Genomic DNA, 144,179 nt, shown 5'->3' on the forward strand with positions numbered 1-144,179 from the left:
TGAATTCCAGCACAAAAGCAGGAGGAGCTGGTATCTACTTATCAAATAAATTAACCTTCAATAACTTATAGTCACTCTCCGCCTTAATTTAAAAAACTGCGAAGACGTCTGGGCTGAAATGTCGTTGCCTAACAATGAGTTCCTTATCATCGGATCGATTTACCGCCATCCTTCTAGCGACATAAGCTGCTTTCAGGAAAGCTTTATTAATTTGATTAAATCATTCAAACCTAAGCAGAAGTATCTGATCCTAGGTGACTTCAACATCGACTTTGGAAAGTATAATGAAAACAATAAATTCAAACTTTACTTTGATGAAGTTACCGCTGCAGGTGCGTTACAACTAATAAACATACCAACTAGAATAACTACAACCACCAGCACAATTATTGATCACATTTACACCAACTGTTTACACGCCCATAAAATGAAACCCTTTGTAATTTCAAGTGACGTATCGGATCACTTGCCCATTATGGTCAAAACAAACTTTACGGCATCACATAAAGAGCAGTCGAGGCCATTGATTAGAAAAATCACCGCACAAAGGCTTGAAAAATATCTAGCTGATCTTGACTCTATCCTTCAAATCCAACCGCAATAAGCAGTAATAGTATTGAATGGCTTATTGCTAAAATGATCTTCTTAACAAACCTACATTTTCCTAAAGTTAAACAAACATGTAAACAACATTCCTCATCAGGTAAACCTTGGATTTCTAATCGTATCTTGAAGCTTATCAAAAAACAAAATAAACTTTTTCGAAAATTTCTCAAAAATAAGGATCCCACAATACACAGTGAATATAAGCAATTTCGTAACAAATTAACTCGCATAAAAACTAAAGCGAAAAAGGCTTATTACAAAGAAATATTCAAATTGGGTAGGAGTTCCTCAGATACTTGGAAGACTATCAACAAGATAATACGTAAACAAAACAAAACTAATGAATTACCATACAAAATCTCTCTTAACAATCACACAACTACAGAAAAACCAGAAGAAATCTGCGAGGAAATGAATAACTATTTTGTGAATATTGGTCATAAATTAGCAAAAGGTAAACAAATAAGCACAAATTACAGAAATACTCTAAAAAATGGACGGTCTAGCCCTCTTACTTCCGTCAGCCTGCGACCAACAGATAATAACGAAGTAATAAATATAATTGATGACCTCAAGCATAACAAGTCCCCAGGATACGATGACATTCCCTTGACTATTATAAAGAGCTCCAACTTCTTAATAGCTCCTTATCTTACCCGAGTCTTTAATAACTGTATGATTACTGGACACTATCCTGAAGCTTTGAAAATAGCCAAAGTCATACCTATCTATAAATCAGGCTCCAAGCAGGAACCTCAGAATTACAGACCGATATCGATTTTATCGCCTTTCAACAAAATATTTGAGACAATCATTCACAAACGCTTGGCTAATTTCTGGGAAAAATATAAACTCTTCTCCCCTTTGCAATTTGGATTTCGGAAAAACTACTCAACCAATTTAGCAATTACTCACTTCCATGAAGATATCATAAATGAACTAAACAACAATCACATTGTGTGCTCAGTGTTTATAGATCTCAAAAAAGCATTCGATACAGTTAATCACGAAATCTTAATTGACAAGTTGAATCATTATGGTGTAAGGGAAAACGTTAAAAACCTTATTTATTCATATCTAACCAATAGGCAGCAATATGTACATGGCGGGAAAATCAACTCTTCTCGCTCAAATATTACTATCGGAGTTCCTCAGGGCAGTGTACTTGGCCCCTTTTTGTTTTCAGTTTACATAAACGATCTTCCCGATGCAACTAATTTGAAAACTCTACTCTATGCTGATGACACAGTTCTCTATTTGGCTCAAAAAACTACCAGCAACCTCCAGCCGATAATGAATAAAGAATTATGCAAACTCTACACTTGGCTTGATAACAATCAGTTGACACTCAACTTGAGTAAAACTAACTACATACTCTTTAACAATAAAAAGACTACACTCTCCGATATGCAAATTAAATTAAATGGTACAATAATTAAGGAAGTTGACCACACACGCTACTTAGGAATCACAATTGATAACAAACTCAACTGGAATAAACACATTGATAGCCTCTCGAAAAAACTATCCTCTTCTTCAGGCGTACTGAGTAAACTTAGAAAATTTACTTCTAGAAAAGTTCTCATCAATATTTATTATAGCATTGTACACTCGCACCTACAATATGGAATTATCAACTGGGGATGCGCACCCACAAAATACTTGAATAGAATTCAAGTTAGACAAAATAAGATAATTAAAATCGTTACAGGAGCATTTGAAATGAAAACTAAATTACTGCCACTCTATCAAGAAAATAAAATACTAACTGTTAATTCTACTTATAAACTAGAAATAAACAAATTTATGTACAAATTTTATAATAATAAACTACCGGAAAACTTCAAAACTTTCTTTACACATGTATCAGCTATTCATTCGTATAACACCCAACGTTCAAGCTCCAATTCACTTTATAGCCTACTAAACAGGCAAATACCCAATTATTTCAAAAAAGTTTAAAATGCATGAGAATCAAGGTATGGGACAGTTTACCTCAAAATATGAAGAAAAAAAACATGAAAAAAGGCTTCAAATTTTTCAATAAAATGTGCAAAAAACACTTCTTCAATAATCAAGAGCTATAAAAACGACATCCACTACCTGACTATGTTAATTGTTATTATTTTTTGTAGTATCTGTATTTGTTTTCGTTTTTTTCTATTCTTCCTTCCTTCCTCTTTTTTGTGTCAATTTGCTACAATTTTTAAATACGCAATACTTTCTTTCGTATAACTATTTGTATGAGAGAGTGCAGACTCGACGACCTCCTACGCCTTCAGGACTACGGTCTTTCGCACTCTCTCATTGGATGCACACTGTCTTTCGTATAACTATTTGTATGAGAGAGTGCAGACTCGACGACCTCCTACGCCTTCAGGGCTACGGTCTTTCGCACTCTCTCATTGGATGCACATTGCACACTGTCAGTTTTTGTTTTATGTATGTTTCGGCGTTTCGCATCCAAACAAAAATAAAATGACCATCCTGTTGTTGCCGGGGAATTATTCCATTCACTAGGTGCCGCTGAATGGAGAGTCGAACTTGCTCCGCGTGATCTTGATCCGGGCGCGAAACCACTGAGCTAATGATGATACGGAACCACTGAGCTGCCCCAGTGGTGCATTCTGGCCCTATTTGTATTTATCATTCATGATCATCACTTTAATATCATGTTTAAATAATAATTAATGTATATTCCTGAACCCATCAGTTATCGATTCCTATTTTAAAACTACATCACTGTCGTTGCTGCGAACACTTCACTTCATTTTATTTAAAAATGAAGCACTGTAGGCTACATAGTTTTTATGAATAATAAGCTCACCGTACGTTTATTCATGCTCGTGTTTTTAATTTTTCTTTTTTTGTATTGGTTGTAAGGCTCAGTCGTCCCCGCATGGCTTCATCAACTGTAACACCTCCAGTTGCTTTAGGTAACCTATGTGAAGCCAACTGCTTCTTTCAAGTATACCGGTAATTCATCTATTTAAAACTGTTAGGTTTGGTGGCCGTACTTAAATTTACTTTCATCGACGTATCCTTTAAATTTATATCGCAAGCACGTTTTAAACTTTTGCGGTTTTGCCGCCGTTTCCTTTTGTTGGTTTTGTTCCCGTAAACTATTGGTAACTTTATCATTGCTGTTGTTTTCCGACAAAGAAAAACAATTTGAATTGAATTGAGTTCCATCAAGTCATCTCTTATCTTCATCAGTCAGGAATTTAACCAGCATTAATGGCTTGTTAACGACGGAAGAGCTACTCATCAGCAGTAGCTTCATCAATCAAGTCGTCGTTTTAGTAGCCTAATCTCTTCAACCAACCTGCCCATCGTCGCAACTGTGGACTTCCTCTAACTTTACAGATGCATAGCCTACGTAAAGGACGCAAAACTAAGTAGCCTATAGGCTAGCCTATAACGCAATTGCCAAATTGCGTTATAAAAAAAATTGCAATTTTGGCTAGGCTATGTAGCCTAGCCTAGCCTACTATAGGACCAGTAGCTATTAGCCGGCATGTAGCCTATAATAAGCCATTGTTAGCCCAATTTGGCTGCCATTCAAGATGATGTTATTGACACGAAAATTCAAGCAGGAAAAGGTAGCAGTTAAAACCACATCAACTACCACTTCACTCCGCTAATCTCGACAACTGGCAGTGCCTCAAAAGCCTCTACAAGTATGCGAAACTACCAGGAATAACTTACCAAAGGTCTTGTCAGTCCGAGGATAAGATTCAAAACCACTTTTACAGAATAGTATTAATATCCAACACACCAGAGAGCGATAAAGAGCTCAGACCAAGGGAAAGCCTAAATAGAGAAACAAATACGGAAAACAAATATAGGCCTATTACAAAAATGTAGCCTACGGAAAACAAATACGAAAAAAATTCAATTATGACATACACGTACAAGATCAAATCATTTGAGGGGGGGGGGGGGGTAAATCAACAAATTGCCGAATATCTTATACACTAAACCAATACAGAAATACAGCTGTCTACTGAGCTTAAGAACGTGCAGTGGCGCAGCCTCTCAGGGGAACGAGGCACGTGACCTTCAATCGTTTTCATGTTACCGTAAGCCACATCAAAAAGTTCTTATTAATAAAAGGTGAAAATGAGTCCAGTGCTTGATCCAAGCTCCGGGGATAAGAAGACAAGGTTCTCATTATAGCCTTCGGCACTAACGAGAGTAGGGTGGCCGGCTCTTTTCTCTCGGCAGCCTTTCCTTTAGCAACTATACGCCCACCTAAGTTATTACACCCTGGGTAGAGGTGAGCGGTGTTTTTCAACAACCAGTTTAAGCCGAGAATCGAACCAGAATTGCATGATTGGAAAGCGAGCGCTTTATCCGCTGCGCCATTCCAACGCTTTTATTAATATTTATAAAAAAAAGTTTCAGTATGACTACATAGAAAAATATCTTAATTAGAAAGTTTCTGAGGTAGACTAAGAGACAAAAATCACTTTTACGCAATTTATACATTTAAAATGTTTCCGTTTTGAAAGCTCAAATAAACGTTAATAAAATAACAGTGGCATTCAAATGTACGATACTATATAAGTTCAACCTTTGAAAAAAAATGTTACGTATCAAGTAGGCCTACAGTAATTACAATCGCAGGCCAAGGCTATTTACAACATCATTATAGCCTACGTGCACACTTCAGTAAGTACGAATAAATTATTTTTGTAATTTTCTGCATTATTTTAGATTAAAAATAAGTAGCTTATTTCTAACCATGCAAACTTTGATGCAGCATTAACACATTGTGTAACTTTATTAGGCTATAGAACCTCAGAACTTATTCAAAATACTTTATAGCGCCAGTGACGTAGCTATCCGTTGTACATGCAAACATATCCTATAGGGCGGCATTTTGTGGAGGGCGGTAAAATATAAGCTACGTACCTCACTTGTAGTCTTATTGTAAAATTTGAATAAGCCAGAGCAGAGTGATTTAATTATGTCAATCATATTGTTTTTCCAAAGAAACGTTTTTTTAGTGAGATTGAGATTATTTTCCTTCAATAATGGTACCACAATGTAATTACTGGTGCAATCTCCAAAGATATTGTTCGATCAGTTTAGATGTATTGAAATTTTGTATCTTAAGCAGCATCATGAATAAACTATTTTTTAACTTCAAGAAAACAGTATCCCAAACAGCAGCAAACAGCGTTTAAAAAGCGAAAAAACTTTGTCAACTACTGCAGAGACAAAATTAAAAAGTGAACCAACCAAAAAGATCGCAGTTTTTGTTAATCTAAAGGAGGCATTATAAAACAAAACATGGGTGATTTTTAATTTTGGAATTATGGCCTTTTTTCTATTGCAGCAGTAAAAAAACGAGGTGAGACACGATTGGCATTCTATTCGATTAAACGATAAGGTAAAACACATAATGCAGTTGGTTGAAGTTCGTTGTCACGCAATATGAGGTAAGAGAAAATTCCAGGTAAAAGGTCCCAACAGTAAAGTCAACAAACCGGCGACGGCTAATGACAGCAAAAAAACAAAATTTGATCTCATTGGTAAGATTCTGTCACGCTTTCTTGCAAATGTTTAGAGTCGCTATTTAAAGGTTTCAAACAACAAAATAGTTTGGTGTTGATGCCTCCTCACAAGATTTAAAGCCAATGGAAGGGCTCGTGCACATATATTCGTCCTCTAAACTAAAGGATGTAGCCTATGACTGAGATACATTCTTTTTTATTTCCTTATTAAAAGTAATTTTTTTCGTTTTTTTTTAAGTGAAGCAGCATTCGTTATTACAGCAGAGTTTTTAATAGGAAAACTGTTGTCTTTCATTCAAAAAACCTGTTAACTTTAAAGATAATGAACAACAGGCTTAAATACATTTACTTTACTTTGATAAAACGATCAAGGACGAAATGGGGAATCATTATCAGCCTACACTAAAAAATTACATTTTTAAGCTAGTTAGCAAAACATTTTCTTCGCATTCATCATCATGCCAAAAACATAAATTTAAAGTAGGCTACATTTCGTCAAATACTTCTTAGCCTAATCACACTTCTTAGTTTATTTTCATAAGGAAGACATCATTTTAGTGTACCTACAAAAAGTGATCCTACATATTTGCGTGCACATCGACTGAGTTGACTAAATTAATTTAACCTTTGTTTTTCTTTTTTCTGCCTTTCTGACAATACAAATAGAAATAACTAAAATACCACAGAACGGGTTCTCGTGTTCACCCCACACATTCGATACAACTAGTCAAATCGCAAGTTGCAACCTTATCAAAAATAGGAGAGCAAGTTTCACGTAGACTTCCACTAAGTTATAAATCGTGTAATATCAATATCTTGTAGACCAGGGGTCACCAACTGGCGGCCCGCGGGCCGCATGCGGCCCGCCACGCTGTACCGCTGCGGCCCGCGGAAGGTATCAGCGTACAAGTATAACCAAAAATACTTTTCTTGAGGAGTTAAAGAGCACGAAGGCGAAAAATAATTTTCGGGAAGCATATTTTCGCTTTGCATGCGATTCCACTGACCGACCAATCCGATTATAGTTCTAGCTGGGGGGTTGGTTAAAGCTATACCAATGCGATGTCCACTGAATGTCCAGCCACACTATCCCAGTGGTTGATTAAAATGTCTGTTTTCGAAATTCGAAAATGTCTGTGAGCATAGGGTTGCTTATTTTAAGTTTGCAAATATCATGTAAACACTAGTGTGGGTTTCATCGTTATGGTGTTTCACGAGCAGTGTTCTCTTTATGCAAGTTTTTGTTGGCAAAATAGATCGGTGTGCCAACTCAATTATAATAAATTGGAAAAAAATTGTATATAAATTTAAAGACTTTTTCTGATTGTATTATGAAAATGTTTAGCTTAGTACTGCAAAATGTTTTTTTTTAAGAAATATGAAACGCTTCACGATTTTGCGTGTCATCCTTGCGCAGGGACCATACTAATCTTCTCTGTATCGTTCCAATTTTAGTATTGCCGAAGCATGTAGCCTACTGCCGAAGCAAGTACTGCAAAATGCTGTTAATCAACAAATTCTTGCCACGCTGATAAGTGATAAGCATCGCAAGTGACAGTTGTCTATAATAAAAGAAAGAAGGTTTTATAGACTCTCACAAAAAGGATGAAAAACTAACTCATTGCTTTTTTAGAGGGAAGACTGTTCATGAATTACGATAGACTTACGATTTTTCGGTGATTTCCACAAGCGTTTGTTTCATGGTGCCTGGTTTCTTTCTCCTTGTTATTGGAGCCTATTTTTCGCTGATATGTTTGCAGACCACTATTGTTGCCTGTATTGCAATGTGTCAAACATTTCCTTGTCTACTGAAATTGTTAATTGCAAGATATCTTTTGTGAAGCGAAGTGACAACACCACTCTTGCTTGGCGATGAATATTCTGATGAAACTGCTCGCCTCGCTATAAGTGCGCAAAACAAGTGGCCTCGTTTATTAGGCAATGTTAAAGAAGTCAAACGTGTTGTAGGCCTAAAAGGAGCTTGGCCTGGCAGTAGCGTTGTTCGATTAATTTTGTTGCTGCGGTATTCTAACATAAATATGAACAACATGTAACGCTGGATACTGGGTACGAAATGCGTTCTTTTCTAGCATAAGTCAACCTACTTAAAATTGTATTAGTGCGGCCCGCCACAGCTCTCCTTAGTGCCAAAGTGGCCCGCATGCAAAAAAGGTTGGTGACCCCTGTTGTAGACTATTTAACTTTACAGTTTCTGGTTAAACATATTTAGAATGTTTAAAAGTTTATCTATTTTTTGAACTTCCACCCAAAATAGCAGATCGGACACGGTTGTTCGGGTGCGAGCGAGAAGTTGAAAAACAAAACTCCCACTTAGATTCGGCCACAATCTCATTTGGTCACATATGCGTTGCAATTTCGATGTCAGTGACGTCAAACTTCATCAGCAAAAAATAAAACCCTACTTAGAAAATAGTAGTGGCGCTGTGGTGTCTTTTTTTTAGAGACAAAGTGTTGTTGTTTTGCAACCGAGTATTTAATCGAAACTGTTGATTGATGAATTTAGCCTATCAAGCAAGGAAATTTGTCATTCTCAATAAAAAGTGTCATGAAGTTCGTCTTGATTTTGCTTTTAATAGTTTTATTGCAATCAATTCATTTTGACTCCGAATGTATGGAATGAAGTTGGTAATGATAAATATTGGTAATGATGTTGGTAATGACGAATGAATATTTTAGACGTAAGTTTTCTTACGTAAAAAATACGAAGTAAGTTCTTTTACGTAAATACAAACTACGTTTTCTTACATAATAAAAAAACAAAACATGAATGCAAAGCATCCAAGAAAAACCTTTCATGGTGGTACAACTCATTTGAAAATTCTAAAACGTGCATTTGTTCACTCGAAAGTCTTTATAACTTTTACTTAGCTGAGAAGACGAAGGCTTGTAACACTGGAAAAACTCAACCCATACCCTACATTGCTTTTATAGAGAGTTTGTCAGTTATAAACTCTTTGGAGCTCCTGGACTTGTGCACAAAGCTATTGTCTGTTCTTCTCTGTTATGCATTAACCGCATGTCTGCTCTTACAGTAAAACAAAGAAGTAATATCGCATCTGTGTACCGCACCGTTTGAATACCCATTATTTTTTCATACTTATCTTATTTGGAATTTATGTCTTTTTAACAACTCAAATGTAAAAAAGATTGATTTCCCAAACTATGAACATAAAAAGTTTATTTTCCGAATTTGCTATTAGAAGCACAAATGCAACACAGACTACAATATATAAAAGAATTAAATCATCTGTGGCATTTGGATGCTTAGAATTTAATATGTTAAAGCCACATATCTTTACTTTTGAAACGTTAATTTTAGCGGCAAAATGCAACAGCTTATTAATCATAGTCGCAAACCAGTTAGTTTAGTCATAGATTGTAATTCAATATCACGTCTGGATCACTAGAACTACTGTAAGTGTTTGTTTGTTCAAACATTATTTTGATGCAAAATTTTGAATTTTTTTTTGTCATTTACACTAAAGCATCCCTTGACTTTTTTCCACTTAAGTGACCTTGTCACCTTTTTAAACGGTAGACTGCATTTGACATCTACCCTTTGTTTCCCTGGTCTACCTCACCCCTTGATTGATAGCAATGTTATATTTTAAGGTCATGCCAGACCCTAATTAGCTTATATATGTATTTGTTTTCTTGGACAGTACGGCAGACGTTACCCACTTGTCTTTTGTCACGCAAGCTCCCACTTCAACAACTTCATTGCCACGATCTCTGTTGAAAAAACCAATCCGACTGAAGTTTTTAAGCCAAAGTTTGGTTACGATTTTGGCTCAGTTTTCTGCTTTAATTCTGTGCGCGTTTCTTTTCAGCCAATTCAATTATACATTTGAGCTCTTCTAAGCTTTTGAATTGTCCTTTCTTTTTCTAGTGGGTTAGTGTGTTACGTAGTGCAGCAAGTAACCTATTTCATTTTAATTTCAATCAACTCAGTGATGAGTGATGACGCAATATATGGAAAGTAGCCTACTGTGGTTGAGAAAAATTTTCCCAAGAAAAATGGGCCCACATTTAAGTTGACATATCTGACTTGTTTGTGTTTCGTTTGTACAAACAAAACTTCGCTTTAGTCAGATATTTGTTACTCCAGTCGAAAGACATCTGCTTTTGTGTTTAAAGTTGTTTTCAATGGAATTTGTGACCCGGGTGGCCTTTAAAACCTATTTCGAACAAAGCTTACATTGAAATATAGATTGCCGAAGTGATTAACACGCAGGTTTGAAGATCTCCTTGTTCATTTTAACTCAAGATGCTTGATAAATTATTATGCTTCAGTTTTCTTTGCAGTTGTGTAAAAATTTACTAAGACGTTGAAGAGAAAACTTGTGGTTCAATAGTCTAAACAGAGTTTCCCAAACTTTTTTGGGCCACGGACCACTATTTGTGAATCTGTTTATTCGCGGACCCCCAAAACAAAGGTAAAAATGAATAAAACCGAATTTTGTGTATTTAAAAAACTGACAACATCAATGGAACGAGTGGGATTGCTTCTTATTGCATAAGTCATCAATTCTCAGAGTTATTTGTGAAAGGAAAACTCGTAAGTCAGGGACCACGGAAAGTCTGGACCTGTATTTTGTCTTCCTGTTGGTAAGAGCTGAAAATGCTGTCTCACACATGTAGGTCGTGGCAAAAGGCAATAAAATTTTAGATGCCTTTTGCGAAAACAATGAGTATTCCTCCACAACACTCAACCAGAAAGATGCAATAGCTGCTTGATTGAAACTAAGCATTAAAGTTCGATCAGATGATAATTTGGCTAATTCTTCCTCTTCGCGTCCTGACAGATCAGTCTTTGTAACAACAAAAGGGTTTAAAATCCAGTCAAAATTCCCATATGTCTCTTTTAAAAAGTACTCTTGAAATGTGCAGAAAGCGGTTCCAAATGTTGTGCAACGGCAGAGAAAATGAACTCTGTATTATTAAGGGTTTGTTTGTAATGTAGTCACACAGAACAGGAAACATATCCACAACATTATCATTTATCCTTGTCATTATCATTTAAGTGCATTATCATTATCATTTACGTACTGTAACTTACAACGTATATGTGTGACTTTTTAATTTCTTGTCATATCGCCAAGGACCACCTGTGCAGTCATCGCGGACCACGGTCCGCGGACCACAGTTTGGAAAACCCTGGTCTAAGATCTTACGACTTGCACTTACACTCTAACAACTTGCTGACATCTTTTATTCAAAAATTCATCTAATCAGGGTTGTAATAAAATTTATTACATGGAGGCTACTTTCCAAATAAAGCCTCAACCAAACTCTATGTAGGCTACTGTAACTGAAATTGTACAAAGTACAAAGCAAGTAATCAGCTAAAATTTCTGATTATAGTAATTTTATAACAAAAACAACTAGTTTTGAAAATTATTGAATCTATTACTATCAAATAAACTTTGGCGGAAATTAGCCTTAACTTTGTGTATTTTTGAATAAAAAATTGCCCATATGAGCATAGTTCAAGTAAGGCAGATCAGCGACTAATCATAAATAAAGTTTTACAGTGGTTACATGAAGTTTACTGAAGTAATGCATTTATGGATTAGGATTAAACATTTTGAGTTTGAAAACACTGAAAACTTCAACATTCGCTTGGGATGTAGGCTACAAATTGAAACAAGGTTATTGTGAAACTTAAGCTTTTTTACCTTTCAAGGATATTTTTTATCTTTTTCACAGCCCGCTCTTGCATAGCAAGAGAATTACCTTTATTGCGAAAAACAACTAAACAAAGGTTTGTTCAAACTCCCAAGCCTCATCAGTGCACTAAAGACAAGACTATATTTCTTAAAATAAACAAAATTACTATAAACCTGCACGGTTGAGCTGTTCCTTCCAATAATCTTGATCAAATGTTTCAGCTTAAGTTGTTAGCTACGTTAGCACAGAAACCATGCACATTGGCAATCTGGCATTTATTGAATAAAAGTACTGATAATATAAGCTGCCAAAACAATTGAGAAACTATTTTTCTTACTGGAAGGTCAATGTAAGTCTGCATACGCTGATGAAAAAAGTAAAGCAGCGACGTGTCGTTTATATTTATTTTCGGTTTATCGTTCAACCGCTTCAATGGTTAGGAAAAGTTAAAATGCACAATGACAAAGTAAAGAGAAAGCAGCAGTGATAAATCAACAGAAACAAAAATGTGAGAATACGCTTGAAGTCCGACACCGACAGCAAGATTTCACTGAACTTCCATATTTTCTTCTTTTTCGTTTGTTTTTAACAGCAGTTATTTATAATTGAATGACGCGGCATCTCGAAATGACGTAATTATGAACAAAACGGTTTGTTTGTACCAAATTATTTTGTTTATGCAGCAACAAATGGCAAGTAAAGTAAAAGCTTTTTCAATTAACTGTTTTATTTTAGACAATAACCGCTATACACACTTAGGCTACAGTAGAACTTATCGGTACCAGAAAATGTAGGCTACCACTAGGCTACACATACTATACATACCAGTTTTGACAAGGCAACAATGGTGGGCTTCTTACACGACAAGCTAACGAGAAATCACGTTATTGAAATTATATGTTTGCAGATTTTCTAAGCTAAGGAGGTGGCCAATCTAAGATCTTAACTAACTTACATTGCGCAATAAGGCTAAGCGCAAAAAACTACCCACGTTCAACTCTAAAACATAGCTACATAGACATGTGCAATATAAAAAGAACAGGCAGCAAACATACATTAAAAAGGCTTCAAAAAAGAAAACATTTAGGTAAAACAACATCTAATAAAAAATGGCAGAATTAGTAAAGAGCAAAATTAGCAGCATTTTTGGGAATGGGGTGGCAACCAAATCGTTCAATTCACTGTTTAAAAGTGTAGACTCTAATATAATGAGGTTACTGAAAATGGATCAATGGAAATCGATTACCTAAAAACGACAACGTCTACAATCTACATTACAATGCAAACCACGCTTATTGTAAAACAGCCAAGCTGCCTTCAATGTTTTTCTTAGAAATAAACGCATAAGCTACCGATGACGTGTCACTTCTGACTGACGTAATCTGACAACAGCTCCCCGATTACTTTTTGTCAAATTGGAGCTTCATTGGCTTAAGTGTGTTCTGTTTTCATGACGTAGAAGCGATCAGCAAGTTGTTTCTTGACTCTAATGGGGGTTTGCTCTCATACGGCAGTTTCGTGTTATCTAAAAACAAAATAATTTTAAGTGATGTGAAAAAGTCTTCCAGGTTAGCCTATAGCTCATATTAGGAATAAAAAACTTGCAAGTTTTCATTCCTAAAAGTTGCCTCAGACTTTTGGTAACTTATAGAAGTTTTCAAATTTTTGAAAGAAAAACTGTGTCGAGAAAGTGCTTTTGTATAATTTCAATATTTCAATTGGCTATCTACCTCTTTCCAATGGTTTACTTGGTTGAGAGTAGCAAATTTTTTTCTTGTTTTATGCACATACAAGCCGCTTGGGCAACTACCAAATGCATGAAATTAGTTTTAATCAAAATTATGCAGATTTAGGCATTTTTTGTTTTACCTCTCCCCCCAAAGTGTTTTGATCCGGTACGGCTATGCTACTGAATAAAACAATCACAATCTTGCAACTAGTTTAACTTTACAAACTTACCCATTGCCGATGAAACCACGATCTTTGATTGTTGGTAGGAATGAGGTCTTAAACTACCGCCATTTTGTGTCACGTGAGGATCGGCATGAACCGAAGCAGCTATCATCGCGCTATTGTGAAATCCATTTGTGGGTGCTGGGTAAGGAAGACCGACGGATTGCTGGTTCCATGTGTGATGGTTGTATGGTGACCCGTATGCGTTAGAAGCATAATCACCAACGGAATGTTGAATGGTTGGAGCAAAGGATTGGTTGAGCGGACTGGCTGTAAAGGGAATCGGCGATGGCTGCACAGGGCGATTCTGTCGAGATAAAAAAAAATGCTAATTGATTGACGACAAATATTTTCAAAACAAAGTCCTTAATTCTACTAACTTAAGTCTAATTTTCTCAGATTTCTTCTATTGACAAATTCCAGGTTTGATTGTATTTACATAGGCAATAGTAGCCTGATAATTTGTTTTAAAAACAGAAAAAAAAACAATAATCTGCGTTTTCTAGATAAGGATCGACAAAAATAAAACTTTTGCAGTACCTCTTCAGATGTTGCTTGCAAAACGGTCACACTACCGGATGTGGGTGAGCTTCTCTCCAGCCCTTCCGGATTGACAGGAGTAGCTTGAGTGGGAGGGGTGACACCATATGCTGTAATATTACTCCACTCTTCGACCTTTGGCATCAATGGTGGGACAGAGACTGGCACATGTTGATTTTGGTAATTATTGACGCTTGTCGTAATGTCGCCCTCTAGCGCCAAGTTATTTGAATGGCTGGATGCTGAAGAAGAAGAAGGAAAGATTAGACAAATTTTGGAGCTTCACAGATTTAAAGGAGGCAAAAGAAAGTACTAGTTTTCAATAATTTTGTTATTATATTATCATGAACATCTTAATGACGAGTGCTTTCTGCAAGCAAGCATCTTTCCAAAATTGAAGCTGCTCCACCACGCAAGAATATAGGCTAATTGTAGTCCACTGCATAACATGATTTCAAAAACATGATTTAACAATGAGTGCCAAATGAAAAATAATAAAACATCTTCTGCTATCACAAAGTAGGCCTAGTTTAATTTGAAATCATTTTATACTTCACAGTTCAATCGATTTTGTTATTTTTCTCAACTGGTTTGAGCTTTTTTGAATTGGTTTACTTGAATGTTTTACATCTATTTCAAGTCAAGTAGGTCAATAATATAAAGAGAATAAACTGATTTGACCAATAACCTTTTATGGTAGCCTACTATATTGATGTTAACGTCTTCGTCTCAACTGTCACTTATTGAAACGATAAAAGAACAACAGCCTAAAATAAGAGCCTGCAAGAGATGAAACGTAACTCCAACAATTGTCAGAAGTGAAATTAATCTTTGTTTTATCAGTAATTTTTAGAATACTGAACACTGTTTTGATTCAGGAGCAGTTTCCTTTTTTCTTCGAGTGATGGCGTTGTGTCTACTGGCATGCATTTGCAACCCGTGCGTGTTTTGCGTGTCAAAGTAAACATCTTACGCACAGAGAATGATTTTACGCTTTAGCCTATTAGATCGGTTTCTTATTATTCCTAAGTAGTCGTAGCGGTTCTACACTGTCTTGCCAAATGGCAAATGCATATCGGGAACATTCGTGCTTGAGTGCTCCCCTATTATAACTTTCTGTCCCCTCCAAAATGGCGTATGACACTTGCTATTTCCATCCAGTCTTTGACTGCACTATTGAGCTGAAAGTCTGTAGTCTACGCTCAGTCAACTGGAAATCACAGAGACTATGGTTTGGGTGTGCCTTATCTTATTCGTCAGACATTTGCTACCGGTACGTTAAATGTTAGCTACCGATACGATAGCTAGCGCAACAACTGGACTCGTTATGTGTAGGTTCTAAATTCATCGACTATAAACGACAAATAAGTTACAGCTTATTTTGTTTATTTATTTATTTTATAAGATTATTACTAGAATGATACATCTAAGTGAATATCTAACCTCAAATCCTTTTTCATTACCGGTACATTTAGGTTTACGCTTGATAGTTGGATTTAGATTATTTATACAGAAACGCGTGAAAGCCAATCTTCTTGCCCATCTTCAAGGATGTCATTAGTCTTTCTACTATGAGACAACAGCGTGGTCGCGATATGGAGCAAACCTGTGTCCTTTCGAACGCGTTTTATAGGTTTTATGAAATACGTCTATTTGCAATTTTGGTTCGTATGGGTGGTATTTCCCCAAAATTGTCACAAAAGTTTGCTATATTGAACCAGGGCTACAGATTTTTGGCAAGTAAATTATTTGGTAAAGTATTTAAAGATTAATTTTTTCTGAACACATCAGTTGCTTTTCTAAACTTTTTAGAACTCTCGGAGCAACACTTTCGATTCACGAAGTTTCAGAACTTCAGATTTTTTTAAACTCGAGTTGCTCTTTTTTTCTACCTAATTAGACGAATTGTGTTGAGCTACAATTTTTGATACAAAGTGTAACATGCTATAATCCAGTACCCAGATTTCAATTCAACTTCGATTCCCTATTTCAAGAAATCGTTCATAGCTTACCTTGTTGGTTAAATCGAGAAAAACCAAGTATTTCAGTGACCGAGTGGGAGTAACAATGATTGGTAATTGGTGAATTCTTTGTTAGATATTGCCCGTTTGACAAACTTGGCTTTGATTGCGAAGGAACTGTGTAAGGATTGTAGATTGTCTTATTGTAGCCATCAGGCCGAATTGCACTTGCCTGAGAAGAACTAGGATTAGTGGCATGAAACCCATTAGATGGCGAATAGTTCGGGTTGAGAGGATTGTGTGGATGAAGAACGTTTCCAATTTTATTTCTCAAAATGCGGCTAATAGAGCTGACAGAGGGAACATTGTATTTATCGCACACCGAATCGCTCAACAATCGATCTCGAATTTCCCAAGCAAAAATTCCAGGGTCTCCAACTTTGTATTCCTTGATTGCTTCCACAACCCCTGGCGTGGTCACTCTAGGCTTGCTCCCTCCAATCGCTCCCGGAAGAATGGATCCCGTTTCATTGTACCGGGCAAGTATCTTGCTGACACATCCGTGAGAAACACGGAGTTGTCTGCTGATGTCACAGGGCCGGATCCCAAGCTGTGCCAGTTCAATGATCCGCACACGGATTGCGTTTGGAAGTGGGCGTCCATTCACAAATACACCTCCAAGTTGGTTGACTTCTCCAAACGTTTGATCTGACATAAACAAAAACTTTTTAAACAATTATACTGATTGGTCATAAGTTTTACTTAGGATTATTTTATTGTCATTGCATTTGCTTCATACCGAACTTAACATAACTTTGAGTTCCAATCCATTGTAGCTACAGGGGTTCTTAAACTTTTTTTAACGCGGACCCCTTAAAAAAAATTGGTTTGCTTGGACCGCCTTTGTGGTCTAGTCCGAGAAAATTTTTTGATCAGCATGAATTGGACAAAATAACATCAAAATGAATTGGTAACAAAATTTATGTTTTATTAAATTTAAGAAATAGCGAATGCAGATTGTTTTTCAATATCTTTGATTTAATTTCATTAATGTGAAGAATGCTGCTGTTTGTCTTCAACAAGAACATGAAGTTGTGGCTTCGTGTTTGACAGTGCTGATAGCCATGATAGGATAGTTGTTTGAACTTAGTCTTTCTTCTTTTGAAAAATGTATTCCATTTTTGAAATTATACACTAACATTTCCATTGGGCCTTATGGACCCCCTAAAACTAGTCCGCGTACCCCTTGGGGGTCCACGGACCCCAGTTTAAGAACCCCTGCCTTAGAAGAAGATTTATCATCTTTTAGGTCTAAATCTCAAAATAACACAGCGAATTGTTGTAGCCTAAACGTGGGGTTACAAACTGAGCTATTAATTGCCACGGGTCTCCACGTACGGAAACTTATTATTTACTTTGTCTGATGGTGAGTTATGTTAAAGAAGTAAGACAATAAATACATTTTTTCGAACGACTATTGATGATGAAAAATTGGCTGTGTGCTTGTCATTGTTGTTTTTACACTTTTATTTCAACAATAAAATTCAAAGGCAAATGATGCAGTGAAACCCATACAATGCAAAAATGAACTGATGATGTGAGACGTTTAAAATCAATATTTATTTTTGTCTTCATTTGAAACGCGTTGAACTGCTATTAGCACAAGATTTCTATTTCGATACATTTTTACAAAAATGACTTTAAATGCCAAAATGGCGGATCGCTTAATTGCAAACTTATTGACTACTGGCTGCCGAAGCGAACAACTCAGGTGGTATTCGGCAGCGGGCAATACGCCTACAGTTAAATAGTTCATATGTCTAAAGTAATAGCTTAGTAAAACAAATAATACGTTTCTAAATAACCCTCGCAAAAACTTTGTTTTTGCCCTATCCAAGATCACGCCCTGTGGCTGAAGATTTAAATTAAGTGGAGGACGGGTGGGAAGCCAATCTTAGTGTGCACCTTCGGACATACGACTAAGTAGTGTGTTGAAGACACAGCCGCGTACTCTTGAGTGCTGTCGAATTGTCGCTCTTTCGAGCGTCGTACCAGAGCTTTCGCCACTCGCTTAATCCTTGCAAGAAAGTTAACGAGGAAAAGATAACATGAAAGGGACTGAACTTTACTCGTAGGGGATTAAAGATTTGGACCGAAACATTTTGACACTTTTTTTAATCTTATCATAAAATGTTGCGAAATCAAAACAGTGTTGATTTTAATTTATTTTTTACATTTTATTTGAGTTTACAAGGCTCTATATGCTTTCCAGTTTATGGAAAATGTTACTTAAAATAACACTACCTTGAAAAAAAAATACCTAAAAGTTCTTTTTGTTTAGCACAAAGCCGCTTGATAGATAACCTTTCGGCTGAAGACAAACTGGCAGTATTCACATCAACATTGCTTACACAAGACAACATAGTCATTTGTTTTTCTAAAACGCTGCAAAACATAACATACATTGTAGATTTTCTAAATTGCATGATTTTTACAACCGCTTTGAAATGTTTTCCATTTTTTTCTATAAACCTCTTTAACACTAATTTATGCTTTGTTTCTTCCTGTGATCTCTGTTTTATTCCCGTAAGTTATTATTGAAATATTCATTACTACTGCACTGCGAAACTCATAGCTTATTTGCTGTACCTGTAGCAAAGTATTAAAATGTAGCCTGCAGACTGTATTGTGTTTAAAATAGAAACTAGTAGGCCTATATTTGTCAAATACAATCTAAATTTAATTTAGTTTTTTTTATAGACAAGCTTGCTGTTTATGCATCTTTTAATTAATTTTTTTAAATTAAAGGATGCTATACCTTAGATTTCTGCAAGAAACGCGCAGCTGCAAACTTTTATCGCCTCGATCTTTGGCTGACCCGCCGCATCTCAAAAGACTTGCTTTTGTTCCCATTGAACAGTCACTGATATCTTTGTTTTGTATTTGATACCGATTTATAAAGATTCACACAAAGAACTTGCCCGCCCAGAGCTGTCTTTCACGGCTGTAACAACTAACACACTACCCAAATTTAGCGTAAATGCTGCTAAAAATGGCAAAATAAACTGCCTTTGTTCCCGCCTTTTCAACGATTTCATTTTCAGTAGACTTCATATGCAGGAAGATATTGCTGAGTGATCAATCTACTATAGGTTGGGATAATATTTTGATATATATCTGCTCCTTGTTCGCGTATTTTCGCCTTTGCCTCGCCTATCTGCTGTTGCTCATACATATCACAATCTGATGAAATAGCCGCCGTAGAACCTACTTTGTTTTAAGTATTCGTTAATTCTACTTTTCAAAAAAAAAAAACTTAGAAAATTTATCACAATCAATAAACTTGATGAAAATTTAAAAGATTTAAACACGTTCAGAACACATAAAACTTGACCAAAGTCTTTGAAAAACAAATAATGTTACGGTATTTCCTTTTATTGGTGTCAGAAGGCAAGTTTTCGTTCGATTTGCATCATTGTGTAGTTGGAACTTGTTATGAATGTTTGCTTTCAACTATATGTGTAACTCATGTTAGAAAAACTACTGCTGCTTTGATCATCTGCTGTGTGATGATAAGAAGCCACAGCACGAACCGGTTAGAAATACAGAAACAACAGTTGTTTTAGGAGACGCCACTTTGACTTGACGCAAAAAAAATTATAATTTCAATTAAAAATCTAAGATTGACATATTGCGTAGTGTCACTACTTTAGTACTTTGTACGTTCAGTAGTTGTGCGCAGGGCCGGATTAAGGTTTTGATGGACCTGGGGCTATATGGTAATCTGAGGCCTATATTTCATTCCCCTCATTGTAGGCCTACCAATCAATTAAAATGAAACAACAAAAATTATACCCGAAGTATAGTAGGCTATTTACTTAAACACATTCAAATGACATGTTTTCTGGATTAAGCCAAAGCAAAGCTGCTAATAACATCATCGGTGTGTATTTTATTCCAAAATTTCGTTTTCAATGCAGAGTAGAGCTAAGGAATGCAACCTTTTCTGACCCATGAATGAACGCAGTTGATTCACTTTTTTAAGCACTGAAAATGAGCACTCGCCTGAACAATTAGAAATCATCAGACAAAGATACATTCTCAGTACAACAGATTAGGAAATGTATATATAAATTCATTTTCATTGATGAATCAATCATTTGAGTTTCTTTGCAGCATTCGCTGTTAAAATAGTGTTGTTTTAGCAGTGCAGAAAAATGAATCATCTTTTCAGGCAGTGATTCTTCTAGATTAGGGGTCACCAAACTACGGCCCGCGAACTGATTTCATCCGGCCGCCACGTACTGCGGAAATAACAGCTGCACTACAACTGTTTTTTATCATTTTTTTCATTGTTTTTATCATTAGTTCACCACAATTTGGGACAGCCTAGACCAAATTTGGAAAGATGTAATGTTTTATCAAGAGCACGATGCCCTGTAGTGTATCACAGCAGGGAGTAACTTTTCCAGCAACCTTTCGATTTTCATCAAAACTTTACTATTCCACCGCTGACTTTGTTATTTATTGTGCTCAATTCAAGTCAATGGAGATTCTAAATAGTTGTATATCTTTTCGCAATTTGCATCCCACCCGCAGCTGTTAATCTCGCAGCAATCCGACCCTCAGAAAAAAAAGCTTGGTGACCCCTGTTCTAGATCATCTAGATATGTGAAGCAACGTTTTAGCTCTCTTTTCAATTTTACAGTTAAAAATGGTGTTTAATTCCGCCAGAATCGAAAATCTTATTTGAAGACTATCGTATGCTGCAATTCGGGATTTTATACACATAATAATTTGGTCAATGATTGGCAAATATGAGTCTACTTTGAATCTGCTCGATGGATCAAGCGATATGTCTTCAGATCTACCTTCGCTATCCAAGCATACTATTCTTCTCTTCTTTCTTGAAATTTCTTCAATATAATGATGACAGCCACTTAATACTCTACTCTTTTCTTCGATTCTTGAAACTGGGATCTTAATGTTTGAACAAAGTCATGTAGACCTTGAAGCAAATTTGTTGCCTTATTCAAACTAATTTTGCTATCCTGCAACGCCCGACTAGTTTCATGAAACCGTTCCATTATGCACGACCATAACTCAATTAAAATAACGATTTCAAGCTTTTCCATTGACAAGATAAACCCCTTGGCTGTTTCTTTAGTCTGCGATTGTTCGTTGCTTTCAAGACTTGAAGAACTGCTTGCTTGATATTTTTTTCTTAGGGCATGTATAGCGTCATATTGTGCCTACCAACGTGTATCAGACAAAGGTCTCGCGCCCCCTTGGAAATTAGCTGACGTCCCCCTAGTTAAAAACCACTGGTTTACACAGTTAGCATTTGTTCTACGATTTTATTTTTTCGATCCTGATAATGAGCATGTCAGTTGCTCTTAGTAAGTTGTTATCGGTGGGCCTATTTTTTTGGTGGGCCTGGGGCTGCAGCCCCATCAGCCCCCGCCTTAATCCGGCCCTGGTTGTGCGAGTTACAAATTTTCGGGCCACCACGCATTTATTTCTGAATTATGACTGCAAAAAGTAAGAGTTAAAGTGCCCATTCCAAAAGAGGTAAGTTCGAGCTTGGGGGTCCGGAGACGTGCCCCTTCAAAACTTTAACAATTTTATCTTGTTTTATAGAAAAGTCTCTAAAAAATTAAGTTTGCTTTACATTTTTACCGTCGTAAACTCAATTTGCATTAGACAACATGTTTACAATACTAAGGCCCTCAAGCCTCAAACAAACATTTTTTTAGTACTCACTGTTTGCTGTATGTGTCATCATGGGAACCATCCCCGGGTTTTGTAGAGGAGAGCTGAAAGTAACCGGTTGGTTCTGAGTGGGAGCTTGCATGTTAAGCATTGTTACTTTTTTTATTCACGATATTATCAAGTGCCGCCTATTTACAACAGGTGTAATATTTATTCAAGCGATCAATCTATTTGAAATCAAATAAGACACAGTTCAATTGCAATGAATGAAACTACATGCATAGTTTTCACTGTCGGCTATAGTAAATTAAATCTGCAGAAACTCTAAGTCGTCTTCTGACGATAGCTTTAGAGCAGGGGTGGGGAACCTTTTTAGTATTGCGGGCCACATAAAATGAGAACTAACACAGGCGGGCCACTAAAAATTTCGAAATTTTAGCTAGTAGCTTGACAGCGGTGACAGTGCATTCTTTCAGGAATTCTCCATCTGCATGTGGTTTCAGCTTCTTTGCTATCAGTTCAGTATGGTAACTTCATAACTCGTTCTGACAATATCTTCATCCTGTTTGCAGTAGCCTACCTTGACAAAGTGCTTTGCTGCGCTTGTAACTCTCTTCTAAGGACATTAATCTTATCCTGCCTCGCCTGCCCTGTTAGCTGTTTCAAATAGCAGGAGTCATAATGACGCTCTAAATGTGATTTTTTCTTTGCTGCTACAGATATACCACAAACAATGCACACAGATTTGCCACTTAGGCTACTTCAACAAAGTACAAGTTTGTCCAATCTTTCTGGAACATTCTGCCTTCATCACTAATCTTTCTTTTCTTTGCAGAAGCCATTATACAACGTAAAATTTTGCTAATTTGAGAAGTAGGCTACTCTGCAAAACACTTTTCACGAATGGCATAACTGACCGATTAACAATAACTGGTCACATTGTTGTTACAAATTGCCTTTTATGATGGATTAACTAGTCATAGAAGGCCATTTGCAATATACCGAGAATGCAGAGCCTAGCCTACTCTTTTTTGAGCTGTTGTTTCAATATATTTTGGGTAAAGAAATATTGACGCGGGCCACATGGAACAGTCACGCGGGCCGCATTTGGCCCGCGGGCCGCAGGTTCCCCACCCCTGCTTTAGAGAAAAAAACTTAACTCGCAGCTTGTTTAGCATAAATTTTTGATTTTATAATCGAACAATTTTTGCCTTGACATTGACATTTGGTTGAGGTCTTGTTGGCTAAAAATAAATAAAATTTACGACATAAGTAAAACAATTAAAAAATTGAGAGCAAATTTCGATGTTATTCAGTAAACAATTCTATCGAAGAAAACAAAGCTAAACTTCAATAGCATTGCAGCTTCTGTAGGTTTTAATAGTTTGATACTCAATTTCTGCATTTCAGCACAAATCAAATTTTTAATTTTATACAAATGCCAATCAATCTTTAGAAGAAATAATTAAGCTTATAGTTACATCTCGCAGTTTGGCTTCAACACGTGATTAAGATTATATTAAAAACTAACAATTTTTAAAACGTCCTGTAGTACCTACATATCTTAAAAACACAAATCGTCACTTATTCCGTCCACTATATTTCTATTGAGATTAGGCTTAATCGTTTCGCTAAACACTTGGAAACTGGCGCGAGACATTTAACGTCATCCAGGTATAAGTATAGGACAGAGGTGGGTAAGAGATGTGCCTTCTTTCCTAAACTTTGCTTAAACTTTCAACATGTCCCCAGTTTTCAATTTTTTAAATGATCGAGTAAACAAACGGAATTTCTCGATATTTTTCGTTTACTTGAAACTTTGCCGATGTGGTTTTGAAAAATAAAACTTGAGCTGGTGCGAATGATGAGTTCCTGTTTGGCAAAGACAAGTTGATATTGAAAAAAAATCGGAAAAAGATAACCTTCATATCAAGGAACAAAAACGATGAAGCGATTTTCTCCTAGTTTCTCCTAATATGAATAAAGTTGTATCTCAAGCAAAAATTAGATTTAAAAAAAAAAGAAGATCTGAACTCAAAATCAAAAAAAAATTCAAAGTTCTAAATCAAGTTTGCAGATACAGATCCGAGGTATTGGTAGGCTACTGATTTTTATACCAGCAGACTTATGATATTCGACGCACGCTGTAAACACGAGTTTTCTGTTTTTCCTTACATCAGGCCAAGGTCACTTTGATATTGAATATTGTCCATTTTTATTTTTCATAAATGGGCTAGGCTTTGTAACATGTGTTTGGCTGAGTTATCAAAATTCTTTTTAGAAATGATAACAACAAAAAGCAGAACTCGTGGACTATTGTGGAGTTTGTAGTTTGCATAGCAAAGGGTTGTTTTTTAAAATGCGTATTGCTTTGTAGGCACACGGGAGAAAGTAAAATGTCTTCTGTATGCACATTCAAATGCATACCAATTTTTAAAGTAAAACCAGTTTTTGTATTTTCTTTTATTGATTAGGTTCAGTTGTTTTGTCGGAATTTGATTAATCAGCACGATGAATTCTCACAAGCAAAAGATATCTAACGGTGTGTTTCATCCTAGCAATTCACTCTTCACTCAGATAAAATTACAATTTGTTGCAGTCGTTTTTGCTATTGCCACATTCAACAAAGCAAAAACAAATTTATTTTGGCAACGTTAATTTAAGATCGAAAAGCCAAAAATCAACGTAAAGCGATACGTTTTCTCTTCAAAAATTTTCAGCTGAACAAAATTGAAGGTAAGTAGACCGGTCTGATTTGAAAATAGATTGTCATCACTTCTTGTAGAGGCTTGTGTCAAGAAAAAGCATGATCGCTCCATACATAATAGAAAACACGGAAAACAATCTTTTAATTATTTTCTTAATCTTAACAATGATTGGAAGGTCATCGTAATTGTAAAAAATTGACTTATTTGGTGAAATTAAATAACCTTCTTGATTTCGATGGATTTTGTGGAAAAAGACTACAACGAAGAAAAATTACAAAACTTGTCACCACAAACACAACTCTTTGAGGATTAAAGTTTATTCAGATTTTTTTTCACTTGAAGCTTATGCCGTCGATCCAACTTCCTTGAACATTTGAAAGGGTGTCTTCCTGTTAAAAAAAATCATCTTATAACTTGTCAATCCAAAACCTTCCTTCTTCTTCTTCTTCTTGTGCTCACTTCCCAACGTAGCATCCGCAGTAGCAACATAAACATGAATAAGCGAATGAAGAATTTTTGAAAAGTAGCCTACGTCATTGATATTTTATTGCGTCACGGGGGATTGCACTGATTGGGTAATCTCCGCACCAGATCAAGATGCAAGTTGCTAACCACGTTTTCACTTTAAATGCAAAAGTTTGTTTGACGAAGAAAAATATTTTTCGGTTTCAAGTTTCTCAGTCGATGACATTAAATGGTTTGTCCGCGATTTGTGAGTGTGGCAAGAAGGAACAAACCGTAGACCACACCATTTGTAATTGCGCCATCTACCATGCGCCAAATGGTGTGCGTGGTCTGCGTGAACTGGATGACAAATCAATTGAATGGCTGCTCGACACCTGCCCAAACATCTAGACCGCGTCGCCGCCACTGCCCAAGGGTGGTAAAAGGCAGAGCCCCTCGACCCTTGGAGTGGCGAAGAAGGTTCAAACGAAGAAGAAGAATGGTAAATAAAAAAATACAACTTTTAATGCTTTGCAAACGATTGACGAATTTTTAAATAACTGTAATCACATGTTTTTCTTTGCACATCGTTTGCTCTGAGAATTCACATGTTTATGATATGCAAAATGCCAAAAAAACATAAAACAGATGATGCTTTTGGATTTTGCTCATCAAACAAACATTATTGTAAAAATGGTAAAACTACGCTATTGTAAAAGATTGCATGGATATCAATGGGGTTTGCCATTAAGGCTTGTGCCACAACTCACTGTAATATGGAATAGTTTGGTTTGGTTTTTAATCTTTATTCTCGGACTGACTACCAAGAACAACCTTTGATAGGTTATTCCTGGTAGTTTCGCATACTTATAGAGGCTTTTGACGCAGGGTCGGAATATTCGTTGCATGGTTGTTAGTGTATGAAGGCAACGGACTTCAAAACTATTTCAGACATTTTTATCCGCAGAAAAACCGACAGCATGTTTTTTTTGTACAAATATAATTCTTTTTATTTCTTATATAAACTTGGCAAGCTCGATAAATAAGATTCTTTGCAGATTGGTGACGCCTTTCTGGCAAACAATGGTGTCTTGTAAGCCCATCCATCTCACTTGAACCAACTGGACAAGCGAGCTTTTTGTCTGAGTAATGCATTTTTACCATTGTTTTTACAATGTTTTACGTTGATTTGACATTGCAAAAACATTCCCAGATTAAAATTACCATCGAATCAACAAGACTTCTTCCGAAACAACTCTAGTCTTAGGAAATAGCACAAATTGTTTTTTGTTGAGGGTAAAACGGGTAAAATTACATTAACACTTTTGAGTGTAAATCTTGATTCATAGAATGTCGTAGGTAGACGATACATTTAAAATTTCGCCACAGAAAGTTTTTATTTGAAACAAGCACTTTCCGTTCTTTCTGGTGAACGATTGTAAATGCACATAAATTCAAGACCCTAGGTCAACGGTGTTCAACCTGTGGCCGTACGGCCGCATGCGGCCGTCGATAAATAATTATGCGGCCGTTAACACGTAATTTAATAAGCATGTGTTGGCGGCCGTGCCCTGTTTTTGAAATAAAAAAATTATTTCATTAAAAAAAATGAAATGTATTTTACTTATTATACAGGGATATCTAGAACCACTGAATACCCTTGTAATTAGGCATATATATAATATTTCAAATTTTAAAACTTGAAAAACATTCTCATCATAAGTTTTTCTTGGCTAGGCTTTATTGTTAAAATCGTTTTGAGACAAAACTTTTTCCTCAATCCAATTTCATTGTAACGGTAGCCTACATTCAGTGCCGGTCTTTGGGGTGTGCAAACCGTGCGATCGCACAAGGCCCGCAGATTAGGGGGCCCGCAATTTACTCAGAAAATGCAGTAATTTTTGTCATTTCCAATGGAAAAAATTCAATTCGATTCACAAGCAAGTAGGCTACCGGTAGCCTATTCTTGAAGTCAGTTGCGGCTTTAGGGTGAGACAAGTGCTGAGATTGTCGCGTCGGGCCACCTTTGCCACCGGACAGCACCATTTTACAGTAATAATCATACCCAAATTTTTGTTAAACATGTTCTCAGAATGCCCCAAATTCAAAGCAATTTTTCAAAATTTTTGAGGGAGGCCCCCCAGACGCTGAGTGTCGCCTTTGGCGAACAAGCCGTCAAAACCCTCCCCTCCTCTTACAAAATACCTAGTTACGGTACTGAATTGGGGCCCGCAAAGCATATTCCGCACAGGGCCCGAAATACCCTAAGACCGGCACTGCCTACATTGCATTACCGGTATGTCCTTAAAAAGAAAAAGAACAGCAGCAGAGGAAAAAAGGGTATTCAATTCCAAACGGGAGTTGGATTATTTCATGATCGAGACTGCAGCGCATACTATGATATGTCTAATATGCAGTTAAAACAGTATTTTTGTCGTCATATGTCACACAATTATGCAAAATTGGAAGGCGAGTCGAGGAAAATGTGTGTCGAAAATTTGAAGGAAAGTGTGAGTCTGTCTTTTCACAAATGAAGTTCCTAAAAAACGAGTACCGAACAAATTAGGCTAACTGAGACCGGTGTCTTAACTGGTGCTCGTATGCAAAATCAAGGAAGTTGCAATGTCGCAGACTTTTATTAAATAAATTCATTTCAAAAATTGTTTGATATTTCATGGTAGCCTACTATTAGGTATAGCCTAAGTATGATAAGTTTAGTAGAATGATATTAACGAATAAATTCTTCTCTTAGATAACGCAAATTAAAAAAAAATCATTTAAAACTCACTGGCGGCCGTGCTTTATAGAATTAATTTGAATGCGGCCGGCAATAGCAAAAAGGTTGTGCACCCCTGCCTTAGGTATACCCTTGTTTTGAAAGGTTGTTGTGGACCTAGTCTACAAATTAAACTATTTAACATTCATTCGACACAGCATTATGCAAATCATATTTGATTTAGTCAATCGGGTCAGTCCCATGGTAAGAAATAGAACGTAATCAACTTTCTGTAATAATTGCTGCAAAGATGGTCGAATTTTATCTCGGGAATAAGAAAAAATGCTGCAATTGCTATTGATTGAAGGCAATGTTTTTGATTTTTGTCGTTTCATTTGTGTTTTTACTTTGATTGATTTTTTGCTTTAATGTTGAAACTAATTCTATGAGAAACATGATCGTCACATTGTATAAATTTTACTCATGATGGTGCATCTGGAGGAAAATGTTTGTTTTGCTTCGTGGTCTGTAATGGGGTGATCGTGGTTCAACATGGATAGGTCACTCCCAAGTCGATCAAAAAACAACGTTATTTTTACGTTCAGTTGACATTCAACGACTCCAAACAAAAGCAAAATTTAAACTTTTCCTGACAGTCTGCCGACACTGTTTGAATGGGGGGCCAGAGAAAGTGACTTCATTACAATAGTTAAGAACCCCCGATGATTCATAAAGATTAAATTACGTCTTAACGTGACTCAAGGCTACGGTGGCAGTTTGTTGAAAGCCTTTCGTCTCATCTAAACACATAAACCGTTTATTACCTAGCTTTTTTCGCTTTTAGGAATGCAGTTTTATTTGTTTTTAAAACAAATCATGGCTGATCTTCGTTTCTCACCTGTGGGGGCGAATTGGCAAAATACTGTAATTTCTAATGACAAAGCATGTTTTAAAAGTTGACAAAACATATAGTTGACACAGCTAATTTCATCAACTATTGACAGGAAACAAAAATGTAGCAGTTAAGGTTTGTTTGAATGACAGTCCATTTTATCTATATTTGTTCATTACTTAGAAAAACTGTTTCTGTTGGTCTGCTTTGTAGTCCAACCCAGTTTCCGCATGCACTTCGTATAAATAAATTCGTTATGGGAACAGTAGATTGTTTCATTCTTTTTAAATAGGCAGCCTGTATATTGTAGAAAAAAAAATGGAATTATAAAATCACTTAGTTCAGAATAAAACTTTAACAAGGCTAATTAATTATCCAACCAAAAACCAAAGTGACCTCATTGCACACCTATAAGCTGAAGTTTTGCGCCTCCCATATATTTTAGGCCGTGCCGTGAAAATTTATCTGAAGAGATTTAAGTTTTTGAATTGATAAAACTAAAGGTTTACAACCTAAAGGTTGCAACAAATGGCTTACTACATAGTGATCAACAAAACATATAGATTTCAGGGATAGTCTATCTTTTTTTGTTATTGAAGTTCGAGCCTGACTCGATTAATAACATTGCACTTACAAAAATTGATTTTGTTGTTTAAGCGAAAATAATATTGAAACAAAACTCAACTTTCTACATAATACGATGTTTTTGTTTCACTAAAATAATGATTTAACAGGAAACACGGGGATTTGCCACCCAGCCTGAGTTTTCAATGAACCCAAGAAAGCGTCTTGATTGCTTTTTTGTACACCTAGTTAGCTTCAAGGAGCCAGGAATTTCCGCTTTATCTATTTTACAATTTTTTTGTGAAATTTCATCTAGTCATCTAAAAAAATCCCCCTGCATCAAAACTGAAAGAAATGGTTTATGTACAGTACAGAAAACTATGACTAAAATTATTGAAAGTGGATAAATAAGATTTTTATGAATTTCCATTGATACCTCTACCATTTCTGTTGTTGTCATTGAGTAAACCCTTCGTTTACATAGTGCCGCTGTGTTGAAAGCCATCGGTTGACTTACTGCAGCCTATGTCAGCATGAGTTTACTTTTTCATTCAACTGGCTGACTAAACTGAAGCACAGCCATGCATGGCATGATGGTAACCGCTGCATGAAATTTCGATGAAGGTTTTACTTAAATAGCCTAATTAGCTAGGCAGTGGTTCTTAAACTGGGGGGCGTGTGAGGCTCACAAGGGGGGCGCAAGAAATTGAAAAAATCTGCATAAATTATGACTAAACATGTCTTCACAACTACGCTGGACAGTTGATTGTTGAAGATGAAACTTTGTGTTACAATAGTACCAGTGTTTGTAGAGCGTGTTGTCACATCTCGCATTCTTTGTGATGTTTTAGACGTTGCTAAATGTTTCTGCGGCACCTTAACTCTCGTAGCACAACGGTTTTCTGGCACAGCAAACTTGAGCTCTAATTGTAGTATATAACAATGGCAACAACTGACTGACAAGTAACAGCGGCTACAAGTGCAGCAGTATCCCTAACTCTACAACAGTACCATTCTTTAACTTTTTTTTACATTGATTTAATTGGGTTTAATTGTAGTTAATCAATTCTATTGACATAAAATGAACAGAAAAAAGCGACAGTACCGGTATATAACTAAGATTATCTGAATTTTGACTTTATAGATGCCATAGGCTTATAGTAAATAAATAAATGACCAAGTTGTATCACAATGCATCATACGTTTTTAAAATCTGAGCAACGACGGTTTGAGACCAACTCGTTCGCAGCGTCATCTTGAAAAAAAAAAACTCTTTGACAACCAAAGTAAAACTTTAGCTTTTTTCCAATGCAAGAAAGACTCTTTTAAAAAAATGAACCTTGTAAGTAGCGAGTGCTTTCTCCAATCGTCGTCGGCGGAAGTTGTAGAAGCGTATTTCGGAATTGCTCACATGATAGCTCGAGAGAAGAAACCACGCAGACAATTTACAAGAGGAATTCTTGGAGCTAACATAAAATTCCACTGAAAGGGACATCTTTGAAGCAATGCTACTAACTGAGTTCTGGTTGAAACATGTACAGACATTTACAAGAGTGTGGATGCTGTGGCTATACGCACACTTCTTCCATTTTCATCCACGTATTTGTGCGGAAATGTTTTTTCTACTCTCATAAACATAAAGACAAAATCTAGATACAAACTTGACTGCGAAGCCGATCTGAGATGTGCATTTTCAGCTACTAATCCTCGAATTAAACATTTAGTATCCAAAAAACAGTTACATCCTTGGATTAACGCAACTTACTTGGAAACGAATTTCTGTTCAGCTTAATGTTTTTTGATTTTGAAACAAGGTGGGGCGCGAATTTTGTTAGAATTGTAAAAGGGAGGCGTGTCTCAAAAAGTTTAAGAACCACTGAGCTAGAGCCTACAGGTTCATGTTTTCACAAGCTCCATACAAGTTCGAAAGCTTTGTGCTTGGCTTAGAGTTCAGTAGCCTACAATAATAAGTGGAAATGATTCCTTACAAGCATGATTATTGATTACTGCTAAAAAAGCGTCTAAAATGAACAAAACTGATCTTCTTTCGTATGAAAAGTTCTTTCTGTAGACTAAGTTTCATTCGGGGCCAGATGCCCAGGCATTCCTCAAGCAGCCACTTGATGGTAAAGTCGTCCAGTATTGACAGATCGATTCCCGTGGTAGAGTAAAAATTGGGCAGCTGTAGAGTATGTCGTCTGCGATTTGTTCTTCTGCACCACGGTTGCATGCCGCAGATGCTGATTGGTCCCATTTGTACATTGAGTATCCAAAGCGCCCAATGCATGTGCAGAGGACGATTCAGCCGTTCACAGGTAGGTCGACTGAGTTTCTTTCCTGGTGGCATTGGTCCAATGTGGGGGACAAAGGGGTGAAGTCTGGAGGTGTGTTTTTATTCTTTCTTCTAGGTGCTAGTGATCCATAAAATTTTGACCAAATCCATTAATAATAATAACAATATATTTATTTTTACAAGAAGAAATTTTTACTCTCAACTGTTGATTGATGTGATTAACTTGCAGGTTGATCAGAAATCAGCGGGAATATGTTTGCTTTTTTCTGCAGACCTTTTCTCACCCGGTGGCTGTGAGTCCATGCGGTGGGTTAGGACACGAGTTTTGCGTCACATCTGGTCTACTCAGTTGCGTTAATCAATCTTAATGTCTCTCTTCATCTTGTCTTGGTATTCAAACATTGTGGCAAATATTTAAATTGTTGGCATTGGTCACAAAGCGTTCTCGTAGTTTGCATTAATTTCAAATTTTATCGATAAATGCCGCACGCAAGATCATCGTGTTTGCAGATATAAAATAATAAGATTTAGATAAGTCAAACAAAAAAATTAATTTTATTTGTGGGCCTACATCAAAACTAGAGAATACTAGAAGCCATTTATTAAAAATAAGCTGTATTCCACATCAGGGTCATATTGCAACTTCTCAACGTAATTTCCTTTTTTAATGGCGGCGCCGGCATATATTCTAGGTTTGTAAAAGCCACGTGATTACATAAAAAGTGTATTCTTGACTGAAGCTTTCACTGTGTCATTATTGCAACAATGTTTGCCTTTCCGTGTCGCTTCTATTACATAAAAAATGCGATGTGACACTAAAACAGGGAAGTAGGGTAGCGTGGTCCACAAGTTCTACCAGAAGTGACTGCTTCCATTCATCATGTTTTTTTATTATTTATTTTGGAACCTCAAAGCAAAACAACAATATCACTTGCCATAATAGGCCTATAGGCTATAGCAGGTGTCTGGAAAAGGTAGAAGCGACAAAACGCAAACGTTAAAGCTTGCTCGAAAGAGAAGTGATTTACTGAATACAAGAATTTTGGCCTTGTCGCAACACCATTGCAAGGATGAAGATCGTGTGTCGTCTGGCATTGTCCTGTTAAAGAAAAACTTGATCCAATTTCACCTCGGATTTTACGCGTTAGATTTTGCTTTGTTTTCATGGGTTCAGAATCTAAATGCATGCTTTCGAAGAGATTGCTTCTCCTCTTGGCAAGAAATCAACAAGATTAAGTTCTTGGGTATGAGCAAAACTTTTGTAACTGACTCTTGCTATTGTAGCCTACAGTGTGGTTTGGTAGATGTTGGATGACATTTTTTGCATTGATCCCTTTTTAAATTCTAATTCAAAATTATGCATTCAAATTCAGTAGCGTATAAATTTGTAAAAAAAGGAGGGTATAAGTTCTTAATTTTGTGTTTAAAAAAACTTTGTTTCTGAAAACTACAAGGTGGAAGTCCAGTTCAATTCCTTTTTTTTTCTTTCTGACCATCATATCAAAATGTGTTATCCACATTCAAACCGCATCAGATGTCAATTAAAAGAAACAAAATTCTATATTTGCAACGTTGTGCACTTGAACAATCCCATAAAGGATCACCTTACCACCACCAGACAAAAACGAAACATTACCCAAGCCAACGAAGAGTATGCTACATAGGCTACCAAACTTCTGGCCTACGCACAGCAACAAAAGTAACAACATAACGTGGCACGTGTATTGGCTACAACACAAGTGCAAGCTGGAAAATCTCCAATTTGTGGGCTAAACTCAATTTTTCATTTTTGGCCACAAACATATTCTTCAGTTTATCGCTCTGCTTCCAGCACAGGTACTCGTATCACATTTGAATGTAACCGACAGTAGTCCATCCACAAGTTTGTTCATTTCAGATCTAGACAGACCAGTCAACTACAGCAATTTTTTTTTTTTAAATACTGTTGTAGTGAATATTTGTTTGTTTTATTATCTTATTCTGCATTGGGGGAAAGCGGACTTGAGCGCTATGCATCGGTGTACGCCTTCCGACGTACACCTGACCCACGCTGCAGCCGACTGCAATGTCTGTTTCCGGTTGTCTACTCTACTTATGATTTAAATTATTTGGTACTACCCATTACTCGAAATCGATCACTGGGTAGAGCCTCAGAAAGACGCAGATCTGGCAGTGCTACACCACCAAACGATAATTTTCTTTGCATAAACCAAGGATTCGGCATACACGTTTGGGATGATGTCAACTTCGACGCCACTGGTGTAATAATAATAACTTATTGACAACAGAAAGTGCTCAAGTTGAAAATAATAGCTTGGACTCCCTTGTGCAATTATTAAAAAAGTGACAAAGAAATAACAAAACACAAAAGTTAATTTACTGTGCTATCAGTTTTATTCATGACTTTATTCACAAGAAATCAGTTTTTTCAAAAGGCTACTGTATCATCTTACTTCCAGTTCAATGATGGATTGAAATCATAACCGCTTGCAAACGAGAGACTGGGATAAAAACTCCGCTTAGTGAAACTAACCTGATAATTCTTATTTGGCTCTGATGCATATATAACAAAGAAATGAGTAGCTACTTAAACATGACAATTCCCTGAAGACACCGCCAACAAATCAGAACATATGTTTAAGTGATTTCAATCCAATTGTGACCCCTCTAGCATTCAGCCAGAGAATTGATCCTACTTTGAACTTTGTTTGGTAATTACAGCAGAAAAAAAAGTTATGACAGAAGTGGAAATTGAACCACGTCATTGCAATATATTGCCCAGCCTTAACCACTAGACCACGCTGGCTACGGAGAAGCATTCACTGATTTTACTTTTTATCAGGAATGTTTGCGTTTTTTCTCTGGTTTATCTGTAACTTTCTGATTGGTTGAAACGCTGTTCTTGTAACTTCTGATTAGTCCAATGATTTATTTGTCTTACCAAAATTTTTTGTATTTAAGTGCCTACCAAAGAGATGTTTCATTAGCGCCACCTTGAGATCATTGTCGTTTTCTTTTTCTGTAACTGGCACATGGCCTCTACTGCACTTGAAATATTGGCTTATTAACAAACGCAAACATGACAGCCACATCCTTTTAAAACTAGTATACACTGAACACCAGTATCCTGTTCTCCTTGTCTAACGCAATGATATTGCGTGTCTGTTCAAAGACGTTTTTGTAATGTCAATAGATCAATATACAAAATTAGCTATGAAAAGTAACGGCATTAATTACTGGATGAGAACTGTCACACCTCTTAAAGTTAAGAAACAGAATGTCAAGAAAAAAGAAATAAAAATTGAATTGAAAAACAATAATGCTGACTAGCTTTTTTGAGCTTTTAACCAGACGTAAAAATTAATTAGTTAGGCCTACGTCAGTTGAAAAGTGAATTGATCAAGGACAAACACAGTTGACGCTATTTGATTTGCTCTTAGCTTTGAGATTGGACTTCACTTATACTTAGGCATAATTACTTTCGGAGAAAATATTTTAAACACGCACTCTCATTTTCGTAAACTAGGCTATATAGTATATACAGTACACTATTTTCCTGGCGTTTCTCTATCTTTCTGGAGATGTGATGGCTGTTGGGCTGTACCTAATGGCCGCTGCAATATGGTGATACCACGCGATGACATGCGCAAGTGGTAAGAGCTTTGACCGATACTAGAAGGGACTTCGTTTTGAATCAATGTTACACGATTGAGTGTTGATAAGACATTTAATGACATACCGATGTGGAGACAGTGGCAAGTTGCGTGTTTGCCAAATGCGACACCCAGCGGCGGAGGTGTGGAGGGCCTCCCGCAGAAAATTTTGAAAAATTACTTTGAATTTGGTGCATTCTGAGAGCATTTTCAACAAAAATGTAGGTATGAATATTCCTGTAAAATGGTGCTGTCCGGTGGCATAGCAAAAGGATAAGATCATGTTTTCTTCGGCATATTTCGGTAATAAAGCTAAGTCTCTATGTTTTCTTGTTGCTAATTCCTGGCTGAGATATTTGAATGTTTGGTATATCCCTAGTTTGGTATTGGCAAAACTCGCTCTTTTAATGCAGTTTCGTCTAAAATTAGGCAAACTTTGTTTTAGAGACGCAGAGATTGAAAGCATCATTCTCAATATCCCGACGTCACACGCGTGCCAAGGGGGGTTGTAACCTCCAAACCCCCTCCCCTCTTGGCTACGCCACTGGATGTGGACACAAATTCCGGTTTGACGGGAGTGCTGGTTGCAGACGTGTAGGCTACTTTATCACCAAGCAACTGTTTAAGTACGAAGTAGGCCTTGTATCTTTTACCATTTCGCGTTCATTGACGTGCTGATACGGTAGCCTACTTCGTTCACTGCTGCTAGAAGCCTGAGCTTACATCTTGATGACAAATAAAATGATAAGGAGCTATGGCGCATTGATGGCTTATACGGTATACTTTTCTGCTCAACAATTTCAAACTTCCTGGGATCTTCACAATGTAGATATTAGGGACCTGTTTTAGTTTGATGCTGCGAGTTCGCTGTGGTAATGGCGAATTGCACCACCTTTCGGAACTAAGCAAGTGCAACATTGCGAAGTAAGCAACGATCATATTCCTAAAAGCGAAACTCAATCTATTGCTCCTTGGGATCGTTCAACTAACGAAATTACAACGTCAGAAAATGCTTGACAAATTTCAATGTGGCAACACCGCTAAACACTAAAACTGGTACCGGTAGCCACTTACCTGGTGAAATCCAACCCAACCTCGAACCACCAGAAGTTGCGCTGTTGGTAACCTGGAAGTACCTACCGCCATTGTGAGTTGTGACCATTCTAGAACTTAGTCAGAAAGTTGAACTGAGGTGTGCAAAAAGGATGTTTAAAATCATTTATTGACTTTTAAAGCAATGGCCTGCTAGATGTAAAATATTTCGTTTCAACCTAAAATTGTATAACTTAATTTCGTTTTGAAGCAAAAGTCTCTAAGAATTTTGTTTCGACTTAAATAAGTTCGTTTTGAACAGTCCAACTTTTGACTTTGTTGGGTAATTACAAAAGAAAAAAAGAGTTAGCCTACAGCAGAAGTGGCCACCACTAAAACTAGCAGTTTTCTTGTAATTGACATTGTAATGTTATTGATAGAGGTTTCAAACATCAACTTTGAAAAAAAGTAGTAGACTGTTATTAATAGGCCTATGAGTCGTTAAGAGGGTTTTAAAATCACTACTATTACTTTCAGTTGCATGGAAAATTGTCATATGGCATGCAAAATTCATTCACATTAGAACATGGCCCCTTTGAGGACAGCTCTCCCGTGATTTTGGTAGACCTAATATGCGCCATTTTGTCGAAAATGACTTTTTTGCATTTTTCTACGTTTAAAGACTTCATGCATCTCCTGACAAAAATTTGTGCCCTAATGTAGTATGGTTTTCGAGATAATTGGTGGGTAAAACCTAACATATTCTAATCTGTGCAAGAATAATTTTCTGAAACCTAACATATTCATCTACTCCAATCACGTAACAGGATATCGTCACGTGACAGCCATAATTTCAGAAGCAATTGCAGCAGGCTATTTCACAACATCTTACATCTCTTGAGTTGCATGAAGCGGATTTAAAAGCGTTTGATAAAGTAGATTGGGCGAAAATGTTGTCAAGCACTAAGTAAGCTTAATTATGTAGACTAGCCTAAAAATGTCCATCCGAACACACTAGCTTTTCTTTTCATTAAATGCCGTATCATTTACGTCTCGCCGATCAGTTTGATTTTTCGTAGCCTACTCGTGTACTGATGGCTTAGTTGACACTACGGTACGCGAAATAACTTAGCTTGCATATGATTATTAAGATTTTAAAGCAGAGACCTTGGAATACGCTACTCAGTGTGTTTGGTCATTTTTAATCAACCGTCCCAGATGCTGTGCAGCTAATGAGCCAATGTAGTACGGTAGCCTTAAGTCAGGGGTGACGAACCTTTTTGTGGTCGCGGGCCACTTTGTCAATTACACATGAGTTATCGGGCCACACAACTTAGCGCTTGTCAAAATTCTATGACGTCATAGATTGGAATCGACCAAAAAATACAAGATGAAGTTGGTGAATAGTGTTAACAACTTTGCCTTATAGCTTTCCTATTTTCTTACTTTAAACCTTGAAAGTTAGTGTTTAGGGCAAGAAAATAGCAAAGGAAAGGTGTACCAGTGAATGCATAAAACAGCTTTGAGATGTCTTTTGTCTTTAATGCATGAGCGATTGTCAAATCGTTTTGCAGGCCTCACAAAACTCTTTGACGGGCCGCATGCGGCCCGCAGGTTCGTCACCTCTGCCTTAAATGAAGGCATGGTTATTAAGTAGGCTACCAGCAACTAATTTTGAGTCAGCGATAGCCTTTAACCTAGCAGGCTTTTGTGATATCAGCAAAGTCATCTAGAGATTACAGTGATGAAATGATACACAGTTCTGGGAGAAATCCAGAGGCTTACCGGTTCTTTAGGTTTGATTTAGGCTTACAAAGTCAACATAGTGTGGTCAAAGTCACCATATTAGCTTATATGAGGCTTTATCATACAAAAACATAACATTAAATAAGCCAATAAGGCGGTTAAAGTCAACATCGACAGTATATTAGGTTTTATCATACAAACCTAATACTTTTTTTATAACTAGTTATCTGGCAAAACCAAATATAAGCAATATTTCAATAAACAAACAAAAACCTGGCTCAAATTTCATTCTTAAAAATTTTGTTTGGTTGTCCGCTCCAGCCATCCAAAAGTCAACTTCGAGTGTTTTACCTTGTTAATTTTACAGCTATAAACACAAAAAGTCGTTTATCTCGAAAACTTGAAAATGGCAGATATTAGGTTGTGACAAATCACGGGAGAGCTGGGACATACGTGTCTCATGCACTTAGCCGGTTACCCCGCAGTTAACTTTAAAAAAAAATGCCACTGCTGAATGCTGATATCCTAACGTAGTATTGGCTGTCTTCCTGTCTATCCTACAAATTAAATTATGTCTATCTGTCTATGTCTATTTACTGTCTATGTCTATCCATTTCGAGTAATGGGTAGTACCAAATTTAAGTCATAAGTAAAAAACCGGAAACAGACATTGCCGTCGGCTGCAGCGTGGGTCAGGTGTATGTCGGAAGGCGTACACCGATGCATAGCGCTCAAGTCCGCTTTCCCGCAATGCAGGATAAAGATAAACAAGCAAACAAACAAACTATTTTTTTTTTGAAGTGTAAACAAACAAATTTTACCAAAAATTTTTCGGGAAAATTAATGATCCTCAAGGGATTAAAACTGCAAACGTAAAAGAACTGCGCTTTTTGATTTTTTTTTATCTTTCCTCAAAAGTTTTGAAAAACTTGCGGGGTGAAAATGTACCAGCAGCAAGTTGGTGACTTGTAAAGAAAATCAACACAAAACTAAGGAATGTCTGGTTATTATTACGCATCGTGACGTATGCTCAACAGCCAAGCGCACATGCAAGAGTCACGTGATCGATATACGCTTCAGTGACTTGAGACAATATTCAATGGTACGATGCATAACGTGGATCGCTTAGGACGCCACGGACAAACTGATACAAAGGAATTTTTACTATTTTGCGTAAATTCATCGATAATTCTGACAAACTGCTGCAAAACAGCTCAAGTACAAGCTGCATAAAAAAGCATCTGATTTCTCAGGCGATGGTTACATGAATATAGCCTACACTTCGGCTGGGAAACAATTTAAAAGCAAGATTGAAACCGTGTATAGATCACAACGTATATAATATATAGAGTCGATTCAGACGGACAAAACGCACATTTTTTAAAAGAAAGAAAAAGTGCAATTTGCCGGCCAAGATAGTGCAGAGTTTACTGGTTACGTAAAAGGCCACATAATCCTCGCGGCAATATTAGCCCAGCAGCGAAACCAGTTCTTTTTTCACTTTGATTCACCGCCTTCGCACGGCCTACAAAAGTAAAAACGGGCTGATTCGGAGCTTAGTGGAGCAGATATTAAAAATTGATCTGCAACAGACAGTCACAATCGCACAACAGTTTTATCAACAGTTTTGATTCAACATCATCACATGAAAAATATGAACAATTTTAGTGGTTGCGACGCTGCTGATAATCAAATGCAAACCCCAATTGTTCTTTTCACATGTGTGTCAATGGTGAAAGGATTTTGCTCGCTGACAAATTTCTATGGGTGAGTGTAAAATTTTCTCTCAAGATCGAAAAACAAGAACAACTCGAAATTCTCCGCGCCAGTATCGCAAAGCCACGTGTTACCAATGAAGTTAAAATACAACACAACCTCGGTGACGTAACCGCTTTGAAAAACAAACTGTTCAAGACACAAAACCACTGGCGGAGAACTGCGTGACTTGAGTCTTGCATGCGCATGTAGGCTATACTTGCAATGACCCTGACAGCAAAACCTGCCATTTTTGCATAAAAAAATGAAAAACGACAAATTTTGCTGTCTGTCTGGGGAAACATTAAACAAGGCCTTTATTTATGATAAGCATGACTTAAGGAAATCCAGACGATAGAGTGAGCTTCGGAGAGAATCTGATAACGTTATACAGACGTAAAATTGACATCATAATGTACGGTGAATATTTGTTGGAACAGATAAAAGTGTCATCATATAGTGGGCCATGTAGATACTGCATCCATTCCTCATCTGGACACAAGAAAATGAGTTTTATGTAATGCCTTAAGAATCATGCGTAAAAAACGTAAACAGATGAAAAAGAGAAAGGCGATTTTCTTTTTCACTTTCAGGCCAACAGCGTCAACGTCAAAAAAATTGACGCTTTAAGAACATAATTATAATATGTGACTATGGTATGATTATCATCAACTGTATGGGGGATACAGCGGGGGTACACGAGCAGCATTTACGCCGATTGCCTTATTAACTTATGCGACTTTAACTCCTAGTTTCTCCAAGACTCGAAGTCCGCTTTCCTCATATTCCTGTTTGGTCATCCAAAAGTTCTCCTTGTCCTTCATGATATCGGCGAGCACGGCTCCTCCAAGGAAGACCATGTGCTTCCTCCTTGGAGGATCTTCAATCCGAATCTTGAATTTCTTAAAAAAAAAAAAAATTTAGTGTTTAGACGATAGCGTTATTTTTAAGAACACAACCCTCAATGTTGGTGCTTTCTGCATTATGAAAGGCTTGAAACAGAAGCTAAACTACAGATAGTCATCCAGAATAATTGCTGATTTGTGATCTTTTTACGTTAAGTGTGTTATTACGTTAATTAATATTACGCTAAAGACAGTTATGGAGACCAAAAAACAAAAGTTAAAACAAAGATTCTATTTGAAAAAGGCATTAAAGTTGAAGTGAAGTAGTGACATGTTCTGTTGGATTATAAATAAAAAGCCTCATGCTTTCTATATACATCAGATTTAAGTCAAAATTTGAACACACAGACAAAAGAAATGCAAAACCACTCCTTTGACAATAACACGCATCGAAAATAACACTAAGTGCAAGTGCGTGGTTAGTAAAGCAAGTTTCATTGCAATAAACCAAGCAAATCAGGTTAGAAATCACAAACTAGCTATCTCTTTTTGTGAAAAAAAAATGCTTCTTTAAATCGCCTTTAACGTCGCAATAGTCACTCTAACGTCATCAAATACGGCAAGTTTTACTTGCTGGGATTTTTGCTTCGGTGTCAGTTGGTTTAGCCAAAAATACAAGAAAATCAAGCAGAGGTCACGAGTATGAGAAGTAAACAATCTTGAGTGTGGACTGTGGATGTTATGTAGGTAACCATCGACAGATACATAGAGGCAATCACATATGCGCAAAACTTTTTAAAAAGGAATGTTGCGTTCAAGTGAGAGAGATCTTTGTTCACAATGCGCCAACACTTGGACTGGCATCGCGTCACACGTACTCATACTCGGTTTCGAACAAATGTCTTTTGATACTGAGTCTCTGAGCCAGAGGCGTATTTGTAATCTGTAGGTCGCTGCAGCAGATGAGGTGTTTGACCGGTGGACACTTTAACATAGAACAATTTTCCCTATGAAACAGCTGACTGCAGCATTGTGAGCCTTCTAGCACTCAGTCAGTGAGTTGATTCTTGCTTTGAACTTTGCTTGGTAGTTAAGGAAAAAAGAGTAATGGCAGGGGTAGAAATCGAACCCACGTCATCGACATCACTACTTCCCTAACCTTTAAACCGCTAGGCCACGCTGCAGACGGCGAAATGCTTACTTAATTTAATTTCTAACGCGCATGAGTCACATGATTGCAATCATCTGATTTTAATCTAGCCTTCTGATTGGTTAATAAACCACATCTGCTGCAGCGACCTATAGTTTACAAATGCGCGAACCGGGGAGACGTGCTTCCAAGTCTACGATGTGACATTTTCGATGGACGAATGAGCGAGTCAAATGGGAAAACAGTAGTGTCAAATATGAAGCACCCGCAAAATCTACCCGAGGATAATGGCACACAACACGCAAAACAACCGCTAGCTTACCGTATTATTCTAGAATTCCATCGTGATTGGTAACAGAATAACGAAATATAGAACATAAAGATGTTCATTACTGGCATGCAACATCAGTGGTGATTAATAAAGTCAGAAAAAGTTTGACCTGTTTAGGCTTAAGTGTACAAAAAACAGAAAAACTTTCTTAGCAGCAAAATTTGTGCTGAAAGAGTCTGTTATAGATTATAGAACCTTGTTGACAAATGCCGGGATATTGTATTTACACTTCCGTGGCATGCGCAACACGCATGCGCAAAAAACATGCTGACAGGCCAACACGCCTTTCGTCTGAGTCGGAAATTTTACAGAGTAGCCTTCGAATCCTATACGAAGATCAGTTAATTGGCACAAGTGCCGAAGACGCTCAGGTGGACTTACGTGCGGAAAACGTACAATTTAGCCACACGGGAAGAATGACAAGATGTTTTAGGTTGGGATTCAACCCCTTAAACGAAAAGAAAAAGTTGGCAAAATGAAAAAAATTTGATAGCAGATAGACAACATGCTGCTGTTGACGAGAACTAGTCTATGAGTTTTCACGACAATTCTCGGGTCACCTTACCGAGAATTTGGTGTGGTCGCCCTTGAGGACATGCTGGAGGTAGAGCTGCTTGATCTCTCGCTCCATACGGGATGGCAGACCGGGGAACATGGTACTTCCTCCAGAGAGGACGATGTGTTTGTAAAATTCACTCCTAAACATTATAAAAGTTGAAATAACAAGCCATGTCACGAACAACTAAGCAAGACGCAAAACGTGTAGATAACGTCATAGACGGCGACGTAAGAAAGTCTCCCTTCAACCATGAGATTACTAATCAGTGGGTTTAAAATAATCTTGTTCTGTTTTGATGAGAGTCCCAGATAAATATGATAAAAAACTGTAAAGTGTTGAAGTCAAGTACAGTTTTTCGCTTAACTTAAGCTTTGCGTTCCTGAAAGGGTCAAATAGTAGCTTAGCGTGGTTCACAGTTTTGGAACACTTTGGTGACATTTCAGGAAGGGTATGCCAATCATTCACCAGTTACTAGGTAAAAGTATGGCTTGAAATGTGCCACCTTTTTTTCCTAACCGAGAAGGTTATACTTTATATCAGTTATAGCTAATCTGATTTGGGATGCGTGAAGGCTCGGAGAAAAGTATTGGATTACTTTGCAAGCTATATAGCTTCGTTGGGATTGAAATTAGCTTCAAATTAATTTTAACTAAATTAATGGGTGCGAATATGGCTGATGAGTGATGAGGCTTCTGAGCGGTGGAGCTTCTGCTGCAGGATGGACACGGGAAGGATGGTTGAGAAGAGTTCTTGGCTCTTGTTCAAGGCTTAGATCTTGCGCTTTTCCAGTTTTTTTGACAGCAGATGGTGTGGGTTGTTTTTCTGGTGATGCTACGCCTTCAAAAATATTCTTCAGGAATGCACAAATGATCGTTAATCGATCTTATTCCAGTGCAACTTATCGATGGTAACGTAAATTTATAACGAGAACAACCTAGTTGGTTTAATTACAAGTACGTTTTCATTGTTTCAGCTTCAACGAACCTAATATCAATGTCTGCCGCTTGGATTGTGTTGAAAAGCAACTCAGCTATTCCACAAGACTCAACGTTGATCAGGTGAGGCTGGAACAACGCCTCTGGTGCTTCAAACCTCTCACCGGCCACCTTTACCAACCGCCCGTCCGGCAACTGAATGAAACAAGTTGACAATGTAATGTTGCTTATGGCAGTACCAGGCGAGAAATGCTAAAGACATAAATGCTCAAATACCACATCACAAAGTTGAAGTCGACGTGTGCAAGTGGGTTGAAACACGAAAATGTGAAAATACAAATCACGAATTCAACTGCTAAAAAACAAATAAAAAAATATGTACCTTGTACGACTCCACCAAGTAAGTTGTCTCTGTGGCAAGCTTTTGCTCTTGTTCTGTGTCGTAACTGTAAAAGTACGATTAGTTACATCATTATGATGTTGATTTAAAATGGATAGGATTACGTATTACTTGTATCTTCTCACTTAAGGTTGTTACCAGAGGAATAAAAATTTTAACTTTAGATTGTTATTGTGCGATGAAGGTAAGATCAGTCCGTCGGAATTTAGCTTTAAAAAAACTCCAACACTATCAAAAATAAAACACGGAGCGTCACACAACAATTGTGCAGTGAAGCCACTTTTCAAATTAAGCGCTAGAAGCCTCGCACATCACGGCTTTTCAATCTGAGGAAGGCTAACATCTCTCCTGTAGCAATTTAATAGTATAGATTATAGTTACAGTATGATGAATGCACAGTTGCACACAATATTCAAAAATAGAGGTATAGTTGATGATCGATAAACCAGTTGGGAAAGATGTGACAGCTTGCTTTAAGAGGTTTGCCAATCCCAAAGAAATTAAAGGTTTTTCACAAAACACAGGGAGTATGGTCATAAACTTTATCCTGATCACAAATCACGTGGTAAATTTGTGATTTGATTTTCCAGCGATGGAATTGAAGTACAATGCAGCAATGTGATCTTGTCGATGTTCGCGTTCAAAAGACAAACCAAAGCGGATGCAAACTTTTGTATTGTTCTGAAGGCAAGGCAGCCAATCACAGTGTCTGTTATGAAGTGTATCGTTCAATTTCTTAAAGCGACAGCCGAGTCCTCCCACCACCCGGTCAGGCAGTCAGTATTATTTTACCGACACGATGACAGACCAGATAAGTGGTGTCAAAGGGAAACTTACGCAATGTAGCACAACTTCTCTTTCATCATGCGCACTGTCTCAAAGTCAGCAGATTGATTGAAAACGTATCCTCTTAGAAGAAGCAACTGCAACAAATGGGATCCTATCAAATTTGAACTGTATTGAGGAGCAATCTTAAACGTTCAAAGAACCGCATAAAAGTTAGCGAGACCCGGTAAAGGTTTGGTAAAACATACACACTCCAGGTTTTCATTGCTGCCGATCGCTTATTCAATATTCAATACATACAAGAGCCTTTTTCGGTGAGAGCCTTTTTCGGTGAGAGCCCTATTCGGTGATTTTTTTGAATTTTTTTTTGAAAATTATCGGGTACCGTAGCCTAATTAAAACCCTTAACCCCAAACCCCCTAACCCAAAAACCCAAACCCCCAAAAAACCCCAAAACCCCCAAAAAACCCCAAACCCCAAAAAACCCCCAAACCCCCAAAAAACCCCAAACCCCCCAAAAAACCCCAAACCCCCAAAAAACCCCAAACCCCCAAAAAACCCCAAACCCCCAAAAAACCCCAAACCCCCAAAAAACCCCAACCCCCCAAAAAAACCCAAACCCCCAAAAAACCCAAACCCCCAAAAAACCCCAAAACCCCAAAAAAACCCAAAACCCCCAAAACCGCAACCCCCCAAAAAACCCCAACCCCAAAAACCCCCAACCCCCTAACCCCAAAACCGCAAACCCCAACCCCAAAAACCCTCAACCCCAAACCCCAAAAAACCCCAACCTCAAAAACCCCAACCCCAAAAACCCCCATACCCCCTAACCCCAAAACCGCAAACCCCAAAAACCCTCAACCCCAAAAAACCCCAACCTCAAAAACCCCAACCCCAAAAACCCCCATACCCCCTAACCCCAAAAACCCCCAACCCCAAAAACCCCTATCCCTATAACGGCAATGATAGTTAGGCTACGGCGCGCAATAATTTAAAAAAAAAAAACTCACCGAATAGGGCTCTCACCGAAAAAGGCTCTCACCGAATCGGACTCACCGAATCGGACTCACCGAATCGGGCCATTCCGATACGTGAAAGCAATGAAAACAACGTTCATTATTACCTGGCCTCTTTATTGCTTTATTTTAATTAAACCAAGAGCGGAAAATCTAAAAATTATTTATAATGGAAAAGGAAAACCGTCGGAAAACAAGATGACCAGCACTCCAGCAGTCTCACTTTGATCAGGTATCGGGTGATGTTTCGGCCTGCCACGTCAAGTCTTCTAGTGAGATGAGGCAGTGAAAATCCTTCATATACAGGACAGATGTGGGAGACTCCATCTCCAATGTCCACAACAATGCCCGTCAATAAACCTGGATTTACGCAAGACAATTGAAAAGCTGCTGTGGTTTCAACATAATTTTATATTTTGTATGGGTGACAATCCATATTCACAGGAAAAAAACTGTACGACATTCATAGCCTAATAAAGAATTATGTTAAGTAACTTCTAAAATTATGTTATTTTGGCTTATTGGAATTGAGAAAAGGTTCAAACCTTGAGCGTAAAGAGTAAGCACAGCCTGGACAGCGATGTAGCAGCCATCGAATTGGTATTTTTCAAACATCCTCTGCAATGTTAATATTTATAAATGTAGGTTGATACACCGACGATCAGTCGGTGTTAAAAAGGGATAAAACCATTTTTCATGACAAAAAAATTCTCATTCTGAAAAGTTTTACTTAAGACTCAACAAAACAGATGACCTACTATGAGCACTGACTCTTTAAAAAATACAACATTATCGTTAAACCTTTTCAATTATATCAGTGATTTGGCACAGCAAAATTGTGTCACCTTTCTATTCAGACTGTAAGTTAAAAGAATCTTAAAATAAAGGAAATATCACCTGAATGATTTGCTCTCGATTCTTCGTAGGATTCATTGGTGGTTCTGTGAGCAAAACGCGGGAATTTCTGAAATGTATAATTTCTAAGATTATATATATGGTTTGCAGTTTGATGGCACGAAGACAGCAATGGGTTTTGCATTGGTGTTGTTAAATCTTTGTGTCAACCTTCAAGTGTGTCTTTTAGCGCCTTTTCAAAGTAACAGAGCTGTGTGCTCTCTGTAGATGTCGAGCCGATGTCCTTTCGAATATTTAACAGCATTTAGACCACTCGAATGTGCATGAGACAAAAAAAGCAGAAACAGTTCACCTTGGATCAATGTCAAGCTTCTCAGGACCAAATGTGTAATCCCAAAGATGTTCCATGTCTTCCCAGTTCCTTACGATTCCATTCTCAATAGGATAGTTCACCTCTAACTGTGATCTCATCAAACTGGCATCATCGCCGATCATCAAGTCCTTCAGCGAAGAAAAAATGATTATAATATATAACTTCAAGTTTTACAACTTCAATGCTGGTATCATAAACAATCGTTTTCATAATGCAGTTTGAACAAATTTATTCGTCAACAACTAGAAAAAAATTGGCATAAACACAAGCATTGTAAAAATAGAGAAGTTATCAAAACACAATAGGTAAAAAAACATACACATCATATTTACATACTTAAACTAATTCTTTTTCAGCTGTTTAACAGTACAGTAAGTACAGTTATATATAAGTAGGCCTACCTATAGTACCTATGCTTATCTCTACTGAAGAGTCTCCAGCATTTACAACTTAACAAGTAAATAAAATCAGGCAGACCTGTTCGAAATCTTGTATAATTTATTCATAAAGCTTTCACTGCCCTAAAGGTGGCTTTTAGAATGATATAGGCCTACTGTACTGAAGAAGGCATTTATGGTGGCAAAAGGCTAATCAATAAATTATTACTAGTTGTTTCCAAACCGGGATGATTTTATTTATTTGTTACTTTTTATTTCCCAAATGAAGGATCCTTGTGTAACTTTTTGTTCTCACCATCATTTATAAGATAGACTAAAATAATAAGAAAAATTAATTCAGCTTTAGCTAATTTTTGAATAAAAGGGCAATGCAAGCTCAAAATAAGATGTACCTTAATTTCAACATCTCCAGCTTTGGTAGTAGATCTCAATATAGGTCGGCCAACCAGGGCAGGAAAAATATGAGCTGGAAAGTTTGATCCACCAAATCCACACTTCACAAACTACATGCAAAAACTTCAATAAACACAGGTGCCAGCTTATAAAACATTAAATACTACAAAATAGAGTGCTCAATGCCAAGCAAAAAAGACAAACAGAAAAAATATAGTTACAGTTTTGCCAGCTAATATGTTAAATTATATTACAAAAAAGAAATATCAACATTCATCCTTTTTTTAATTAGCCTATTCAAAAAGTAAATCCCTATACTTGTCACATTTAGTTTTCAAAAATAGTTTTTCTTAAATCATATCAATACATATATTATATAGGCCTCAAATCATGCTGCATAAAAGCAATGATATATTATACAAAAGGATAATTTCAATTGAGATAGAAAAGTGTAGCACTTGCCCCTGTTCCATTATCACAAACAACAACTCTTCTTCCTTTGCTATCCATGTGAAAAATCTTCTTCACAAAATGCAAATGTTTTTCAAAGAAACTACACTTAAAGTACAAAATCAGGAACACAAAAGTAATTGTTTAATTGATTAGAACTAGAAGTTTGGAATATGAGGGCGAGTTAATTAAAGCTTATTCTTGTGGATATTAGCATATATCAAGTGGTAACTACAGTACAATGTCTACAAAACAGGCTAATTCACTGGGTCAGTACTACTAGTACAAAAGGGATCATGTTGAGAGCCTTCACGTTGCCATCCGCCCATCCCCGTTAATCCTTTACAGGAGACTAATCTCAACACCACACTCCAGCTACTGCCTTTATGAACACAATGACACAAACGTATTCCAACAAGACTCAAATGATGCAAGAGCTTCATCAAAGTCGGCCCATTGGAACACACAAGCGTGGCAGCTGCACGATTAGAAATGTGGACTTCTGAGCCCGATAGGACACAACATCTTGCCATCCCAAGTCCTTCCGAAAGTCTTCAACAAACTCCCACCCTTTAGAGAAGAGAGTGGTGTTGCCTAAATAGAACCCGCTGCGGAGTCGGGAGAAATAAAAGCAACCTTTTCTGATGGAAGATGATTCCTGACCCAACGTGTGATTGCGGCCTAGACAATCAGACGATGAAGCACATCCTCACCAACTGCCCCCTTAGGCCCTTCATGTGATCACAACGACCTCAAAAACATCACAAACAATGCTCTTACCTGGCTCCGACACTGGCGTGACAAGCTATGAATGAATTAGTACAAAGCATTAACAAACTATCTGATATTTGTTACTCCAAATTTTTGGTAAGAAAATGCTATATTTCAATGGAGTGATAATATAATATGGAATCAAATAATCAAAGATAAAAAAATATCACATAATACATTCAAATTTAAATGTGTTTTCTAAAATTTGTTTTATAATAACCCATCCTACAACTTATCATCTACTCATTTTTTATGCTTATATATGTATTTGCTGTTTTGTTTAGTTATTTTACCTTTGATTTTATGTGTTGAAGTATTATACCTATCTAACTTTTAGTGTTATTATATTTATTTAAATGCTAGAGTGGTAGTCAACTTTAGTGACCTTTTGCTGCTTTTTGTTGTTGTAGAAAAAAAATTTCATTAGTGACATGATTGATTGATTGAATCTTTATCCTCGAACTGGGAAAGCTTCTTGCAGAGCTTAATCCTGGCAGTTTTGCATAATATAGAGGCTTTGAATCACTGATGCAGGCCCGGTCACTGAGATTGACAGAGTGAAGTTTCCGATTGTTGAAGTCTTGTTGCCGGGGAATCATTTCATCCATTAGTTGCCGCTGAATGGAGAGCAGTCCTTAACGTGCGTTGCTCAAGCACACACCCTGAGAGTCGAACCAGCTCCGCTTGAACCAACTGAGCTATTGGGACGGACACGGACTGGACATGTCTGGACTAGACACAGACTGGACATGACACGGACATGTCTTGCATGCACACAACAAAATTTAAATTGTAATCTAAACTTGCTTGATTAATTATTCTTGTTAATACATGCAGACCAGCGGTTCCCAAAAAGAGGATTTTCAAAAAACAGTTCCCAAAATAAGGGCCACAAGGTTTTGCCAAAAACAAACTTCTAGTTTCTTCATCCTACCCTATGACAGCGATTCCCAAACTTTTTCTATTTGCGTACCATTTGGACATTTCATACAGTGTTGATTTTGCACAGTAGCATACAATGCTGATTTTGTCATCTCAATTTGTTTGCAACCTCTATCTTCTCTTTCTTCAGTGAGAGTGCTTCCAAGATATTTAAAGTAAGATACCTACCGGTATTTCAATTCTTGACTGTTTTATTGCTATGTGCTTCTTTGTGTGAACCTTGTTGTTCTTCGCCACCTAGAGGGTCAAGGAGCTCTATCTTTTACCACCTTTGAACAGTGACTACAACTTGGGCTAAATATAATGTGCTCTTCTACAGACAGTCTTGCTTTACCAGTCTGTAGCCTAGGTTAATATTTTTGTTTATTCATAGGCTAGTCTTATGCATAATAAAATTATCAAAAATCAGAGAGGTAAAGTAAACAAATCAAATTGCTTAGTTGGATAGTTTTAAATCTTTTCCTTAGTTCTTTTTAGTTTCAATGATTTAGCCTATTGCATTAGGGTACCAAAACATCAAAAAAGTTAGGCCGTGGCTATATTTACACTATATAGTGTAATAATAGCCTGAATAGTGTTCCAAGATAAGAAATTCTGCCCTAATTTGAGAAAAGTTTAAGGCAGTGGTTACATTTACGGCGCCGTAAATACAGCCATTCTATGCCTTTTTTTTAATCTTTACGTCGCTTTTTTTGCACGCGCGCTGTTGCTGCATCTGCACGCTTGCTGCGTATTTTTTTCTATTTTCACCTTCTCTTTCTAACACTAAAGAACAAATGAAAAAAAGTGCATAACTGCATATATAACTTCTAAATTCAACTATTTTTGTCAAGTGAATCAGTGGCGCGTGCGATCTTTATATGGCTCGCACTCACAAGGATGCGAGTTCGATACCACCAAAGGTGATTTTTTTCTTAAACTAAATTCTAACCCGAAGTGACTCAATCGTTAGGCTACGCATTTTTGTGGCCGTATTTAGTTCTGACCATCACAACGAAAAAACAGTATATATATGACATTTCTTCCATTCTATTTGTAATCAAGGTTCTATTTGAATAATAAGATTATATAAGATTCTATTTGAATAAGATTTAATTTCAAATTGGTTTTGTAATTGAGTCATTGAAATTGACTAAGTGTTTGAATAAAGAAATGAATAAAGAAAAAGAAAGTTGCCCGAAATGCCGTAAAAAAGTTACAGTGGATGGAATTGCTTGTGACATTTGTGACTGTTGGTTTCATGCTAAATGTGTGAGCTTGACAAAAAATGCATTGCAAATTTTGTCAAGTCACAGCAGCAGTGCAACTGGTAGCAATGGGGTCATACAATGGTTATGTCCTGGATGCCAGAGAGGTTCAAAAAAGATTATGGATCATATAACCATGCTTATGAACATTCAACAGGAGCAGAGACAAAAAATAGAATTACTAGAATGTGAAGTAACTAAGCTATATTCGCTGATAGAAACTGTTAAAGAAAAACCCTGTGAAAAAACTCTCAAGTTGTTGAATTGCATAATGAAATGCAAAAGCTAAAGCTGGATGTTCAGGAAGATATGGACAAGCAAAGAAGGCAACTCAATGTAGTGGTTTTTGGGGTCGGTGAATCAACATATGAAACTGAATCACAGCGGCGTGAGTCTGAAGAAGACAACCTTTCTGCTGCGGTGGAAGAGGTTATCTCACACAAGATTTGTATGGTTAACAACAAAAGGTTGGGAAAAAAAAGGAGGGAGAGACACGTCCAATACTAGTCACACTGCAATCACTGGATGACAAACATAAGTTACTAACTTCGCTTTTAGCTAAAAGCGAAACTCAATCAATTGCATAAGTTACTAAAAAATGGATATAAAATCAGTCAATCAAAAAACTTTCAGTTCAATGTACATCGGACAAAACAAGAGAGGATGCTTTGGAAAAAACTGATACAAGAGATGCTTGCACAAGCAACGAGGAAAAACTATCTTGGAAAATAAGGGAAATGAAAGTGGTAAAAATAGGAAAATAAAATTTATGGATAAAAAATACTGCATAGTCCTGCACACAAATATGGACACCTTGACAAATAAGAAAGATGAGCTCCTTGCTAGAATTATCACTTCCAAAGCTGATATAATTGCTCTGGTAGAAATAAAACCAAAAAATTATCACTTCTGTCTGACACAACAAGAACTACAAATACCAGGATTTGATATCTTTTGCAAACTTGATAACACTGGTAGAGGAGTATGCATCTATACACATAAAAGTTTAAAAGCAGCTGAATGGCAAGATCCTTGCTGGCATCTTCCTGATGCATTGTTTATTGAAATAAAAGATAATTTTGGAGTAAATGTAGTAATTGGAACTGTCTATAGAAGTCCAAATAGTAGTGATGCTCACAATCAGAACTTAAACAACTTATTGTATAACCTTGGATCAAAAAACAATGATATTTTGCTTGTTGGAGATTGGAACTTTCCTGAGATTGACTGGTCTGTGCCAATCTGCACCAAAGCTGTGACCCACCCAGCCAATTTATTTTTGGAAGCCTCTAGGAATGCATACCTTGATTAACATGTCAAACAACCAACACGGATACGAGTCGGAACTACACCAAGTTTAATTGACCTGGTCATGACAAATCAAATTGGCCTAATTTCAAATGTTACTGTAGGTTCCCCAATAGCTAAAAGTGATCATGCCACAATACTGTTTGACTTGCATAGCAGAAAACCATCACCACGATGTCTAACTGGTTCTACAATTATTCCAAGGGAGACTTTAATGGTTTAAGGAAAAGCTTAGAAAAGGTGGACTGGGATCAAATACTGAGTGATACTTTAGACTTACCAGAGATGTGAGAAAAATTCAAGAATAAAATATTTGAGGCTCGTAACAAATTTGTACCCCATGTCAAGATATCTGAAAAACGACAAAGACCAAAATGGTATTACAATCAAGCCCAAACTGCAATACAAGCAAAACATAAGACATACAGAAAATGGCTAAAATCAAGAACAAATGAAGATTATAGATTTTACTGCAAAAAGAGAAATACCTGTACAAAAGTCATACGTAATGCAGTTAAAAATTATGAAAAAACTCTAGCAGCCAATATATCTTGTAATCCAAAAAGTTTCTGGAACTATGTAAAATCCAAAACAAGGTATCAAGAAGGTGTTGCAGACATTGACACTGCTTATGGAAGAACAGATTCTGATGATCTCGAAGCTGCTGAACTGAATAGTGCCTTTTGTGGTGTATTTGTAAATGAAGAGGACAATGGGAATGAAAGAGATTTTCCCTCATTCAGCACTAAATCACTCACTCATGAAATGGAAACAGTCCATATAACTATTGAGCAATTAGGAGCTGAACTCAAAGCACTTAATGTTAACAAAGCGATGGGACCTGACGCAGTGCATCCCAGACTGTTAAAGGAAGCTTGATGTCAAATCACCTATCCCTTACAAAAAATATTTAATAAATCATTGAAAATAGGACAACTTCCAGATGAATGGAAACAAGCTAACGTAACAGCCATCTATAAGGGGGGTGACAGGCATTGTCCATTAAATTACAGACCAATTAGTCTCACCTCAGTAGTTGGTAAAATTCTGGAATCACTTGTGAGAAATCAAATTACACTACACATGAAAAAAATGGCTTTTTCTTTCAACACCAACATGGTTTCATGCTTGGAAGGTCATGTATGACTCAACAAGTTGAAGCACTAGACAACTGGACTGAAATTTTGGGCCAAGGTGGTAATGTAGATGTTGCTTTCATGGACATAAAGAAAGCATTTGACACTGTGCCTCATAAAAGGTTGTTGACAAAGCTTGAGGCATATGGCATGGAAAAGACTGTACTGCAGTGGATAAAATCTTTTCTCACATCAAGAAAGCAAAGAGTTGTTGTGAATGGACAATATTCAGATTGGGGAAGTGTTAGAAGTGGTGTGCTGCAGGGAAGTGTATTGGGACCAACTTTATTTGCATGTTATATTAATGACATGACCGAAAGTGTAAAATGTAATATTAAGTTATTTGCGGACGACACAAAAATATATAAAAAAATAACGGACAGAAGTGACTGTTTAAAACTGCAGAATGATCTTGATGCATTGAATGAATGGTCCAGAAAATGGAAATTGAAATTCCACCCAGAAAAGTCCTGTATTTTAAGAATGGGAAAAGACCCACCAACATTCAAGTATACCATGATTCAAGACTATACTGACAACTCAAGAAAGGAATTGACATTTGTAAGTGACTATAAGGACCTTGGTGTAGTTATTGATCAGGACTTATCATTCAGAAAACACATAGAAAAAATGGTTTCTAGAGCTAACAGTATGGTAGGACTGATTCGACGTTCTATATCTCATTTTGATACCACAGTATTTGTCACTCTTTTTAATGCATTAATTCGTCCAATTTTAAAATACAATAATTTAATCTGGTTCCCAACATATAAGTACTCTGTAACTGTAGTAGAAAATGTTCAAAGGCGTGCAACCAAATTGGTTCCTGGATTAAGGCAATTGTCATATTCTAAAAGATTAGAAAAATTAAACTTGCCTACTCTAGCATTCCGACGTCTTCGCCATGATATTATTCAAGTGTATAAATATTTAAATGGTTTTTATGATGTAAATTATACTGTATTGTTTCAAATGAATCCAAATACCTATGATACAAGAGGCCATAACTTAAAATTGTATAAGCCACAAACTATGTCAAGGCTGAGAAGCAACTTTTTCACAGTACGTGTAGTGGGTCTGCTACTATTTGGTGAGTCCGATTCGGTGAGTCCGATTCGGTGAGTCTGATTCGGTGAGTTCTTAACCTCTAACCCCTAACCCTAAAACGGCAATGATAATTAGGCCACGGTACCCAATAATTAAAAAAAAAAATTGAAAAAATCCCCCGTTAAGGGATCGGACTCACCGAATCGGACTCACCGAAACAGGCCATTCCGACGTGTAGTAAATGCCTGGAATAATTTACCACCAACAGTCATAAATGCACTTAGCTTGAATGCATTCAAGGCAAGGCTTGACAAGCACTGGAGCAGTGATCCATTGAAATTTATCTTGGCATCATCTTATGATGTTATGTATTTAAGTGACAGTACTATTGCGTATGTATTTTTCATGTACATATGGTCGTATTTTTTTTCATTTTCTATTCCCACTAATATGTCTTCTAAAAGTTTATATATGTTATCAGATGTCATTGATGGTTAGAATTATTAGTTATGAAACTAGCTGTTAACCTAATTAACAGCAAATGCGTTATATATATCAGAATGATGAAAAAGCACCTCTGTGCTTACAACATCAAATATTTATTATTATTATATTATTATGACAAACATAGCAGAGGTATAGAAAAAGGTAGAAGGAACAAAACGCGGACGTTATAGCGTGTATGATTGATAGCAAAGCAGAACAATCAGTTGGAAATATGGCACGATCGTAACTCGTAACACCTTAACAAAATTTTTATAAATTTAAAACAAAGAGAAAAAAAGGCTAGTGATTTTTTTTTTTTTAACAAATAAAATGAGTAAACAAAAATTCTAAATTTATAAAATTTTTAGGTTTTACGACCGTGCCATATTTTAAACTGATTGCCCTGCTTTGCTACCGGTATCATACACGCTATAACGTCCGCGTTTTGTCGCTTCTACCTTTTTCTATACTTTTGCTATGTTTGTCATATAGCCTACTGTTTTTTGTTGTGATGGTCAGAAATAAAAACAAAGTAAACTAAACGGCCACAAAAATGCGTAGCCTAACGATTGAGTTTTTAAAAAATCACCTCTTGGTGGAATCGAACTTGTATCCTTGAGAGCAAGAGCCATACAAAGATCGCACGTGCCACCAATTCACTTGGCAAAAACAATTAAATTTAGAAGTTACATATGCACTTTTTTTCCAGCAACAGCGCGAATGCGCAGTAAAAGCGACGTAAAGATTAGAAAAAAGGCATGGAACGGCTGTATTTACGGCGCCGTAAATGTAGCCACTTTCAAAGTTTAAAGCTGTTGAAAACAAAAACTTGTATTTTGGAAATCTTGTTTTAGTCTGGGGCAAAGATCAAAACCCTAATCTTATTCCTAACTCTAACCTTTACCCTTCCTAACTTTAATCCTAACTCTGGCATTACACCTGATAGTAACCATGGCATTAAGTGTGGAAAAATAGCCACTTCCAAAAAGTTACGTAATTTGTGTAGGCTATGTGAAGCTGCTGATTTTCACTTTGTCACTCATGTAAGCCAGCTTGCTTGTATCGTTTGCAATTTTTCGTCTGCAATCATCGACCAACGAAATAGATGCTAACAAATTGTTATCACAACACATGTTTTTCGTCTAACTAATACATTGGCCAATATCTGGGAGCCCTACCCAAAGACAATTTTACAGTCAGCTCCCTCTGCTCAGTCATCCTTGACTTGAAACTTTGATATGGACCTTTTCCTTGATCGCTGGTAGCGCTAGAGGTATACGCAAGGTTGAAGCAATCTTGTCTTAATTGTTAAAACTCTATAGTGGGGTGGAAAAAGTCTGATTTGTCTTCTTTTTTTATATCATAGCTTTTTTGGTGCGTCAATTGTGGAAGAATTACACTGAAAATCGCATACGCAACGTAACAAACAGCCGGAAACAATAAAAAGGCATCCACCCAGGGAGAGATAAAAAGAAAAAGGTTATTTTGCCTGTGGCTACTAACCAATAAGTTGATAGTTGAAAAACACCGCTCACCTCTACCAGGGTGTAATAAATTAGGTGGGCGTAATTTCTAAAGGAAGGGTGGCGAAATAAAAGGAACTAAGGAAGCCAACTTATTCTCATCAGTACCGATGGCTCAACACCCTACAATGAGAACCTAATCCTCTCGTCACACGATAGCCTACTTGCATAAAGTATGGGACTCATCTTTACTAAGCAATAACTAGGGATAGCAATAACCACCTTTCAATTCATTAATTCTTGTCAAGGCTACTCGTGGTAACTATTTAATAGCTCTACTGACAGAGGTGATCATCACCCCCTGCTTTGAAAGTAGACCTACAGCGTTCTCGCTGACATCACAATGTAGGTAAGCTAAAAAAGATCGACGATTCCGCGACTTTCGTAAACAGTCAATGAGTAGTAACGCGTTTGCCGATCACGGGCTTGAAGTAGCGGTGCTTTTTCTACCCTCCCTTATGGTTTAATTTTTGTCATGAACTGAAACTGGAGGTTCGGCCCAATTCGCGCTAACCGCTTCCTAACAATAAAAAAAGTTTGCGAAAAAGGTTAACCAAAAAAGGTTAGGCCTAACCAAGGCATTGGAAATTATAAAAGAAAGCAACTCAGACAACCACTTTATTCGGTCTACATCTTTATCAGATCGGGTAGGCTACCGATCTGGCCAAATCTTTATCGGATCTGGACCAGATAAAGTGGTTGTCTGGCAAAGGGTGTTTGTAAAATTAAATTGGATGAAATTCTTATTTCAGAGGCATTTCTAGGGCATATTCCCTTTGTTCAACATAAAAAAAATATGTCAAACTACCTCGTCAACGCCAGAACGAGTCCATCGTTAAAAATATGAAAAGAAGAATGATGGATCATGAAGGCGTAAAGTCATGTAAAATTTCCAAGAAAATAGATAGCAAGATTTCTGATGTGGTTAACCTGGTCGGCTGCATGGTAGGCACTTTAACAAGCAGATTTCTAATCATCCACGCGCGTATCCAATCCAACCACGAACCAATGAGATGCTGCGTTATCTGTACGTTATCTGCTATTGTGACCATTTCAGCATTCAGCCAGAGAATTAATAATTACTTTGAACTTTGTTTGGTAATTACAGAAGGAAAAAGAGCTATAGCAGAGGTGGGAATCAAACCCACGTCATTGTAATGACTACTACCGCCCTAACCCAATGCGCCAACCCGGCTGCATGGTAGGCACTTTAACAAGCAGATTTCTAATAAACCACGAACCAATCAGAAGCTACGCTGTTCTTGACGTCATCAAAGTTGCGTTTAGGAAAAATAAAGGAAAAACGCAATTTCTAGCTAAATTAAATCAATGCTGTGCCATCAGTTGACTTGGCGCATTGGGTTAGGGCGGTGGTAGTCATTACATTGACGTGGGTTTGATTCCCACCTTTGCTATAGCTCTTTTTCCTTCTGTAATTACCAAACAAAGTTCAAAGTAATAATTAATTCTCTGGCTGAATGCTGGAATGGTCACAATTGGACAGACAACGTAGCATCTGATTGGTTCGTGGTTGGATTGGACAGAAGTCCATGGATTGGATATCTGCATGTTAAAGTGCCTTCTGGGTTCCTTGGCCGAGTGGTGAGAACCCTGGAACGGCAATCGAAAGGGCGCCGGTTCGACACCGCTCAAGAGCATGCGGCTGTGTCTGTGGCAGGACACTTAAAGGCATGCCTGAAGGTTGACACGAAGATTGGCTTCCTTGCCTTCCCGTCTACTTAATCTTAATCTAAATCTGCAACCACAGGGTGTAAGCCTGGATACGACAAACAAAACAACCTGGTTAACCCAGATACCTGGCCCATTGATGAAATCGTTATAGCCTAGGCTACTTTGAAAATTTAATGAAGAGAACAATTTTGGTAGAGAGGTGACTTTCTTCCCGACTTTCTTTAACCATAGACAGATAAAACCAAGCAACCACACGGCATTTAACATCATACAATTAGAGTGAACATAAACTAGCATATAAACTACCAACGTTTTCGGCCATACTCAAGTTAGCCCTTCTCAAGTAGGCCCTTAGCCCTAAAGAAAACAACTGATTTTACATCAACATTTAAAATAAATAACTGATCTACACAATTATTGTGATCAATGCAATGCAGATATCGTATAAATCACTGCTTTAAAATTTTTTTTGCTCGCGACCCCTTTTAGTCTCCTAAAATGTTTCGTGGCCCCTTACGATTGAAACGACGAACAGTGCGAAATATAGGCTACATTTTTGATATTAATTGAAAAGCTTAGATCAAACGAAAACCAAAAACAATTTACCAGCACTCACTTAGTTTGCTTTTATTGTTATTTTTTTCTGACCATCAGAACGAAGCCTATGGGCAGTGTTATACGCGTCAATGAAATAAATTGACGGCGTCAGCGTTAGCGCGAATTACCTAAAAACTTTACGGCGTAAAGTACTGCGTAAGCTTTTAAAGAAATTGACGGCGTCAGCGCCAGCGCTAATTTCTAGCGCTATTTTAGCCAGGGTCTCACAAAACGGAAGTATTCGAATTCGAACGAGTTTGTATTTTGGGATTGTTTGGAGCTACGAAAGACGATTTCGTCTTTTATCGACTCAGATTAACCCAGGATACGATAAACCAACTTGAAACTGCATAATTGGATAGACGAACAACTGCCACAGAAAAAGATTGTTCATTGCTATCAGTCTGAAAGTCAAAACGTCAAACAAAATTTAACTCTCATTGTGAAATGAGATTTTCCATGCAATATGTAATCTTTGTAAATAATATGTAATCTTTTTAAGTAATATTTGCATATGTAATCGCAGTGTACTGTATGTTGTCGCAATGGGCGCAAAATAAAACATGTTATTATTAGCCTATTATGCAAACGAAAAATGACGCATAGCGCGTGACGCTTAAAACCGGCAAAATAATTGACGGCGCTATCAACTCCGTCAACTAAAAAATAAACTGAAGGCGCTAGCCTCAGCGTCAACGTACAACAGTGCATGTGGGTAGGTTGAGGTGAGTCCCATGGTTCCATACTTGATCCGAGCATCGTGAGATGAGAAGATAAGGATCTCATTATAGGCTACTAAGCCTTCGGGACTAATGAGAGTAGGATGGCCAATTCCTTTCTCTCGGCCGCCTTTCCTTCAGCAACTACGCCCACGCAATTTATTACACCCTGGGTAGAGATGAGCGGTGTTTTGTCAACAACCAGCTTAAGCCGGGAGTCGAACCAGGATTGGAAAGCGAGCGCCTTATCCGCTGCGCCATCCCAGCCTATGGGTAGCCTACTGGAAACAAAACAAAAAAGCAAACACATTTATCCAATGTGGCGGGTGCGACTGCTTTCTGCCACAAAGCAATTCTAGGCGTAGCTCAGTGTTTATTAATGCAGGTTTCAAGGCGGTTTCAATGTTGCTTAGGCTGGAACGGTAGGCGAAGTACGAACATTTCGGAAAAATCAATTTGAAATATTGTTTGTTTGTTTGTTTGTTTATCTTTATCCTGCATTGCGGGAAAGCGGACTTGAGCGCTATGCATCGGTGTACGCCTTCCGACATACACCTGACCCACGCTGCAGCCGACGGCAATGTCTGTTTCCGGTTGTCTACTCTACTTATGACTTAAATTTTGTACTACCCATTACTCGAAATCGATCACTGGGTAGAGGCAATTATCGTAAAGTTTCTTGCCCAGAGAAACAACAGCAAGTGCGGGTGGCTGGAGTCGAACATGCAGGCTCTCGACTGCGAGCCCAACGCGCTAACCACTCGGCCACGGCTGCCGACAAATGACGCTTGGTTTCCAGAAGTTCAATTTTTTGATGAACGCATCAATTTTTGATTTCAATCTAAAATATTGATGTTTATCTCCTTGGAGGGACAAATTAAGTTAAATTCGTTCAGTTTTCAAGCAAATCTGACATTTGGCATAGCCTAATTCCAAAAACTAGATGTCATTGCGAAAATGATGGACCAAGACTGAATTTTATTCTGTTGGAAAAATCGTGATTTCGGTTTTCAACGTAAATTGGCTAGCCATTTTAAAGCTTTGACTTTTGAAAGCCACCTCACTTCACGATGCAGTAAGAGAAGTTGTCCACAACGTTGAAGATGTCTGCGCCAGTTGCCGTTGTTGTCAATGATGTGCAAAACAGAAATTCTTCTTTGAGATTCATGTCACCCTCGTACCTTACGTAAACCAATAGCCTAGCTGTGCGTTTTTTCCAGTGTCCGTTGACTCTTCAGTTCCACTTTCCGAGATGGACGGACGAGATGGACTGCAATTTCGAGGCCACGTCAATCAATCAATCAATGTTTTATTTGTCAGTAACAGGAACATAGGTAGGCTACATGTTTGAAATATGCAATTAAAATACACTATGCAAAGTTACACAAGTTCCCATACCGACAGGGAGACAACGAGACGATCATACGGTCTACTAGTCAATTTGCCACCCTACGGAAATGACGATTTTGCCATTTAGGGGAGGGTGGGGTAAGATGAGCACCTTTTTGCTTAAGTCGCTTTTACAAAAGAACGGTTTGTTTTAGAAAATTTTAATAGGGTAAACTTAAAGCACTAGTGAATCAGCTACATTTTAGATTGAGTTTTATCACCTTGCGATTTTTATTTTTTTTTATATTGATACTTATTCGCGTGTTGCTCAACTTACCCCGGCATAAATTGTATGGGGTAAATTGAGCAATGACCTGGGGTAAGTTGAGCAATTCGATTAAGTTGAAGCATTCCCCTGTCAGTTAGTTTGTATAATTGCGAGGCATTATGCTTCACAACACAACACTGTTATTTTTATCCAATACGAACCTAAAAAGACACAAATTCAACAGTTCAAACATTAAATAAGCTAAGGCTATTTCTTTTGGGGAAAGTTGAGCAATTGCTCCAAGATACAGTACTTCAACTAGCATTGCACACTTTACCCCATCCTGATTTTTGTGACAAAATTACAAATATTTAAAAAACTACAAGACTAACCAACCTGAACGTTTTATTGAATATCCTCACACTTTATACTTACCAATACAAAAAAACAGATTTGATTTACATAGTGTAACAATAAAGTTATTCAGTTTTTGGCAAAAAAATAAAAATTTCGAATTTTCGACATATGCAATATAATCTGATATAATTGCGTGCCATTGTAAAATGCAATTGTCAGTGGACATAACAAATACATTGAGTGAAGTGGCATTATGAGTGATACATCCAGAATAAAAATAAAAAAATTTCGCCGACTCGTTTTTCCAAAAACAGGGGTTGCTCATCTTACCCCATTGCACACTTTACCCCAGTCTCCCCTAATACGTATATACAAGCTTACAAGAAAAAAATAAGCTTACAAGAGAAAAATAAAACTTTTCGTCGTTGCCACACATGAGTCCGACTTTGTCAGTGGCTGTAGGTGTAACGAGCACTTCTCCAATCGTAGCCTATGCGGTTTCATCTCTTTAGATATGGGTAGCGCGACCACGTACGATGTCAGCGTGGCTTGCTTGGAGGCTAACAGCGCTGAATTCGTTGTTGAGCAAAATCAGCTTCGCTTCAATTCCGCTTCTCGGTGCTGAATATAAATAGGCTACGATTCTTTTCTACATGTTACGGGTGCTTGGTTTCTAAATATCTCTTTAATTTGTTTTTCTTCAGAGACTTGTTCGATAGCATTGCATGACACATCACACATTGTGGCTTCGCAGTAGCCTACCATGATCATTAATAGAAGTGAGTCCCAAATCTAAAAATCCTGCCTTGTAAGATATTTGCTTATCCTTAAACGCTAACGTTTTAGCAATAAAATCTGCAACGCAATGTGCTACTTTTTAGTAAATTACTGTAGGACTGTTCCAAATAAATTTGAAGTTTGCGTAGGCCTACTTCGGAAGTGAAAATTTCCAAACTGCTGTAGCCTCCTACTATTTTAATCTTATTTTAAACTACTAAGCCTACTCAAGGCCTATGAGAGGGGGGTACGAAGGGTACGGCGTAGCCTACCCTTGAGGGCCGAGTCCTGTGATTGTTTGGGGGCCCGAAGTTGTAATTTTATAGTTTACGCACAAAAATGTTTGGTTAAAACCATCCTAAACGAATAAATTCAAGCACAAAAGTTGTTGTTCTTTAGTCCTGGGGGGGGGGGGGGGGGGGCATAATGTAGCAAAAGGGCCCGGAAAGATAATTGAGTTGCATTGCGCTAAAATTAGGTGCCCAAAGTGGTGATTTAATGCTTTACGTGTAAAGGTTTCTGTTTAACCACCCTAAATTAAATCATAAATGTTCGTTATTCTCCTGTCCGGGGGGGCATAGTGTAGCAAAAGTAGGGTTGAGAAAAACTCGGGCTTTTTAAAATCCTACCCGCTAGGATTTCTTTTTAAAAAACCCGGGTGTTTTTGGGCTTTTTTGTGTTTTTAAAAACTATTTGAAAATGGTAGGCTATAGGCTAAGTTAGTTTCACGCTTATTTCATTTTAAAATGAATTTCGGAGTTGGAGCCGGAGTCAATACTTTCGGAGCAGGAGCGGAGCCGGAGTCAAAAACAGGTGTCTTCGTCAGTGTTGTACGCGTCATTGAAATAATTTGACGGCGTCAGCGTCAGCGCGAATTGCCTAAAAACTTTACGGCGTAAAGGACTGCGTAAGCTCTTGAAGAAATTGACGGCGTCAGCGTCAGCGCTAATTTCTAGCGCTATTTTTTGCCAGCGTCTCATAAAACGGAAATATTTCAACCAAGTTCAGGCTAACAATAGCTATAAAGAGCAGATATTATGTTTTGAGACTGTATTGTAATTAGCTGCTCAGCCTATTAGTTATTTCCTTGCAGAAAAACAAGCATTTCAAAACGTTTGTCTGACAATCTGCTGCGTTTGGGACGCATATTCAGGGGCGCCAGAGCGATTTTTGGCTGGAGGGGCAAGAGTATGAAAAAAGGGCACTTTTGTTGCTGAAAGGCCAATTTGTTTTTAAGTATTAAAATAAGATATAGCGATAATGCTCATCTATCAGCTCATTATCGAGTAATGATACAAGTGTCCGCTATGCAAACAACAATGGCATGGAAGGGCATCATGCTATTTTATAATGATGTAATATAACTTACTGTGATGGATAATTTTGTGTCGTGAATATTATTTTGAGGCAAAAATAGAACATTATAATTAGGCTAAAAGCGAATAGCATAAATTGTTATATTGCAAAGTGTGCAGTAGCTTACATGACCTTAAAAGGACACCATTGCCCCCTATTCCCTCCCCATCCACAGAAATTTGAGGGCAGGGGGACATCCGCTCCCTCCCCCGCTTCCGGCGCCCCTGCGCATATTGTCCTTTCCAAGTGAAAACATGCGTTCCACAGCAGCGCTGGTTGGTATTGGTGTGTTGTATTTCAAAAACAAGTTGAAAACGTTTAGTCGGAAAGGTATCACTGTTCCAAGCGTGCTGTGATAGTTTAGCATGTATAAATCTTTCAACGAGGTCCACTGCACCAACATCGCTCTTTTCAGGGGCATAGAGCTCTTGAAATAAAGTATATTCAACGTCCGCGATGCCATTCATGGATTTTTCGCTTTCTGTCTCTGATCCCTCGTTTTCAATACATGGGTGATCACCATTTGGCGAACTTCTTCCGCGTGTATTCCAGGGAGCCATTCCAAGCAACGCCAAAGCCGGTAATTCGGATGAGTCGCGCTGGCCAGAATATATTGTGAAACTCTTATTGTGAAACGAGATTTTCCATGAAAACAAAAAATTACGCTTAGCGCTTGACGCTTAAAATCGGCAAAATAGTTGACGGCGCTATCACTTCCGTCAACTGAAAAATAAATTGACGGCGCTAGCCTCAGCGTCAACAAAAAGTTGACGCCGTCAAATGACGCCGTCAAATTGACGGCGTCAACGTACAACACTGGTCTTCGTTCACCTCTGCTAGGAATGTGGTGAATGCAAAAGTTAATTAGAAGGTTATTGGTCAGATGATTAATTTGATTCTGCAGTAAAATGTTGTATGGTGTGCAATACGCCTAAGCAAATATCACGCGTTTTACCCAAGACAATCGGGGTTTGGAGTGAGAGGGGGGCCCGGAATAACTCTTCGTACCCCTAGTGAAAATTTCTCCCAGAGGCCCTGGGCCTAGCCTATACTAGCCTAAACATTCATACTAGCAAGCCTTTGCCCAGAGTTTGCTTTTTGGTTTCAGCATTAAGGCCTCGTACATTCCATGTGCCGATGGTGATTTTCCATGGTATAGTGTTGGGCCTTGAAGTTGCTTGTTGAATCTATTGCTATTACAATCTATTGCTACAAAGAACCTGTAAAACTACAATCTTTTTATGAATGAGACTAAAACTGAATTCACCCACATATTTCTTGCAGACACAAATGAAACTGATACTGATAGCCTACCGATTCGAGGAAACGAAAAATGGCGTACACACAAACTTTTGGGATCATTATTGTGCAGCACTGCCGATGTCAAATCCCGCTGCAATTTAGGCAATGTCGCTTTCAGATCACACTGGAAACTATGAAGCAAGAGATCGAGAATCCCATTACAGTTGCGACTAAGATTGTACTGTACAACGCGTACTGCATCCCAATTATGATCTACAACTGTAATAGCTGGTCTGTTACCAAAGCAAGTCTTGAAAGATTGGATGCCTGTCATCGAAGACATTTACGTGTCATAACTGGTCATACTTGGCCAAACAGTCTTGTCTCGAACAAAAATCTCTACAAAATATGCAACAGTGAACCATTGTCTTGCAAGATCTCCACCATGAGATGGAACATGTTTGGACACATTCTGAGACTTCACCAGGACTCACCTCTTCAGAAAGCCCTTGAATTTGCAATAATTGGCAGCAAAAAGTACCAAGGCCGAACCGGACGTCACCGTACCAATTTATTACAACTGCTGAGATCTGACATCAGAAAAGCTGGCCTGGGATCCCTGCTCAGCACACCACATCTCCATCGATTGCAAAACATCGCAAAGGACAAAACAGAATGGAGATCTTATCAACTTTGTTGAAAGACTGATCCAAGCCAGCGGATGCCAAACGATTTGGCTACACTGGCGGCGGAGACAGTTACAGTAGTAGTAGACTAGCAAGCCTTAGCCTACTATTAACTCTGATACTCCACCAACTATTAATTTGAACTTATCAGCGCCAAAATACTTTCGTAATCAACAAGCCTTCACGAAGTCTTAGCAGTTAGTTGGCTATAGTTACGGCTTGTAGCCTACTGCTCTTAAAACTCTCAGAAAACGACAGAATGGTACCATAATCCGGTTTTATTAAGATGAATGCGTATGATGCAATAATCGGATTGCGATGGAATTGAAAGAACTTTAAAAATGAAAAGAATTTTTTTTGTTTTGATAGATTTTTCTCTCTCTGTAGGCTAGGCCTAGGTATCATGGCTGATATAGGCTAGCCCTCGATGTACAATGATTTTCCAGTTTGATCGATCTCGTGCGTCTTGCCAAATTTTAGTAGAGTTTTTGATGTGTGGTTGAAAATTGTGCAAAAATGTAAATCTTTGAACTGCTCTTGACCGTTTTCCTAGCATTTTTCCACTTAAGATAAATCTTCAAGTTCGCCTTTCCTTATGATGTGACCCAAAAACTTCAGCTGCCGCATTTCTGTAGATCTCATTATCTGCTGCTCCTGGCCCATCTGTTGGAGAACTGCTCTGTTGGTTCGAAAAGCTATCCATGGGATTTTGAAGATTTGATAGATTTAAATCACCTTGCAGCGACCCATTTTTCAACCCTATGTGCAACCTACGTTTGAGTTACGACCCATACTTTGGGAACCACCGCATTAGACAGATCGCTCGTGCGCCGCCAGCATTTTGTGTCGCTGCGCAAGAAACTGACATCGTGCACTGCGCTACTGAAGCGCCTGGCAGGCTTCAGCTGGGGAGCGAGGGCTGACACTTTGAGTACGGTATAGCAGCTCTATCCCTTGTGTAGCCTACTCTTCAGTAGAGTAGCCTACTGTGCACCTGTCTGGTGCCGCAGTGAGTGCTCATGCACTGCGTCCCACACCATTGAACAATTTCCCTACTCTTGCTGGCATCCAACCCGCTTAGCTTTGTCGCAAAGAAGCTAGACTACTCGGTCGACGGGAATTGAAGCCCAACCACCTACTTCACTCCAAAATCTCTGCTTCCTCAAAAGAGCACCTCCGTCGACTGAAATCAAAACACCCATTCGTGCCAGCCGCTCAACTTCTGCTTTTCGAAGCCAACGAACACATATCTTTACGGATAATTGAGCGCACTATAAATAGAATTCCGAATGGAAGTGCATGCACCACCAGACACCACTCATTCATCCTCGACGCCGACATCCGTCCCACCGGCCTGACGCTACAAACGTGGGTTCGTCTCCACCGTCTCCGTACCGGCGTCGAGATTTTCCGCCCAACCAAGCACCAACGGGAATGGCCTCTTTCTCTTCTTGTGATTGTGGTGCAGAGGAACAAATCGCATACCGGTACCACATCATCAACGACTGCAACATCTTCGGCCTGCCTAATGGAGTGGAAGATCTGCGTGTCTTGGATGATGAAACCAAAGACTAACTGCTCTCTAGAAGCTTACCAGTGTATTCCAGGAACATCGTGAATCTGGGGTGGTAAATGATAGACCTTCGGCCCAGATGCCAATACGACGACGACGAGCATAATGCTCGCTTGCTGCCTGTAGCGATTCAAATTTCTAAAAAGTTAAACTTCTCTGAAAGTATCGAGATTCGAGAAGCAGCTGACTCGATAAATAAAATAGTCTTTCGCTGCTTCCTGTCTGTTGTTGAATATATTTGTACCGGTTTATATTGGTACCGTATGCTATTTTTCGTAATAGACAAAATAATAGACAAAATTTTTTTCAACTCAATAACTTACTTCGATCACAAGCACGTTTTAACGTTCGCGTTTTGTCGCTTCTACCTTTTTCTTGACCTTTGCTATGTTGATGTGTATTGTTTTGATATGATGGTCAGAATAAAAAAACAACTGAACTGAACAACTGAAAAGGTTTCTCTCTCTTTCTGGGCATATGCTTTCCCCTTTTCAAAATTGGTCAGCTGTTTATATATCCGCCAGGAGCGTCTTGGAGTTGGAGTTCACAATCACAAAATGACAAAACAATGAGAGAATGCATCCGATCCAAGGATCATCCAACCAATGTAAAAAAAAGTCAAAACTCCAAACTGCTCATTCATTATTCGTTTTTGCTAGAGTTGAGCATGGTGTGGAGTGGAGCTGGAGTTTGCCTGATTTATAGAAAATGGAGTCGATTCGGATTTTTGTTCTCATTCGATTTTCATGTCCTCCCCAATACGGTAGCTCAGTTGGTTAGCACGTGACTTCTGGAATGAAAAAAACTTCAAGATCACGCGGCACTGGTTATACTCTCGGGGCGTGCGCTTGAGCAACGCACAGGGGTAGCTCAGTTGGTTAGCACGTGACTTCTGGAATGAAAAAAACTTCAAGATCATGCGGCACTGGTTATACTCTCGGGGCGTGCGCTTGAGCAACGCACGTTAAGGATTGCTCTCCATTTAGCGGCAACAAGACTTCAACAATCGGACACTTTACTCTGTCAATCTCGGTGACCGGGCCTGTGTCAGCGATTCAAAGCCTCTACAAGTATCAAGTATGCGAAACTGCCAGGATTAAGCTCTTCAAGAAGCTTTCCCAGTCCGAGGATAAAGATTCAATCAATCATTTTTCACAAGAGTTATGGGGCGGAATGAATTCAGCAGCTTTACATTTTAGTTCAGTCAAATAAGTCTACCATACAGTCTTTATTTTCGACTTGCATCCTTATTATATCTTATTTTCAGCAATAGAGTCAGTCCAGTGTTGTCCACTTCTTCTTGATCTTTAAAGGCATACTAAAGGAAAATTTCAAACCGGAATTAAGCATTAAAATGAGTAAACTGAACATTCAAGAATACATTTCAAAAACAATTACCCAAAAAAATTTGTTTTCAATGGCGCTGGCAAGGCCCAAAGTCCAGTGTTTCATTTATTTTCATTTTTTTCAAAATGACCAAAACGTGCAAACACAGCTCAAGAATACGTCATAAAGTCCAGCAATAACAAAAGCCACGTTACCAATCTGATGTTTTGAGCAAACTGTCTGCTGTTTTGATGTTAAAATGTGCTGTTTTGATGTAAATACATACATAGCCTACAGTCAAATCGCCCGCAGTAACAATTATTGCGTGATTGGTTGATTGCTAGACTTTATGACGTAGACTTTATGACGTTCTTTACAGTCGCACGCTTCGTTGCTCAGGCCAATCTCGTTTTGAAAGCTCTGACAAAAGCACGCGCACAATGGTGGTCAGACCGCAATGGGGCAAAATTTTATTGAAAATCGTTTTATGGTAGCATGTTAAACACAAAGAACGTGGAAAATCGTCAAGTCAGGTTTTTCCTTTAATACCCCTTTAATGAAAACATAATTCAATTAATTTTGTGAAGAAAGCGGCTTTCTTCTCGGCTATCGGCACAAGGCTGAGCAGTTTCAATATCGCCATATACTACAGTATCATACCTAGAGATGCGGCGTTTGATGAACTAGATGCTCAGTTCGTAAATTATTCCAATGTTCCCTTTGTCGTGCAGTGTCCCAAAGTGTTCTTAGTTGGCTGATTGATGTATTTCGTTGAAAATTAGATATAATGTTGTTCTTTGCCTGCCACAAGCATGTCTCCCAAGAAGACGACCGCTTAGTCAAAATATAACAGGGAAAAAAATGCATAGGCCACCAACCACCATCACCAATCGGAATGGCTCGTTTCGGTGAATCTGATTCGGTGAGTCCGATCCTTTGACGTGGGATTTTTTCAATTTTTTTTTAAATTATTGGGTACCGTAGCCTAATTATCATTGCCGTTTTAGGGTTAGGGGTTTGATGTTAGGGTTAGAGGTTAGGAACTCACCGAATCGGACTCACCGAATAGTAGCAGACCCATCACCAATTACCATGTAACAATTATTATGGAAAACAGACATAAATAGAATGATTTGGTACTGCTATAGATGACAAAGATTAAAAAGAACGATGATATTGAGAAAAGTAGTCCTTTGCATTAAGAACTTTAAAGCGTGCATGCATATCCATGTGAGAGTTGTTTCTACCTTTTTAAAGCAATAAAATGATAAACCTTTTATGTCATGTAAAATATCACTCCGCACTTGTACCTACAAAAAATGGAGTGTTTTTTTGCCAAAGTTGGTCTCAAATCTGGGTAGAAAAAAATCTATTTTTTGCCTTATGTCTGGTATATACCATATTGATTGTTGATGTATGTTATCAAGGTTAACAAATTAACCAGAGAAACAGGCTGGCAATAAATTATTTTCATATTTAAAAATGAACTGTGCAGATACCAGCTTTGCAAGATCACCTACTTTTAATACTTGAAATTTGGGTGCTGATGAGTTTTTGGCAATTCAAAGTTAATTTTTCAAATTTTCATTAGTTAGTTGAATGAAGAAAGAAATAGATTAGCTAATGGAAAAATTCATAAAACCAAGTTTGAAAAAATATCTCACACATGTGTGACACGTACGTTGTACGTTAGGGTGTGGCTGATTCCTTTATATTATTCAGATCAGCTCTTCTTTTGACATACTGTACTCTGTGGAGTGTGGATGGGTGATACAAACTCACCTGCAAAATTTCAGCTGATTTCGATAACATTTAGGTGTAGCACTAGGGATTTAAAGGTTGTGCAATCAATAGTCAAAAATCGCTTATTTTTTAACATCTTTCAGTAATACAAGCATATTTTCTACTATAAAATGTTGCCTATTATTGGCCTATGTCAAAGTAAGTATTGTTTGTACTTTGTATTATAATATTTGGGTATTATTGTGATAATTTATTTGTTTTTTTCTCAAATTTTAGAGATTTTTGTCATCCACTTCTGACTTCCACCCTCAGATCACAGAATTGTCTGAGTAGTGAGTATGCGACCCTTGTTTAGCCAACGTAAGTTGGTAAAGTATGACAGGTCTCTTGAATGCAGATTGCAGAGTTAAGATTACTGGATAAGAATCATAGAAATAATTCATTACATGGATATGCTCAAGAGAATTTTAGAGAAATTTACACTGGAAATTTATTATTAAACTATGTTTTTGGGCAGTTTTTGGCCACATAACTTATAAGTTTTTTATCACTTTGACATTTACCTCTGCTATTGCCAATTTTTGGTGACAAATTTGAAGGCTGAAAATTGACAGTAGGCAAACGTTTCTATCGTTTTATTGGCCTTATGAATACTCCATGAAAGTATCAACCACCAATAGAGACAATTATTCATTTGTAGCTCAAGGACTCAAATTAAAATAATGTATATATATATAATACTTTATTGGCGTATGGTGACCATTTTTTAAGTGTTCACTTTTTTTCAACTGACTTTGAACACACACAGATTTGCAGTTTGCTCTTACATAGCTGTTCAGACCATATTAAAATAAACTGATGTGGCATGATACAAAGAGTCACTGTTCAAATCAAGCATGTGTTTAAAGCTTTTTAAAATATGTGAGAATGGTTGCCGTATGTCACTGATGTATTTTTACACTTTCGGCTTTCGCAAGAAGTTTTCTGCTCTAAACAGTACTGGTAGCAATAGTTTCTCAACATCTGCCTTCATCTTCAGTTGTAGTAACCAGGGCTGCGATTTTTGCCTTTTTCGGTGACAAGGTCACTCGACACGCGCCATCACTATTCGACAAACGCCGTGCCTTACGAAAAAAAAAACGAAAAAAACTGAGAGAGGACTAAACGTCGAGGACTAATCAAACATTTCGCCACACACGTTTTGTGCTATTCGACACAACGGGTTTCTTTTATAGATTAAATAACCGAAGTAGGCTATTTTAATTGTCAACGTGTTTGTATTTATGTCTGACTTATGCACTTGTTGTTCCAAGATTGCAGAAATGTTTTGCAATGTGAATAAAAAATAGTAGACAGATAAACACGGTTGCAACTTGACTTCCATCCACTAAAAGGGTTTCTGTGATTACGCAATGGGCGATTTTGCATTTGCATTCACAAAAGCACACAACCCAGCTGGCAAAACCCGTTGTTTTTACATTGATTCAACGTCTGCAGACGTTGAATCGAAAAAACGAGAAGCGAAAAATATACTAGAGTAGTCTATCACGAGTCACGACCGCACTGTTTGATTTGTAGTGATGTAATAATACCAAAAGTAGCGATACGCACGCTGATGCGTTAAATAACTCAGGGGGAAAAGTAAGTTAATTTTGGGTTGATTCAACGTTCGAGTCAGCACAAATCTATTTAATTTTTCTGGCGGGTTACATTGCGTACCCAGACAGCAAAAATCATCATTTTTACATTGATTCAACGTCTACAGACGTGAAGTCAATGCAAAAATAACGAATTTTGCTGCCTGCGTAACAATGCCCAAGAAGAAATTTACGTTTGTTTTACATTAATTCGACATCTAGCGACTTTGAATTATCATAAAATAGCGTTAATTGTTCAACCAGGTACCGGTAACAAATTAATATCTCACTGCGAGATGATTGCCTCGATTTACGTTTACACTAACATAATTTCGGCACAATTGAGATACTGCGAGCAAACACGAGTCTGTTTGATAAAGAACTAGCTCTGTCAGAATCGGAATCATAAGACGCTGTGTGGGAGGATGAAGCTGTCACATCGTCACTGGAATACTAGAAGACGCAAAACTGCCCGTTCATGAACGCGCAATGCCATATGATCAGAAGCACCATTTTTCTTTTCTGCCGAAAAACCGTTTATCCAATTTTGTGCTACTTTTTTAACTTAACCCCGTAGCTTTTCTAATTCCGATTTGTTTCCGTCATAAAATTCTTTACAAATTTTGCAAAATACCACACTAACTTTTCCTTCTGTTTGATAATCTATAGCAGGTAAATTCCACTTTTTAACTGTATCTTCTTTCACGATGATTTATATTCGCAACGACAGCGGTAAACAATAAGCATTCAATGAAAGAATAACTTTTGCGTAACAATAAGCCGGTGTTCATAAGGTTGCAAACGTTTTACAGTTCACAAGAGCATTGTCAGCGCATAAAATAGCTTGCGTGATGCTCTGGGCTACCGCCGTGTGACACGCGATGAAGAAGCGCATTTCGTTTGATTAAACAGCATACGGCAATTGTCGCAGCAATCCAAGGTGTGTTGATTTGGCGACGGCAATGTTTTTGCCGTCGTAGATGGAATCACTCAACTAGCGTGCGATTGAAAACTTAAAGTTTACAAGTGACTCTGATACCAACAAACTTGTGCGGTAACTCGCGGCCAAACGCTTATATTCTGACTCTTGTGACGTCATATTACTATTCGACAAACAAGCGTAGAATTTTTGGTCGTTCGACAAGAAAGAAAAAATTGCAGCCCTGGTAGTAACAATCCCTTGCGAGGGACATTGTGATGGAAAACTTTTATAACGACAGTAAATGCACAGTGAAGCAGTGAACACTTACCACAGAATCTGGAACATTTGTCATCTCTAACTTCTGCGGTAATTGACTGGTAAACAAAAATATGTGCACAAAGGAAATGTGCTCCACAAATGAAGTAAAAGTTGTGCCAATTAGTCTTGTGCCATGTCGACTGCCCCAGAATGTCATGTACTCATATTAAACTGCTCAGTAGTCACTAGTCAGTATGCTACATTGTGCAATTCCGAGTGTTTGTATTGTTTTTGTGTGATTTGTTGTTTGTGGTATAGTTACATGTGTTTTTGTGTAGTCATTTTCTTAGAATTCGATTTTTAAACTCTCTCAATAAAATTATCTTCTATTGCATCCTGGGATAATTCCTCTTTTCCAATGTAGTTTTGAGAGAGAGTTTTCTTTTTTGTACCAGAGACAGACAAAGCAATAACAGGCTTCAACGTTATAAGAATATATTGTACTTACATGTTTACAAATAGTTTTAATAGTTAAATATTTTTATTTAATATTTAAAAATTTTCAGCTTAACTTAAGCCCACATCAGGAATCTGAAAATAGTTTTTAAGAAAACCAATTAATTTATACTTTATAGTTTCCAGGTCTTAGAAATGTTTTCATGGTTTCACTTTATTCTGCAGGGTAAGGTGATATTTTTTTCAATTTATTTTGTAGGCTATTAGCTTCAAAAGCTTTTATTTGTAATTATTATGATATGGATGCTTTGGAACAAGACAATGGAATCAGTGGAGTTGTAGAAATTTCTGAGAACAATGGAGAACCAGCCAAGCCAGATGAAAGGGAAAAAGAAGATAATTTTACACATTCTAACGTTTTGCCCTTTAAAAAGTAGGGTTATATGTATGCAAACTGCGCAGTTGTTATTATATATATTTAAAAACTTTATTATTTATATTCCATTGTTACTACTCTGCTGATGGAGTCTTGCCTGAAGTGAGAAGTTTTGACTTATTGTAATGCATGATCCACCACACTCATCCTCATGTTCTTACGCCTACTTCCACATGGTTGGTTGTTTGTTTGTTTGTCGTATCCAGGCTTACACCTGGTGGTTGAAGATTTAGGTGGACGGAAAGGCAAGGGAGCCAATCTTCATGTCCACTATCAGGCATGCCTTTAAGTGTCGTGCCAATGACACAGCCGCATGCTCTTGAGCGGTGTCAAACTGGCGCTCGTTCGATTGCCGTTCCAGGGCTCTCACCACTCGGCTATGCTGGAAACTTTCCCAGGATTATGACGACAACTAGAAGCAGAAAGCTAAGAATAACCCAAACTGAAACCTCACATTAGGGTGTAACAAAAAAAAAAAGTTATGTTTGGTTAGCAATTTTCTAATGCCAAATGGTCTAACTAAAAGAATGACAAAAATTTTTTTGAAAAATTTTGTCGTTTTAGCAAGCCCCACAGCCCGTTTCCATGGCAATCGGGCCCGATTTCACGAATTTGGTCTAACTCTGGCTACAAATGTCGTGAAGAGCTAAAATTAGTGTCAAAACACTCGGAATAGCCAAGTTTATATATCACTTCAAGAGGAACTATGGGTCTAAACCTTTTATTTTTTTAGATAATAGCCAAAATGTGATATTTCCATGGTTTATCACTATTTATTTGCAATTTCTGCCTTGTATGACCAGACAAATAGCAACATATTTTTATTTAACATTTATTTTACTTAACGAAAACATTTTTGCACCAACACTTCAAAAAATGGCATAACCAAAAGAATGTCAATCAAGGTAATAAGCATGATTGATATATATCCTTGCAATTTGTGATCTATGTCTTGATCATCATGCAGCATTTTCTTAACCAAGACATCTTTCATACACCCAATTAATCTTTCACAACAAGTATTGTTGTTGCGGAAAGCCAACCAATCGGCTTTAATTCCTCTGGTTAGACAAGGTGAAGTTGCAGACGAAGCATTCAGAATGCAGCAAGTGGTCGGTTTGACCACAGTAAAGTCTTGGTGTCAGGGTTACGAGCAGCCAAACGAGTTATATCCACGTCTGCTTCTAAAACTCCAAGTGCAGCTGTTTTTGGGTTTAGCCAAGTAGCAGCATGGTCAATGAAACAGTTATTTGCAGGTGATGATGCTGTTGATGCTTTCATGAAATCCCTGATGTTCAACACCACTTTTGGTCCTTGAATGGCGCTTGGATTGAAATATATTTCAAAAAATGATGGGGCGTAGACATCCACTATAAACTGGACAATGTTGTTCAATGAGATTTGTTGCTCAGCATCAGTGTTGTACGTTGACGTCGTCAATTTGACGGCGTCATTTGACGGCGTCAACTTTTTGTTGACGCTGAGGCTAACGCCGTCAATTTATTTTTTAGTTGACGGAAGTGATAGCGCCGTCAACTATTTCGCCAATTTTAAGCGTCAAGCGCTATGCGTCATTTTTTGTTTTCATGAAAAATCTCGTTTCACAATCAGAGTTTCATGATGTATTCTGGCCATCGCGACTCATCCGAATTACCGGCTTTCGCGTTGGTTGGAATAGCTACCTGGAATATACAAGCGGAAGAAGTTCGCGAAATGGTGAGCACTCATTTCGTGAGCAGTATCGAGAACGAGGGATCAAAGAGAGAAAGAGGAAAATCAATGAATGTCATCGCGGAGGTTGAAGATACAATATTTCAAGAGCTCTATACCCTTGAAAACAGCGATGTTGGTGCAGTGGACCTCGTTAAAAGATTTATATATGCTAAACCATCACAGCACGCTTGGAACAGTGATACCTTTCCGATTAAACGTTTTCAAGACTTGTTCTTGAAATACAACACACCAATACCATTCAGCGCTACTGTGGAACGCATGTTTTCACTTGGAAAGGACATTATGCGTCCCAAACGCAGCAGATTGTCAGAAAAACGTTTTGAAATGCTTGTGTTTCTACAAGTAAATAACTAATAAGCTAAGCAGCTAATTACAATACAGTCTCAAAACATAAAACCTGCTCTTTATTTATAGCCATTGTTCGCCTAAACTTGGTTGCAATACTTCCGTTTTGTGAGATCCTGGCTAAAATAGCGCTAGAAATTAGCGCTGACGCTGACGCCGTCAATTCTTTAAGAGCTCACGCAGTACTTTACGCCGTAAAGTTTTTAGGCAATTCGCGCTGACGCCGTCAGTTTATTTCATTGACGCGTACAACACTGCTCAGCATTTAAGTCTTGAATGCCAAACAGCTTGATTCTTAAATAGCCATTTGCAGATGTTAGCCATCTAGCATGGCCAATAGTTTCCTGAGCATAGAAAAGCTAATCCAAGAGAAATTTTAGTTCTCTTGGATTTATTCTGCTTTCCATCGGGCAAGAACAAAGAACTTTTAGATTTCCAAGAACCAGCACATAGAATTGCCGATTCTTCAATAGTGTTGTCGAAGGAAAACACACATTTACATGATGATATGTCGAACAGCATTTCACAATCCTGTTCAAATAGTTTAAGCTTGTCTAAATATGATTGGGCCATGGCCTTTTTTGTCTTGATCTTTAAATTTTTTCAACTTTTTGACAGCAGATAGAATCTTTTCTTGAATTCTTCGTGAAAAGAGTAAATTGTCCCCCAAACTAGCAATATCCATGATTTCTTAATATCAAGTTCAAGCAACTTAGCAACTTCTTGATTGGGAGATTGATATGAGGGTCCTTTACCTATTTGCAACTGATGTTGTTGCCAGAAATAGCCACGCAGAACCTCTCCTAAATTTGGAAGACTGCGTAGTAATTTTCAAGTGTTGTGAAACATTAATAATGCCAATTAAGCATATTTTGATGGTATAACTGCTGCATTTTTGGGCTGGTAACTAAAAAATGGAGAAAATTTGACATTTTGGCTATTATCTCAAAAACTAAAAGGATTAGACCTATAGTTCCTCTTGAAGTGATATATAAACTTGGCTATTCCGATTATTTTGACACTAATTTTAGCTCTTTGGGACATGCGTAGCCAGAGTTAGACCAAATTCGTGAAATCGGGCCCGATTGCCATGGAAACAGGCCGTGGGGCTTGCTAAAACGACAAAATTTTTCAAAAATTTTTTTGCCACTTTTTTAGTTAGACCATTTGGCATTAGAAAATTACTAACCAAAACAAATTTAAGAAAAAAAGTCAAAAAGTGTTACACCCTACCTCACATGCTGTTTAAGTGAAACACTGCTTACAGTACCTTGGTTTGTTTAGCATCACTCACCAGTCACCATATTTTAAAAATGCATTGCAGTCCTGGTTTAAACCACTTTTTGGATTGTCTCAAAGCTGTGAGGTATAATCCGTTAGGGTCTGCTACTATTCGGTGAGTCCGATTCGGTGAGTCCGATTCGGTGAGTCCAATTCGGTGAGTTCCTAACCTCTAACCCCTAACCCCAAACCCCTAACCCTAAAACGGCAATGATAATTAGGCTACGGTACCCAATAATTTAAAAAAAAAATGAAAAAATCCCCCGTTAAGGGATCGGACTCACCGAAACGGGCCATTCCGAATCCGTTAACCCTATCATCCTTATACATTATTGTCCATTCTTAAAAACTGTTTTAATTTCATGTGCTTCTGTTTTAATAATTGCTTTATCGATCTTCTGATTTTGATTTATTTACTGGTGTGTCAAAAGTTCACCTCTACTTTAAAAGTTGACAACAAAACACAAATTTTAGGTTTAATATTGTATTTTGGAGATGAAACGATTCTCTAGTTTTTATGAAACAAATTTGTATTTTGTAAAATATTTATCAATGCCAAATTTTTGACGTTATGATACAGTTTAAAACTCAGATCATCACTTTTAGGCGTCGCTGTACTACAGCATCTTCAACTGCAGAGGAAGCGATTTCTGAAACAGTTACATCATCAGTTAAAGCAGCTGGAAGGAAGAGGTCTAAGAGCATCCCCATTAGTAAGTGATTGTCTGGCTCTGTTTTTTATCTTCGCACATTGAATCAATGTAAATTTTTTTTTGTTCTCTTCCAGCCTTCCATAATTGGTCTTTATCTACATACGTTCCAAGGTTTACTCAATGCATAAACACCGAGTTTTCTAGCTGGTTACAACTTTACAAGACTTGTTTTGGCCAGAATTGTTTTTCACCCTTCAGCATAAAAAGCTTCAATATGAGTACCAGTTCTCATTGTGCTGTGTAAAGTTTGTATTAGTGCTATTAGTTACTAATACTAATTTGCTCACTTGAAAGTTTTTATTTGGATATTTTGAGACAGGCAATGGAAGTTTAAGTGAATAGATAAAATATGAACTGAAGCCTACGCCTTAAATATCAAAAGTTTTTCTTTTAAAGGATTCTGTCTACTTAAACTGAAAGTACATAAATTGACGCATATTCCACGTGTAATGGAACACGAATGTTTGCATACAGAAAGTTTTGTTTTGTTGCGGAACTGTTAGTCAACCTCACATAATAAAGCTTGTCAACAGACTTGACTGCATTCAAATGTGTTTGAAGATTGACGCTAGCAACCTGGCCAATAAATCATTTTTTTTACATTGTAAAAAAGAACTGATTTGCTCGCTTGAAAGTAAGGAGTAATGTCAAGCTGATTAGAATGATATTACCTCACACAAAGATGGTAAAGTTCCTTTAGGGTAATGAGGATTAAATATTCGAAATCACGATCTGTGGCACCTTTATTTGGACTTGGTTTGTTTATACTTAGATTTGATCCACAACTTGATGATTTGACATTGTTTGGACTTATCGTACATTTACTTGAACATCTTTTTGCTATGCTTGAATTTTTTTAATTTAACTTTCTAAATTCAATAAAAGTTTCATACTGGGAATTTCTAGAAATTCCAAATTAGAACAACAAATAATCACCAATGAATCAATATTTACGCTCCGCTTATAACTTTCCTACATTTATTTGCAGTTGACTTGACCGAGGTTGATGAAATAACACTTGCACCAGCAGTGATTGATTTAACAAAGGAAACTCTTCCGGTGCTACGGGTATGTTTCCAACCAGCGGAAGTTTCTTTTTTTCCCGTCGTTTCAACGATTTCTAAACAAGCCAAAATACTTTTTTCTGGCTTCTTTGTCATATGCATTGTTGCGATTATCGTTGTGATACTCTGTTAGAAAATTTGGCGTTGAAAAAACAAATTCAGTGGTGTTTCGTTGTTTCATCATTTAGTTGTGATAATTTAACGTCTAAAAGAGGTTGCCTTGTGCAGCAACAGTTGGCATTGAAGTTGGTTCATACATGACTTGAGAGTTGGATGGAACAAGAAATATGCTGAAAATGATTCATTGCTCAGAAATGAAACCGTCGTGGCGCGCCAAACTTGCGGTTTTCTTACCTTTGTCGCGCATGAACATTTAAACAAGTACACTGCATTTTTTTCCAATCCTCTCAGATCTCGCTTTAAAACCAAAACTTATTACATTTTGAAACACGGACAAGCAAACTCATTCTTATTTATTACCTCGGCTTGTTTTTGGCAAAGTCATACTCTAACGTTTATTTTTGAATCGTAGAAAGATAAAGTTTGCTCCAATGACGCGTACCTCTTCATAAAACTTCCATCGAACCTCATAAAGTTGGTGATGAAATATGCGGCAACTATTGGCGGCCGTGGTCTCCCTGTCACAGTCTTTCTTTTCGCCAAGCAAGATGAAATTAAGATATCTGGTCCCAGAGAAGACGCCAATCGAGGTAGAGTGGATTACTTTGTGTAGATAAGCATGAGCCTGTGCGTTTTGTGTTTGATATGAGCGCGTCCGTCATAACGGATTTTGCTGTCTAGTGTGTTTATTCAGGTAGCAAAATTCGTCTTTTTACATTGAATTTGAAACTTCGAATTTTGCTGGTTGCGTAACTGAAAGAACAGCGTGGAATTTTGTGATGCTTTCATTGCATAAACGTCGTTCATTGCTAAATCAAGGTTTAGCACTCGGTTTGCCAACACCTTATGTCAATTCTTTCAAGGTTGTGTTAAGTTGGACCTTTAGTCACACAAACTATCTTTATAGATTGATGTCATGAATGATGTTATATCAAATGTTGCCAGGATGCCAACCCAATGGCAGGGTTGGCATGGATTCCATGATATGCCAGGATGCCAACCCAATGAAATTGGACGATCGGTTCAATGCACACCATTGTCCTTACAAAATAGATGAACACTCCTCATTCGTTCAAAATCTAACATTACTGGAGCTTGTATGAGTTTCGTTTTGCATAACGATTTATCAGCTTTCATTTAACAAAATACCTTCAAAACGTACTCGTGTTGAAGGCATGGTTTTAATTAAATGACCGACTTACACAACGACCAATTTTAATTAATGTTTTTTCCAAATCTTAATAAAACTGTTGAAATGGTCTTGGAAGTGTCACGACATGTCTTTGCAAACACCAATCGATGCGAGTCAGCTCAAAAACAATTTAACCTGTTACAATGAAATCGTTGTTGTCTGCTTTTACCTCAACGAATTTCTTCTGTAAAGTAAACCACCACACGCTTTAGTCAAAAATGGAGTAATTTATAAGCTCGGTTTGTTGATGTGGCGTTGTATCGATGCGTCTGTTGCGCGTTCTACTTTTGCGTAGGCTAAACATCTTTTTGGATGTTACCCACTGCGTTCAGTTAGAGTGAGTCAATGATACTTATCCACAAACAAGAACCGCCTCCCTCTGAAAACAATGGCTCCCTAAAGATCTGCTGAGCGTTCTGGGTCAAAGTGCAAGTTTTGAATTTTTACAGTCCAAGTTACGCATTTTGATGCATGCTGCCTGCATGATGAGCTGATATCTTCAAACAAAGACGACATTTTATCATTTCAGCGCTCAACCTACTGCAGTCCATCGAATGGCAGAGCGATCGTCTGTTCTACAATTGCCCTGAACTATCTTCCTATTTCAAGTGTGACTCTTGGAAAGACTTTGTGAAGGTGTTAGAAAGCGAAATACGCTGTGTTATTCAGGTACGTTGTGCGGTGATGCTTTATTGGATGTTATTGCTTCACCAATTAACCGTCTGGTTTCTGTGCTTGGTTTGGAGGGTTACCCGGTGTTTTCCTAAGTTTTTAATTAAGTCAATTTCTAGGTCAAAAAGAAAGATGTTACTGCAGAGGTACAACAAGCGTCTGATTCCAATTACACCAATACTGATTTACCGTAAGTGGAACAAATTTTCTATTTTATGTTTGAAGATTACGCGATGCTCTAGCCAGCGCACTGTCATTTTTTATAGAAGAATGAGTGAAAATTCCTTTTAATCAAGTCCGGAACTTGTAGTCCGGATGGTCCCGCGCTGCACAGCAAGCTGCAAAAAGTCCAATTTCATAGGAAGCAAACTTTTTTGATTAGATTTTGTTAAAATTACGCCCTGTATGTACATCAAAGCTAAACCTGCTGTATAAAAATACTTGATGCGCTACAAGTGTAAATACCTCATTTACTTTGTTGTTTGCACCATGTTTTTCCTTATCTCAAGTCGGCCATTCATTTGCCCTTTATATCTTTCTTGCAGATTTATCCAAAATTCATCCGACAGAACAACGAATCCCATTCAAACTAGCCAGAGTGTTGACTCGTTTCTTAACCTTTTGAATGCCGATGGAGCCGCGCCCAGTCAAGAAGCTCCTATAAACGAGAGTCAAGCTTTGTACGTGTAACACTACTACTAGAGGCTCGAAATTTATTCGAATGCCACGTGTTTGCAGTTAAATGCTGTCCTAGTTAGTTTACCACAACAGACATCTGCACAACATTACTACATAAGTTAAGCACAACATTACTAGCATGATAATATCAGAAACATTTTCTTATCGAAGATAAGTTATTTTTAACACTGTCTATGACTTTCTATTATTCATGTCCAGCTGAAAATTCAGTCTTTTTCACATTGGTTGATCGTTTAAAGACATTGAGTTAATCCAAACATGACTGGTTTGCTGAGTGGGCAAGAATGAGACATCGCTTTGACGTAAGATATCGTCGAAGCAATGTGTGTTACAGATAAAAATTTCATCAAACCAATCGAGAGATTATTGCTTCAATGTAGAATTCCAGTTGTTGGTTTGTGTTTATCAAAACGTTATTTTAAATTTTGATCAAGGTTGTTGAGCAGTGACAGGCGTAGAACTGTCCTGTGATGATAGGAATGATAAAAGTTAATCGAACTCAGCTGTCGTTGGTGTTGTTTTGTACTCTCCAGGGTTGTTGCAAAAAAAAAATTCAAACGAAGCAAGGTTTTGGTTCGCAGAATACCTTTTCTTTTGGCTGCTGTACAAATCCTGATTTTGTCCAAACATGTAGGGCTGTGGAATCGGGTGAAAATTATACGACTTTGGCTTCAGTGTTGTCAGATTTTTGAAGGTTGCCAATTTTTTTCCAAATTTGTCCTTTTTCATTTTTTTAGAATGTAACTTCACTTAAGTTGTAATCAAAATTGAAATAGCCACCTTTACAAAAACTTGCAAGAACAAACGCTTTTATTTTCCGTTAACTTTTTTGAGCGCAGTACGAAATACAAGAAACAATATTTTGAAAAAAAGGTTGCAAACAAAAATTATGTTTTTCGTCGTTTTGTATGTCAGCCAAGTCAGAGTCGGCTTTTTTTAACGACTGGTTTGGTTTTGAATCTTTATCCTTGGACTGACAAAGCCTCTGATGTTATTTCTGGTTGTTTCGCATACCGGTACTTGAACTTTTGCTTTTGACGCAGGGCCTGTTACCGAAATTGGCAGATTGAAGTTTTCGATTGTTGAAATATTGTTCCTGGGGAATTACTTCATCCAATAGGTTTTGTTGAATGGAGAGCAGTCCTGAAATGCGTTGCTCAAGCGCACACCCCGGAGAGTCGAACCGACCCCGCTTGATCTTAAGTTGGACGCCAAACCACTGAACCACGACTCCGACTCAGGATACGCTAAAATCCCTTTGACTCCACAGCCCTGCAAGCAAGTCTGTGTGTGTAACTACAGTAAATTGTCTGGAACACGCCGAGAATTGTTTTGCCAAAGTGGTTGCAATAATTGAGGCACACATTTGATTTTGTCACGTTGCAGGCCATCTCAGACGCCGGTTGATATGAGAACCAACCTTTTCTCTTCTGACCTTCTTCCGAGTGAAACTTTCTCGCAACAAAAAACAGATAAAACCGGAAACTTGCCAGAGCTGCACACGTCAGAGACAAAATATGGAAATATTACTGTCAAAGTCTGTTACGGAGATATCTCCCAAGACAATTCAGCGGCAATTGTGAACGGAGTCACTGCAAAGTTTGATCTATCATTGGGTAAGATTTGTTTTTTACTTTACCTCGTTTTTATGTCATAAACGCACTTTTTTCACTCAACATATCCATTTATTTCAATAATGTAAATCACACATTCAGTTAGCAAAACGTCTACAAACGTTAAATCAAATAAAAAAGTCATTTGTTGAGTAGGTATGTGCGTGACTTGAAGTGAGAGGAACCGATGCTACAATTGCTGGTTGTTTTTCATACTGACGAGACGTGTTCAGGCTTTCCATCGAGTGTTGGCTGGCTGGCTTTAACAACATTTATTTTTTTAAAAGACATGAAAACTTCGTTTTTTTACATAGTTATAACGCTTGCGATGTGATCTTTGCGTTCATTGTTAAAACTTTATTCTGTGCCAAACGCTGCTGTTATCGTTTAAGCCTTTAAGGCAAATCGGTGCTATCATTTTTTTTTCACAAATTGACAAAGCGTATGTTAGAAATCTTCTTTTACCCAAAGCATTGTGTTAGAACTTTGAGGCGTATGAGATTCGGAAAAGATTGTATTGCTCCATACTTGGTTTTTCTATGTTTTCATTCCTCGTGTGTACAGTTTTGTCGGTTCGATCGTCCGATTGTTATTATGTTGACACTGCAATCTTCGCATTTCTTGAAAGTATGCAGATCAGTTTGTTCACTGGTACGTATCGCATTTCAGAATTGTTTTCAGCTGTTGCCTGTTTGTGTCTATTCGACTCTTGCCTTTGTTTTTAACATTTTCTCCAGCTCTGTCTTATTGTTGTATCACAGATTCACGGTGTTATGACTTGCTCAACTTGTCTAAAGTTTTTTCAAGGCGCCTTCTTTCATGACCACACCAGACACTATTTAGCTTTATTTTGGTGATTCTGAGCAGCTAAGAACATTACTGCTGTTCTGGCATTGGGATAGCGCAGTTTATAAGGCGCTGGCTTTCCAATCATACAATCCTGGTCCGACTACTGGTTGTTAAAAAACACCTCTCACCTCTACATAGGGTGTAATAAATTGAGTGGGCGTAATTGCTGAAGAAAAGACGGCCGAGAGAAAGGAACTGACCACCCTACTCTCGTTAGTGCCGAAGGGTAGGTAGAGAACTTTGTCTTCTCATCAACCGATGCTTGGATTCGAGCATGGGACTCACCTTTTTTACCACTGTTGTACATTAAGACAGCAAGCTTGATTTCACACTCGGTAGCACATTTTAATTTCCAAGCATCCATTGAGTACGACTACTTTATCATAAAGTGCGTCGCCTCATGATTATGCTTTGCTTTTTTCCTTTTTCTTTATGATTGTTGCCAGTAAGGTTCATTTTCCCATTCTTTGAACATCAGCTCCAGCTACAATCTTTTACTGTGGAAGTCTGCTTGTGATTTCAAATTCAGGCTTCACATTCAGTTTGTCTCTAAAGAATTTTTTTTCTTAATTTCAAAGTAGAAGCTCTGAAGTTGAGGGATTTAGCCCTTGTTCTGTGCATTTGACGATTTCCTAGAAAGGTCATATGGAATGGACGTAAAAGGAATCAAGATGTCGCAATTTTTTTGTGGTTGGGTGAATTTTGGGAAGCTAAATCTTGATGACGTTATACATGCTGTCCGTCACATATTTTCTGCTGTCTTTTCTGCTTGTCACTGTTGTGAAAAGTTACCAGAAGTTAGCCTAAGATTTGCTTGTTAAGCATTACTTGCAGATATTATGTAGGATAGTGTGTGCTGCAACAAAGCCTGCGTTATGACTAACAGGATGATCAGAAATAACATGACCTATTGACTGTAAATCCTCAGCTGTAGCTTTTTAAGGAATCGTGGTCGTAGTTAATAAAAATTTCCAAAAAAAATACAATTTTGAACATGTAAAATCTTGTGGTTTTTGTTAAGCTTCTTTTAAATATTTTGTTGCGCTAACCGTATTCAGCTTTGTACACAGTTCATGCAACGCTGGTGCTCATTAAAAGTGACAATTATGTTGTTTTGTTAATGGTGTGATTTGTTTAAAACGCTGCAAACCAGCCGCCATTTCTACCGGAGAGGATCGGTAAACTTTGAAATCTGTATCCCAGACAGCAAATCAACCGTTTTTTTACTTTTGTTTTATTCAACGTCTGCACTCTGCAAAAGGAAAAAAACGGTTGATTTGCTGTTTAGGATATTGTCAAATCCTTCAGTTTCCTTGTGGTAATTCGTATTTTCTCATGCAGTTCTGTGACAGTTTATCTGCTATTGTTTGTACTCAATCGCCTCTGGTCATTATTATCGCCAAATACTGCAAAACACTCACCGCAGTGGCATGTTCTGCAAGGAACTTTGCTAGGACTTTTGATCAGTGGAATTAGATTAAATGTTTAGGCACGAGCTATATTTTCCTGCCTGTTATTGATTTGAAACGACCCAGACAGCAAATCAACTGTGTTTTATATGGATGGCAGACGTTGCATCATTCAATGTCATAAAAACGATTGATTTGCTGTCTGGGGAACTTGGAATTCTCAGTTGTACAAAGATGAGAAATTAATGCATGTTTTGTGTTAAATCGTGCGCAGTCACGGGCCTGTTCATCACCATCGTGCATGAAAGTACAGTATCTGGTTTGCTCGATTGTGAGCTACTGTAAGCGAAAGGAAGTCGCAACGTCGCTAAGAACACGTGCAAGATGAAAAGGAAAGTCTTTTCATTGATCTAACTTAATTTTTTTTTAATCTGCAAACATGTTCGACATGGATTGTTCGCACTCTCTGCGATGCGATTAAAGTTATGAATCCAACGTACACGTTTTCTCAAACAAAAATGAACAATTAAAGTTATTTGCATGACCAATCCAGTATAAATCGTGCCCTAACAATCATTAGGGTGTTAAGCTATAAAGGGTGGCCAAAATTTTTCAAGCATGGGCCGTATACAGCAAACTGGGTCTGCTACTATTCGGTGAGTCCGATTCGGTGAGTCCGATTCGGTGAGTCCGATTGGGTTAGTCCGATTCGGTGAGTTCCTAACCTCTAACCCCTAACCTCTAACCCTAAAACAGCAATGATAATTAGGCTACGGTACCCTATAATTGAAAAAAAAAATTTGAAAAATCACAGAATAGGGATCGGACTCACCAAATCGGACTCCCCGAAACAGGCCATTCCGCAGCAAACTAGTAGCCGGAAAATGTGCTAAACTGCCAATAAGCAAAACGAAATTCATTAGTTCGTTTAATCAGACGCTGCGATTGTTTGTCACGCAGACGACATGTGCGGTTCCATGCGTTCTTTAAGTTGCTTGAAATCTGCGCGTGTAAGTTGTCACAGCATTCCGAACCAGTTCTGCCCAGCCTGCAAATTATTCGTTTTTGACATTGACTCAACGTCTGCTGACAGGATAGTGGTCGTTGGTTCATAATTTCACAATGTTTACATTCGCAACCCAGTATTTTCAATTCAATGATTCACAACTGTATGCCGCACTAAATTGAAAAAAAACTCGTGTGCTATTTTTCTAAGCCTAGGGCTATTTACTTCCTGGCATTTGTTTCCAAAACTTGACAATGGAATAGCTTGTGTGGAACATTGTCATTGGCAAATCATAATCTGGTTCTTGTATTTATTGTGCTTTTTTGACTTTTAATCTATTTTCAAGAAGGTCTGTCACTCTCTTACTGAGAAGAGAATGAAATGTCTTTAAAATCTTACAGGAAATTAATTCTTAATGCTATAAAACGGATTATGCAATTACCCAGCAATCAATTAACCGGATTCCCATGTATTTCTTCAAAAGATCGATCATGCTTGACTAGCTGTGACCGATCTTATGAACTCGCTCCACTCCCTTGTACACTAATAATTGTTGAAATTCGAACAAAAACTACCAGTCAGACATTGGTGAGACGCATGCGATGCTGGCGCCGCGGTCTTGCTCTATCGATTCTACCAAATTTGAGTGATGCTCCAAAATTTGACGTATTCTTCTACGACCGAGTTGTGTGTTGAAAAGTGCCACTGGCTGGTGAGCTGCTGTGGGCACCCAAGAAGATAGTCTGCTGTTTGGGGCTCGGTGCCTTAGAAACATGTAGTTACGTCTGTCTTGTTGCTCCCCACCACCGTGCAAATCTGGTACACGCAGTGGAACAGCTGTCGTTTTCAGCGTAGAATCCAGTTGTTCTTGCCAATGTTTTAGCTTTGTTTCATCTTTCGTTGAGGTGAGAAACTGGACATGGGTTAGAAAGCTTTTTAATGTGTCACGTACCGTACTTGACTCGGGTTAGTGGTGTTTACATCTTGACATCGCGCTATATCGATTAGGGATTGATCTTTGTGGAATGGAATAGTCTTGCAAACAACCCTGTGCGTTTTGTGAGACGGAAAGGCTGTACCAATGTCAACAAAAGTTAAATGCGTGAAGGATGAATAATAATTTAAAACATTTGGTTGAAGTGTATTTGAATGGCGACAAAGCATTCACTTAAGTTATCTTTCCAACAATATTACGCATTTGGTTGGTCATAACATTTAATATAATTTAGCAAAATAAATGCAATTTTGTGTAATCGTCAGAGAAGAATGAATTACGAACACAGCGGAGCAAGATATGTGTTTTGCAGCGCAGAGGATGCAGTCAGCGAAAACTTAGTTTTGCAATCAATTTGAAATCCACTCATTGTAGGCGAACGATCAGTTGTTTCAGCAATGACATTGACTTATGTTGTTATTGTTTCTTTTGAAGGTGCACTATCCAGCTCTATAGTTGCTAGTGCTGGGCCCAAGATTGTCCAGGCCTGTCAGTTTGCTGACCGTTCAAATCCACTGTTGCGTGTCACCTTCGGTTACAACCTCCCGTGTAAATATGTCTTCCATCTTGTCACTCCTCGGAACATTGACGATTATGTCCACAACCTAATGCAGGTTTTGACATGCGCAGAAAAGTTCCAGCTTCCGTCCATAGCACTGCCTGCTCTTGGAACAGGTAATCCATGAGTGTTATACGTCTTCAATGATTATTGACTGTGTTTTCTTGTTTTTTTTTAATTGCTCTATTTTTACCCTTTTTTTATAAACTGCGTAATAAACATCCAAGCAAAGGTAAATTCTTTGCTTCTCGAAGCAATTGCAGACAAATTCTTTTGTGACGTTTTCTGACCGTTAACATTTCACCACGTTCCTGTACAGGCGACATCGGTTTGAATCCCTTGGAAGTCTCAAATCGCACTGTGGAAGCAATCAACAAGTTCGTGGCTTCCCAAGTACGATATGTCAAGACGATCAAGTTGGTCATTTTCAACACCAATCTCTTTTACATCTTCCGTTCCAATATCGTCACTTCGAAAGGTATTCTGTTGCATAACAACGTAATAAGATGTTGAATGGATTTAAAAGACATAAATGCTTCGGTCGCTAGTTTAAGTCTGCTTGCTGTTTGTAGTGCTTTGACTTTACTCCAACGGTGGGATAGATTTTTTCCGCTATTGGAACGTAAGACAAGTACGTTAGTTCTCCTTTTTTTCTTCAAAAAAAAAGTGGTTTTAAACGTGAAAAAAGGCGTTATTTGGTAAATAAATAATATTTGTCTTTCAGCGTGCAAAACCCATCTTTTTACATTGATTCCACGTCTGCAAACGTGAATTAACGCCCATAATTTGTAAATCAAAATAGAAAACAATAAAAATGTGGAAATTTACCTCGCAGTGGTTGGCGGGTATGGCTACAGGCGGGCTGTAGAAGTGGATGCTGAGATAACTCGCAGGAACATGTCCCTTGGAATGGTGATTAACATCTGCAGCGATAAGAAAGAGAGCGTTGCCATGGTTAGTTAGGCTGTTGATGATTCATCAAAGCGTTGATCTTATGCTCAAACAAAAATAATCCAAATGTATTAATTGTTCTGAAGCATTTTCATTTTTGGATCTTGGTAACACGAGCCCTTGCCAACTCCGTTTTAGCTGCAGGCCTTTGTCTCGTGATTATAGCAAAATTCCTTTCATTGATTCAACTTCTGCAGATGTTGAATCAAATGTAAAAAAAGTCTCAGTGGATCAAAATACGACGACCTTTTCTCTATCAAACTTATATACCAGCCCACTCGATGTGTCACATTGTCTAATTGTTGTTATAACTTTACTTTAACGAGTCTTTTATGTGGACCTTCTACGCTCTTGAAGCTCAATCGGTTGACATCTTAGTTCGACTTTTCATCGGTTCCTGTTGTTGCACGGAATTATAACTAGTAGGCCTACTATCAAATTAATAGCAATTTCAATGGTTTGCTTGGAGATCGAAAAAACGTGTCATGAGTTTTAGGTTTTAAAAGCCTTTGGCTTGCACATACTGTGCCGAGCATGAATTTGAATTTCAGCTCGACACTCTTAAAAAAAAAACTATTTTAAATTTAATTTACTCTCATAAATAACTTTTATTTTATTGAACCTTTTCGCTGTCCACAGGCCATGGAAAGAGTGCAAAAGCACATGGAGAAGTGCATCCGTAAGAAGTCTATCAACAGTGAATTGATCCTGAAACTGAATAGCCACGATTCCATTGACATTTACCTCGCCTCTGTGCCATGCTTGGCTGCCGTCACCTATCTCTCTTCGTGAGTGTGTTTCAATGATGAAAATTTTCTTTTGTTTATTTCAATGTTTAAAGTTAGAAAAGCGATTTCAAAAAGTGCGTTTTGGCAGTTTATGAATCCCAGTCAAAAAACGGTTTGTGCTCCATGTGGTTTAGAGTGTAAACTCTCTAGAAGATTGAACTGTTGGCTGTGATGACGACACAGGAATATCTCATTTATCAAAAATAATAACATCAATAACGTAGATTGTTTACTGTTTAGTCGCACGCTTTCAGCGCTTTGTTTGCCACTTCGTTGATGTATTAACTTTTGTTAAAAGTGTGTTCTTTTCTGTCATGTGACAAAATAAAGTCATTAAGGCGTTATGATGCAATATCGCGAAAGACTTTCTTCCGCCGCTAAAATAAATAGTTACTGCATGAGTCATAGAAATATTCCTGCTTCCAATTTCAAACAACAAACTTCAATTTCCACAACTACCAGAGACACACCTTTGTAAACCTTTTACCCCTTTTTGAACTTCAATAATTGTTAGCCAGTTTACATGGCACTGGCAGCATAAGTGTTTTATTCACAGCTACTGAAGAATATGGACAACTTGCTACAACTACCACGTGATGTAATTCCTGTTAACTTGTATTGTAGAAGTAACCAAGGGCTTCCTGTTGGGATTAATTAATCCTTTTTTTCACAGCTCCTTGTCTTGCATCCACATTTCTCTGCTGGTCATAAAATGCAAGAAAAAAGCTTCATTTAGTGCAGGGAAGCAAGAGGCATCCATTATAAACGAAGAATTGGCCAGACTAAGGCAAGAGTTTCAGCTGAAAAGCGTTGAGTTCAGATTTCACACACACAATTGATGCATTGAGATTTATAACAAGTGCACTGCAGAAGCTGTTGAAAATATTGAGTGATTGTTTTCCACATAGTACAATTAGAACAGAGCTGTGCCATAAATTATGGTTCTACAATGGATTCATTCCCAGACAACAAAATTTGTCATTTTTACATTGATTCAACGCCTGCAGACGTAAAACGACGTGAAAATGACGGTTTTTGTTGTTTGCGTTATGTTAATTTTTTGACAGCGCTATTGTCTGATTATCATGGTTTGTTGTGTGGTGATTGGATTCTAAACTATAAGTTTTTCAGTTTGACCGTTGTCCATTACCGAATAGAAAAGCTGTCATTTTCGAACTAACCATAGGAAGCTAAAAATGATTTGGATTTGGCGAACAACCGAATGTAATTATTTTACAAGATTTACAAATGCCGGGACAAAGCTTGTTGTATGTGAACAATATTTTCTACTAAACTAGCGAGTCGATGTGGAAAGCTTGGAAGGACAGTTAAACTCTCGTCAAAAGTTGGTTTAGACAGATTAGTGAAGCTCAGCAAACGAAATCAGTGTTAGCAACGAGAAATATGTATGATGTTTATTTTTTTATATTTTTCTTCAAAAGCAACTAAATTCCTAAGTTTTTAGCTTTGGTGATGGCAGTATATTTACGATGCTGGACATTTATACCTTTAGGAATAAATAGAAATTCGAAGGAATGGCTCGACAACGAATGATTTAATTTAAACTATGAAGTCGTGATTATTGAAGTTTTGCTTGCAAATATTTTGTGGTTGGACGATTAAATTCAACACCAAACTTTCTTACATCATCACTTTGCCATGCTGGTGTATTTATGGCACATTTGCTTATCAAGGGTGATAGTCTCTTTGTTGAGTTAATCGCATCATTGTTGAACGGAAGGTGAGTGGTCACTCTCCCACCAATCTACAGCTTTTCATATTTACTAACTCAGCACGGCAAACCCCAGTTGTGTTGGTGTGTTTTCTGATATGGTAAGGTAAGTATTCGTGTTTACTGTTTATGCTTCCTGTGCCATTGTTCCACATGTGTCCGCTTTTATTGAACCAGAAAATGAGTGGCTTTATGGTTTTATGTATTTACATACATAAAAATTAGTTTTGGAATTACATTCATTAAATGCAGTTGGCACATGTTGGCATAGAAAAATGAAGTCAGGTTGCTGAGCGTTTATCAATTCATTCCTGGTCTGTGTGTCCAGATTCCCTCAGTAGTCCTACCCGTGGACTTTGCTATGAACGCTATGATAGTGACGTCCACGTTCTACCATAAAGCCGACCTACAAGGATAATGTGTCACGCTTTACTAACTCTGGTCATGTGACCAGACCCGCCCATCATGCATGGCGATGACGCAACATAGATCCCATTCAACGATATCGCCCCTCTCTTCACATAGATCCCATTGTTACATTTTGTTTCAACAATTTATTTGTGTGTCGAGTGAAGACTGAGAAGTAACCTTGTGGCACCCAGTCAACAAGACAGTCAAACAAATTCTCTCATTGTATTTTTTCATGTGAATTTAAACTCTATTTAGATTGTAAGTTATTGTGTTCGTGAGGATTTTCTCCGAATGCCTCCATTCCTTTAAATGCCAGCAGTACCTTTATTGTTGATATGTTTCTGAATTAAAACACTTATTTATAATTCTCAATGGTGGAGCGACGAAATCACATTTCGGTTTTCATTCACAGCCAGATCACTCTTGTCGGCCTTCCTGATAACCTTGACAAGTTACACGACTTCGTGCGCGGCATCGGGTTCGAGATACGCGAAGCCGAAACACTCTCGAAGATATGCTCGTGGCAGTGGGAGATTGGATTCGATAGCTTCGAAAACTTACCAATCAGAGTGTCGGCCGAGTTGGAAAAGTTGTACGGGTGCCACACCCAGGTGGGCATGGCCGGATTAAGCAAACAATCTCCACTGATGCAATAGATTGAGTTTCGTTTTTAAGAGCATGATCGTTGCTGCAAGTTTGTTTTGGTAGTAGCGGTTTGTACCAGCTTTCGGAACACAGCTCCCTGGTCGTGTGCTATGACGAATTCTGTTGCAACTTGCAAGGTCAGTATGTCGTTGTTTTATGTGGTTCTTTTCTTTGGCTTGAGGCTTCTGTTTCAATTGCTAACTGTTGAGCTTATGTGTTGTCAAGCATTATCACTGTAAAATTTGTCGAATCAATTGATTAATAGATTAGGTGACTTAATTGATTAAAAATTAATTCGACAAATTTTACAGTGATTATGCCTGACAACACATAAGCTCAACAGTTAGAAATTATGACAGCAGCCTCAAGACAAAAAAAGAACCACATAAAACAACAACATACTGACCTCAACATCATTCCTCATAGAACATGACTAGGGAACTGTGTTCCGATAGCTGGTACAAACCGCTACCACCAAAGCGAACTTGCAGCATCAGGCAGGTCGTTTGTATCTGCATTTGTGAAATCTTCACTAAGTTGGAAATATGTTGGTTTGTTTTTGGACGGTAATACAACGTCTGTAAACGTTTTGTTGACGAGTTTAATGCATTTTTGACTGCCCTGGCTTGTTGTCCTTCCTTTGTCATGTGACACTAGTTTTATGTGGAACAATTGATCCATTTATTCCGAGTCTAAAAGTTATTGTCTTCCATGTCAAGTTTGCAATTTAATGTTTGAAACGGCCAGACAAACTACAATGAGAATGTTTTATTGTAAAAAGAGCTACCTTTTTTAATGATTAATTTGCCAGAACTAAACATACAAAGAATTTTCTTCACGGTCTTCATCCGACCACTCAGATTTTCAGCTTAATATGTTTCGATTATATGCAAGGTTTGTGTGAACTTTAACCTTTTTTATCAAGTGACGTCATGCTTTCGGATCATTGACAGGACAAGACTTTGGCAGAAGTTCGACTGTATGGAGAAAAGTTTCGCGTGGACTTTACATCGATGATGTACGAATTTAACTCTGTCTTTGGCCGGGTACGACGGTTGAACCAGCAATCGGGTACGCATGACATCGAATTAATGACGCGTGAAGTTATGTCTTTGTCGTTCCGTTTTGAGCAAGAATTAATGAAGTTGGTTGTTGCCTGGTACCCACGTTTCATGACTTTGGTGTTTTTGCAACGACAAGTGCGCGATCAGTCTGGTTTCAACTATTTAGTTAATTGGCTTTTAGCAAACAACTCGCTAGTGAATAAAATTAAATCACAGAAATTCTCAATAAGTATTACATCAAAGACCGCATCCGTTGTGGCACATGCAACCACAAAAAAATTCGTTTAATACCAGTTAACTCTGTTACTTACAAACATCCTCGTCATCATTGTGTTCCTTCCTATTGAGGGTTAAATACAATGCACAATTGTTCTCAATCATGAGCTTTTCGTACTTCACTTTCATAATTTAGTTTTGTTCATTTAGAGATGTTTGTTGTCCATATGATGCTTGGTCTGCCTTTGTTTCTTTTACAGTTTATTTTCCCTTCTATTAACGATCTTTGTAAGGAGTTTGCTTTATTGTGTGTCCGAAATATTTAGATTTTCTTTTGACTATTTCTAGAGATTTGTGTTTGAATTGAATTTGGATAATACTTCATCGTTGGTGATCTTTTGTTTCCATAAAATTTCGTTTTTTTTTTCAACCATAAACACTAAACAGGCATAGCTCAGCAGTCATAGTTTAAACAGCCATAATTGTTTATCTTGTAAGTATAAGCCACCCAAACGTTCTGATACAATTTTCTGTATAGTATTAATAACTTAACGAAAGTCATGAGATTTAAATTTGTTTTTGGTCTTAAATCATGTCTTCCTTGAAGTGGCAGCAACGTCAGATTAATTTATCGATCCGAAATGCGAGTTGCTCTGTGCTGCTAACCGCTTTAATTACAACATCATTATGAAAAGTTTCATTTTAAAAATATTGTGCAGTGTTGTAAATTAATGACAAAGCAACTTGTATGACACGAAAATATGTATTTTTTTCAAAGGACCAGAATGCATCGTGGCAGCGACCTTGGTTTGCTGTGTCTTGCAATACAAAACGAATTGTTCTCGCTCGCATCAGTTGAATGGTACAACTATCCAGGCAAAAAAATCCGACATTTTTACATTGATTCAACGACTGCAGCGATGTAAAAATGACGGGTTTTGCGGTCTGGATACTGTACAAGTGTACATGGCTTATCTATCTACTAAAATATGGAGATTCAACCATGCGTGTTTGAACAGGCTCTAGCTAGAATTAACTAAACTAGATCGAACTAACACTTAACAGCAAATCGTGTTGGGTTTTAAAGCCACGGCAATGTCAAGGTTGCTTTGATGCAGATACAGAAACGAAAATGATGTAATATTTCGCAGATTTGCCACCCCACTGGAGCGACATGAAAGATAACTCGATGCTAAGAGTCCCCCTTGATCCTCATGCCTCGGCTGAGTATGGACATGTGGTCAATCAGTTTCTCAACAGCAACCCGCAGTTTAAAAGCGTTGTACAGGTGACGTTGCTACCTAATCTAGAGTATTTAGCTGTCTTTGTTGCCTTTGAACGGATTGCGCGAGATATGTATTTGCTACTTTTCTTTTTATGTACCACGTGTGTGATTTGAAAAGAAGGCGACATATAGGTTGTTCACAGTGCGCGTTTCTGAATTTCATGACAATGGCTTTCTTTGTTTTATGTACTTTCTCGCCACGTCTACAAATTCTTCACTGGATCATTTCCAGGTCGAACGGATACAGAACCCGGCTTTGTACAAGCAGTACCTGGTTAAGAAGGCGGATGTTGAGTCTCACATGACCAGTGGTCTTCCTGTGGAGAGGAATCTCTTCCACGGGACATCTGAAGCGGACGCCATGAAGATTTGCACCGATGGATTCGACCGGGGCTTTGCCGGGAAGAACGGTAATACGTCGTCTGATTAGCTGTATATTTGTGGCTCAAATCGCGTTGAAAAACCACCAGCACCTGAGTGCAATACCAGTAAAGACAAGCTGTCGTTTATAATATCGTTCCGTATTGAAGCTATGTTAAAACGGCAGCTTGTATTTTCTTGGAGATCTGATCATTCCCATAGGCTTCAAACATTTCAGAGGTGTGGTATTGAAATAGATGAGCAATCAGTGAAAAGTGATTTTTTTAATGTCTTTATTCAATGGAATGGTTTTTGGCCAATATGAACAGGAGGAACTTCACTGTACCACTTGTAACTACTGAAAAAAAATATTAACCACAAACTTTGTTGGTAAATTACAAATACAATTGATTAGTAATGATTGTTACTCATTAGTAACCATTTGTAATTGCGAGATGTGGCCACGCAACTTTTTTAGCAATGGACTGCATCCGCTTGAGATACGGCTGCACAGTGCACAGGCCACACCGCTTGGTAAATGTGAATTTTTACAAATCGAAATATTCGCTGTAAAATCAACCCCAGCTGTTCTATGGCATTTTCTGCTTCAGGAGGTAACCTGTGGGCTGTGCTTCCTGTCGTATAGTGGCGTGATGGAGCTGGTACTACGCGACATGCATGTTCTGTTAGATTTTCCCAATCAAAAATTTAATATCCGCGTCATGCATATGGAGAACAATAAACGGTTTTCAAAAGAAAGTCAATAAATTTTCATTGTATTGACAATCAAAACCCGAGTTCAACTTGCAAGTTAGTTCAAGCTCTTTCTACTCTAACCGGACTATTCTCTTCCACAGCAACCATGTTCGGCAAAGGCACCTACTTTGCTGTTGACTCCGCCTATTCAATGCGGTTTGCACACGGTTCAAACGGCTCGGTTCGCATGATGTTCTTGGCGAGTGTTTTAACCGGGGATTACGCCCAGGGCTCGGCGAGTTTAATGGCGGCTCCGGAAAAAGGCTCTCCCAGCAACCGACGATACGACAGCGTGGTTGATCGCCTTACAAACCCAACCATGTACGTTGTGTTTAGAGATTCCAGTGTTTACCCATCGTATTTGATACATTTTGTATAAATGTTTGGCTTCCGCAAGATGTGGTCAGTGGTTTCTTAAAGTTGCCGTCCAAGAGGGTTGGACAGACGTCAACGATCGTGCTTTGGAACGGGCCTCGCCTGCCAGACTTTAAAACTATCGCTAGTTTGTCTTTATCTTTTTTTATTTCCAAACATTCTGTTTTTTCCCATTGGATGGCCATGTTTTATTTGCATTGTCTGTGTGTTTATATGCGACCATTGTATTATTTGAGTCACAGAGCGAAGATATCAACGCTCTAAAATACGTTGTTTGTTCCGTACGCAGTCATGAAATAGAAACAATTGATTTCACTACCGCATCTGAATGCATAGCCTACTGGCAAAATCCATCCTTTTCACATTGTGAAAAGTAACAGCACATTTATATACACATCAATCATATATAAACCAATGTAAAAAGAGCGGATTTTGCTTGACCGGAAGGTTGTGGTTGTTGTTTGATAGCACAAGAGTGGCTTGCTAACACTTGAGATAAAGTCAGCATGCTGATGTGGGTCATTGCCAAGAAAACCCACATCATGTCTTAACCTCGCACTTTGCTTATCGTCAACGAATATTGTAAAACAATTCTATGGTGCTTACTGAATGAAGAAACTTTAAATTGTATTACACTTGGCAGATTTCAACAGATTTTAGCTTTTCTTTCTCTAGTTTTTCGCCGAGTGAGAATACAATTGCATATCGCAATATTATTAATACAGTACATACCTAAGCGATTTCGTAAGCACTTAAATGACTTTGCAAGCTGCCTTTACCAACAGATCCCACTTCGATTTTTTCCCCCATTTGATAATCGAATCATGGCAAATATGAAGATCTTATGCAAACGAAAGTGCAACGCCAAATCTTGTACAGCGTCGTTTTTAAAACACTTCAGCACTTTCAACGGTTTTATATTGTAGTTGTGTCGCTGATGGTTTGCAATATGTTTATTTTGGTATTTCAGTTTTATTTCAATTAAAAGAAGGTCTAGCCTGTACATTGGAAAGGTCAGAGTCGCTAAAGCTGTGACAAGTTCTTGCAGACTTACTTAGTCAGTTTGCACAACTTCTGTACTTTGCCTGTTAGACAACAACGCGTGTGTATCTTTGTCGTTGCAATAAGACAATTTTTTTTTACACTCAGCACTTGCTGCAGGTATTAAATGTAATTTAAATACACACAATTTAATACGATGAACTACTCAGCTTTCGTTTGCGCCACTGTAAATAAATGACGTAGTTTTAAGGTTTTGTTGTGGAATTAGTAGCCTTCAGTTCAATATCACTGCGAGAACTTCTGAAAGTAAGCCGCCCCAACCAAGTAGCCAGCCTTTTACATTATGTTAACGTCCGACGAAACAACTTAAAACGGTCACATTTGGTTGGTGAGGCGATAGGGTAAATAGAACGATCTTGAACAAGAATTAGTTCGGTGGATGTCATCCCGACAGCAGCGTATTCGGCTAAAGCTTGGTTGCAGTTTTAAGGGACTTTGTCATTTGATAGCGAGTTTTAAAAGCTAGCACAAGGGGTTCCAATTTTGTTTTATAAGTTTATTGATATCGGAAGAAGTTCTTTTTTTTTTTTGATAAAGCAAGGTAATCGTGCAATGCCCTTTGATGTGAGAAGTTTTAAAAAAAACGTTTACCTTTTCTCAATAGCTGTTATTGGCAAATGAGATGATTAATATACAACACGCTGTTTTTATCGATTTCTTCAGCTGTAATTCGTGGCAGGCGAAACAAGCCAAGACGGAAATAACCTCGCAAGGGTAATTTTGTTACAATCCTTCGTGTTGTGCACACTCTACCAGCTAACTGATAGTAATGATTTCAACTTACAAAAACACATTCCATTGCAGCGTAAGTTTCTTTCGATATATCTTTATTGACTTGAACAAACGCTTGTTTGTGTAAGTAAACCCAAGCAATTGTCACGAAGACTCTTTACATGTGGTTTAATTTGTATACGAATCACGATTGGACCGCAGCTCAGATGATGGTGTTTTAAATGATGCATTTGTTTGCGGACCCCCTTAAAAGTTTTCACAGACTCCTAAGAGATCTAAAGACAGCAATTTGAGAACTATTTTTGCATGGCTGCTGTGGAAAAGTCTACTGGTATTCGATTAAGTTTTGAAAATCGTTAGCGTTACCGACTTTGTGTAATTTTTTCAAATAAAAGGTAACGGTTTGTTTATAAAACAATAGCTTTCCCCTAGTTTTACCGATATGCAAGCGAAGAAAAAATAGATCTGGCAATGTGACGTCATCTTATTATGTAGGAAAAAGGAAGCTGATAGTCACGTTGCCTTCGTAGTGGAGAGACAAAAATGCGAAAAAAAGAACAAATGCTAAAAAATAATTACATGACTATATCAACATTATCCATAGACTGAGATGAGTTGCACGTGATTAAAATGTCGCTCATTAACTTACACTCCCCTCGACGTTAATTTAACCTTGAAGCAGCTCCCAGATTTTTTTTAATTTATTCAAAACTGCTAACACAAGCTCGTTTCGGTAACATGACGCTGAAAGAAACTAAATAAATGTCTCAAATTCACTTTGGCTGAAACGACCCACACACAACAACAGTTGATTAGCTTCGTTCTCCATCGTCCGTTATTTTTCAACATCGCGTAGTCTCTCTTCTTCAATTCTATAAAATACGCAGATTAAGTGACAAAATTTTCCTGACATGTTTTTGTGAGTTTGAAATGAGACTGTGATCAGTCGCGTTGTTGTTCGATTGATTCTGAATTTGCTTACACAATAGATGGACAGAAGAATGCATTTGTACATAGATGGACAGAAGAATGCATTTGTACAGGCATTTCCTCACAAATCATAGGCTACTGATGTGAACCATCGGAATGAAAATTGTTATCAACAACTCACATCCATTTAAATTCATGTAAAATGCCTTTTCTGAAACTTCACTCTGTCAATCTCAGTGACCGGGCCTGCGTCAGTGGTTCAAAGTCTCTGCAAGTATGCGAAACTGCCAGGATTAAGTTGTGCAAGAAGCTTTCTCAGTCCGAATTAAGCTCTCATAGAAACTTTCTATGTCCAAGGCTAAAGATTCAATCAATCGACACCAACAAAAAAATTGTTAAAATTGGAGTTTTTGAAAACTAGAACTAGGTTACACAACACATCGACGTACAAACCTAGGCTACAGTAGACTAATTCTATTTAAAAGTAATTCTGAACCACATTTGTGCTCACACATGCCGCAAGGTCTTGCTTGATGGCTGCTCACATTAGTGAAATCACTTCTCACATGACCGTTTGAAAATAATATCAAGGTCGTTATTTTCCCATCAAGGTAAAAAACGTTCTTGTCTTTGCGCGTATCTTTGTATCAACTTGCTATACGCAGGATTGGCGAAGGTATCTCATTTTATCCAAGCTTTTATCAACTACGTTTATTGAATGTTTCTAAGATATCATTTAAATTCTGAAGACTTTCTCATCTATTTAAGAACCCACAATGGTGCATTTGCTTGTTGTCAAACTGAAAAAAGATAATAATCACTGTTCAAATATTGACTTGCTTTTTGTTTTTGATCTGTCCACGATATTCTTTGCTAGTAATCTTTTATTTTTGTTTAGTAAGCAGAGAAAATACCATTTAGGTTTTAGAGCTACCTCGTTGATGTGACACACAACACTATCAGGCTGACAAAGCGCAGTTATAGAATCTATTGTTCTACGCACGCAGTGAGTTTATTTTGTTGCAATTTTGGAAAATGTATAATAAGGTAAATAAATAAATTATTTGTTTTCAAATTTTGTATCAATAATAACATAAAACGATGAAACCTCGAGTAAAATAGACCACCTGCTCTTCAATCTTTGTTTTTAGATGTAGCCTACACCTTATGTAATTTTTGGACAACTTTGTATAGCCTAGCCTACTTATAGAAAATCTTTTTTACTTGTGCTCAAAAGAAAAGACCTTAATGCAAATGCTTATTTCCTAGTTGAAAAATGCGTCTAATATCCAAACCTGAGCTCACCTAACAGGATTCGTTGCTGATAAAATGTTTTTATTTGTACCGTGTTTTGTGTGCGAGTTTGAAAAGAATATTTTGGTGTTTTTTTGTTGCATGGTGTAGCAAGCTACTCTAAAATCACGTATCGATGGAAATCAGATCGTGATATATCTTAGAAACAATCTTTGTACAGCAGCTGGAGTAGGCCTAATTTGAGTTATGTAAAATCATGTTTGTTTCTTCAACATAGTTTGTGCTACTTTTTGTCAATGACTATCTATCGGCAGGTGATTTCGTGATGATCACTAATTTTTAAAAGTAAAAAAAAAAAGATGTGCTTGTTAAAGAAAATTGCGAAGGAAATTTGCTTAACTTAGAGCAGGAACGTAACCACAAGGGGGGTGGTAAGGTGATGACTGCAAAATGCAAAGCGCTCACCAAAACTAAATCTTGCCACCCCCCAAAAAAATATGCTTCAATGCTATAGCAACGTTTTTATATCGTTGTAATTCATGTTGAATGACGTTGGTCCTCTTATCAGTTACTTTTGCCTACCTAAAATTTTCTTTCTAGCCACTTCACTAGATTAGGGTTAGCTACTAGTAGTCGTCAAATTACGTAAGTGTAGCGTATAAGGCATAACATTTATTTAGCTATCTCAAACGATAAGATTATCACAACGTATTTTTGAGATTTCTCTAAAATCTCTTGATGTTGTCAAAATCTGTTGGATGCAGTTATGCAAAGTCAATCAACAGTAGGCCTAACGCAAAAAGTATATAGAGAGGCTTTAGCCTCCATTTGACTAGCAGTGGATAGAGTATGATCAAGATTAGATATAGGCTTGACAACGCAACTGATTGAAATAAATAAACAAACCAAATGCATGATCTTGGTTGGTCAGTTTACAGTTGTCACTCTACCACACTGAAGTGACTTTAAAGCCGATATCAACTGTGTTCTGTATTGTCCTAACTTAGTAGATTGTTGAGGAAATGAAAAAGTGGTAAAGTTTTGTAACTTTGATTTTGAAGGTGTACTGAGTGCTATATGCTTGTCTTGCTATTGAATTATTCATGCAACAAATTAAAAGACCTTGTATAAATCACCTTCAATTTGCAAGCAGAAAACCTTTAAAACGTTTAGGGGTTGCGCACGAGCACTGGTTTATGAGGCTGCACATTAATAATAGATTCGTGTGGCAATAGTTTGGATATATCTTTCTCCGAAGCAACGTTGTAGTTTGAAATTTTGAACCAGATAATTGTACGGCAAACTTACAACGCTGTGTAGCTCCAAAATTTAATATTTTTTATGAAGATATTTATAATTCAATGCCATTTTCAGATTTTTTATGTCCAATGAATCGTGAAAAAATAGCTTTATTGAAACAAGGTTGGCAATATTTTTTTAAAACGGAATCAATGTTGTCATTTAAAATACCGAAAAAAGCGCTGAGGAATTTTCTAACATCAGCATCACTAATTATGATGACGCTTGTTGAAAATCTTTTACTTTCCATCAAGCCTATCCTTTTGCCATCAATGTATGGATATTTTTCTTTGTCAATTCCTTTCCTGTGTCCAAAATGCACTTCTCTGAGTTTATCGATCGGTTTATATCTCTTGATCAATAAAAATGTATTTCATGAATTTTGTAACAAGTTGTAACATGAAATTGAACACCAGAAAAAAATATTACAAATTAATTTATGTTGGTTAAGTAAATTCTTGCAATTTTCAAGGAATGGTGTGCAAGTGGAATATTTAGCAAGTTGTTTTTCTGAGTAAAAGTGTTTTAAGAACAGAGAGAGAGACAACTTTTATTTCGTCTGTTGCGAGAATAGCGCTGTGCAATTAAGATGCGATGGCTGTCCCTCGTCTTCAAGGATGATGGTCTTCGCAATAAAGTCTTGCGAAGACGTCTGTGCGTGGGTTGATTAACGTGGACTTGATGACGCACACTCAACAAGCACACATAAACTTGACAAGGCCATCAGCTTTGTTCAATGACAAGGCAAGCCAAGACGATTGGGAGCCGGTGACATGCTGCAGCCTTCATCCGCTTTCAGAGTCGTTGAGCTTGATTGACTTCATCCGCCTGTTCCGCCGTTGGGGACGTGGGTTATCCTACATTGGACTACGTTTTGTCTGGCCTCTACATTTCGACCAATCTGGCATGGGTAACCCTTCTGGGAGCAGTTAGCTCCCGCCAGTACAGCTCTAGATGTCACTGGGGCACGGACAATTATACATAATGCGAATAAAATAACACCATAGTAGGCTAATCTTGATACCACAACAGACAGGAAGCAGCGAAAGACGACAGTATTAGTCGTCTGGTCAGCTGCTTCGCTATTCATGTGACAAATGTCAAGCATCGGCAAATTACGTTTTAGTTATTTTTCCAGTTTCCCCTTTGTTACTTTGCCGTTCACTACATGTTTGCGCTAGCAATGAAGACTAAAACTTGAAAAGAAATTAAAAAACAACAAGTTTCATGAACTTTTCAGTTTGAGAGTCTTCAAAGGCATGTTTAAAATTAAACTATTCTTCGTTATTCCTTTTGTGAAGCTTCACTTTCACCGCAGTTTTTACCTGAAATTTCACAATGAAGAAACAAAAATAAATATTTTATTTTGTTACTGTTGAAAAAAGCAAGATTCTTAAATTTGCGATAACCATGATAATAACTATCACCTAGTCCCAGTAAATCCTGGTAACCAAACAGTTCATCGAACTACAGCTTTTGATGATGTTTTGCTCAATGAACTGTCGCTGAATTATTTTTCGTCGAACCAGTCAATCCCTACCATGATGAAGTTACATCTTTTGGTACTCTTGCAATAAAGAAAACACTCAATGCTAACATTTAACATTTTGTTATCACACATTTTGCACCTATTTCAAAGCACAGTATAGTAAGTTATTTAGTGGTTTTGTTTTGTAAAAATGAGAAATTGTAACTTAGCCGATTGAATTGAAATAAAAAACTTTGATTCTTTGTATGACGCATCCAGTTTTTTTTGTTTTTTTTTCAGACCGCTCAATCTACGCGTTATTACTAATTGTGTCACAGTAACTTTAAACCAAAGGAACACTAACAAACAAGTGTATTCAAAACCTCAGTTGTTAGTTCATCTTTTGACATTAACTTGAATTTTACTTGTTTAGTTTCTCGGCAGGTCTTTTGCATTCCTTTTTTAATGTAATATTTTCACCTTTTTGCCACTTTAAAGTAGCTTAAGTATAAAAATAGTTTTAGAACACCCCAAAATATAATAAAAGCACAACAAATCGCTAAATTTGTCAGCTTTTTAAGACCCAAACACAAGAAGCAACAAATTTCCACTTAATGGTTATTTGTTTATTTAAGCATTTGTAGGCATACCCCACACAGACCGTTTGTGCACCAAATGATATTTCGTGAGTTTTTTTTTACTTTGTGTAGACAAATGTTTGTTCACCGCCAATTGATGTGCACGCATTTGCTCAAAGTGAACATGACATTGACAATTCAATTTATTTTTGTCACTTTCAAAGCAAATGCAGTTATTTCTACGTTTGATTCAACATCTACAAACGCTTGGTTCCCTTTTTCAAGGCCAAGAACAACAAACAAAAATATTCATTCTTTTCATTAATGTAATATCTGCAATCGATGATTGTAGTAACCAGTTGCGGATCAAGAGAGGGTCACATGCTGCTTTTCCCCCGAAAAAAATCTCTTTTTCTTTAAAGCACATAAACTGACCCAACTGACTGTATGAGGTTAAGTGTGTCTTAAATTAGCAGCGATCTACAGGTTACAGAAACTCTGTCGCATGCTCCTCAAAAACTGAGAAGCAATACAATTTTTCGATGTACAATCGTTACTCAACTCTACTACGCTAATTTAATTTATTCAATTCAACTCTTTTATTTATTTATTTTAATTCAACAACAAAAAATAGCTAAATTATTGCTAGTTTTTAATTAATGGCGTACTTGTTCAATTTCAACATTATTTTGTCAATATGCTTCTTTTAATTTACAATTAACGACAGCATGGGCTGCTTCACTGTACAAATTTTGTGAAACCTACTCCTATTAACTCAGAGTTTCTTCATGGAAATTGACATCACCCACCGCATGTTTTCAAATAAATTGTTTACAAGTCGTATGCTTAGATTGAATAAAATTGGACAACAGCAATAATTTGACAACTTGAATCGACGATATAGCAAATGAATGGCGCCCGGTTTCATAAAAAAAAAAAAAAAAAAAACTTTATAAAAAAAAAAATAATTGATTTAGCTAAAACTGAAAAGATCATACCAGTATCGAAATATAAATGGCATAAAGGTGATGAAAAACTCAGAATTTTTATATTTAAACACAAAAACTAATTGCTGGTTAGTATAGCCTACTCTAAATAGAAAGCAGTGCAGGGCAGCAGGCTCTCACAAGGCTAGCGTTATGGTACCCAGATGAAAACCTTGTCTTCTTTTGCAGATCATTCTTGGGCAACTAACCTTGTTGGGGTCCCACTTGCGAAGCTTTGAATATTGACTTATGAAGCGGGCCAAACTATATTCTTACACACATTTACGCAAAAACGCTAAAACATCACGTATCGACAAAAACTGTGAAAAGCATGGCTTCTGTTGTTTGCTTTTAGAAGAGTTTAATTTTATTTGTAACACACTTCCCGAAAAAAATAAACAACAAATCAAACGTTGCTTTTAAACTATGTGCCAAAGGAACGTAATTACTAAAGACTCACTTCTTCTAACCTACATTTCTCGAAATTATTGCAAGTTTCAATGCCAAAGCTTTGAAATTTAAGGAGATAATTGGATAAAAGTTGTATGTAAAATACCTACTCATTGATGAAACTTGTCAATTAAGATAGAAACAAAAATGTGTCATCTATAAATTCTGTATGAAACAAAAGTAACTATCTGCTTTAGCACAAACGCAAACAGAAGCTTATCTTGCGAGGTTTAGCAAGCGAGCAGCAGAAGGTACAAAATCTGCTTCGGGTTCTGATTTCACTGTTATCTTTTAAACACGCTGATATTTGCATGCCATTAGTCATTACTTCGATGCACATTTTTACTATTTTTTTCAGTCGTAAATTTTGTTTCCAAGCAATGGTGTTGACAGCTAATCCAGATGATATGTTTGGAAAAGAACCTAGCATGATCATAGAGTCCGGAAAACCGAGATCTTTTTAGAGAGTCCGAAAAGTAAAAAACACAATGTATTCTTCAAAGTTCTACTGTGAGTTTGCATGCATTTCTTTACTTCTTTTTGAGTGATTTTTTTCTTGACAAATTTCTCGGTGTTTTTTTCCTTGTTTTGTTTTTTGTTTTTTTTAGAGTTGGCATGTTTAAAATAGTTAATAGTTTCATTGATACCTTGCCCAAACTAGCCTCTCTATGGCCTTGTTTCCGAAATATATTTTTTTAGTAATATTTTTACGCTTTTGATACTTTTAATACATTTGCAATATAGAAAAATACACTGATCTATCATGTTTAACCCTCTGTCTACCCAAAAAAAATATGCAAGTTTTACCGTTGGGGTCCATTGGACCCCAAACTTCAAAGGACTTGTATTGGACAAAAAAAAATCCTCTCCGATGATGAAATTAAAGCTCAATAGGAAAGGACGTAACAAACTACAATAATCCTAACTTATAAACACTGTAGAAAAAACAAAAATACTCTAAATTTAACAAAGAAGTCATACAGTAGCCCATGCACAAATCAAACTGATACGGAATTGGTCTATTCTTGAGCAATGGTCAAACTATTGAGAGATTTGGCTAAAAACGCATATTGGGCCTACATAGCCTATTAGTTCACAAGAAATATTGTGAGTTTATATATTATCGCATTCATTGCAAATGAATTGCGAATGTTCTTGGCAAACGTTGAGTTTGCAAGTAGGCTAATACAGAATTGTCTGCATTTTCGGTCTTGGTGTCTTTCGGAAAGATAGCATCTAGCCTACTTTGATTTTGGCGTTTGATCTTCAACAGCTGTTTCTTTTATTTTGTTGCGGATTTAGATGTCTTGTTGATATTGAAGTCGAAGCTGGTAATCCAGCAAGCTCTTTTCCTAGTTGGATCTAAAATTTTCTTTTCTTTCATGCATACATGCTGAATGTTGTGCTGCTATTTTCGCATTGCAAATGGTGCCATATCACAAAAGCATTGACAGCAGTGACATCGATCATATTGTAAAATAAAGCTATTGGCCATCTTCTCGTCATTTTTTTGGAAGCGTATTTCCTAAAAATTCTGTCAATAACGTCGACTCCTCTTTTAGTGCTGTTGTAATACAAGATTAATTCGAATGCAGCAGGCTTGGGGTCCGTTGGACTCCACGGTACAAGATGCTATTATTTTTTTTCTATGCTACCAACTTTTGTTTGAGATCAATAATTATTGTATTGTCCTAAAAATCAAGAAAAGTTTTGAAAAGTCAAGGTATATCAATATCGCATCTGTTATAATTATGTCCTGAGAAATCGCAGAGCGAAATTTGTTTTAGGGTCCATTGGACCCCACGGTAGACAGAGGGTTAAACATCTCAGTGATACACTAATGTAATGCCCATTGCCCAGCCCCAAGAAAACAAATTAAAAGTTTGCTTGAATAATGATGTCTAAAATCAGACTATAAACTATTCTTTTAAAACTGTTAGATAGTCGATCGAAAATAATGGTTATTCCCTTTGTCATTATATTTGTCTTCGTGAGTATTTTTGAAACTGTTAAAAAAAATGCAAATACAAATTACAATATCATTTTAACGGTTATTTTCATCATTTACTTTTTTTAACATAACTTTAAATTAAATTTGGTTTCCATTCCAAGCCTCCTCCTTCAAAACCTCAGTGATCATACGGTGTTTGATTGAAAATGCCACTATCTTTGTGCAAATGTTCAATGAAACAAACGCCAATCCCATGCACATCGCTGACGTTCTTGAGACAAGATGCACGTCCAGTAGTTTCATTCATATTCGTCACGGTAATGATGAAACTCGGTTTCGCATTGATCAATACATCGATCGAAAATCTTCTGCTTGGCAGCAACATAAAAGCCTTCAGTATGCTTCAGTCCAATCAATGTCGATATATCTCAAGTTCAACATACCATCAATAAGCCGATAGGGAAACTGAAAAGCCAGCTAAGGAAATTTATTGTTTTTTTGTTTTTCCGCTTTAAATGAAGCTTGTTTTCTAGCGAAACCATTTAAATGGAAAACATCTCCTTACCTTTTTTTTACGAAAGATAATTGAACTGCTAAAAATCAATGTGTTTGAAGAAGTCTGACCTCAAAAGGAAAAAGACTACACGCATTCATTCGACGTCATAACTTTAAGTATAAAATTTTTTTTAAGCAATAATGTGTAAACCTAATGCTTTTTATTTTTATAATCCATCAATTATATACAACAACCCACTGTCGAAAAAAATAATCCTAGAAAATACCGTTGAGACAAAAAAGAGTATGGCGCATTTAAAACGTCTTCATAAGTTTTCTCAGGCACCTTAGTGCAGAAGAAAAAGTTTTATCTTTATTAAAAGACAAAACTTGTTGAATATCTGACACGTCGGACAATTAACTTTTAAATCGTGAAGATTTTAATGCAAAAGCATGTAAGGGACGAAACTGTCAAATTAACCCATGCAGACTCGATTAATATTGATTAACGTTAAATTGAAAGAAAAACTTTGATTTGAATAAGATAACGGAAACGCTTCCAGTGTAATAATTACATTACCCATTTGTTTTGTATAAGTGTCTGGCATTCCAGGGTTGCGCACAGCAGTTTTGTTACTTATCTCCATACTTCAGACGCATTGTACCTTGTGGACTAAGCTTTGTAATTTAGTCAATTATTGAACTAAAATCCTAAAACCTCTTATCTGAACAGCTTTTGGACTTTACGCTTGGGCTCCACTGAGTGAACATCAGAGCAGATGTACAAACACTTGTGTGGTAATATTATTTTCTGTATCGTGAGGTTAAGTTATTCTTAAGGTTTCAAAAATGTTTTTTTCTTGTTTTCTATTTAGTGAAGCATACAGAGTTCATACCTGCACGAAATGTTTCATCTATAAGTCCGAAGAAGAAGGTTAATGGAACAATCTTGTAAAAACAATGACTTGCATAGAAATAAGAAAATAAACCAGCTAAACTTTCTAACTAAGCATCTTTCTTCTGCTACAAGTACAGAAATTAAAAAAATCTATGTTAAGCGTATATTCTGACATTAGTGTCCAGTGTCCACGTTATAGAGATTTTTCTGAGATATTGACCACTGAACATGACTCTTTTCGTAACTTTATCATTAACATGAAGATCATTATCTTTTTTCCAAGATTTAACTGTCAGTGTCAAACTAGTTTATTTACTAATTAAGGTTACTTTCAAGTTTTGCTTATACGCAATTTGCGGTTATTATCAGATCACAGATGCGCCAAGATGAATAACACCAGGTCACGCATCAGCAATATGTAGGATTGTAGGTTCTCTTGAACTTGTAGCACAACCGAAAACAATATAACATTGCAAAATGAAAAAAAAAATACTTTTGAAACAAAAACAAACTTGGTAAAATTATACTGACTCTGCGTAAAGTTTTGTCAAGAAAACACATAATTTTTTTAACAGCAACATGATGACATAGGCTTCTTCCAAGATTTCGATATCGTGCAGCAACTCCATGATTACACAACTTTTGATTGGACGTTTAATTCCATCTACAATGAATTGCACAAACTTCCAAAATGACATAAAATTTAATGCTTGATTTAACAAATTTGAATTGCAACTAGGGTTGCCAATTGTTGTTTGTTGAAGCCTTATGTTAGTTTTTTAATCCTTATGGTTTTAGTGTTCAGAAAGTTTTTGCATCACATTTTCCAAAATATTTAAAAGCATTTTAGTTGTTAATTTGTTTAAAGCCTTAAAAATATGATTTTATTTTTAAGCATTGATGTTTTTAACTTTTTTGGAGTTGGCAACTCTAATTCTAAATAAACATTGTAAATAAAGTTGCCTTGTCCTTGTGTAAGAGGTGATATTTTATCACATTCCGGCTAACGCCTGGTGGTTTGAAATTTAAACTAAGTGGGTGGAAAGGCAAGGAAGCCAATCTACTGTATACTGGAGATAGAGTATCAAATGTGAAAAAGGTAACGTAATGACTAACAATAGCCATGTTTAAATTGTCTCCATGTGAGCATTAGTTTCCATTCAAAAACATAATGTTAGTATTGTCATCGAGTTTAATGCTGATCTGAAGAGGAAAGTTGTCAGCAAAGAGGTCATTTGTTTTAGTCTCATTCTATACACACGTTAACCACGAACAAACCTGCAACAAAAGAAAGGTGTAGATTTCTTACCAGGAACACAATGTTTTGTTGTTGTTTTAAGTTTAAAAATGATTTTTGTGCATTGAGTGGAACTGAAATTGTTTATGCGTTCGACCACAGACCAACCATAATTATGCAAAATTGAAAAGGCTTTAAAAACGTCAATATGAAAATCCACAAAAATGCATTGTTGCCAAATGAAAATTGAACGACGAGGATGAGAAGGGTTTTCTTTTAGCGACCTCAGGATATCGAGAAGAAAACCTTGAGGAATTAATAATAAAGGAAGGCTTGTCATACTTTGGCCAGTGATGAGACATTTAAGGGGTGTAATGGCATTATCATGACTGGCAACATGTGAGCACGACAGGTGATAATAATAACAATGTTATGGTTTTATTTATTGTCGCTCTACCACACTAAGGTCTTTTGGCGACAGGGCTCATTTTAAATTTTATAACAGGTTTACGATGTCATCACATTATCATCCGACGTATTCTCACTGCGTTATAAAAGAAACATCATAATCGGTACGGTTTTCAAAACCATCAAGCGTTGTTCTTTTATTTTACTTTTTTTCACTAATATGATACCCAACTAACATGTCCCCCTGGCGGCAAATGTCGAAAGGATCTAGGTTACAAAGGAAAGGTTTTGTTGTTTTGCCTCATTATGCTTCAATACCAACGGCAGTCTTTTAACAAAGCATCTTAATTTAAATGTTGCATTTTGAATGCTAGGCTTAAAAGGGAAAGATTGCGAAACAAAACAAAAAAACGATCTCAAATGACCTTCGCTTCGGGCATACGGTCATTACTTTTATGGTGATTACGCTGCAGGGTCTTATGTTAATTGCTTTTCTGCTCAAACCTGGTCACGTGATACATTACACAATCGATCGCAGTTTTTGGATTGACCAGCTGGTGCTAATGCTTTGCTCCAAGCCTAATCTCTCCTGACGTTGAATCGATGAAAACGCATGAAAACATCTCTTGTCAAAACAGCTTGTGCTGCACACACAAAACATGCATGGAATTAGCTTTTATTTTATTTTTGCATTTTCAGATCAATCTTCGTTGCCTTGCCCCAGTGAAAGCGACAAAATACAACTATACATTAAATTCTATGCTTTCAGTTTATACTGCATTCTTTTAGCTTGATCTACATTCTTTTGTATCTGCAAACGATACAAACGAAACCACCTTAGTTTATGATGACGCTTTTTCACTCGGGCGTGTCATAACAGTTTGTTCTGCCATTTAGCCTGCTCATTAAAGGTAGGACGAATTGACTATAATTTGAAAGCAAACAAAAAGTATCCATTACAAAGGCGACATATTCACTAGAAGCTAAATTACAGTACAGCTTTATTGCTAAAACTGACTATGAAAATGAAACGATTATTATTATCAGCACAATGTTTTGCTTTGTTTGCTCGCTTTTATAATGATTTCTTTAATTTCAGATTTGTCGAGCAAGGTAGCATGTGTTGTGAGTACATAAAATCCACTGCTAAAACGCACTTGCACCCACAGCAGAATGTTTTGTTAATGTTTTTCAATCATAGAGCAAACCAAATGACCTACATGAACGCGTCACAGTAAGTGACAAGTGAAAACGTGTATTTCGCTTCGATCATAAATATTCATAACATATTGGCTTTCGCGTAAAGTAGAAAAATCATCTTCGATATTATTTCACTTGTAGGTTCCTGCTGTCAATCAAAAACAAACGTTCTTGATCCATTGGTGGTCTAACTGCCTGAATCAAGAACCGTAAAGAAGCTGCCTCTGTTTAGAAAGCTTGCATGTGGTGCCCCAACCAAAAGCGAGCACTGGGTTTTTGTTGTTAGTTTGAAAAATGACTCTGATCTTTGGCCAATAACCAGAATGGAACATGAAGGAGCTGATTTCATAAAATGAGCTATAGGTCACAAAACTGAACATCAAAAGCGCTTGCTTGCAAATTCCAAGAATTATTTACAGTAAATGTTGTGTTTGGGCATGTTCCAAACAAACATGTTTGAAAAGTTTTGTTTCGAAGCGATGTTTTTGTCTTGGTTTCGGCAGAAGTCGTTGTGAACCTGAAACCAAATCATTTGCCAAATATTTAGGCTTGCAATAATGTTCAGCCCCAAACATATTGTAAATGTTTTGTTTTTTAAAATTAAATTCTATGTGACAGACTTCGTTTCAATCGAAAACAAAGTTGTTTCGGAGAGCCCAAATATTGCAGATGTCAAAGTTCAGACATTACAGAAATTTTGGACCGAATGCTCTTTTGGTCATTAACGAATTAGCGCAATCGCTGGAATGCAAAATTGTTTGTTTCTGTTAACATTTTTGTTTTATTTCTGTGACAAGTCAAGTCAATTTATTTTGTTTTAACAGCGCCACATATTAACAAACATACAGAGTAAATGTAATTGTCAAAACAATGCATTGCACAACTGTTGGTTAGATTATGGCGCAATCAGGATTGTAGTGAAAGACCATAAGCAGTCATCTAGTCAGCCACCACCACCCACAATTGTACACAACAACTAGAAAGCCTCAATTAGTAGGCTACCTCTCTTGTAGTGAGATCTCGCCAACAGGATTTTCCCTAAATGTTTCTGAAGTGCGTCTAATTTGCATCTTGCTCTCTCAATGAAGCTCTGTGCAATAATGTTGGCATGATACTTGAATTCAACTTTGTGGCATGATTTATTCATGTTCAACATGGTGCCAGATAAAATAATTCAGTGCACAAGCTTCGGGTCAAAATTGCAATTTCCTATCTTGAAATAGAATGGCTGCTCTTGAAAAAGAAAGGTGTTGGCACCAGCATGATGTTATGCTACATGTGACAGCAATACCAAACAATCAAACGTACGACTACTGTCTGTACTGTAGTCATACTGTCATAAATTTGAAGCTCAAACCCTTATCCACACCCAGTCAGCAAATGTTTTTCTGCATTGATTCAATTAAACCAGTTTTACTGGCTGTGCAAAGAACGACTGAAATTAGCAATTTAAAATAGGCTAAAAAAAATTCAGAAAAATTTCTGTTTTGATTTCTTTCGCTAAAATGCTTCACGGCCACAAAACAGAATTGTATGGAAGTATTTATTGAACAATAAGTTACAACATGGCATAAACGAAAATCACTCAAACAAACACTTATTTATAAGTAGCTTATTGGTGAGTTACACTCAGGCCCGTAACTAGCTTGGAGCAGCAGGGGGGGCAAAAACTATTCTAGAGGGGGCCCAACTTTTACTTTCCGTATCATGTACGAAAACGACGTTTGTACACAATGTGGGTATATTTACGCAAGAACATTAATCGTAGGCCTAATACAACGTTTACATTAGACTAGTTTATCATAGAACCAGTCAGTGGCGTAGCCAGGAATTTTGAAAGGGGGTGGGGGTTGACGGCCGACGGGTAAAGACCGACGGTGTCTTCGCCAAAGGCGACACCCAGCAGCGGGGAGTCTGGGGGGCCTCCCCCAGAAAATTTTGAAAAATTACTTTGAATTTGGTGCATTCTGAAAGCATTTTCAACAAACATGTGGGTATAAATATTCCTATAAAATGGTGCTGTCCGGTGGCATAGCAAATAGATAAGATCATGTTTTCTAGGGCATTTTTCGGTAGTAAAGCTAAGTCTCTATGTTTTCCTGTTGCTAATTCCTGGCTGAGATATTTGAATGTTTGGTATTGACAAAACTCGCTCTTTTAATGCAGTTTCGTTTAAAATTAGGCAAACTTTGTTTTAGAGACAACATTCTACCACACTTTTATACACACAATGTTTACAATTAAATAACACAAGAAAATTTAGTATAAAACTGAAAAGTCAGCGAACAGAGCTAATTAACATAATTTTTTCCAGGGGGTGCCAACATTTTTGCAGGGCTTCGCCCCCCCCTGCGCCCCCCCTAGTTACGGGCCTGGTTACACTACGATGATAATAATCGTACAACTTGTTATAAAATCCATTTTTCGCTACATTGTTGACGATTGTTAACGATATTGAGAAAAAAAATACATGCTTGCTCTTGGTTGGAAAACAGTTAACCATTGTACGTTTTAGCGGATTTTTAAACCAGCAAGACCGAAAATTTCTTATGGCAAGAACTACAGGTTTAACAACTGATTGGCGTTCACGTTACAAAATTATGACAGGTAAACATGAGACTCATGTTGAAGCATTATAATGTTCCAAGACTTTTAAAAATTAAAAAATACAAGTTTTTAAATGACTCGATTGGAATTTAAATCGTGCTTTTAAACATTCTTAACAAATAATCAAGAAAATAAATGAAATATCTTCGGACAGGTCTCAAACCTACAACAATGGTTGATGTGAACCACTCGGTATCAGGTTTTGAAATACAAACGACTTTATTTTCATACGAGAAAGTTCAATCATAAACAGCTAAAAATCAATCAGAAGATCAATTATTAAGAATCAATTCAAATCAGATAGATTTGATTTTTTAGAAATGATTATTGTAAAATGTGTGTTTCAAATGTCTTGCACGCTAGTAGTTTCGAATACAAAACCAATCTTTGCGTCTGAAAACGATGTTTCGTGGTAAACTTGCCTTCCTGGTAAAAGTAGGCTAATATGTAAAATGTTGATACCACCGCTTTTTTTGTGGCTACATTTTGTCAAAATGTAATATTCGCATGGCAATTTGCCACGTGAGGCTATTTAGGCTGAATTTTCCTCGCTGACATAAAATTTATAGAATCATGAGTGGCTACTCTTATCCCATGAGAGAGCATGTGACAGCACCCAACCATCAAAATCACGCATTATAAATTTATTCGTCTGTGACCAGTAGGCCTATGTGTAATAGACTAAGCGGTAAAAATCTCCCTATATAATCCATTCTTGTAAATATACACGCGGAAAAATATCTTCCTATAAATTGTTTCAATTTATACCGGAGAGAATATTTACCCAACGTTTTTTTTCTGGCAATATTTATCAGGGTGGATTTTACATTTTCTATGGTGGATACTTTCTGGGGATATTAACCAGGGTGGATTATTTCCGAGGGGTCATTTACCTAAGTTCTGTATCTCCACGTAGTCGCCCATGCAAGTACTAGTTTGGAAAATAAGCACCTTAACTGTTGCTATCAAGGACTGAACAACAACATGACATTTATCGTGTTTTTGAAGGATCTAAAAAGCTGAACTTACTAAACAAAAACGGAGATTTAAGGTAGTGCGGGGGCAAGACTGGTCACATGTTGATATTCTTATTTATATCTTTACGAAAGGCTAAAAATATTTTATTTTTAGCGTAAAACAATTAAAGTAAGATTTCTTTTAATGAGCTAGTTGAAAAAAGTCGATTTTATTTCCAAATTGTGTTGATAGAGCAACATTTTAAGGAAAGGTCAAATGAAGTGGGAGTAAAACAGATCAGTGTTTTTTGATAAAAAACAAATATTACATTTACACATAAAAAGTGAAACAAATATTCCAAAAACTGTGTTCAATCAAGAAATGTAAATATACAACACTAAAATGTGCCTCAATAATGGCAGCAGTATGATTCGAGGTCAAATCAGTCGCTTTTTTAAAACTTAGCTTTGAAGATATGTTGCACACGCAAAATTTTATAAATTAAACCTTAAATTGGGATAAGCTGATTTTTGTGTAAAAGGTAATTTACTAACTACAAATAAGGTACATGCACGCTAAATTGAATAATTTCACATTTTAACGTATTGAGGCAAAATATTTCTTACAGTCATTTGTAATTGACCTGTTTTGCTCTAAACAAAGTAGCAATCACTGAACAAAAACAAATAGCCAATAAATATAATTTTCAAGAAAGAAAAACATGATGAATAACTGACTTTCAAAAGGTACCGGTGGTGTAATAATTATAGTAGCTATCGTTTAAAATAAAAAGTAGTTTCATAAGGTTTTTCGAACTTTAATGTTTCGTTTAGTCTAGATTACACTAGATTAAAGTTAGTCACAAGAGCGAAGATAAAACTTTTCAACACGTGACGTTTTGAAGCGTAGACCAACACTGCATGCAAAAATTTTGTAGTATTTGCAATTGCCACATCACATATGAATCACTAAGTGCTCAAAAGCATTTTTTGAGTTCGTTTTTTCAAAAGCGAAAAGTTTTGCTTGATCAAAACGAACTTGACCAGTTTAGCGCCGAACTACGCCCTTGGGAAAGAAATACTCACGGAGTTACGCCAACCCCTCAATTCCAGTGATGGAAAAATATTAAAATCGTCATTGGACTTTACTTTTGGGACACAGCTGCTAATTGCCGCGTCACTGCAACGAACTCTTTTCCAATTTAGCTAATTGCGCCGAGCTAAAGTAAACGCAGCCATGTCGGCTGCATAGACGAGTGATGATAGCCCTGGTACAGCACTCGAAAGGACCATGTTGGACACAGCTCAAGAGCATGCGGCTGTGCCTGTGGCACAACATTTAAATGTATGCCTGAAAGTGGACACGAAGATTGGCTTCCTTGCCTTTTCATCCACTTAATCTAAATCTTCAACCACCAGTCGTAAGCCTGAATATGACATAAAACGAAAACACAAGCACATCTTGCGTATTGGTTATTGTAAAACGAATGGTTTAACAACTCTTCTAATTGTGGTAGTTTGTTTGTAACACAACAAATCACTTTCACTATGCACCATTCTGTGCTAATGAAACAGCACAACAACTGTGTTGAGAAAACCATCATTAGACTTACATTTTGAAATACCAAAGTTTTTCTCCCTTGAGTTTGTTGATCAAAAAACCATAACCAACTCAGCGAGCAACGTCTACATGTTCAAACACTGAATCAACGTCTGCAAGCGTAAAGAATGTGAAAAGGTTGGATTGAGATGCTAACTGGGAATAATATAAACAAGATAATCTAATTGTGATAATAATCCGCTTCATCAAATGGAAGGAGAAAACAAATCCCATTGCAGAAATTGCGTATTCAACATCAATATACAACAAACCAGCTAGCACAAGCTGTCCTTTTTAATCGTTTTGACGTCGGCAAACGTTGAAACGCAAGGTAATGTGTTCTGGCTGATCTTGTACCAAAAGGATGCTTCTTGGATGTAAAAAAGTGTAGTAGGGCTGTTAGAAGCAAAAACACTTTCAAATATTTCGCTTCTCTGCCATGTGAAGTTTCTTGTCTGGTTTGGTTTCAATTCGTTTCGTTGTCAACTCAAAAGGAAAACAAAATGGAAAAACGAAACCGAAAAGCACGGCAATCTTCTACTAAAGCAAAGTCCTCTATTCTAAAGTTTAAAATGAGTTACATCATGTCTTTCGAAAAGTTATTATTAATGTAGCTTGGTGCACAAATGTTTTGAAAGCTAATCGGACCACATTTTGTGGAACAAAAATCCATTTGAACAAAGGAAATTCGTTTCGAACATCGAACATTCATTTCGAACAAGTTTTTCAATTGCAGCAAACGTATTCCTTCCTGGCTTGGACCGAACGACCTCTATCCATGTAAGTGTGAAAGCGATTGACCCACACAGTTATAAGAAGGATGTGAAATTGATGATCGCGATCACGCCAATTCATTTTGTATCAAACTCAAATTCAACTCATCTCTCTCTGGGGTAGAGTAAGGTCCTTCGCTCAAGATGCTGGATTCGCAGCATGGTTTTGCTTTATTTAAGCCTTCCATCACTGCCGGGCAAGAGTAGTATGAAAAGCTTTGGCCTTCCGGGGGAGAAGAATCTTGTGGATCTACCGCTGCTGCTTCACGAGCCGATATTTTCTTGAAAAAATAAAAACAAAGATAATACCATGCTGATCAGCTGAACAAACGAATCCACAACAAGGTTGTTTCACAGTTGGCTATTAAGCGTGTTGATATAATGACAGCAGATGTTTTAAGTGGTGTTTGTTACAGCCTTTAGGCCAATCACAAAAAGCATGAAATTTACAATTTTATTGCTGATAACAATAATTTACAATACCACTCTGGTTTTAAATCAAGTTATTAGAAGACTAGTATATGATTTTGTATTTTCAAGAGATATTTCTAAATAAAGTTATTCTATTTTTTTTAAATTTCAATAGGACAGTTTTGCAAGGCTTTCATATGGTTTTCCTTCATCATATGCTCTATTTCTACAAAATTCGATAGTCCTGTTCTTATAAGACGATGTTTGTAGGCTAAAAATGGCTATAGTTTAGATTAGTAGTTTAGACTTTCATCTTAATTTATAACGCAAGCTTCAATGTGTTTCTACGTCATGGTACATCCTGGTTTGAAACAGGAGCCACTATTTTTTTTTGGTGATGAGAAAGTTGTGGTTTGCATGACCTCTACAATTTACAAGGACAAAAGTCCCCGATCTTTGATCGTCGGGTAAAAAAAAAAATGAATTGTCATTGAGTTGGTTTACGATCCTAGTGAGTAAGAGTAATGAGGCCAGTTCCTTTTCGAGCACCTTTTTCACAGCAACTATGCCCATTTGGGTAGATATGAGCAGTGATTTTCAACATCCAGTTTGCAGGGGCGTCAAATCAGAAACGATAGTTGGAACCGAAGCACTTCAGCTTTTAGTAGGAAGTGTTCATCCCAAAGTACGAGTATGCCAAGTAAAAAAAACTTTGGTCTCATAGGTTTGAAATTTTTTTGAAAGCTTTTTAAAGTACTTAGTTATTACTTGAAGTATGAAAATCACAATTATTAAGATTATAATCACCTTTAGTTCATGAACCTCCACTTGCTGTTTAAACTGTGATCTATCGCTACTGCCTGGGCTACTCTGTGGAGTGTTGAGATGGATAACTTGAGTTTTAGGTGTTTTTTCTTCTTTATGATGACCTCCATTACTCAATGTCATTTTGTATGGTTTGGCACTGTTTTCCATCTGACAGATGTCTTTCATATTTTCTTGGAAGTTGGTTGCAGTGAACGCGTAGACAATCGGGTTTATAAAGCTATTGGCATATGCAATACACATAGTGGCAGGAGCCGCTACAATGTAAAACTGGCCATCTACATGAAAAAGTCCCAACCAACCACCGAGTGCTGAATAAATAATTATCACGTGGTAGGGCAGCCAGCAGATGAAGAAAGCTCCAATGACTATCACAGCCAGTTTTGCGATTCTGTCCTTTTTAACTCTTTTGCTGATTACTTTTCGCTTCACGGTCAGGACAATTTTGATGTAACAAACGCATATGGCGATCATTGGAATGATAAAGCCTACTATTGATTTGGTAATCATAATTCCCGCTTGAATGCCCTTTTTATTAGGAACGTCATGTGGAATGTAAAACGAGCATTGATACGTTGCTGGAGAAGATTCGGTCACGGAATTAATGGAGCTGAGTTCGTTTGAGGTTGCAGAGACGCTTGTTGTTTCTGTGGCCAGCAGAGGGCCAATGGTTGTGTTGCTGGAAAACGTAACAGCTGTTGTGGTCTGTACCAGAGTTCCAATATGCGGACGCAAAACTCTTAACACGAACTCAGGCAAAGATAAAAGAAATGCACAAAACCACACACCTCCACATATCCATCGAGCAACAGTGGCGTTGCGTCTCATGTTCATTCTCGATGCTTTGACAACAGCTAAGTATCGATCAATGCTCATAGCAGTCAGGAAAAAGATGCTCGCAAACATGTTGATCGCTGTCATCGCTCCTGAAAGTTTACACATTGCAAGGCCAAACGGCCAAGAAAAATTGTTCAAATAGTAATAACCCCACAGAGGCAGAAATGAGACAAAGATAGCATCAGCTATTGCTAAATTGAAAAGATACATTGTTGTGATCGACCAATTCTTTCGCTGGCGGAGTAATACAAACAAAACCACGGCATTTCCAATCAAGCCCAAGAAAAATACAATAAAACACCAAACAGCCACAATGGTGTACGATACTCCATATGTATACGAAGGCATAGTGCTTGTAGGTTGCTCTTGAACTTTTGAAACAATTAGAACCGCAATGTAGATCACTCACTGGAAACGACTAACTTCATTGCAAAACCTTAAACCTGCAAGACACATATTTAGGGTCAATTAGTTTTTTACATTTTTTATGTTTTAGCTGTGTACTAAACGTAATGCTATGCGATGGAAAAGGCTAGTTAGTAGCATAGGCGTAGCCAGGGGGGGGGGGGCGAAAGGGGCCATGGCCCCCCAAATTTTCCAAGTTTGGATTCCGAAGTTGAGCCCTTTGTTGAAAATTTAATAAAATTTGTAGAAATTTATAACGTTTTCCAAGACATCTGGCTATTAACACCCCCCAGGACTTGTTTTAGACACACAGAAAGACACCAATAAATTTTGCAAATCGTGCAAAGTTTACGCGATTTACGTTTCTTTGAACTAATTTGTGGAAGCAATTTCAGAATGGCTTACTGTGTTGGGTTTTTGTGTAGTTATTGAGTTTTTGTGTACGGTAGCTGAGTTGTTGGTGTTCTCTAATTTTAGCCGCAGTTTTTGCCCGTTCGTGTGTTAGAACTACCTTTAATAAGTTAATAGCTGTTTATCTGCTAATAAACTTCATACAAATATTACTCTAAAAGTGTTTCCAGAAAGCGCTATAATCCATTATTTGAGTGTAATTTTTCAAAAATTTTCCGGGGAGCATGCCCCCAGACCCCTAAAATACGCGTGCCTTCGGCACGCTCTAACCCCCCACCATTTTCATTGCTTCCCTTGCTCAACCCACCAGGATACGCCACTGCACATCAAATGGCAAAGGCTTAGATCCAGTTCATGTTGTTGAAGGGAACACTTTGTTGTTCTCTTCAATTCATCAAATATTTGGCCTCCCCCAAAAAATTTTCTGGCGATGCCATTGGTTAGTAGTTTTAGTGTGGTGTACATGACATGTCATGAACATCAGACAAGACCAACACAAAAATCACACTTTAAAATCACGTGGTCTTTGAGTGATGTAGATCAGCTGAGCGTAATCATTATAGTAAAAAATGTCGTTTCAAAGTTTAAACAAAGTTAGTTTTGTGGTCAATGGAGTACGCAGAAAGTTTTCGTTGGGGAGAGTTAAGATTTCAGTTTGTTGCATTAGTAGGCAGAATGTATGGTAGTTTTTATTGACGCAACTTATCAGAAAAAATAAAGTTAAACTATACAAAATACATTTTTGTGACGTTTTGTGTTATGGCTTTTGTTGAGAGGCGATTTAATCGTTATAAAGTTGGGTGTAACTTTCATCATTCAGCAACTGTAAAACGAATAATGCCTTCACTAAGAAACCTAATCAGAACAAAAACTAAAACAAAGAAATAATGCGTCCCCACACAAAATGTCGCTCCAAAAATGTTTTAGTAACGCAGTCAACCTTACTTAATTTTGCCACATAGTCATTAATTAATAAGTAGAAGCCACAGAGATTTTTTTAATTTTTCCGATATCTCTTGAGATCGCCTTGGAAACAATCCACGATCTGTCTGTAGACAGCAATCGATTGATTGCTTGGTCCTGTACTACAATGACAAACTCAATAACAATACCCTAAATTCCTAAAACATACTTGATTGATCAGTTTTATGAGACGAAAAGTACAATTATTTTGAGTAAGTATAACGCTTAAAGGTGGATGGTGGCAAACACAAAATTTTCTTAAATAAAAGGCATTCTCCTATATATTTTTTTTTATTTAATTTTGATTGTTAGAAAAATGCTCTTTTGCTTATAATATAGAATTTCCATACTCGGCCTACGACATGAACGATATAAATTTTCGAAGTCGCAAAGGCCGAGCTACTTCGGATCGATCATGCTTTGAAACGAATAATATGATAACAATTGGGTCAAAAAAACGTGGCGACTTTATCAGTTAAAACCAGTCAAACTGTTAGTTTGAAATTTAATTGTTAAACGAAATTTTAAAGAGAGAAGCATGGCCCAATAACCTCCCATGCTTACTCCTCTGATTATGTAGACCTATTATTATATAAATGTAAAGTATAAATGAAAATATAACGTTTAGTTATATAACACAAATTTGTTGTTTATTTTTGATCGATTCATAAATAATTAAATCAAGCTACAAGATATTAATTTTTCAATATATTCATGCATTCATCTGACAGAAGCGCTGCTCTAGGTTTCTTGCCTAAGCAAATCGTTAAGCTCAATCTTAGCCAAACTTTAGTCTGCTCCAATGGACCCTATATGAGCACTTTTCTTTGCGACTCCTGCAGGCTGTTTCTTAGTTAGGTCATGTATCTACAATACAGGCCTTAGCCCTTATGCATATTGCTTTATAGTCTAGCACTCTAGCATAATGTCAGCTTCCGTACAAGCCTACAAGGTATGTTAGGCCTGATAAGCGGGTAAGGTGAAACGCTTGTTGTTGACAAATGAGTGATGATGACTGACTCATGTCCAATAATAACTGTTTGAGAAGATATTAGGCAAAGTATCGATCGAATTTAAAATAGTGTTTCCTGTTTAAAATAACCTTCAAATATATTGCTGTTTCATCTGCTATGCAAACAAACAACTGAATGTGAATGAAACACTACAAAGCTAAATTTCTTCATGAAACTAGTGTAAAGAAACTATTATACGCTGAAACAACTCGCAGGGTAGGTCGAAATCAAACTAATATATGCGCAGGATGAAATGAATGACTATTAATATTTTGGCTTAAAACCATTACCGAAAGTTGGATATTGATTAAAAAGTAGAATAGGCCTACGTGACATATTCTTGTTTGGTCAGATCAACAAGTAAAAGCGGTGTAACCTACAGTAGAACAATATCACAAATCAGTGCGGTTATCAGAGAGACTCTGTCGTATACAGTTACACTTCCTGAAAGAAAATACTTTTCAAACCTTTAATACAATATAACCAATGCTGTCAACATCATCAATCAACTGATTTATGACAGTCGTTACACAATAGCAGATCGAGCTGGTTTTCAATGACATGACATTGTTTTGCTTGTTTGTAAATTACTGTCCAACAACAGTCCGCTTGTTTACAATTCGGCGTTCGGCCGTGGTGTTGTGGTATGCTGTCGTAAAGCTGAATCGCTTAGTACTTAGCTAGAAAACCCTTGTGTTTACATTGATTTAACATCTGTAGACGTTGAAGTAATACAAACGCGATAAATTTGGTTAGATGGGGCATTTAATGAGTGGATTAGTTGACATCTGACATGCAGAGAGTTTTCATCAAGTACAAGCGCTGTCAACCTACTGGAGGTACAAGGGCTGACAACGACTTCTCTAGCTTCTACAGGTCCACACATCTGTATTCTACAATCACATGAAAGTAGCAGGAGCAAGCTTCAGATAATTTTAAGCTCAAATAGAAACGCAGCTTTCATTAGCCAATTGCTTGATTTAGCTAAAGGCATTCATCAAAGTCTCACAACGTTTGTTCTAAGTAACAATCGGGCTCTTTCTGTTGAACAGTGTGCCCAATATTCACTGAGTCACGCATGCTTATGAAAACGATGTGCTGTGATAAAAGCCACCAAGCATCATCCAAACTGAAAAAGTTAACTAACAATTATTACATGAAAAGTGTTCCAGCAATAAGTTAGACAAAAAGCACTACAATCGTGTGGATTCTGAAAATCTTTTTGGTGACGTTGCAGCAGTTTTAGGTCTACTCGTTTACTTTTAACTTCAGAATCTTGAAAAGTTGGGCTTGATAAATATTTAATTGACGGCAAAATATACACTTTGCGCTACTGCATTACTTCATTGTTATACTTTGGTATATTTGAGTCCAAAAATGTTTATAAACTCAGCGAAGCGATGGAAATAGGTTTTTAAAGATTAATGAACGATTTCGATTTGAACTTTAACTTTGGCTACTGCATTGATTGTTGTTTGAACCATTCATTTTATTTACTTCAATAGCGTAATGGAAACATTCTACTTTCAAAGCAAGTAAAAATAAACGATACTTGCAATAAAAAAATAAAATTTGGTTTAGATTTTTGTCAGTGCAAATTATTCGCGCTGCAGTATATCAAGTAGACAATTTGTGCAAAGTAAAATATAGGCAACAATTGTTGTAATTTTCAAAAACTACTTAAAAGCGCAAGCAACTGGTTTGCCCCAGGAAACAAAGCTATGAATACGTTATTATTATTCAAAACCGATTTGTTTCAATTCATTCTTTCATATTGCGCTATTCATCCAATACCACAATCAGACTTTCAAAACAGCTAAGTTGTTTATTTTACATTGATGCAACGTATAATTAACATCAACATCGCCAGCGAGGATGATCCATTTTGACAATGTCATGAAATCACCTTCGAATATCCACGGCCAGCAGTGGCTTAATATCACACGCAATGTGACATTGCAGGTGATTAGAAGGTCAAGGCACAGGTCAAGCATGAACAACATGGCAATGGGAGAGACATGGCAATGGGAGAGACATGGACTTTGAAGAATATCCTTAGAAAGCCTTTGGGAACGTTGATCACATGCATGCCTTCTCTTAAATGTCAAAAAAAATCGAAAAAAACACTTCCAAATCACAAACAGAAAGAGCTGATGGAAATTACAAAACTTAAGGTTAAAAAGTCTTTGAACTATGTCATAAAATAAAACGATTGATTTAATGACGTAACCAATCAATGACGTCATTGCAAAAAACGTATCACTGCCCCATAAAAGTTCAGCATATGAAGATAAAATAATAGTGTCGACCGGTAGCTTACTTATAAAGCTTAAAGTTGCTTGCTAAAATCTTAATGCTTTCAACTTGTAAGCTGCTGTACTTTTACCAGCTGGAACTAATGGCAGAATGTTTACTTAACCTTTGCTTAAAGCGTACAGTAAAATTAAACGCTTGACAGAAACTGAAAATATTACAAACAGAAATGCAAGGGTGTTATTGACGAAAACATTAACCAAAACAAAACTTATTTTCGTGTCATAGATTCGAAGTACGGGGTCCTGTTCACTGCAGTAAAAGTAATGACATTATGAAATCTTAACTGATGTTTTCATCTTACTCAGTCAATAGTAAAGCTAAGCTTTCAACTAAACAAGCAAAAATAACATAAATTCCAGCAATAGCAACGACTCAAACTGTTGCATCGATGCCGAACATTTTTTGAAATTTGGCGACGCAATCGAAGCTCCGCTAGATTCTTATTGAAACAACCACCAACGAAAAAGATGTTTTCATTACAAAGTGAATGCTGCAAAAAATTGAAAGTAGAACACCAGTTGCTCTTCAGAATGACGTAATGTTACGACCTTCGACCTTCCTTCGTCATCATCTTTAACACACCGCTGATTAGACAAAAAATTACAGGCTTATTAGAATGCAGGTAAAATAATAATTTGCGATCAAATTACTAGATGTCCAACCACAAAACAAGTGAATAAAAATAATCAACGACAGTGAGCATTTTCTGTGATCCGCAGCGAAACTAAGCAAAAACGTAAGGATCACAAGTCAAGTTATTCCAAAAAAGCGTTTCAAAAAAGACAAAGATCTTGCTGGAAAAGCTACGCTATAACTTCGTGGTCCGGTAGTACTTCCTCCAAAAATACTCACAAATTACGCTTTGGTTAGACCGCAAAAAGTGCTTTTTGTTGAGTATTCTTTCCTTTGGGGCTAATATGACAAAATGCCCTAATTCCGCTACTGTCTGTGGACATCTGTAATTGGTTTTAAAGATGGAAAATTTTGCACTAAGCTTCAAGATCACGCACGGATTCTCTTATAACTAAACTGACCTTGAAATGATAGTTGCAAAGCTTTTACCTCAATCCTTTTGAGACTTTGATTGAAAATTTATCTATTGCGATTGAAGATATAATGCTTAAGTGGACCTTTGTCGTGAAACGTTTAATAAAATCTTGAAAAAGCGTTAAAAGGATTTTGTCTAATTTTTATTTTCAATGGCGGAAATATATATCCGATTTAAAAAAAAAACTAGTAAAAGATTTATCTGGCTTCAGTTCAAAAGCTATCAATTAACTTCAACCGTAAAAAACGTAACCATAATGGAAACGCGCAAAGTAGAATTAAGTTTAATTGCTACTGTTTCACTTGGACTCATGTGACCTTTATTGAGGCGGAGTTCCAAATGAACACAATGTTAACTTTTCAATATTATTAGAGTTAAATTTAGCAGTTTGATTCTAGAGGAAGACCGTGTTTTACAGCATCCATATAGCTATATTGAACACTTTTTGCCGTAAGTCAGACCTTACTGATAAAATACCTTCTAAAAAAATCAGCTAGCCGGAACTTAATGGTCACATTAAAAACAACAGAACTGTGATAGCCTAAAACGTCACATAGCTGACCAGCTGATTAATGAACAAAACAACGATGGCACAGAACAGGATATTGTGGTCATGTGTTACTTGCATTGGTCAGCTGTGTGGATGATACATATCGTTATTTCTATCATCTGCTGAGTTGTTACCATCAAAAGACAAGCAGTCCTAGGCAGCAAATCTGTCATTTTTTACACTGATTCAACGTACGTTGAATTAATGTAAAAAATTACTGATTTGCTGCTGGACTGAAAATTGTAATTGCCACACCAAGCAAGATTTCTGTTTTGTATATTATTTCTGTTATCAACTTAAAATAGCGTAACCATTCTGAAAAAAAAAGTAGAAATGCAAAAATTGAAAGTGAATTTATGAATTTAAAATTACAACATACGCTACATTACAACATACTTTAAACCCTTACACCAAATTTTTTTGAAGTGATACTTGTTTGAAATTATTTAAATTGTAATCACTAATCATTCCCAAGGTTTATCGCCGTTATGTGCTCTCACATGGCAAACATTTTGGTGCAAATTTCTCATGAAAAGTAGGCCTAGCCCTGACGAAGCGAGATCAAGCTTTTCTGCGATCTTCAAGAGCAAAGTTAATTTTGAATTGTGTCGCGATCCAATTGAAAAGCAGAAACTTTCAAGGTTAATTCGTGTGAATCAATTCATTGACTGTTTCTTCACATTTTGAACTGACCTGAATGCTTCACTAAGGCAAAATAAAACTCTGCACGGCTGACAATTGCTTCAACGTGATTTAAAACGGACACTTTTTCGGACTTACTTACATCCTCAAAAATAAGAGCCAATTGCGATAGCTTTTAACCGCTTCTTGCACTTACTCTCTTCTTTCTCCAACACTCTAAACTTTCTAAAGCAAAATAAATTTAAACTTTCAGCTGAGCAAGCGCTTGTTGTGCCATCCATTTGTTCGAATATCGGCCACTGTGCAGTGCAGCAGCATTTGTGCGTAAAGGAAAGCTCTTTCATGTCTGTGACAATTAAGATAAAACTAATGTAACTTTCATGTTATGTAAGCGTTTCATTTAACCTGGAATTTTGTTCACGACAAAGCCTTGCCAGGAGGTAAAAAAGATCTTATCAAGAGGACAAATTCGTAAAGTCGCCTTCTCTTTAAAAGAGTTCTTTTCATATAAAAAAGACAAAAGTTTTACCGAAAAAAAATAAGTAGTCATGTTTCGTAGCAGTTTTAAATTTTTTCATACACTTTGTTCTTAAATAGTGCCGCTGTATTTGTAACATATTTCTAATTTGTCTATCCCTGCTGTCTCAAATCTTATAAGTCTATAGAAGCAAGAACGCATAAACTGCTACAACTCTCCACCCACCGCAACTTTGAACAGATCATCGCTTTAATTTAAATTAATTGAATCCGTTACGAAAGGGACAAAAGTTCACTGTCAAAGGTAAGATTGAGGTAACGATTGGGCATAACAGCTGTTTTTTCAGTTTTGAAACACTTATCTAGCAGCTAAGTTTACTGGGATATAGCAATGTAAAGCGGCTGAGCTTGTTAGCAAAGAACAACGTTTTAAGCCACGAACCTTAAATTATAGTATTTTTTTAGTTTATAAGTATTATTTTTCTTCAAAAAGTAGTATCATCAATGGATACAGCCACCAAACATCAAACATAACACATGAAATGATAAGATTTTACTTTTTAGGACTTAGTGTGGCACCCTCAGTATTGTAGACTACGAATATCTTGTACTTTGCACTTTGGCAGTCGGTCGGTTGCAGTAAGATTGACAGAGGCACACAGCTGTTTTGACCTAATGGCGCTCATCCATTTAAATCCATAGGTACATACGTACTTCTGGTGTTAATAGGTTAAACTATTATCATTTAACAGCTTAAGCGCGTACTTTGATTGCAAATTAAAAGTCGTATGAACAGTTCCTTTCTTATTCAGCTTTTGGACCTCATCAATATTGTACGATTCTGGTCACGTGGTGATCTATCGCTTTTCCAGTTGCTAATTAATTTGTTGTTGCATTTGAAGGATAGATTTGGTCAAAGATCCCCGTTGTAGGATCGAAGACAGTCCGTCTATTACAAGCCAAAAGTGGCTGCACAGATACATAATGATTAAAACAAACGACGTTGAGTTTGCTGGAATACTATTCCACCAACACAAATACAGCACAGAAGGCTGCACGAAAAGAGTTGTACACTTAATAAGTTGTCACTTAAAAATCAACCACGTTATCAACAAACGCTTTCTAAAGTTAGGAAAATGAGTTTCACGAAAAGGTTGAAAGTGCACTAATGCCATAATGTTACAAGATCATTATGTTTCTGTGACACATATTTTGCTTGTGCGTAACAACCCAGTGTTTGTTGTTATGGATGCTTTACATAGATTGTGGAAGAATTTGTTTAATAATGTTTTTGCGAATGTTGGAGCCGCGCAAAAGCGCGAACCTCGAAATAACAAGTAATGTAATATCCTTAAGACAAACCCAGAACATTTTCGCCTAGGTAAAAACAGACTTCAACACTATCTGATCTCATTATATTTTTCCTACGTAATACTTTCGAGAAACGCTTTGGTGAAAACGATTTAGCACCAGACGTCGTGCAATGTTGCATCAACAAGAAAAAGCATGGATTTTGTTGGAAAGACTGGACAGGCAAGAAGCTAAGTTTACAAATAATTCTTGACCTTGCCTACAAAGAAGAGGAACGTGAAAAAAAATTACAAAATGTCAAAGCAACGTTACTGCTAAACACTGCCCAGACTGCAAATTGGGCATTTTTTGCATTGATTCAACATCTGCAGACGCTGAATTGTTGTCTGGGTGTGAGCCGAATTGAATACTCAATTTTCCTGAAAATAAAATGACATTCAAGCAAGCAAATCCTTTCTTTTTAGCGTGAATTTAACGTATGCAGACGTTGAAAGAACCAACATAAAAATAAATGATTGCTTGCTTGGGATCTCGCTGTTGATATGAACCAATAGCAAACGCTATTTTTCAAATGAACTTGTTTTACTTGTGCAAATGTGCATCCAGCCGTCACCTCCGAGATCTCGGAGGTGAAGATCCAGCACGCCATGTACTGTAGACGTGTTATTACATCATTATGATGCAATTTTACTTCAATTGAGAAAAACGCATGGAAACATCATATCTTCAAACGAAATACTTTTGATTTTGATTTCGGTACCTAGCAAGAGAGAAAAGAAACGTTTTATTTTTGTCAGTTATTTCATAGATAGATCATTTACTGTATATGTCATCTGCGGTTATACGAAACGTGGAATAAACAAAGGAATGCAGTGATGAGCAGCGTCATAGTGATCAGAAGAAGACAAGAAATCACGAAAAATTACAACCGAGACTCTTGAAAGTCAATAGAATAAAATGTGCTTTCAGAGCATAGTTATTATCTCTATCAAACCGTTTCTTGCGTTGGTTTCAGTGCTCAGAACTCTTTTGAACAAGTTTTATAGATCTGATGTACTAAACAATGTTTTCACCTAAAATTCTTTCCCAAATGTTTGCTGTTTTTCTATTCATAAGCTTTTTTAGGCACTTGTAAAATTGTGAATACTCTGTTTTATCACTTTTACAAAAATTTTCCGATTCAAAATTTTGCCAAAATGATGCATTATCGTCGCAGCACAAGTACAGACAGGTCTGCAGGAATAGACACTTCAAAATAGTCGTCATTGCTGTAGAATTACATAGCCTACTTGCTACGCAATCAAATTGACATTTTTATCAACTACTGACAACAACATGCAAACACTTAATTACGGTACTTCAATAAAGTGAAAATTACTTTTGCAACCTTTTAACCGAAATACGTAAATCAACACTTTAGTTGAGCACTTGACAACAATCCTTACGTCAAAAATAATTAAATCAAACACAAATAAAGATTTTCGAATACTCTCAAACCATAGTTTTTATACGATTTCTACACTGGACATGTTTCCTTCGTTTCCGTTACTTTTTTAAGAACGTAGCTTAAACGTAAGCAGCAACTTTCGCCTGAACTCTTAAAAAACATTCGAATTAAAAGGTTTTGAACACGACCAATCTCTTGCAAGCTTCTTCTGAAGATGTCTCAACAGTGAGCTTTCGCTGAATTCATTGATGGAACTGTGCCATTAAATATCTGTGCTGCTGACCATTGAAGCTAGCTTGCTTGAGAATTTTTGACTTTCACGGTACGCTCTTGACTTTTTTCGGCATTATTGTAAGTAGGCTACTGCAAAGGACAATCTTAATTTAGAAAATGACAAGACTTGAACAATATCGATTTTTCCATTGATTTTTGCTTTAACTTATTGAGTGACGAAGCTCTTCGGGACTTCATCACAACTTAATATCCAAGAGAAATGAAGTGAACAGATAATGTCATCTATATTATGATTAAAAAACAAATTCTTCGCAGTTAATAAGTTGCATTACCGTAAAATTAAAACTTTGTGAATAACAAGGCAGTTTGTAACAAAAATATTTTGATTCTGAGCCAATTTTTGTCTTTATTTTGTGTCGAATTGAGTGTAATGATGAAGAATTTTGTATCAAATAAAATGCTTTGGTTTGCACCAAAATTTTAAAGAATGTTTCTGTTTAAGCATTTTGTGTCATTAAATATTTTTGCTTAAGTGCTGTGCGTTAAAAGTTTGCTTGCTTCCAATGGTGCCGAAGTTAGTTGAGGATTGGGGGGATAAATCAAAATTTTATCAAATTTTAGACGATTTTAAACATTGGGGGGGATGCATACTTTTATACATAATTTTACTGGTACTGGTATTAAGTTTATTAAACAATCACCGGACCTCGGTAAATTAGCTGCTAACAGCATAATATACAGATAAGGAATCATGGAAATAAAAATGCTATCAGTGTTCTTGTGAATGACTGCTGCAAGATTAAAAAACAAGCAAAGAAAAATCGGTACTTCCAGCGGGATTCGAACCTATGACCTTCCAATGAATACCTAGTTTTTTCAACAAAAAATACAACAGAAGTTATACTTTTCTTCTTGCCCTCTCCTTCACTAGAATCACTACACTTCACTACTACACAACACTATAGAATAAAGTCACTAGTCAGGAGACTGAAAACAATCGAAGCTACAGAAGAACATCTGCAAATTTATGACAAAAATAATAACTTTCAAACACATCACAAGAACTTGTTACAACCAAACATATTGCGTCTTACGGTAGTGCGCATTGAAAACTCATTAGCAATGTCATTTATGCTGATGTCATTAAGAATAGGCTATTTTGGTGAATGTTTCAAACAATGCTAGCATTCAACCTTTCCTGTCTCAAAGCATTTCTCAGCCAGGTTTTCAATCAACGAAGATTGGAAAACGACCTCTCACAAGCAGCAAAGTTTACCGATCAATTTAAAAGGATCTTAATCAGTTGGAGTATGTGAGAATTTCCAATTCGGACAATGCCTGGTAAGCTCTTTTAGCATCGTGCAGAGATTTTGCTCCTGTTGCCTTGCTGAATGAATCAATTTGATAACTCATCGATTGTCTATTCAGCTCTGGATAATTTTTGACCATTTCAGGAACTAAGCCGGTCTTGAAAATTCGTGCAAGTTCTTTATACTTTGTCGAATCGGAATTCAGGCTACATTCAAACCGTTCGGTCAGTTGAGAAATAATTCTGTCCATGAACTGATTGTGAAGTATTTTATAATGCAGTTGAGTGTCTGCAGTAGCTGCCATCGAGCCTCCACCCAATCTTTCAGGGACTCTTCTTTGCCGTGGTGCTTGCAAAAGCGTGATAAAATTAGCAGCAAATTTTTCCGGAAGTGAAACTGGATTTTTGTAATTGTTCTCAAACGCCAAATCATGATATTTCTCTCGAGTGATTTTCAGGGTCTGAAACAGCTCTTCACAAGAGTCAATGTCAAGCTTTTCTCCTTGCAACGTGATACTAAAAGGCTCTATAAGTGCTAAAGGCTTCAAAATCAGCACAAGTCCCAAATATGTTTCTGCAGTTTCTTCATTACTGCAGTGCCGTTGCCAGTGGCCTGGTCCAACTCGTCCTTAATACCTTCAATGAAGGTCCTTCATTGTCTAGCGTCAAATCCAAGACAATTTAGAACTGTGATCAAACATCAATAAAAGAAAAACAACAGCAATTCGAGATGCTTGCAAACAACTAAATCGAAGTAGCCTACAACTTCAAAGCATTTCTTTCTAAATTATTGGGGGGATGCTGCCAAAATATCGGGGGGATATATCCCCCCCATCCCCCCTACTTCGGCACCACTGCTTGCTTTAGTTGAAATTAATTATGACTGAAACACAGGAGTGACATCCCTAACCAAGCAAACTCAGGTAGAATAAACTCACAGAAATGAATAAAATCAATTCGGTCATCTCGCCTCAATTGCTACAGTGAAGAAAATTAACGATTATTGCTTTCCGGATAACCATCAAACAAGTGAGAAAGAAAAGGAAATTTTGTTGATGAAATCACGCCACTAAACACTTATCAAAAAATACCATCCCTCCAAACAATTTATTGAAATCAGATACGATGGCGTTTCTCATACATCGAGCTCTTACATGGATGCCGTGGGTACGGGGCGCAAACCATTACTTGGTTTTATCATCATCTTTGATTGATTGGTTTTAAGGGCTTTATTTTTGAATTATTGCCAAATGTCATTGTTTCATTGGCAAAATGGACAATAGAAAAGGGTTACAGTAGATTAAAAGGCTTATAGTCTCATGCGTTTAGGATTTACGTCATATCAATACACACAATCTCGTAAAGGCTTTCAGTAAGCTGGGGTTTAAACCGCAAAACCATTGAAACCGTGCGGAATGCAAAATCTCGTGGTTTCAGCTGCATCAGCATGGCTGCAGCAGTACTAAGTATGATATAGAACTCTAATACAGTAATATCATAATCCATTCTAACAGTTATCTTGTGCGCAAGCCCGTGGTGTGTCTCTTTGCATGCCACGCATCATCATCTTTGCTTGCATTTTCCATGCTTCAAATATCATTTTCGAAGTCTAATTTTCTCACCAACATTTCACTTGCTCGAAATTTTATAATCAGCTTGTCTTACGCGCAAAAGTTATGAAAGCTGTAGTGTTTGCAATTGCATGCTTTAGCACACCTTACTAGGATGGGTAAAAACGTTTTTTTAGTTGTCGCTTTTTTAAATCTTTTTTTTATGTTTTTTTTGTTTTTTATTCTATTTCCAATCGTTTCATACATTTTTTCAAGTAACAAATGTTTGCATTTATTATAAAAAAAGAACTGCGAAAGAAACTGTAGAATTATAGCTGCTGAAGAACTTATTATAAATTAGTTTACAGCAGTTTTGACAAAGTTCTTTAAGTCAGAAGTGTGACCACATTCAACAAGTGGTACCAATGAACCACCCAACTTCAATTGCTACCAATGATGAGGACTGTTCAGATGATGAATCCTGGGAAATGGTCCCAGTGGTGATCTTGTTAACAGTCAACCTCCTTTGTTGCTTGTGTTAATTTTTTTTATTAGTTTGTTTATGTTCATTAAAGTCTAACTGGTGAATTTGCAGTCTAGTCGACTGATACAGGTTAAGTTATCGATAAAAGAATAGAGAGTGCCGTGCTAAATTGGAAAATTCATGTTCTTTCAGTTCAAATTTAATAAACTTAAACTTTCTAATTTAGTATAGTAGATCTCTTCTTTTTTTAAATTATTTTATAATTACACTACGCAAGTACGCATGCTTTTAGATTATTGGTAAAGCTAAAAAAATATTAATAAAAAGTTCAGTGACAATGTTTCATTTTGGTGACTTATCCAATTATCCATGTGTTGTTTATTTCAGAACAAATATTTCAAAGAAGCGAAAGTGCAAATTTTGTTCCAAAAATTACATTTTAGACCAGTGGTTCCCAAAGTGGGCGCCAGCGCCCCCTTGGGGGCGTTGGCGACCATGAAGGGGGCGCTGGTTATAAAGTGGGCGATTGGGGGGCGCTGAGAGTAAATCGGAGCAGTTACAAGAAGAGGATTGCAAAGCATTTTTGTCATGTTTCGCTTCAAAGAAATACAAAAGAAGACGGTGACTATAAGAGCTCCGTGGCAAATATTGTGGTAATTATGTAGGCAACCTCGCTTCGCATTGCCTTACAAGTTAGTTGAGGTCGTAACGTAACGCATAACGCATGATAATTTGAAGCACTGCGATTACGCAAATCCGATCTTACAGTCCGAGAGTATTTTGATCTAGCGTTCGTCTTAATTTATCTTTGAAGACTGTCATCAAATCAGTGAATAAAATTAAAGCGCACGCTGTGAATACACGCTTTATTCAAACGATTGTGCAATGAGAACGATGAAGCTTTTGAGCGCTTACTACTCCACACCGAAGTACGATGGCTTTCCAAGAGAAATTGCCTTGCACGATTTCATTCCCTGATTGAAACTATTGTGGAATTTCTAAATAGTTGTGACCCTGGCCTTGCGAATGACGTCCTGGTTGTGAGAAATAATATCGCCTACTTGTCAGACATATTTTCCAAATTTAATGAATCAAAATTATCCCTTCAGGGTAACGAAATAAGCTCGTGTTGTATCAGCGAAATTTAGCCAGACGAGAATTTTTCCAATTCTCAAGCTTGCATCAACTTGATACCAGTGACAGAGGCATATCCGATGTTGATGTAGAGACGTACAGCAATCATCTTGAAGAAGTCCACAAAGGCATGGGAGTTCGATTCCAGGATGTATTCCAGTTAGAAATCCATGACTGGATAATCGACCCATTCTGTGATATTTCCGAACATGGAATTCTTGAGGAGGAACTGATAAAATTGCAAAGCGATTTTGCACTCAAACCGAAGTTCAATATCTCGTATCAATCGTTCTGGCAACAGAACCAAATCAAAGAGAAATACCCTCACGTGCGGAATCGGGTCAAAGTTTTTATCATTGCCTTTCCCAGCTCATACTTGTTGGAGCGTGCTTTCAGTGCCGTAACAACGCTTCTGGATAACAAAAGAAACCGTCTTGGCATAGTCAGACGGGGAGACTTAAGATTGTTCCTATCCAAAGTGAAACCCGATATCAAGAGGCTGATCTGCACCAACCTCATCCGTCTCATTAGAATTGGTCTTTAAGTTGTAATGAATGGAGAATAACTTTGGTTTTACTTTTTTTTGTCAAAGGGGGCGTTTGATGCTCTGTTCGTTGTCCAGGGGGGCGCTATTAAAAAAAAGTTTGGGAAACACTGTTTTAGACAGATTGTTGGTGTAAAAAAAACGATTGTTTTTTTCATTTGCTTTTTTTTTCATTTCATTTCATTTCAAAAAACATTTCAACTTCGAGTTTTTGCCGTTAATTGAAATCAGCAAAAAAAATTAAGAACTCAAATTTGCAAATAATTTTTGAACTCGAATGTCACCTCGCATAAAAATTGATCAAGTGTAGACTTCTACTAGGCATGGTAAGATGCCAGCTGTGGCAGCACCGAAACCATTTTTCAAAATGCAAAATTCAATTGAAAGAACTTTATTTTGCACGACTAAAATCATACTAGCTTCAAATGAAATGTGATTACAGAAAAAAGCTGTAGCCTATGTCTTAAAATTATAATTAATTCTTTTGTTTCCAGTTGTGCAATTGTATTGTATCTAGACTTTGCAATATAGGCAATGTTACCATAATGGGCGCAAAGAAAAATGATAGTTAATTCCCAGTTTTCTTCAATCTTTTTACCATTAAATTTAAGTTTCATAAAAAAACAACTCGAAAGCCATTGTTTGATCAAACTATTGATCAATATTGACAAATTCACATGCTTGTTTGCTGACCATGGTAGTTTTTGTGAACAAGGTGGAACAGCCTTGCTGAAAAACTTGAAGAAAAGCAATCCCGAGTTTCCCAAACAGGGCATCAAGACGCCGCAGGACTTCGATTGGAAATGCAACGTCATCACAAACTCGCATTTACCTTATCAGACGTGGCCATTTTTTTGAAATTCCTCCGTATATATATTGCATTGATGCAGTAGTTTTAAAAGGCTCGTTGCGTTGTTTGATCACTATTTGGCTAGTTGATTTTGCACGGCCCCTTTGAACACTGTGCGGCATCGGGAACTTTGCAGGTGGTCGGCTATTCAATACTAATACTTAACATTGTCAGTTTTACCATAAAGGCGTTTAATAGATTTATAATTTTGCGGATGTTAGATACAGCAATAATCTGACGCTTGCGAAGACCAAGCTTTATATTCTCTTCAAAATTAGCAAAAACAATTTGACTGAGCCTGCACCTGATTCTGGAAGCACTTTCTTCAGCGCTTCTAAAGAGAAAGCAGTCAAGAACCCTGCAAATAAGATTCTGTCTGTCATCGCAAAATATAATGTCACAAATCTCAAAAAATAACCTGCATGAGTAGTTTAAATAAGCTGGCCTTTGTTTAAATAAGTTTAAATAAGCTGGCAGTTTAAATAAGCTTTGCATCATTTCTAGTACTTCTGTTTTTTTTTTGTATATTGCACTGTTAAATTTCGTATGTGTATTGTTTTTTTATGTTGTATATAATATATATCTATCAATCAAATCAATCAATCAATCAATCAATCAATCAATATTTGCGTTCAACTTCGACACCGTTCCATTTTAAATAAGCCATGACACCACACGGGTGTGGCAGACTCGATGACCAGTTTGGTCCTTCTGTCACTCCTATCGTCATCAGCAAACAACCTAGCTCACATTGTAATTTTGTATTGTTTTGTTTTTTCGCATGTGCTGATGATGCAAAATAAAAGAACTTCTTCTTCTGGCCTGATTTTTTGCTATTAATTGATTGAACAGATTTCGACAACCCACTGCATAGCTCATGCTTAGCTCGTACATGTTCAAGACATCTAATCTCGCATGGTCTGTGGAGTATCCTTACCTTCTCAAAGTGATTCTCTGCACTTTTTTCTTAGGTTCTCTCTTTAAAATGCACTGCCAAAATTTGACAATGAGCATGTTATTTTGTCAACTTTTTGTTGATTTTTTGTACTTGAAAGTAATGTGACGTCATATCCAATATTTATCTATCCTTATACACAGTCACCTAAAGCTTTGCTTGGAAAACTGTTATTTTTGTTGAAATTATTAAAGCAAAGTAATTAGTCGTTGTCATAAATCTTCGCTAGATTCAAACAGAAGGACAAAACTAGCACCACAACACCATTTAGCGGATAAAAATTTACTTGCCAAGGCTTTGAACTCGCTTTTTTGCTGAGACCGAATGACCTCTGCGCTCAAGTATTTAGCAGTTTGTTAGTCTACAACAGAGGTTTTCAGCCTTTTTTGCAGCGCGACCCCTTCAGAGCAATCAAAGTAGCCTCGTGACCCTCCATAATATTTAACAAAAAGAATATTTAATAACAAAAGCATATTTAATGCAAAATTTCACTAAGTTTGATTCACGACGACATCCAGTTATGTCTCGTTTCACTCTTTTAATAATATTAGATTATAATCTAATGCAAACTTCTGAAACCGAAAACGTTATTTCACGATGTTATTACGACTTTTATTACATTTTCTCCAATTGTTATTTCCATATCCTATCAAGCTTGGTTAGATAATACGAGAAAGAATAATAATAAGCTACATTTCTGTCTGCATTTTCACCGGTTAAATTTATTGCAATCTTTTATGGGTTGATTAAAATTAGTTTCACTGAGATGGTTGGTGCTCCATTTTTTAACAAGATTGTCATTGTCAATGCGTGAAACGGTTGCTGAAAGAACTTATAAACAAAATAGCCTAGAAATCGAATTTTTTCAATACCATTGGAAACGATACTGACAAATCCACGTTTGACACAGGATTCCAAATAATCTTGCTTTTTTTCCATAGCGTGGTTACTGGTTAACTTTAGTTTGCACGAAGCAACGTACAAGAACTAGGTGAAAAATACCAAATGCTTTTCTATTGAGCCCTTGCAACGTCTGAAAGCTCTAAGAATAAAATAACCTCAGGTCGAGGATGATCAATTGCGAAAAAACACAGTTTTTAATCTTTTCTGGCAATAAACAATTGAAAAAGATCGCGACCTCTCGAACACCAACCCCTGTGAGGGTCGCGACCCCCAGGTTAAAAACCCCTAGTCTATAAATAGGCTAGTTTAAATGTTTCTGCTTGTGATTACTAGTGTGTATCAGATTGATTTGGAAAAACCATAATTGAAAACTAAAATTAGAATAACTAGGCTATTCCGGGAGGGGGAGGGGGAGGGTGGAGAACGAGGAAGGGGGCAAATAAGTAGGCCTATTATTGCACATGTCAGTGAGCCCGAAAAAAGTGATGCACCCAGAAGATGTCTGGGGGCTTTATTTCCCCAAGAAAATTTTGAAAAAATACCTTAAGCTCGATAGCTCTTTATATTGTTATGGAGTACTAGCCTATACGAACACATTGTGGAATCATAGTCTGGTGTGTTTTGATCTGAATTCACAATCCACGGCGTGAGAAACATTAGACCCACTATTGGATTTTTTTTTTGGGGGGGGGGAGGGGCAGTTGGTGATTACACATAGCCCTGGCTACAGCATTATCTTTCACTTGAACAAAGCGTAGCTTACAAATCTTTTCACTTTTTGAAATTGTCGATTTTCATCTAGAATCTTTTTAATTTTTGGAGTTTCTGGGCTCATAATGTTTTCAGAGAATTAAAACTTATCTTCGAGTTCTAAGAGCGCTGATTTGTGAGTGACATGGGGAATCTTAATTTTAAGGTGAGATACCTTGTTCAAGGACAACTCACGACGTAGCGGCAGGGTATGGGATGGAAGACGCATTTTCTATCTTCCATCCTGAGATTTTTTTCCATTTCGTCATAGAAATCTTCCATTCTATTTCAAAAGTTTCTTCCATCTACAAATTTTGTATCTAACTTTAAGCTAAAAATTTCAAAGCAATATTTTTCTGAGGATTCGTAAGCTACGTTCGGTTTGGTGTTAGAAGTTATCTTACAACTAAAAGAACAATCGAGAACTATGGAGGCGGGCAAAAAATATACGACTCTGACTTCTCGGTTTATAACTGGCCGACTCCGGAGACGCCAAAATCCCCTCGACTTCACAGCCCTGGAAGAATCGGTGGTCTTGTTGTGCAGGGAACACAGCGAGGTGGAATGCGTTGGAGTGGCTGTTATTCGTGTTCTGTCAATTTATGTGAAACATCAGGAGTTAGAGGAGTATAGGTAGTGAAAGGTGGGGTTAATTGAGTCATGTTTCAGATTTTTCCTTATATTTTTTTACCTGTTGTAGATACACCTATGAAACTCTAAGTGAAACAAAAGTAACGCAGTATGCTTGCTACTACCCATTTATCAAAATGCTATCTCACGTTTAATTGCCAATTTTGTTACCTCGAACACAGAGTACCGTTTGACTCAACCAACCCCGCAGGCAGGGTTAGTCGAGTCAGTGGGTGGGGTTAGTTGAGACGCAATGGCATGCATGAAATGCATAATTTTTTGGGGCTATATTGGGCACCACCCCATCTGGCACCTCTGATCCATACCATCAATGAACGTTTATTGTATCCAGGACTGGGGAATAACCTACTTTGTACTGTGGGCCACATGAATTATTAAAAATACCAGGCTGGCCACATGGCTCCAAATTCGCCCGTTTCCACAGTCTTTCCCTAAAAAAGAGCTTCTTCACTGCAACCAGACCCAAATTTTCCTCGATTTTGCCCGACTTCATGCCATTTCTTTAAAAAAAAGGTCTTCATACAGCCAAACCCGCAACCAGGGGGGGGCATTGGGGGCATTTGCCCCCCCGAAATTTTTTGAAAATTTTTTAAGCGTTTTATGCAGTATGAAATGTAGGCCCTACTATACGTCGTACACGTACAGCCATATTGTAGGGTACCCGGACATTTTGTCGAAAGGACATTTTGCCGAAAGGACATTTTGCCGAAAGACATTTTGCCGAATAGACATTTTTTCGAAACTCATTTTGCCGAAAGACTAATTGCCGAAAGGACTAAATGCCGATTAGACAAATTGGCGAAATTATAGAATTCGGTAATTAGTCCTGTCGGTAAAATGAGTTTCGGCAAAATGTCCTTTCGGAAAAATGTCTTTCGGCAAAATGTCCTTTCGGCAAAACGTCCGTACACGCACTGTAGAGTGTAGACTATCGAAACCGAAAGTAGGCTACGCTGGTTGGAAGCTATGCTAACAATTTTGTTCGATAAATTAGGCTGGCATCCTCATTATTTGTTTCGTTAGCGTAGCCTATACATAATGTCAGCATCCATCATCACCATAAAAAGCGTTTAAAAGCAACTAAATAATTCGAGATCGAAAGCAGCTGCGATAGCGTGGTGAATCAGCTACTCAGTTGGGCTTAGGCATTTGTAAATCTGATTTTAAATGAATTCTTGAAAGTAAAAGGCCAGCAAGTGCGATTGATGCGGTGTCAGCAATAGAATCCCAAAAAGAATTTTATCCAAACATTTACAAACTCTTGATAATTTTGGCTACACTTCCATTCACAATTGCTTCTGCAGAAAGAACATTTAGCTGTCTACAACGCTTAAAAAGTTACCTTAGAAGCACTATGGGGCAGGACAGGCTTTCTGGACTAGCTCTCATGCAAATCTATCGTACTCAAATTCCAAGCGCGGAATTGGTGTTAAACGAACTTGCCAAATCAAGTAGAAAGTTAGACATTATGCTCTAAATTAAAATGTCATTTTGCATTTGCAAAGTCAACTTCTTTGGGCCTACAAACATAAAAACTTGTTGAGCCAACAAAATGTTTCAGGATTGTAATTTGTAATTACCGTGTTGAGTTTATTCATATGTGTCTGTTTGTTTATGTTGATGTAAATATATGTTATTGATTAATTTATGACTCCAGTCGTGCCAATGCAGTTCGTAGCCTACAGATGTTGTATTTTATTTGTAACCGACTGAACACATTATAGCCTACTGTGATATTGTAATTTTCTTCCTTGGGTAGTCATAGCTAAATGAGAAAAGGTTACAAAGGCTAGTTTCCTTTAATGCTGTACTAAACAAAACCGTGATTGACATAAGTTATGACCACTGAACCGTAGCATGGTAGTGCCATACACTCTATCAATGGGCGTGGACATTAACATAAAAATGTCACAATGCATCATTTTAATGTTTGTTCTTTGATAAAAATTAAATGCCCCCCCCGAAAATATTTGCTGGTTGCGGGCCTGCATACAGCCCAGACCTAAATTTCACACCTTTTATTGAAAGTGACTTGAAATCTAATATTTTTCATGCTCCCGCGGGCCACATTATATTGCTTCGCGAACCAAATTTGGCTCGCGAGGCCGCAGGTTCTCCACCCCTAAATTAATCGCAAGTGGAACATATAAAAACAGCACTGTTGTCGGTGCACGCCAAATCTGCCCAACTGTTGCATTGTAAACATGTAGAACTACTACTTCCACTAGGACAGCACGAGTTGCATCCAGTGCAGCAACAACGAACCGAGCAATTCCCAGAGCATTGGTGGTGCCGATCATAGTTACCAAATCTCCTCTATCCCTAGAAACAATAGACCCAACTTGTTTCATGCTTTTCAAAGTTATTACCGTAGCCTACCTTGGATGGAGTTTGGACTGTGAAGCAGGCCCGGATTTAGGGGGGGCAGAGGGGGCAGTTGCCCCGGGCCCCCGACTTTTGAAGGGCCCCCTTATGTGGAAAAAATGTGATTTTGTGTTATTTTTTTCCTTTTGGCCTTTAAAGTTTCTGCAAAATGCTGTGCAGTACTGAACTGATGCTACTGTAGACGTAGAGATGGTTTTTCGCGCCGTCGGCGCGAAAAATTTTTTTGCACGGGGTCCTCCGATCTAAAAGTGCCCCGGGCCCCCCATCAGCTAAATCCGGCCCTGCTGTGAAGCACGCAGTTTCATCTACGTTGTAAATACATTCGGGACTGAACTGAAGTCGGTCCATTAAAAAAGCTATTAACATTCACTTTATTAAACGCCGAAGGCTTTGCTAAAGAAGTTGCTTCAGGTTTTCGTAGCGCAAGATTGTATTTATTTTGAAAATCATAGAGCCAATCTTTTCCAACAAAACAACTTTTCCAATTTTCAGGCATATCTACGTTGTTGCGCGTAGCAAACTCTACCGCTAACCGGCGTACTTTTTCAGGTGTTAGGCCACAATAAACATTACACAAATCGACAATATGAGCTGTTAAATCCCCTTCCATGACATCAGTTAATACTTGTTTGTGGTTTGAGTATCCCATCTTTACTTTAGAAGCATCAGCTCCAGTTTCATTTACCTTCTTCATACATCTACCAAACGTTTCTTTGTCTACACCAACTCTTTCTGCTGCTTTTCATGCCATCTTGCACTAACTTCAAACCAGCTTCAAAAGTCTCCACAGGCCATCGTCCACGACCAGTTTTTTTCATGACTTTTGAGACTTAATTTGAAAATATTTTAAAACTAAACAGAAAAGTAACAGATAATTAATCAAATAATAGCTCATTTTGCCCAAGTAGCCTAACTGATTTAATAATGCAGGTTTAACAATTTAAATTCAGAAGTAAGATTTCAGCAACCTGCAACTCGAGGTAGGGTTAGTTGAGTCACTGCCTCAACTAGCCCCGCATCTACTGACTCAACCAACCCCAATCCTTCCTCGTGACAATTATTGAACGTATGATCTATACGTGAAGCTTTATCAGTCTTACGTACATAAATGCACTGTGCATAAGATAGCTATAAACTATATGAAACTTTGACGCTATCTTCGCTTACGCCTAGCATAGTTTCAGCATCCCAATCAACTTTGAGCTGAAAATATTTACTTATTAGTCCAAAAAATGGCATTTTGCTGCGCGTATAACCTGTATAACTTGCACAGCTGCTGCTAAAACAAGATGGACGCAATTACCCATAATGCTTATTAATTCAAGCAATTAATCTTCATGAAATTATGCTTGGTTAGTCAGAAAATAATGGTGACTCAACTAACCCCACCTTCCCCTACTTTAGGCAGGCCTATCACGTAGAAAATTGTTTGTTTTTTCGGTGCTTGCAGGTGTATCGTCAACAAGTTTTTTGCAGCTTGAGGTAGCGTAAAAGTGGCTGTTTTTTTGTTTTTGCGGGGATTACTGTCTGGTATGTGTTTTGAAAGCTTACCGCTCTTCTATCGCTTAAGTTTTATTTATGTCCCCGGTTTTATTTAAAGTTAAGGAAAAATTTTGGCTGAGAAAACCTATGCTTTATTTCGATGACTCGACGGTGTAGCTTACATTTGGTATTACCTCGCATAGGCTACGTTAGCCTCCCGTTGCTGCAATGTTATTATTATTTGCTTTTTTAATTGTGATCTTTTCAACAGTTACTGTACTGTATATTGATTTGTCGTACATTTTTTCCCCGCAACCAACAATCATCTATCTGAAATGGACAAAAGTTATGTCTTCGATGTACTAATTTTCTAGCCTACCATGTACCGCACCGGAATGTGAAGCTAAAGTTGATCAATTGATTTAATTTTATTGTCACAGTTTGTGTTATAGTTTTCAAAGT

At 37.3% G+C, this 144,179-nt stretch overlaps 4 protein-coding genes and 1 pseudogene across 4 annotated transcripts; 1 reads left to right on the forward strand and 4 right to left on the reverse strand.

Moving 5' to 3' along the window:
- Nucleotides 1-7,500: 7,500 nt before the first annotated feature.
- LOC145784718 (U6 spliceosomal RNA) lies at nucleotides 7,501-7,596 on the reverse strand (annotated as a pseudogene).
- A 4,501-nt stretch (nucleotides 7,597-12,097) lies between these two features.
- Nucleotides 12,098-22,876, reverse strand: LOC145778913 (paired box protein Pax-9-like). The gene is made up of 5 exons (XM_082590508.1): nucleotides 22,037-22,876; nucleotides 16,325-16,981; nucleotides 14,313-14,554; nucleotides 13,779-14,079; nucleotides 12,098-13,344 (listed from the first exon to the last, which is right to left on the reverse strand). Exons 1-5 carry the CDS (start codon nucleotides 22,134-22,136, stop codon nucleotides 13,268-13,270), a joined length of 1,377 nt encoding a protein of 458 aa, XP_082446634.1. The 5' UTR covers nucleotides 22,137-22,876; the 3' UTR covers nucleotides 12,098-13,267.
- Nucleotides 22,877-39,023: 16,147 nt separating this feature from the next.
- On the reverse strand, nucleotides 39,024-48,421 carry LOC145778889 (actin-related protein 2). Its single transcript, XM_082590481.1, has 11 exons — nucleotides 48,292-48,421; nucleotides 47,829-47,939; nucleotides 47,018-47,166; nucleotides 46,708-46,774; nucleotides 46,356-46,428; nucleotides 46,034-46,170; nucleotides 44,846-44,931; nucleotides 43,991-44,054; nucleotides 43,658-43,803; nucleotides 42,680-42,812; nucleotides 39,024-40,690 (listed from the first exon to the last, which is right to left on the reverse strand). Exons 1-11 carry the CDS (start codon nucleotides 48,337-48,339, stop codon nucleotides 40,520-40,522), a joined length of 1,185 nt encoding a protein of 394 aa, XP_082446607.1. The 5' UTR covers nucleotides 48,340-48,421; the 3' UTR covers nucleotides 39,024-40,519.
- Nucleotides 48,422-73,907: 25,486 nt separating this feature from the next.
- On the forward strand, nucleotides 73,908-98,191 carry LOC145778921 (protein mono-ADP-ribosyltransferase PARP14-like). Its single transcript, XM_082590513.1, has 17 exons — nucleotides 73,908-74,110; nucleotides 78,080-78,186; nucleotides 79,175-79,254; nucleotides 79,783-79,960; nucleotides 81,092-81,231; nucleotides 81,354-81,424; nucleotides 81,780-81,914; nucleotides 83,320-83,549; nucleotides 88,240-88,479; nucleotides 88,683-88,841; nucleotides 89,199-89,317; nucleotides 89,954-90,102; nucleotides 92,658-92,856; nucleotides 93,844-93,961; nucleotides 95,322-95,458; nucleotides 95,688-95,865; nucleotides 96,673-98,191. The coding sequence occupies exons 1-17, from the start codon at nucleotides 73,977-73,979 to the stop codon at nucleotides 96,948-96,950; spliced, it is 2,652 nt and encodes an 883-aa protein (XP_082446639.1). The 5' UTR covers nucleotides 73,908-73,976; the 3' UTR covers nucleotides 96,951-98,191.
- Nucleotides 98,192-117,660: 19,469 nt separating this feature from the next.
- LOC145769490 (type-2 angiotensin II receptor-like) lies at nucleotides 117,661-120,113 on the reverse strand. Its single transcript, XM_082581140.1, has 2 exons — nucleotides 119,049-120,113; nucleotides 117,661-118,111 (listed from the first exon to the last, which is right to left on the reverse strand). The coding sequence occupies exons 1-2, from the start codon at nucleotides 120,111-120,113 to the stop codon at nucleotides 117,899-117,901; spliced, it is 1,278 nt and encodes a 425-aa protein (XP_082437266.1). The 3' UTR covers nucleotides 117,661-117,898.
- Nucleotides 120,114-144,179: the final 24,066 nt, after the last annotated feature.

The sequence above is a fragment of the Aplidium turbinatum genome, chromosome 1 (genome assembly GCF_918807975.1).
Source record: "Aplidium turbinatum chromosome 1, kaAplTurb1.1, whole genome shotgun sequence".
NCBI lineage: Eukaryota > Metazoa > Chordata > Ascidiacea > Aplousobranchia > Polyclinidae > Aplidium > Aplidium turbinatum.

Bases quoted from the DNA above. Each gene is read 5' to 3' on its own strand.
- LOC145778913 (XM_082590508.1), bottom strand. From the start codon at position 22,136: ATGCTTAACATGCAAGCTCCCACTCAGAACCAACCGGTTACTTTCAGC. The intron at 14,080-14,312 runs GTACTGCAAAAG...TTATCTCGACAG, and splicing joins TGCAAGCAACATCTGAAGAG to AATCGCCCTGTGCAGCCATC. The intron at 13,345-13,778 runs GTAAGTTTGTAA...TTTTGTTTTTAG, and splicing joins CGTGGTTTCATCGGCAATGG to ATAACACGAAACTGCCGTAT.
- LOC145778889 (XM_082590481.1), bottom strand. From the start codon at position 48,339: ATGGATAGCAAAGGAAGAAGAGTTGTTGTTTGTGATAATGGAACAGGG. The intron at 46,775-47,017 runs GTGAACTGTTTC...TATACATTTCAG, and splicing joins AAGCTTGACATTGATCCAAG to AAATTCCCGCGTTTTGCTCA. The intron at 40,691-42,679 runs GTAAGGTGACCC...TTTTTTTTTAAG, and splicing joins GCGACCACACCAAATTCTCG to AAATTCAAGATTCGGATTGA.
- LOC145778921 (XM_082590513.1), top strand. From the start codon at position 73,977: ATGGATGCTTTGGAACAAGACAATGGAATCAGTGGAGTTGTAGAAATT. The intron at 88,842-89,198 runs GTATTCTGTTGC...TTTACCTCGCAG, and splicing joins CAATATCGTCACTTCGAAAG to TGGTTGGCGGGTATGGCTAC. The intron at 92,857-93,843 runs GTGGGCATGGCC...GATCATTGACAG, and splicing joins TGTACGGGTGCCACACCCAG to GACAAGACTTTGGCAGAAGT.
- LOC145769490 (XM_082581140.1), bottom strand. From the start codon at position 120,113: ATGTATCTTTTCAATTTAGCAATAGCTGATGCTATCTTTGTCTCATTT. The intron at 118,112-119,048 runs GTGATTATAATC...TATTTTTTCAAG, and splicing joins TGGAGGTTCATGAACTAAAG to AAAATATCGGCTCGTGAAGC.